Below are 144,179 nucleotides of genomic sequence, written 5' to 3'. Positions count from 1 at the left end.
CACAAAGTTAATACATACTGATGGCGGTATTAGAATTTACATTTTCTATCTTCAAAGTCAGTGTTCTTCCTAATATACTGCCCTGACCCCGGGTAAGAGATTAGGAGTTGAAACGTTTTAGCTGGCAGGGGATGGATTCTCTCTCTCTTCCTCTCTCTCTCTCTTTCTATCTCTCTCACACACATGTACACACACACACACACACACACACACACACATACATACACACCCTCTCCCCCACCTCCCACAGGCATGTAAACCAGGAGAAAGAAAAATAAAGCAAAAAGGAGATTAGTGAACTACCCACATTCGTGTCTCTTTCATTTCCACACCACAGATACCGAGAGGCTCAGAATCTCATTTGAAGGAAAGAGCAAGGGACTGAGAATCAGAATCTCGGTTCATGGATGGCTGTGACTTTCCTTATCTCTAAATGGGGTAATAACACCAGTCTCACAGAGTATTATGAGGATTAACTGAGGCCTTTTGCAGCAATAGGGCATCCTTACTATAACAAGGGGTCTAGATCTTTTAGAAAGGAATGAATGTGTTGCACTATCTCCTATTGGGAGGAAACACGTCTAATCAAGGCAAATCTGAAAGGCAGCAGATCATGTATGTAGTATGCATGCCAGTATCTGTAGGGGGCATGTATGAATGTATTCCATCATTTGTTCATTCATTCACATCACAAGTATTTACTGAATACCTCCTCCATGCACTGTCATATTCTAGGCTGTGGGGAACATAGAAAAGTCCCCTGTTCTTATAAAACTTACATTCTATATGAGAAGAGATAAATAAAAACAAGTAAAATCCAAAATAAGATAATTTAAGATGTATAAGAACGATGGAAAAAGTAAGCTGGCAATGAAATAAGGAGGTCGGAGGTACTAAGAGGATGGAAAAGAGAGTGGTCAGAGCAGGCCTTTCTGAGGAAGTATCATTTGAACTGAGAACTGAAGAATATAAAGGAGAGCTGTGCCATGGTGTAAGGGAAAAACATTCCAGGCAGAGAAAACAGAAGTGCAAAAGCCATTGACCTCTCCAGTTCAGTCCCTTGTCCCTGGTGTAGCCTGTGTCTTACCTCCGGCTCTTCTGAGGTACACAGCTCTGATCACCTAGTCTAGAATCCTAGAACTTGCTTTCTTGCCCATGTGTTGCATCTTGGGTACCAGAACACTACCAACCACTTACATCAATGTTCTTATTTGGGTTCTGTCCTATTCTTTCCATATTCAAAACTAAAGACTCTTTGTTTGAACTTCATTCCCATTTTTCTAGCTAGACAATAATCCTACAGATTCTTAGGAATGTACATTTTTTATATTTTCTTGGGCATGGTATCTGAAAATTTACATAGTAAGTAAATTTTCACATCTACTTGTGGTATCTTTTGAAGGCTGGAGTACAGATATACAAGGCTGGATAGAAAAAAGTCTTTAATGTTGGGGTAATTTATTTGATCCTAAGGGTCTTGGGGGTCCTGGGGTTCCATAAGAGCGTCTGATAGTGCCTTGCTAATTGTAAAAACTTCTGATTTCTACTCTAAATTGTCAAAGTCAGAATTTCCTGGAGGGGCATCTATTCTGAAAAGCTTTGTTTCAATGGCAGTCTTGTCGATAGTCAGCTGTTTATTGATGATGTGCTGCAGGGGTGGTCCGAGAGCCAGTTCTCATAAATATTCCTCAATATCTTGAGTGAAGGCAAAGCAAATTAACTTCCTGTGTTAGCAGAAGATTCTAAATGTGATGTGGAGAATGGCATCAGAGAACCAAATTGCACTTCAAATAACCATGAGAGGTTTATTCGATAGTGAAAATGAATGATCCAAAATTTATTCTCTCATGTCCCCTAAGAGTATCCAATAGAAGTAACAGTGGACCAAAAAAAAAAAAAAAAAAAAATGTCTGGAACTTGTTAAAAATGGGAAAAAGAGATAATGCAAAGGTTGACCTTTCACCTACCTGCTTCCATTCTCCCTCCTTGACCCAAAATGACAGATTAGCCTCCCCCTGGAAACCTGATATCAAGTGAATGGAAGCACGGCACAGTGTATCTCTCACTTATTTTTTTTCTGAGGAAGATTCGCCCTGAGCTAACATCTGTTGCCAATTTTCCTCTTTTTTTTGCTTGAGGAAGATTAGCCCTGAGCTAACATCCATGCCAATCTTCTATCGTGTATGTGGGTCACTGCCACAGCATGGCTGACAAGCAGTGTAGGTCCGCAACCAGGATCCGAACCTGTGAACCTGGGCCACCAAAGTGGAGCACATGGAACTTAACCACTACGCCACGGGGCCGGCCCCTATCTCTCACTTTTGATAGATTTGGAGGCCAGAATAGAGAGTAAGAAGATACCAGCAAGAAGGTAAGAGCAATACAACAGGGCTTCATGGGAGAGTGTTTGCAGTCTGGGAAAAATTGCCACATTTTAAAGATGCATCTGTATAAATAAGACCTTCAAAGGAGCTACTACAGATTTTAGGGGGTTAGGGGTTGGTAGGAGCATCAGTGGATTTCAGGCATCTGTGGTTGTCATGAAACACAGCTGAAAGTGAAGCTCAATTTCCCCACATGTGTAAGTCCTCATAATCATGTTTGCATTTCATTTCTTTAAAATAAAATTCTCTTTGCTCTAATGGTCTCATTGCATACATTCCTTTCACTGTAAGCTCCTCACTGTCATATTAGAAGGACGAGCCATATAGATAATTAGGAAATAAATATCTATATTATTCCCTCCTCTCTTGAGGATAGACCATGGGGAATTAAAAAGACATAAAGATGAAATAAATAAATAAATAAAGATGAAATCAATATTTATCTAGGCTAGCTAACAGTACATGTTATTTATTTTTATTTTGAAGTTGTTGGTGAGGTAGCTCTGTTTCCACATTCAGTCATCATTCATTCATTCATTCATTAACAGTTGTTAAACACATAATATTGTTTAATGTGCTGAACATTGTGCTAAATCCTGGAGATTTATCAGTGAGCAAGATAAACACTTTCGTCTTGGAGATTATAACTGACTGAGGGAGACAGAAAATTAAACAGGCATTGCAAACAGGATAATAAATGTTATGATAGAGAAGTATGTTTTTCTCTAATCAGGGTCAGAGGTGGAGTCAAGAAGGGGCCCCGGAAGAACGCAGTCCAACTTGAGCCTTAAAGGATGAGAAGAAGTGAAGAGGAGAAAAGGAAGGGATGTAAGAACATGGAGTGATTTCAGTAAGTGGAAGGTGGTGTATGTGTGTGCATGTGTGTGCGTGTGCGAATGTTTATATATACTGCTGCATCTATTTCTGGGACTTCAAAAGCAACAATTGTCAAGAATCTTAGATTCAGCAAGGGCAACTCTGCTCATAAAAAATAGTGTATGTACTTTGTTTTGTTGTTCTGATAATTGTCCTCTGGACAATGGCTTTTTTTAAACTTTGACTCACAGTAAGAAATACATTTACTTCATGAGTAAGTACACATATATATGAAATAAAGCTTTCATAAAACAATACATACCTCATTGAAGTGTAAGGCATTCATACTTTCTAATCTTTTTCTTTTCTCATTGTGATAAAAAATACATAACATAAAATTTACCATTTTAACCTTTTTTAAATGTACAGTTCAGTAATACTACATATGTTCACATTGTTGTGCAACCACTATTCCCCTCTAGAACTTTTTTCATCTTTCCAAACTGAAACTTTGTACCCATTACACAATGACTGCCCATTTCCCCAACCCCTAGACTCTGGCAACCGCCATTCTACTTTCTGGCTCTATGAATTTGGCTACTCTAGTACCTCATATAAGTGGAATCTACAATATTTGCCCTTTTGTGACTGACTTATTTCATGTAGCATAATATTTTCAAGGTTCATCCATGTTGTAGCTTGTGTGAGAATTTTCTTCCTTTCTAAGTTTTTCTTCAATTTTAAAAGTTAGCGTTTTAAATGCTTTACATATACAAACCCATTTAAACCTAACAGCAACTCTGTATTTTTTCTATTCTATTCTAAAAATGCTAGTTTACAGCTAATGATGTTTTCTTGTCCCACTCATGGGCCAAAATTCAGTTTCCTGATCAACGGCATGTCCTGAGATTAAGTCTGAGTTAAAGTAAATGCATAACATAGACTTAGGGAGAACATCGGATGAAAAAAATAAAGATATGTAAAAAAGGACCAGTTGAAATGTGTTCATATTGTGTGCACACTATCAGCTAAGAGGTCCATGTTCTGCATTGCTCAGGATCCAAAATGATGGTGACACTATGAAGTCTAAGAACCAAGGAGAGACCCTGAACCATGATCCATGAGGGACCACTGGAAAAAGCAAGAATGCTTAGCCCAGCAAATATGATAACTTTTTGAGTATTAAGGGCTCTTATAATCACAACTGTTCTAATTCCTATTATCACATCATATAGTAATAACAATAGCCCATACTTAAGAGACAATATGTGTTAGGCGCTCTTCTTAGAGCTTGTGGCAGAGACATTACTATATACCCAGCAATGCCCCTTTTCTTCTTCCTGAAAAACCACTAGCTTTCATTTTCCAAGCCTTTTATGTCCAGATGTGGCACATGAGTAGTTCTAGCCAATGAGATGTGAGAGAGAAAGATGGGTGACAGCTCTAGACAATGGTGGCTAAGAGCCCATGTGCATTTTCCACTCTTTTGCTTGGCCATTATCTCTGGACCAAATGCAGAGAATCCAGTGGAAGAATCTGAGGTCCTAGTGGATGATGACACTCCTAGATAGAAGGAGCCTGGAGGTAGGTAACATTCTTTTCCTTATAGCTATTATATAGATGAAAAAAATGAGACCAGAAAGTTTAAGTAACTTGCCCAAGGTCACACGGTTGCTAAGTGTTGAGGCCAAATCCTGATTCCAGAGTCTGTACTCTTTAACCCTGAACTCTACCCCTTGGCTCTGAGCAGCATTTAACTCATTTAATTTTCACAGCGATTCCATGAGGTGTTATCTCCATTATAAAGGTGAAGAAATCGAATTTGAGGAACGATAAATGATTACTAAATTCCAGAATTAGCATTTGAGCCCTAGTTTGTAAGACTCTGGAGCTCTTTTTAATATGACATATTTTTTACAACTTGGCATACAATGAAGATGAAGGATTTATGCAGTTCTGGAGAGCAGAGGAAGCCACAGAAGTGGAAGCTACAGGTAAGTCAATTTTGGTTTAATGATGGAAGATTTTTCTGACAATTTGATCTATCCAAAAATGGCATGAGGCTGCCTCCTGAGGCAGTGATTCCCCATCACAGAATTGCAACACAGCTAGATGAGTCTATAAGACAGATGTTTTAAAGACAATTACTGCGTGTGCTGTATGTTTTACTTGGTGATCTCTAAAATGCCTTCAAATTCTAAAATTCTATAATAAACCCTTTTAGAAGATCAGAACTTGAGATGCTAGTGTGACAAAGACTCTACTGCAGAGCCATATGGGAAGTGACAATCTGTGGAACCCAAATGTGGCAGGTTAGAGGGAGTTAATGATTAACGGTCCATAAACTCCATTATCTACTTGATATTGTTAGAATTAGGTGCCAGTCCCAGGTGGAGGCTTGATGGCTGCTGTTAGACCTCTGTTCTAATTAGCAGACATAAGAATTTGGTTGTGAACCTGAGATGTTGCTGAAGGCAAGGGAAACAACCTCAAAGAGAAGTGACAGAAGAAGAACAGATGTAAATGTTTTATGGCCTTTTAGGCCATTTCCTTGCCCCTGCCTCCGTCTGGAGACTTGAAGTCCTGAGACACGTCCACTCTGCTTCAAGGAGGCTGCCTGACCCTGCCTGGCTGCTTCATCATTTAATGTATTCATTATGTCTGAGGTCGGCTTTAATTTTTCAGGTCCTCATCTTGCTGCCTGGGGATAAGTGCATAAAAAGCCTATCATCAAAACATCATGCCCTCAACTCCACAGGTCTTTTGGTATCCTCTTCAGGATTTCAAAAACATGCACAAAATGCAAGTCACAGTTTACATCCAATGTGGGATAATTTTTTTATCTGCTTTATAGTATGTGCCAAATTTGATTCCTGTGACAATTCATATTGTACAAAGTGAAAGGAAGCTTTCAGCCTGTTCTTTTTTTCTTCCTTCCATATGGCTGATTGATTCATCTCATACTACAAACTCTTTTTCTTACTAAAATGTGATCTCTGGTGCTTTAAATGAATATATCATTGCTTAAATGGTGCAGCATGGCAGAGCGTTTCCATTTCAAAGCACAAGCTACGGAGTTGGAGAGAACTGGGATTGAAATACAGCCTTGACTGCTTATTAGCTATGAAACACTGAGCAAGCCACTTAACTTCTCTGGGCCTCCATTCCCTTCACTGCAAAATTGGGATGAATCTGAAGCTGCAAATTCCTTCCCTTATCTAAGCGTCTTCATAACTCTTGATTATTTTATCATTTGTTCATTTGGCGACCATTATTTATTGCCCTACGTCTGAGTGCCAGGCACAGTACTAGGCACCAGGGAGACAGCAGTGAATAAGACAGCATGATCTTTGACGTCATGGAGTTTAGGGTATGCTAGAAAATATAAGTTAAATAACCAATTACTCAGTTAATTGCTTAATTACAATTGTAAATAGTGCCATGAAAGAGAAGAATGGCGGCTTAAAAGAGTGATCAATAGTGCACGTAGGGGAGGAAAAATTCTCCTCTACCTACTGTGAGTCTCTGGCTGGGCCTAAGAATTAAACTGACATAAAACAGATTAACAAGAGGAAAGTATACAAATTTTATTACCTTTTTATATGTACATGGGAGACTTCACAGGAGAATGAAGAACCACAGAAGTGACCAGAGCAAAAAACTTTTATACCTTTTAGATAAAGAAACAGTAAATTTGTGAAGAATTGACACAAAATGAAGGAGTTTTGGCTAGGGGTAGGAAATGGTGAAGATGTAACTAGGAAGACAAGAGTGAGCTTACAAGGTTTGTTTGTATGGATTTCCCAGCACCAAGTTCCCGTGATAAGAATGTCTTCCTTCCTGCTAGGACAGGGAAGGGACCTTTTACATGGGAGTTTTATCTCCTGCTTTTAGGAAGAAAAAGGAGGGTCAGAGTGTCCTTCATGCACCTGCTGTTTCTTCAGTGTTTTTGATTCAAATAATCAATATGCCAAAGTGGCATATTTTGGGGTGACATATTCTGGTTTCCCTCAGGAACATGACCTACTCTGGGGATTGGAGAAGGCTGATCTGAGAAAATGACACTTAGGCTAACTTAGTTCATTCATTCATTCATTCATTCACGTATTTATTATTTATTCAACAAGTATTTACTGAACACTGATTGTATCCCAGGCACTATTATAGGTTTTGGGGATATATTGGAGAAAAAAATGATAGACAAAATGCTCTCAAAGAGCTTAAAATCTAATGATGTTTTTTTCCAACTTCATTCTCAGCACAAAATATGCTATTGGAGACTGAGGAGAATTTGTTATAAGACAATAAAATGGAGAAGGCACTTTGAGGTGAAAGTACTGGCATTTATTTTATGGAAGAAAAGAAGAACAGGAAAGAAATTTAAAGTAAGTTAGGGTAAAGCCTTGGCTGAGAGGAATGTGGAGAAGGAAAATTTATGTATAAAACCTGGTAATTTGTCTGGGGAACTTAGTTTGATGCCAGAATGAGTTCTGATGAGAATATTACTGAGAGCCGTTACTCAGCTCTCTGATTTGGTTGGGTGCTTATTCCTTCTAGAATAAATGATGACATTGTTCACTAGCTTGCGGACTCAATGACAAAGCACAGCAAACTACATAATCTGTGAATTTTGCTGTCAAATTCAAATAACACTCTGATACCTGTTTCAAAAATCAGGAGGATTTTTCCTAATTATGGGCATTCTATTTCTTCTTAAGGTTGGGGAAAATTCATGCTGTAGTTTGTTGGTTGTACTTTGCTAACATGTAAATATGACTATGGAATCCGTATTTAAAGATGCAGTAATCATCAACCTGCCTTTATCAACAAGATTGTTGGTTTTGATTCTAAATATCTCTCAAGTACCCACTCTTGTCTCCATCATCACCTTTTCTAAGTCACAATCAACTCTAGCTTGGAATAATTACAATAGCTTCCCAACTGGTCTACATTCCATTCATCTTGACACTCCTTCCAACCCATTCACACTGCAGCCAGAATGACCTTTTCAAAAATGCAAACCTGATCAGGCCACTTTCTGCTTATTATCTTCATGATTATGACAAAATTTCTCTATGGCTTTGACTGGTCTGACTCCTATCTATCTCTTTAGCTTCACCGTGAATGAGATCCTCCCTGGCTTTTGGTACTTTAAAAACAATAAATTCATTTCTGGCTTCCTCCCACTATAAGCGTTTGCACATGCTTATTTCCTCTTTCTAGAAAAAGTGGGAGCACATGCGTGAGCTGTCATTTCAAACCCTTGTCCTTGTGAGGCACATCTGCCTGGTAAAACACCAACCCTAGATCAATCTGTTTTCTTGGTGCCTACACCAGGATCTCCAAGTACTACAAGAAACATCACAGAGTGACTTAGAGTAGTTCCCAGCACTATGAAGGACCCTAAAATCAATTTTCCATGAGAAAGATTTCAAACCTTCATGATTATTTTCAAGCTGCCTTCCCATCACCCTGCCATTAACTCACAATCTCTATTCTTACCCTACCAAGAAAACACAAGTTACTAGTATGAAGTTTTCAACTTTCTCTATCAACTTCCTGCCTCACTGGCACTTCCACAGACCGATTTCCCCAATTTCCTTCACTTCTTCCCTCCTATGACTTGTCTGAGGATAAACTTGCCACTTATTTTACATCATTCTCCTCTCATCTCCTCAGGGACATGACTTTACTTGTTAGAGTATTTTCTTTATCATCCTCCTTTATTTTTTTTATTTTTTGTGAGGAGATCAGCCCTGTGCTAACATCTGCCAATCCTCCTCTTTTTTTGCTGAGGAAGACTGGCCCTGGGCTAACATCCATTCCCATCTTCCTCCGCTTTACATAGGACGCCGCCACAGCATCGCTTGACAACCAGTGTCAGCGCGTGCCCGGGATCTGAACCAGGGGACCCCGGGCTACCTCAGCGGAGCACATGCACTTAACCGCTTGCGCCACCGGGCCGGCCCCAACCTCCTTTATCTTTCTGCAGCATTTGTCGCTTTCCATTTCTTCCTCTATTCTTGAAAACCTCTTCTTTCCTATTCTCTCTTATATTTGCTCTCCTGGTTCTCCTCTTATCTGTCTAGCTGCTTTTGTGTCTTCTCTCTCTCTAATCCTCTGAATATGTATAATCCCTCAGAACATACATGTCAGATGACTTTATTTCCTTCTATGCAGTTTCTCCCTTAGCAATTTCATCACCTTATCTACTCAAAACTGTTTTTGTGACAATCTTATGAAAATTATAGTGCATATTTTTAAAAAAATAGTCTTTTCTTGTTAAAGGGTAAATTTACCCATAATGTAGTATAGCTGATTTATTTTATTATGCTTAAAAACAAAACATCTGCCATTGTTTTAAGGAAGCCATCGAAATAACATGAATGTGAGGTCATTGAGCATGTAGCTTCTGATCCACAGTGGGAGAGAATGACTACAGTCAGTCCACTATCCTTTGCAACCAGACATACTGATGTGTTAAAATTTGACAATGAGTATTAATTCCTTTATATTTAAGTCCAAGAGCTCTATTACTATTGCTTTGTGTGTGGTGTCTTTTTCCACATGTTCCCTGGCATCTTGTATGACTGAATGAGTGAGAAGTGAGGAAACATGAAGGTAGACTTCGACGCTGACTATACATTACCTACAAATTTCTCACTATTTAGAAGAAATTTAGTTATTTTTATTTTCTCCTCTCTTACCTAATTCTCCTTATTCACTAACTGACTCTTCAACAAATCTTTATTTATTGCCACTTAAGATATAGTGGTGAATAAGAACAGTCCCCATTCAAGTAGTTTTCTACTTAAATGGAGGGACAGTAACTTGAATTTTCTTGGGCATTTCCCTTTTTTAGACACAGATTGGATCACTTTAATATTTATAATACAAACTTTGATAGGACTACCCATAATATACAAAGGATACCCAGCAACTTGAGAATCTCCCTCAGGATATTGGGGGTTCTCAGGGAGTGTTTCTCATGTGTTCAGGAATTAACTTCTCAGCACAGGCTTTATCTCATGCACAGGCTCCTTCTCACTGATATTCTCTGCTAGATAAGCTACTCGAAAGAGGCTCTTCTTACTAGAAGAATGTAGAAGTCCACACCAAGATTTAAGTTCCAATGTTCTCAAAGCTAAGATACCAAAATGATTTTAAACTCACTTCAGTCTCCCTGTGCAGGATCCGTACTCTATTCTATGAAAATATATCTTAAGTTTCTTATATAAATAGCCCTCTACCCTCTGCCTGTAGGATCTCCTCTGCACAGGCAGTTGGGTGGAGGGAAAGACACCATGCTGTCTGTGACTGCTAATTTTATGTGTCAACATGGCTAGTCTGTGGTGCCCAGCTGTTAGGTCAAATGTTAGTCTGGATGAAGGTATCTTTTAGTTGTGATCATTTAAATCAGTAGACTTCGAGTAAAGCACATTCCCCTCCATAATTGGGAGGGCCTCCAGTCAGTTGGAGGCCTGAAGAGAACAGACTGAAGTCCCCAGAAGAGGAAGGAGTTCTGCCTCCAGACTGCCTTTGACTCAAGACTGCAACATAGACTCGTGCCGGAATTTCCAGCCTGCCTGCCCTGCAGATTTCAGACTTGCCAGCCCCGCCCCGCAACCACATGGACTAATTCCTTAAAATAAATCTCAAATCTCTGTATCTCTCTGTCTCTCTGCATCCTATTGGTTCTGAAGAACTCTCACTAATACACTGTCCTTTCCATCTGTTGGCCCACTCCCAGGAACAATAAAATCTCTTCCTTCCTGCTTACTTCGAAATCCAAAATCTTCATGTAAATAGATTTCTATGTAATTGTCACACAGATTGCCAAATGTGATAGGCTGAATGATAGCCTCCCAAAGATGTCCAAGCCCTAATTGTCAACACTTGTGAATATGTTACTTTATATGGCAAAAGGGACTTTGCAGATGTGATTATGATTCTTGAGATGGGGAGATCATCCTGGAATATTTGGGTGGATACAATGTAAACACAGCATCCTTATAAGAGGAAGGTAGGAGGATCAAACTCCTGGTCATGAGGTGGGAAGCCTCTAGAAGTTGGAAGAGACAAGGAATGTATTCTTTTCTAAAGCCTCCAGGGAAACCAGCCCTATTAAAACCTTGATGTTAGCCCTATAAGAATCACTTCATACTTCTGATCTCCAGAATTCTAAGAGAATAAAGTTCTGTCATTTCAAGCCACTAAGTTTGTAGTAATTTGTTGCAGTAAGAACAAGAAAAAAGAATACACCAAACATTTCTGAAGTTCAGCCCTGAATGTATCCTGTGCTCAAACTGAAATTCCTTCTATAAAAAAATGAGCAATTAAAATACTGTTGTCCTTCAGTATCCATGGGGGATTGGTTCCAGGACCCCCAGCCAATACCAAAATCCAAGAATGCTCAATTCTTTTATAAGAAATGGCATAGTATTTGCATATAACCTATGCACATCCTCCCATATACTTTAAATCACCTCTAGATTACTTATAATACCTAATACAATGTAAATACTATGTAAACAGCTGTTATACTGTATTGTTTAAGGAATAATGACAGGGAAAAAATCTGTACATGTTCAGTACAGACGCAACTATCATAGGCCTTTTGATCTGAGGTTGGTTGAATCAGAGAATGCGGAACCCACAGATATGGAGGGCCAACTGTGTGGTGTGATAGACTTCTGCTTCTAGCCAACTGGTACTAGACTTACCTTCTTGCCGTAAATAACTGAATAAATGGACCAAATACATTAAACAACTCTTTTCAGGCATTGGACAGTTGGTATCTCAGCAATGTGATCCCTCAGAGAAGGGAAATAAATGAGATGAGGTCTACATTTGTCCCAGTTTTCTTCTTGTAGGCACTTTCTGAACAATGGTAGAGGGAGTAAAATCCAAGTAAAGTACACTGGTCTCTCTGAGTTGAGAAGACTGAGATCAGAATTTGAGGAGGCTAAAGCGGCTGAAATCTGGAATCCACATAGAAAGAGTCCTAGAAATATGTGTAGAGATTTATTTGAGTTTTTAGCTAAATACTAAGCTGCACATGTATAGGATTAAAGTCTGTGAGGTAGAACAAAGAAAAACTACCACTGAGTTATAAACTGAGCAATTTCCAGAGCTCGCAATTCACTGGAGACATTTGAGTCCCAATCAGGCAAAGTGGAGAGATGTCATTGAACACACAGAATTCTTAGTAGAGATCACAGAATGGTAGTAAGGCTAAAGTAGCCCCAGAGAAAAATCTACTTTAGTCTTATTGTAACAAAGCTTATAAATAGGTCTCTAAAGAATTGAGCCAATCCACAAGTTACTTGACTGCTTGATAGAACAAAATCTAACATTCTTTATAGAAAAACATTTAAACAACCAATAAGGTAAGTTTCACATTGAATTCATAATTCAATTAAAAACCATGAAAGGAAAATGTAGCTGGAAAATGTGACCCATTACAAAGAGAAAAACTAGTTAATAGAAACAGATCCAGAAATGACAGAGATGATAGGATTATCAACAATTTTAAAATAGTGATTATAAATGTACTACAGGATTTAAATAAAAACACAAATACAATGAAATTACAAATGGAAAATATTTAAAAAAGAACTAAATGGTCATTTTAGAGTTGAAAATGCAATGTATGCAAGGAAAATTTTAATGGGCAGTGTTAATAGGTTGGAAACTGGGGAAGCATAGTTCAATGATCTTGAAGATATATTAATAGAAACTAATCAAACTAAAATGCACAGAGAAAAATGCTGAAAAGGAAATGAAAGATTTTAGTGATTGGTGAGACAATACCAAATAGTCTGATATCATGAAGCAAAAACTGACAAAACTGAAAGAGATATAGACAAATCAATATAGTTGTTAATTTCCACAATCCTCTCTCAGTAACTGATAGAACAAATACACATATCAATAGGTATTGACCAATTGACCTAATAGGTCAAAGCACCCATAAGTCAAGTAGAAATTACATGAGGATTTAGAAGATATTTTTAGCTGGATAACAATGAAAACACAACATATCAAAATTTGGGTGATGCAGCTAAAGCATTATATGGGGGAAATTGATAGCTTTAAATTCTTATTTTAGAAAAGAAGAAATTGTGTTTAAAATAAATTATCTAAGCTTCTTTCTTAAATGCTACAGAAAGAAAAACAAATTAAACCCAAAGTAGAAGATAATAATAAAAGTAATATAAATAAATAAATAAAAATAAGTAGAAACTAATAATAAGTAAGTGAGAGGTAATAATGAGAACAGAAAACAATGAAAGAAAAAAATGGAAATGCAATAGAGAACATTAGTGAAATCAAAGCTTTTTCTCTGGCAATATCAATAAAATTAAAAATATTCAAGCTAGATTGAACAGGGAAAAAGAAAATGACACAAATTACCTGCATCAATAATGAAAAGGGGTTATCTCTATAGATTCTACTGACAGAAGGATAATGAAGGAATATTATGATATAATATGAATAATATGTCAATAAATTTGGTGCTTTAGATATAATAGATAAATTCCTTGAAAGGCACATATTACAAAAATTGACCCAAGAAGAAATAAAATTTGAATATCCATATGTCTAAGAAAAAAGTTGAACTTATAATTAAGAACTTCTCACAAGGAAAAATCTAGTTCAGGATAACTTCACTTGTGAATTCTAGACCAACCTTTAAGAAAGAAATATCCATCATTCACAAATGCAAAATACAGAAAGAAGGAATACTTCTAAACTTGTTTTATGGTGTTAACATTACAAAATGAATCACAGAATATAAAATTACAGGTGAATACTCTTTGTGAATATAAACTCCAAAATCCTTTACAAAACATTAGAAAAATCAAGTCCAGCAGTATATAATAAGTATACCTCATGACCACATGAAATTTATGTTTGGAGTACAAAGTTGGTTTATAATTTGAAAATCAATCAATGTACTTTTCCATATTAGTAAAATAAAGGAGAAAAACTATATGATAATCTCAACAGGTGCAGAAAAAGAACTTAACAAAACAATACCAAATCATGATAAACACTCTCAAGATACTAGGAATGGGCGAGAACTTGCTCAAACTGAAAAAGAGCATCTACAAAAAGTTTCACGTAACATCATATTTGACGGCTCTAAGTTTGAGAAAAAGATAAACATCTTCACTCTCAACATTTCTCTTCAGTATTTTACTGGAGGTCCCAGTCAGTGTAATAGGGAAGCAAAAGAAATAAAAGGCGTATAAACTGGAAAGGAAGAGGTAAATGTGTCTTTATTTGGAGAGGACATAATTGTGCATGTAGAAGATCCTATGAATCTATAGAAAAGCTACTCTAACTAAAAATGAATTTAGCAAGATCACAAGATACAAAATCAATATAGAAAAATCAATTGTATTTCTTTATAGTGGTAATGAATAATTTAAAAATGAAATTAAAAAGTGCTATGTCAATGTGTCAATGTCAAATTGACATCAAAAACATGTAATATTTAGGAATGAATTTAATTAAATATGTATAAGAACTGTACACTTAAAATGACATAAAATTGCTGAGAGAAATGAAGTATCTAAATAAATGGAGAGATATACTATGTTCGTGCAACATAGTATGGATGGCTCTTAATGTAAATTATACTTCAATAAATTTGATTTAAAAATAAAAATATGCATATAGTGTGATAAATATTCTACTAAGGGTAAGGACTCTTAATCCAATTTTGTGTGGATGGAGGGTTTTCCGGAAATCCTCCCCATATTTGACAGCTGTAGAAAAGTAGATTTAGATAGACAAAGAGGGAAGGGTGTTTCTGATAGACTATCATGAACCTGGCAAGTTTAAAATCAGCAAATGTTTCAAAAGACTTGGGGTACCAAATGTGAGGTCTGGCTACTGAAAGATGGGACTAGAAAAGATCAGATCGTGAAAGGCTCTTAGCATGACCTTGAGAATGAGTGTTTCTTTAAATTTTGTACCCTACATGCCTCTCTGGGCTCACCTTTGTCCTGGCCATGCTATGGAGTTTGGGATTTTCCTTAAGAATCCTTCATTTTTTCAGTGTGTACAGATAGATTAGAAAGTAAATACTCTATCCTGGAGGCAGAGAGACAGATCTGGATGGCTTCCCACTTGAATCTTCCAAGGTACTCCTAGGTTAGGTGGTAGTGTGCTTGCGAGGAGAAATAGAGAAATTATAAATTTAGAAGGTCTAGAAGATGTCAAGCAAAGTACCGAGGACCAGTTACCAATCCCAGGGGAGGATTCTAACTTCATGGAGGATAGTAAAGGTCATCACTCTGCCAACCACCATAAACAGAAGTCCAAACACTTCTGCTCATTGCATCTTGGTATGGGAGTCACCAAGGAAAACACATCGCAGTCAATCACTGGATGGCACAACACTTTACTTACACAGAGAAGAGACAGAGCAAAATCAGCTTCAATAGTGGGCGTCTAGCCCCCATGGCAAGTGAATTTCTCGGAGGGTAATTGCCTACATGCACCCCTCTTCTGTCGCCGTGGAAGGAACCCTGTCCCCTCTCCACGGACTACAGATATAGCAGTGGGATTGGCTAGGTGCCATATGACACACATAATTTAATCCAAACAAAAGAGCACTTATTAAGCATTAAACAGGGAAAGATATTCTCGTATAAGATGATAAGCCTGGGCTAGGCTGCATGATTTATCTCTTGGTAAGAAGTGCTCCAGGCCCAAGGCCCATTCTTATGCAGCTGAATTGCAGTCAAAAGACTGCATGTATGAGACCATGTATGAGACCGCCTTTCCCAACAGATGGAAAGTAGCCTCAAAGCTTTTTTGAAGGCAATAGAAGCTGTTTGGCTTCTGTTTGGAGTGTGCTTTTGACTCTGAAGTGCTAAGAGGGATGGACCGGGATGGACCAGGATGGAGCCCAAGTGAGAGGAAGCTAGATGCTGACTACTGGCTGTTTAGTACTTATTCCCACTTATAGACGTAATCACATCTGGGTTTTCGTCTGTATTAATTCACTTAGATCCCAGCATAGGAAGAATGACAGAAGCCCTCTTATGGAATTGTGTCCCAGAATTTAGCTTTAGTGGATGAAGTACAGCCATTCTGGGAAAAAGGAATTTTGAAGATAATCTTCTCATTAAGCATAGGTTTTCATGCTTCTTTTTATACATAATGTTCCCAGCATCTTTAATTATTTCTCATCACGTTGATCATTATTCAATTACCGTGGTTTGCCAATGCTCTTCTTAAAATTGCTGTGCCTTTGTTAGTTAACTAAATTGTGTCTGGTTCTCAGGGAAATACCATATCACTGATGTGTAGTGTCTTGTGTAAAGCAGAGTAGGACAAGTTCTACTCTTGATCTGGACCTGCTGTCATCCCATAACCTTGCATTAGTTTATTTTTTTCCTACTATTCAAAACAAACTGTATTTCACATACCAACTCTGTGGAATGAAATAGACTTGAGAGAAGAGAAATATGGACTGTTACCATCTAAAACGGAAACTTAGAAGACTCAATTAAATGACCAAATTTTAAAATACCTTTAGCAGTACATACACTTTTCCAAAGTATGTTACAAACAAACCTACTTGAATGAAAAATTCTAAAAATATATTTGATTTTTCATATTTAGTGACCTAGTTAAGTAAAAGCAAACTGAAGCCAAAACAGCTTTTTACCACCATGTGAGACAACATAGAAATATAAGTATATATTGTGCTATTAAACACCATTGCAGGGTTATCACTCAGCTGGAAACAAATTGAATATTACTTTCTTATGCTTTTTTTGTTGTTGTTAAAAAAATATGAGCCTGTCCTTTTGATGCAGATTAAGAACATTTCTTAGGTTAGGAAGGTTGGCACTTTGACTTATTTCTTCTACTGAATTTCAGTAGTATGTAAAAGTTATGTTTCTAACTCAAAGATACATTTGCTTTTTTTCTAGAAAATAACTTAGTAACAAAAGGAAAGTTCTTAAGCTGGGAATAATGCCCCTGAAATTAGTGTGTTCTTTTACTCCAGTCTAAAAATGTGAGACATCCATTCACGACAAGCAATGATGAGTAAACCCACTGTAGACCATTTGCTATCCTGTGTTATTTTACTTCTGTCCAGCAACAATCTTCACATGTGAATCTCCTTTGAAGGATATATCCATCAATGCAATAAGGTTTTGAATAAAGCCCTATTATCAGGGACCATGGATTCTAAAGACAGTCTGCCCTGAGAGAGAACTCACCAAAGGCCAGAAAATGAGGTCAACCACACACCGGAGTCAGACAGTGTAATGGTCAGTAAGCACCTAAAGAATAAAAGATATTTCACTGGACTTGGTCAAGATGAAATTTACCCTCAACTTCAACTAGAAGTCAGAGGCTATGTACCTCCAATAGCCCAGGAGGAGGCAGATTAATCAGTCTCTAGCTAGGCATTGAGGTAGCTTGCTATCTTTTTAGGAAAAAAATCTGCTTCATTGCCGTGCAGATTCGAGAAATAGTTTAAAATATTAATCCCTAATGCATCAAAAAGCATTAAAAGATTTGTTCTGGTAGACCTGGATGACAGTCTGCAACTCCAAGTGACTGAGAGCTAAGTGATACAAAGGACATGCATGAACCAATTCAACGGGCAGACCCATCAAGGGCTTTGGGGTTTTCTTAAAGCGACATCTTGAGTATACTCTGTGGTGATGGCAGTGATGGTGAAGAAATTCTTGAAGGCATCATCCCAAATTCCCAGCATTTCCCAACACTTTATGACTCAAAAGCACACAAATACTGCCAGGCTATTGGTCATTTCTGTCCCTGCTCTCTCATCATAATGCCAGAACACTTGCCCAGTCTGGAGACTAATCAGACATAAAGGTCTTACAGGATGCCCTATTTATGACAGTAAATTCACTTTGAGAATGAGCGAAGACATTGAGGCCACAGACATTGAGGGTTGGCAGGGAGTAGGGGGTGGGGTTGGATGATGCAGCAGATCACACCTGATTTCCTCAATATGTTTAGACTAGAGCTAGGTCCTCCTTGGTGAGCTCCATGGAGCCATTGCTTTGGACTTGGATGGCTATGTCCGATCTCTTAGCTTCCACTGAGCTGGGCATAGGAATTCTGGGCTTCTCCTGCTTCCACTCTTCTGCCAATTTCTGCCGCACATCCTTAGCATCATCTTTCATCTGCTGAACAGTTTCCAGGAGATTTTCCTTCATAGTAAGTTTTCTTCCCAGGAAGCTATTTCTTTTTTTTTTTCTTAAACTTTTGTTTTTTTTTAATTTATTTATTTTGTTTTTTTCCCCCAAAGCCCCAGTAGATAGTTGTATGTCATAGCTGCACATCCTTCTAGTTGCTGTATGTGGGATGCGGCCTCAGCATGGCCAGAGAAGTGGTCTGTTGGTGTGCAGCCGGGATCCGAAGCCTGGCCGCCAGCAGCGGAGCGTGCGCACTTAACCGCTAAGCCAAGGGGCCGGCCCCAGGAAGTTATTTTTTTTAATGGTTTAATTCAAGTGCAGCTCAACTTCTTCCAGAGATTTGACAGAGGCTCATTTTACTTGTTCCATCTCATCATTTGCTTGTCCAGCTCTCTACCATGTTTCCGTAATTAATCTTTAATTCTTTTAGTCTTCACACGGCCATTCTCTAACGCTGAGAACCCTTGGAAGATTTCAGAGTGTTACTTTTCAGAGAGATTCTAACTCCATCAGGAGGCAGTTATTTTCTAACCAGAGAGTTCTTGTTCCTATTTTTAATTTGTTGTAACTGTATCTCCCTCTCATTTTTCACTTCCTTCTGGGATTTTTTTGCAGTTCCTCTGTATATTCTTTAACCTTTATTTCTATATCATAGCTAGATCTTTTCAATAGCAAGTCTGTTCCTCCATAGAGCTAAAAATGTTCTTTCCCTGTTAAAATGGGGGAAGATCTTTATGTTTCTTGGAGCCTGATGTGAAGCTACTGAAGGTGAGGGTGGCGTGGAACCTGAGGAACCACCACAGTCCTGAATTAACTTCCTAACAGGCCATTTCACATTAACTTATTTTGAGCTGGTTTTGAACTGAAATTCATGGGAGTTTTCTTTGTGAATTGCAGTTTAGTCAATTTTCTTTTGACCTATACTTAGGTACTTTATTAAAAAGTCTGAATAGAAGATTTGAAAATGTCATTTACTAGATTTTAGCTTGATTTTAGTGATAATTTGGATTATTGATTTTGTAACTCATGCATGAACTGACCGTTTCGCTAGCTTTATATCATTCACAGATTTGATGAGCTTCACTTGTGTATTCTTTTAAGAAATGTTTATTGTGTGCCATCCATGTACTAAATATATTATGTCAAACACAGCATAGAGACCCATTAGGATAAAATTCTTCTTTCTGAGTTGGTCACAGGTTGGTGGAAAAAACAGGTAAGTAACCAAATAATTACAATGCAGCGTAACATGATTTATAATGATGATGCAATTTTGCATCGTTTTAGAACTGCCCAAATTAGGGATGACTTCTTTCTCTGGAAAAGATCTCATTCTGATTCTTCATAAAAACAAAACCAAAAACTGGAAGTTTTAGGACACTAAAAGAAAGAAGCCAAATAAAAGGTTAATGTACTGTACACTCACTCTCTATCTAAGACAATGTTAAGCAACTTCAGATATCACCCATTGATTTTCAGCACCCTGCCAGAGGGGCGATTTTCTTTATGTGTCTGAGCAGTTCCAGATTCTTCATTAGCAGAGTTCACTTGGAGGTAGAGAGGTGATACAGAGGTGTTTGTTCACAACGTCAGCCAAGCTCTGTGTGCATGACTGGATGACTTCTGGATAGGCACAAAGATGTTCTGATTTTATCTCTTCTGGGACGTAAGTAATAGACCATAATCATGACTCATCACATTTTCATAACAGAATCTGAGTGAACTTTAACCAGGAGTTCTTTCTCTGTTTATTAAATAGCAAACAAGGAGCACTTTCTGAACAAAGGGAGTTTTTCTCAGAATTTTGCAAATATTATCTGCAATATGTGTAATTTATTTTGTGCACATACACAGGTTGGTGTATCTTTCTTAAGAATAGTATATAACAGTCACACTTTATTAAATTCATTTTTTTTTTGTAAAAGAGAAAAGTATCATTAATTGCATGGTAAGTGATAAAGTGTTCTCAGATCCTTCAAAGGGTGTTTTACAAAGGTTTTCCTAGATTAGTTATTTAAAATCCTATAGAAGTGCAGAGTTCTCAATTTTAAAAAAGAATGAATTGATCAGACCCGTAAAGAAAAAAAAATGTGACATAATATCAGAAAATGTGTTTTGGTTTGACATAATTCATAAACCAGAGTAGACAATACTTATGGAATTATGAATCTTTGATTTGAATTAATTTTCTAGGTTGGATACTTACAATAGAGCAGTGACGCTCAATGTCTTTAGTCTGAGGGACTATTTTCTGTTTTCTCTTGTGTTTTTTGTTTTTCATAAGTTGCAATAATGCAGGTTTGGAAAATCCAAGCGTGACAGTAGAATTGATAGGATAATTTTCAGTCTATTTCAAAATCTGTGTTTGAAGGATCACATTTTCAAAATAATTGAATTTTTTTCAAGATACAAATAGTGACTCCTCAATTGAGTGTTTCCTTTCTATCAAACCTCTTTTTTTTCCAGTTCCTGTTGGTTAAGCTCCAGTTCAATTTTTTTTTTTTTTTTTTTGCCAAGGAAGATTCACTCTGAGCTAACAACCGTGGCAGTCTTCCTCTGTTTTTTAGTATGTGGGTCGCCAAAACAGTATGGCCACTAACGGAGCAGTGTAGATCTGCACCAGGGAACAGAACCCCAGGCCACCAAAGTGGAGCATGCCAAACTTAACCACTGGCCACTGGGGCTGACCTTCCAGTTCAATTTTTAACCTTCCATTATCATCCCATCCATATAATATCTCCTTTATGCAAACTCATAAACACATTTTTTTCAATACCATTAATACATATGGCATTATATAATGTATATTATATAATACACTGTTTTTATATACTATGCTATATATGCCATTTGTTCTTTTGACTTTTGTTTGTGTTTGGTTACTCTGCTGCTTACTTAATTAAGTGAAGAAATATTTGAGTGTCTATAATGTACCTAGCATGATTCTAAGCTGTGGGAGCACAGCAATGAACAAAACAGATATGTAGACTGTGCATTCTAAAGGGATAAACAGAAAATAAAGATGAGTAAAATAGAAAGTGATACTTGAGAAAAAGAAAAAAAAATACTAAGAAGAGGAATAGGAAGGGATGAGTTAGGGGTTAGTGATTTTAGATAGAGTGATCAAAAAGGACCTTATCAAGTTGAGTAAAGAAATGACGAGGGTGAGGGAGAGAGCCAAGTGGACATCTGGAGGAAGAACATTCTGAGTTAATGGGAGTAACATGTGCAAAGGCCCGAGTTAAGACTGCTCTTGGTGTGTTTGAGAAGCAACAGCGTGGTCAATATGGCTAGAAGTAAAAGGGAGAGAGAATGGGAGACCTGATTCTGTATGGATTTGGAAGTTCTCAAAGGATTTTGGCTTCTACTCTGACAAAGATGGAAAGACACTGGGGGTTTTAGGATTGACAGATTGGACTTGTATTTTAATATGATTCAGTGTCCATCTTCTTGAGAATAGAATGTATGGGTCAAGAGTGGAAGCAGGGAAAAAAATCAGAAAATTGTTCTAATCATCCCAATGGTGAGAAGGGGAGAAGTGGTCTGATTCTAGAACGTAGAGCTCTACATTAGCTCACTAGTACTTTCCCTGCCCTAGTCCTTTAACATCAGATTCTGGAACCAGGATCCTTGGTTCCTTTTAGTGGAGAAAGATATTTAGAAACCAAGATCTGAACACTATGCTCATTGATACTGGGCCATTTCAAGGGACAGAAAATAGATAATTATTACTTTTTTAAATTTCATGCATTCCTACTGAGATTTCTTTCCCCCCCCCCCCCCAAAGCCACAGTAGCTAGTTGTATGTCATAGTTGCATATCCTTCTAGTTGCGGTATGTGGGACGTGGCCTCAGCATGGCTGGAGAAGCGGTGCGTCGGTGCGCGCCCGGGATCCGAACCAGGGCCGCCAGCAGCGGAGGCGCGCACTTAACCACTAAGCCACGGGGCCGGCCCCGCTACTGAGATTTCTAATTCCCATTCCAACCAGAAAGTTCTTTCTTACCTTCGCACTTTCCCAATTTATATTTTCCTTTTCCCACAGTGAGAGTTTGGATCCAAAGAATATCAATATATTCACTTACTGGCTCAATTTCACAATATACACAAAATAGTTTGAGAATTTCTATGCTTTTATCACTTTAAAGACAAATCTACTAAAGTAAGTTGACGATTTCTCTGCAGTTTTCCTTGTCTTTAGACTGAAAGTGCATACTCAAAGTACTGTTCACAAACGTCATTTGAGTTATTTTCTGTTTTCCTGTTGTGGCTATATAATCCATTTGTTATGCTGTTTAATTTATTTGTTTCTATTTGTATTCAATTTTAGTTTGTTCCACTTAACTTTGATTTAATTTTATTATTTTTTTAAATATATAAAGTATTAAATTGTTTCCAAAGTCAACTACACAAAGAGCTATTCTCGGAGAGGTGCTGCTTCCTACCATCTGATTCCCATCTACCAATTGGCCAATTACATAAGTGTTATCATCCCTGTATTTTTTTTTCAAAAATAAACAATAACACATATATGTCTCCTTCTACGTTTTCCTAAGAGACAGTAAATTATACTTATACCTTTGTACACTGCTTTTTTACTTAACAATATATCCTGGAAATGATTCCGTATTCATTCATAGAGATCTTCCCCTTTTCTTTATAGAGCTGTGAGTACTCCACTGGGTGTATGAGCTGTAGTTCACTAAATTAATTTCTGGGTATAGGCATTTAGGTTGTTTCCAATACTTTGCAATAACAAAAAATGCTGTGATAAAAAACCTTGTGCATACATATTTCCTTATTTTTGGAGATATATTTTCAGAGTAAATTCCCAGAAGTAGGATTGCTGGGTCAAAGGGTAAATGCAAATGTAGTTTTGTTAAATATTGCCAAAATAGCCTCCAGAGGAGTTGTACTATTTTGCATTTCCACAAGCAACGTATGAGAGTGCCTGTTTTCCCTCAGCCATTCCCCTTACCCCAACAGAGAGCATGTTGTCAAATTTTAAAGCTTTGTAAACTTGACAGTATCTCAGCGTAGTATTTATTTGCATTTTGATTATTATGAGAAGACAACTAAATTTTTGACCTGAGCAATTAGAAGAATGGAAATTTCCATTAACTGCACCATGGAATATTGTTTAAAAAAAAAAGGCAAGTTTTGTAGTCACTATCAGAGTCTCAATTTGGGGCACATTCATTTTAAGTCACCTATTGGACATCTAAGTGAATTTGTTAAGTAGATAGTTGATAGTTAAGTCTAGAGTTTAGAGGATTGTCTTGGCTAGAGATATCATTTTATGATATTATAAATATATGATATTCACTTGTGTGAGACTTGACTTGATGAGATCACCAAAAGAATGCATTATTTAGAAAAGAAGAGGTCGAAAACTTAGCCTATGGGCTCTCTAACATTGACAAGTTGAGGAAAGGAGGAAGAACTAGATAAGGAGACTGGGAAGGAATGCATAGAGAGGCAGAGGACAAACAGGGAAATCTGATGTTCTGGAAGCCACATGGAGAAAATGTTTTAAGGCAGAGAGACAAATTTTGCAAACAGATTAAATTATTCTAGAACTGACCACGGAATTTAGCAACATGGAGGTCTTTAGTGACCTTGATATAGCAATTTTTGTGGGTATTGGGGTGAAAGCCTGATTGAATTGGGATCAAGAGAAAATAGGCAGAAAAGAAAAACTGTACTGGAGACCAGTTATATAGACTACTCTTTCAAAATTTTTTACTGTAGGGGGAAGCAGAGAAATGGGCAGCAAATGAAGAATCTCAAGAATAGACACTGTATCTTAATACTTTTTTGTACCTTCACAGCACTTATTACTGTGCACATTTTCATAATAAAAGCATAAACTCTGAGTTGATAATGTTTTCCAGTATAGGCATTGTCTATGTCTTCCCTTCCCTCTTATGTCTTCCCAGGTAGAGTAAACTGAAAGGATATTTTTTCAGACAAAAGTCCTTTATTCTTAATATTGAGAAACATGCAAACACAAGTAATTCTGATTACAGAATGAAACTTGAATATGTTGCCTACTCACAAGGTTGACCTGAATTCCTCATTACTGAATTGATCTTCCAAACCAGGACATCATTTGTTGTCAACTGTAGCCTCAACAGAATATGTATTTTTTTTTTAACTTACTCAGTGAAATGCTTTATAACTTTTAGAAAAGCAGGGCATCATACTTGAGACAAACTCTGAACATAGGGGTGGGACATTCAACTTCCTTGAATAAAATATAGACAGACTTACTGTTGACACATTCTCTCAACCAAATTACTAACCTATCTCGTCTTTGATTCATTTACACATTCCCATTATCAGACTTATTTGAAATGTTGATGTAAAATGCTCTCCCAAATAGAAATGCCTTTTATTTGTCCATTCACATTTTCATTTTGAACACAGCATTGTTTTATGCAATTGCTGTAAATTACCATAATCCCCAAAAGATTCTCATCCACAGTGAGTGTTGGTCTTTCGGGGATCTCACCAAAGGCACACAGGGCGATGGGAATGATCTGGTACCATATTTTTGCAAAGACCATCAAATCTCTCTAAATAAGACATCTTTACTAATAAATGCCTTTCAGCTGAGGTGTCAATGTACTTTACCAAGTAAACGGAGAAGGACAAGTAATTTAAATTTTAGTGGAATCATATCTCAAACAACTAAGCAAAGAGAATGCTCAAAAGTGAGAAAACTTTTTAATTAGAAAGCATTGCATTGTGTTAATTTATTAATTTTGCAAATTTAAGAAATTTTATTATGCAATTTCTCTTTTGAAAATAAGTATGTCATCCATTTACTTTTATTTTATTAATTATTAGTGGAGATGAAATCTTTGATACATGTGGCTATATTGAGTCTGTTTAATAAATGTAGAGTTTTCTACGTCTCTATCTAAAATTCAAATATCCAGGATAGAATCAGTAGTAGAGTTAAAACATCACCCGTCTACTTTGGTAAGTATTCATTTTTTCGTTTATTTATTCAACAAACTATTAGCAAACCTTGCACAGGAAAAGCACTAAAAATTTAAAACAAGCCAGTAATTATTAAATGCTTACTCTGTGCAAAGTACTTTGCTAAGTGCTTTTTATTCCTATATATTCTTTATTTAACTCTCACAACAACCCTATGATGTAGGTGCTGGCATGATTTCTCTTGTAAAGTTGTGAAAACTGAGATTCATAAAGGTTAAGAAACTTGTTCAAGGTTAACCAGATCCTGTGCATCAGAACTGAAACTTGAACTCAGATCTCTGACTCCACAGCCCATGTTCTCAACCATGGATTCTGGAGAGAGAGGTAAATTGGATTCTTGCTTTTGAGACAATTGTAGTTCAGAGAGTTATGAGAGTCATAGTGGCAGATTGGTGTACCCACATATGGTCAGGAATTCTCTGTTGGTGAAGGAAAGAGGAAGAAGGATCATCTTTCTTCGTGAGCTGATTCACAGAGATTAGTTTCTGTCTGAATACTCTTTTTACGGAATGAAGACTGTGTGACAGGCGCTTGCTGGGCACCAGAGAAATGGTGGTAAGTAAGCTGCCTGTAAGGAGCTTAAGTCAAGTGTCTTATCATATCTGTGAGCATTTGGACATTATTGGGGCTCATTTTGAGGTCTAGATGGCCTCTGGGGATTCCCTGTTTGGCCTCCTCCAACCTGTAGTATTTGGTTTACTACATTTCACCCAGATGGCCTTAGCTTTCCCCTCAGCTTGACTAAATTTTAGCCAAATTTCTTCCTGACTATAGACCCCTGGCCTCCCTTTTCTTAGAGTACTTACTTTAGAAAACTTGCAATTGGAAACTTTTTCTCTGCGTCTTTGAGATGTAAATTTTATACAATCCAGGAATGTCTTTCTCAAGGACCTAGGAGCCATAGCTTTGAAATGTAATTATCAAGAAGATAGGGCCCTTCACTCCCAATCTCTGTGGGATGTTAGGAGCCTAACTTTGATAAGCACCAACTAGCAAACAGGTGGTCTAATCATCTTGACCAACCTCCTCCTAAAGTTCTCCAGTACATATTAGCTCACTCCAGTGCTTAAAAATCCTCCTGCCTTTTGTTTCAGCAGAGTTGAGCTCAATCTCTCTCCTCTATCGTGATAGTCTTGAATAAAGTCTTCTTTGCCTGTTTAACCTATCTGGTGTGACTTTTCTTTGACATATGTGCTATGAGTTTGGTGGAACCAGGAAAACCAGGATATAACAGCAGTGTTGAAGACTCTCAGGAAAGAAAGAGTTCCTGTCATGTGTGTGACTTGAGCAAGAGCCAAAGAATCCTGTACAAATCCCTTCTAGTAAAATGAATTTCTATTCCTAAAATAATTTTATTTGAAACCCTAGAATGCTAGAGCTGAAATGGATTCTTGATATCAGTAAGTCCAGTCTCTGGTTTACTGGTGAGGAAACAGATCACCTGCCCAAATTTACCCAAATAGTCAGATTTATATCGTAAAGCATGGTCTTTTGACACCCATTTCAGCCCACTTGGGCAGACCTATATTTTATATCTGCTGCAGTTGCGTTGGAGAATCTTCAGACTACTATTTACAAAAGAACGTTTTCCCTACAGGAGATATTATCACTACTCTGATAAAGAGTTTGATAACTATTGGGGGGAACAATATAAGCTGTCATAATCTGTTTTTTGTACCAATAAAAATATTTGAGCTAATGTCTTGGATTTAATATGAAATACTATATTATATACAGTCTCATTATTTGAATTAAGACCTACCAGTCAATGCCCTATATGATTTTAATTTTAAAACATCCAATTTTGCTTCAAGCTGTTAGGAAAATTAAAATGCATTATTTTTAATGTTTACAGTATTTTCAACTAGTTTGTTGTCATGAGATGAATATTGCAATCTATCAGTTTTTTATTCATGATGCTATTTAAATAAATATCAGGTTTTTGTACGTACTGTTCAATTTCTTATTATCATGCAACAAAGCCTTTCCAAATTGCCTGAGGTTAGTGCCTTTGTTAGAACCCAGGAGATTGGAAAACATAGCTAGAGTCATTAGAAAGTTAACTGACCTATATTTGAAAAAAATTATATAATTAAAAAAAACTAACATCAAGGTCACATCACTAGATTTAATCATTATCAGATTTGAATCACTACAGATTAGAGCTCATAATGTTTAATTCATAGCAATATAATGTATCTCTGTGTGGTCTTCTGCATTTAGCAGCTGGCTCAAAAAATTTGGCTTGAGAAACGTCCTGGGTCAAAGAGAATGTTTGGAGTTGCCTGGGTTTAAAGGCAGTTTAAAAAGAGCACAAATGAAATCCATAAATTATCTCTTGTTTTCAGTGTAAAAAAGGGTCAAAAATGGAATCGCCATACCATAAAGTTAAGCATAATGTGCGCTGTTCCTGAGTTGAAAGGTTTATGGCTCATCTAAAAGTGCCTATTGGTGATGGCTAGAGCTTAGTGGGAAGGACGTTTTGATTATCAGTTTCAAAGTGTCAGTTCATCTATCTAATGTTGTAAACGGAGAGAAATGCCATGCAGCAGCTGTTCTATGTGCGTAACAAATGGTTAAGTACTTATTTGATCACTTGCTCTAATAAGTCTTTGCATTTGGAAATACAAAAAGATCAGAACATTTATTTGTTAAGGAGTTGAAGCACATGGTAATTGAGCAGTCACATTTAACCTCCTTTCATTTGAGTGAGAGCTCTTCCTCATGCTGCCAGCAACACTCAAGTCCTTCCCCTATGTTTCTGTTGGATCATCTCTGTAGCCTGATGCAAGTTCACGATTCCTTGTTGGCAATTCAGAAATCTAAAAGTTTAATCATTTGTTGTATGTTTTTGGAAAGCCTCTTTGGTGGCAAACCCTGATTTCAGCCGATGTAAGACAATTTATTTACCTTTATTTATCACATTTTAGTGTGAATATTAATTTGTTTAACTGTGGAAATACTACTGTGTTTTATTAAGGGGATCTTCTCTAGAACCATATGTAGGTGTTACAATATGCTACAGTATCTTCTTAAAATCTGAAAATTTCTGAATTCTAAAACTCCACTGGTCCCAGAATTTTCCTTTAGGGAATTACAAACTTCTGTCACTTATTATATATGGCATACTGCAACAGCTATGGCTAATGTTTGTGCCCTCTCTTCTATAGTGTGGAGTTATGGCTGGGATGGTCACCCATCCAGGCATTACATTTTCCAGCCTGTCTTGCATCAGATGCAATCACATGACTAGTTAGCACCAACAGAATATAAGCATAAGTGAGAAGCGTCACTTCTCGGCCAAGACTTTCTTAAGAAGTGGGTGGGGCTTCTTTCTCTTTCCCTTTCTGCTGGTTGAAAGCAGAGGACTCCAAGGCCCGACAGGAAGGCAGAACCACAAGACAGAAGGAGCCTGGGTCCACAAATCACCATAGAGAGGAAAGCTGCTTACTGCCCAGAAACATCCACATTGTGTTGATAAATGAGTGAGAAATAAATTTCTTCAGTGTAAAACCCTGAATTTTCTTTTTTCTGAGGAAGAGTCACCCTGAGCTAACATCTGTTGCCAAGCCTCCTCTTTTTTGCTGAGGAAGATTTGCCTTGAGCTAACGTCTGCTGCCAATCTTCCTTTATTTTTGATGTGAGCCCCCGCCACAGCATGGCCACTGACAAGTGGTGTAGGTCCATGCCCAGGAACCAAACCTGGGCCACCCAAGTGGAGCGTGCCAAACCTAACCACTAGGCCACTGGGGCTGGGCCTAAAACCCTGAATTTTTAGGGTTTATTTGTTAATGGCAGCTCAAGTTATTCTCATTGATAAATATATATTCTGTCATGTGATTGTGTGTTGTTTTCCAATTACTAAAATATATATAATTACTATCTCTGAGTAGATTATACATTCTCTGAGGAAAGTTATTATGTTTTTTGCCTATAGATAGTCAATTGTACCAGTGAAAAGGTATATTCAAGAAACTGCTTTTATATATTTGAAAGAATTATCTGGACTTTAGAAATGGAAAAACTGTGTTAAAATTTCAGTGTCATTTAATAGTCATGTAACTTTGAGCATTCCACAATCTTTCTGAGCCATAGTTTACCCACCTGTGAAACAGAGATAATGGTATTTATGTGGAGGGCTGTTACGAGAATCATAGGGTATGGGCTAGAAACATCTAGCATTTATCAGTTGCTTGGCACAAAGTAGTGCTCAACAAGTGTAATGCTTTACATGGATGCTCTAAAATGCTTTTTGAAAAACAAAATAGTAACCACTGGAAGTATATAGTGATTTACAATTTGTAACATGTTTTCGTTATTTTATCTTGCTTTATTGACATGACAACTTTGGGATGTTGCAATGGTTAGCAGTAGTATTTTTGCAATTAAAAACAAAGAGGCTCAGAAGTTCCTGAAACTCATAAATGAGAATAGCAGAGTTGGAAGCAAATTCTTCTTACATCGAATCTCATGCTCCTCCTACCACAACAAACTCTTAAGATAGATAGTTTCTCTTTTTTTCTCTTTTATTCTTGGACAAGTATTTGCAGAAAGTACGTCAGTGTTGTTGCTTTGTTTGTATAAGGCCACGGATACCGCGGAGACTGAGAATAAATCTTAAGAACGTACTTATTTATGCATCTAGGCATAAGTTTGCTTTGTCAGCCTAAGAAAATCTATCAATCACTTCTCTGGTTTATTAGAGCAGACATTGCTTCTATCGACGCTGTGAAGACATTATAATAATTACAACATGTTTGAGTGCTTACCATATACCAGCTATTCTCGTAAATGTTTTTCACACATTAATTCATTTTATACCCACGACAACCCTGTGAATTAGTTAATATAATTATTCTCATTTTACATATGAGAAAACTGAGGCACAGTGCAATGAAGTAACTTTCTGGAGGTCACATGGCTATAAGCAGTAGACTCAGCATTCAAACTTAGTCTACCTCCAGAGCATCCACTCTTCAACACCGTGATATCATGCCTCGCAATATGCGTCACTATATATCTAACTGATAATAATTTTTTGTTCTACTGAATAAATGAAATTTATGACTCAATACCATAATTGAGTATCTAGCGTGGAATTGTTAAAGTGTTGGATATTATTTCACTTTTGATCTAGAAAATTGCAATTTAACTTTATGTTTATATATATTTTGTAAAACAGTTCCCTGTCTCAATGACCTTTGGAGACTCACATTCAATAGCAAGTACTAACAGGAGGAGGGGTATTTAAACGGGGAGTGGAAGAGGAATGCAAGGGAGAAGAGGCCCATATGCAGAGGTAAAGAGCTACAGAGGTAAGAGATACAAAGGAAAAGGAATAGAGTGGAGAAGTATTGAGACATTTCAGATGCCAGAAGAGTCAGCAGAAGGAATGGATGACATATGGTGCTAACAAGACTGGAGGGAGAGGGTTCCTGCATCCTGAAGGTTAGGGATGAAATCTACAAGGGAGACACTAAGTATCTGAGCAAGCAGAGATAGGGGAAAGTATTGATACGTTAAGTATCCTGCAGAAGAGCTGTTACTTCATAACTACCTTGAGTGTTAGTTACTTCCATTGAGTTCTGATGGCTTTGACTATTATCCTATCCCATATTCCCATGAAGACATCTCTGCAGTGCGATCCTTAAGAAAAACTCACAAAATTACTAATACTATAATACTAATATGTTTCTGCTGTTGAGGTTTTCAGAGTTCTTTTAAACATTCAATCACCATATAATTTTAGCAAGTGCCTTTCTCATGTTTTTAAAATCAACTATCATGTATTTAGTGCTTTGTCTCTTTTCATGCATTAATATGTGAGGCTGAGGCGTTGTAGTATATCAATCAAAGGGCAAACTCTGGGAGCCATACAGATATGGATAATAATCTTTGCTCATCCACTTCCTAGCTTTGTGACCTTGAGCGTGTTATATAACCTCTCTAAATCTTAGTTACATCATTTGTAAGCTGGGGAATAAGAAAAGTACCTACTTCATAAAACTGTAGTGATAGTTTAATGAAATAATGTTTGTAAATCACTCAGTTCAGTGCCTGGCCCATAATTAGTGCCCAATAAATTAGACTCTTATTAAACTGATGGTACATTTAGTGAAGTTGATTTACCTTTCTGAAGTGAGCAATGTCACTCTCTTCTTGCTGGCAGGAGTAAGTTCACCAATATATTCTAACAGTGCCACTGTTGCCTTGGCCTGAGTGCAGCAACCAGAATGGGGATGAGGGGAAGTTGACTTAATTGGCCAAGAGTCCAATATTAGATACTGCGTGGGTGGGATCTGAGAAGCATCCCCTGGTTGACACTGAGGAAATACCCTCCTTACTGAAACATGTCCCCCAAAAGGAAAAAAACAAAATGGGTTGAACCAAGAGCAATTAAGCACAGTGACAGATGTGAGCCTGAGGTTGCAAGCCAATTTGCTAAAGAGACTCACTCCAGGGAGGGAAGACCACATGCATAGGGTCAAATTTAAACACAGAGAACTATTTTCCAGAAACAACCCAAAGCCTGTGGTGTATAGAAAAAGCAGAGTGAGTGAGACTCTTTCTACTCCAAGCCTTGAATAAACTGAGTGTAGTTTCAAAGAGAAATAATGTGAAGGGAAAATATTTGTAGGTTTTCTTTTTTCTTTCCTTTAAATGTTAAATAACCGTGTCCTCAAAGAGAGAATAATATCCCCACTTTTACTTCACGGCCCCGTGGTGGATATGAGACCAAGAAGTGATTGTTTGTTAAATATTTACGTCTCTGGGCTTCATGTGAGCTATTACAATCACTTCAAGCCCACAGGCCTCCATCAATTTTATGAATGTCATTACTCTTGTCACTTAACCATCTTGGCCTTCGCTTTTTGCTCTCCTCCACCTAGCTTGTCCTTGATGGTAAAGAGCAAGGCATATTCATTCTCAGAAAGAGAGATGAATCTCTTCCCTCCTCATGATCAACACAACCCAGCTGTGTATATACTTTGTGGGTCAGTTTTCCTGTGAATTCTCCTCACTACATTTACTAAAGCATTTGGAACGAAGGCATTTTCCCTTCTTTTCATACAAATATTTTCTCTTTTACAAATTTTGAAGTGATATCTCAGGATTTCCTTAGGCACCAATGGATCGCAAAGCTCAAAGAAAAGGTTTGGCTGAGGATTAGGATAAAAAGCTATAAGTTTGAAGAGTGAAGGTTAGGGATGAGATCTATAAGGGAGACATTAAGTAATTGTCACTGAGTTTATAGCCTTTAAATCTGAATGGTGAAGAGCACAAATTCAGGGAGTCGCATTACTGGTCAATCTAGAAGCTTTGATTCAGTCATTCTTTCATTTACTATTCGTTTGTTTATTCAGTAAACATTTATTGAGCTCCTACTATATGCAGAGTCCTAAGGATGAAACAGTGAATAATGAGGTAGATGCTGTACCTTACATCAGTTTTCATTCTGGCTGGGAAGGCAGACTTGCAAATTACTGCTATAAAGCAAATATATATATATATATATATATTTGCAGTATACATATATAATATATAATATTTTATATAAATAATAGATATAAACAAATTCCTGAAGAAGCCTAGAAAAAAGAGCAATTAATTCTCATGAGAAGCTCTGATAGCTTTACATCAAGAGAATAGGAAAGGGAGAAGAACATTGAAATGATGACGTATGCTGGTGTCCAACACTCCCTGCAGCCGCCAGTGGGCTAGTGGTGGCCTCAGAGTCAGCACTGCAGCAATAAGAAGCTCCCCCTATAGGGTGACCACACATGCCATTTTGCCTGGGGCTGACTCTGGTTTAAACCTTTCGTACTGGGGTAATTGCTAATCCAGCCTCCTTCTATTGTCCAGTTTGAACGGCTGGGTGCCTGCAGCTCCTTTGCCCCTTAGTACTAAATCGTCCTCTTCTCTTGCTCTCTGGCTCTAACTTTTTCCCTATCCTACAAAGAGGAAAGGAGTTCAGGGCATGACCCTCAACCCTGAACCCTGAACCCCCATGGTGAGAATTGCTAGAGGACTGAAGAGGAACTGTTGGAAAGTGTAGGTCTGGGGCTGGGGACATGGCCTTGAGCTGCGAAAAGGGCTGAGGGAATGGGCAAGGTGGAGTCTTCTTGAACTAGGCTTTTGCCTAGTTTTCCAATATGTCTTGTGTGAAATATTTATATAACATTTTAATAGATAGTTCATGAATAAAAAGAGTTTTCTGGTCATTTATGCTTAGTAAATGCTGTAACAAGCAAGGATAAACAGGTTTCTTTACTCAGGATTTCTTGTGACGTTTAAGGTGCTCAACTACCATGTAATCTGTACAAAGTGCTATAGATGATACACTGTGTCCTCAGACTTAGATATCTCATTGTGGAGCCCTCTTTTCACAGAACGTCTCGCAGGGTAGGCACTATTTCAGGAAACTCAGCTTTAGGCTCTGAACCCCATATGTTGTTGCCTCTAGAGAAGATGGAGCATTCTTTAATAATCCACTGGCTGTCCTTTAGTTATGTTATTGGACTTGCCAACTGGACTTTCCACTTAGCTGCCACATGTCTTTGGTTGTTGTTGCTTTGTTTACTTTTCCGAATGGTCGGTGGGTCTGAAAAATATTTGTATAAGGAAGTTACAGCATCATTGTCACTTTCTAGACCCCTCATTTTCTACTTAAGGAACTGGAAGCACAGAAATATGAAGTAAATATCTCCATTAAAAAAACAAACTAGAATCATTATTTGTCATCATGAATTTTCCACGGGCTCTTGGCCCATGGTCAATATAGGGTAGCAGAAAACTCCTCAGGATCCTTGTACTCCACCACTCATTAATTAGTCTTGTGACTGAAAAAGCCCAAGGTATCCAGTTTTTTATCTATGTAACAAAAGCATTGTGGGATTAACTGTGTATGTTTCAGTTCTAAAATTTCATATTTCAATATTGCAAGTTTTATTTTGTTTCCAGTATATAGAAGATTCTGGAACAAGGATTAAGCAATTTGACTTGGAGTAAATGATGTATCAAGAGTGGAAATGGAATCCTGGATATCGTATTTGCGCTCAGCTTCTTAACCCACTAACCCCTTTTGATAGTTCTCTGCCTTCATTTTTACATTTTCTGAAGTTTTCAAAGATACAAAATAGCTTATGAAAAATTAAGCCTAATGCCCCATGCCAGTGTTTTTCTCATACATGAGTCTCAAATTTCACTGGGTATTGTAGACTAACATTTCACAACATCTCTGTGACCCTCAGATCTGAGAAATTCGTGTCAGAATATAATGAAAGTAGATGTGATGCTCTTGGGATGGTGGAGAGGAAAGACTGAATATATTAACAAATAGTCCTCTCTACTCCAGAGCCCTCTCCCTCTAAAGATCAAGTCCCAGCCTTTCTCCAATATTAATGAATTACTTTCAAAACTTATACGAATAAATAAATCACTCAGAGAATCACAAAACACTGAAAACAGAAAAGTGGCAGCCTGACAAACCCAAGCCTTGCAACTGCTTTGATTTATTTTGTCTCTGCACCTGAGGGACAAAATAGGTAATTTTCCTGTGTGAGGGTAATTATCCCAGCCTGGCCATCTTAGGAAAGGACCCCCTGGAGCTTTTGGTTGACCTTGGCACTTTTATCTTTTATTTCCTGCCAGCATACTGCTGGAGAGTAATCCTATACCGCAAAGAACTATTCTCTCATTCCCCCACACTTGCTTCGGGTTGCTTGATTTGTTCCATTCTCCGTAGTTTTCTCCTAATAGAAGAATTAAAAGCAGGTAGTAAGGAGTAAAGAACCTAAAAAATAGTGCACTCAGTTAAGTTAAACTTCAAATTCTCACACTGTATTATGGTCATAGCCAAGATCTAAGTGACGGCAGCTTTCAAACCCTAATATTGTCATGTGTCTGGTGCTTGAGGTCTAAGTGGCTAATGTGGGGGATCAGAATTGGCCCCCCCAAAATGTGTCTCTTTGCCTTGATTATTTTTAAGAATAAAAGACTCTGAAAGAAACTTTGACCTTCCCCCTAACTGCCTAGAAGAATTTAAGATGGAAGGCTTGTTCCAGGAAGGAGCTAATACCATAAGATAACATTGTCTGTAGATGGTCCAGCAAACACTTTAACAAACATTTGCCTTTCCATCTCCATGTAAATTGCCTTCCTCTTCTTTGAAGTCCCAAACCACTACCCCCAACATCCTCCTTTGCCTGTAGCTGAAGAGGGTATTTAAGGTGGCGTGGTTTTGGCTATTCTGACGAGTTACTCCGCTTCCCTGTGTTTCTCCCATGTATACATGTTATAAAGCTTTGTTTGATTTTTTCCTGTTATTCTGCCTCATGTCAATCTAATTCTCAGACCAGCCAGAAGGACCTAGAGGGTAGAATAATTGTCTTCCTCCCCACACTAATAAAAAGTGAACTTGGATTAGTGAGAAGCAACTTTCTAATAGAGCTGACACGCAAGCAAGCAGATCAGTAAACAGGATACGAAATGATCTTCTTTTACAGCTGAAGGGGCGTTTCAGAGAGAGCCGTAGCTTTAGAGGAATTCAGGAAAGTTGCACCTCCTAAACTCAATTCAACGCTTTTTGTAATTAGTTGGGGATATGCCCGAGAGTTTTAGTTTGCCTCATTTTCTTCCTTAACTTTAGATTTTGTCCTACTCACTCTTTCTTTGTGTCTCTATATTACATGTACACAAATGGGACCATTAGCATGCATACTCTTCAGCTACCTGTTCACTTCATTTCATGGTGAGTTTCGGCCATCTCACTCCAAGGATAGCTCAGGGTTTAAGCACAAAACTGCCTGGGTTTGAATCCTAGTACTTCCACTTATGAGCCATATGACTTTGAATAAGTTACTTTACACATCTGTGCCTTAGTTTCATCATCTACAAAATAGGGCTAATGATAGTATCTTACCTGTAAGATGGCTTTGAGAGTCAAATGATGAAGAATTTGACATAACTGATGCACATGTATGTATGTTTATATATATCTATTATTTTTTTCTAGTAACTGAGTAGGTTTTCATTTTACGGATATATCCTAATGTATTCAATCATTCTGTAGCTCATGGTCATTTGAGTTATTTCTTAATATTTTTTTCTTTTTTTTTTTTTTTTTTGTGAGGAGATCAACCCTGTGCTAACATCTGCCAATCCTCCTCTTTTTTTGCTGAGGAAGACTGGCCCTGGGCTAACATCTGTGCCCATCTTCCTCCACTTTATATGGGACGCCGCCACAGCATGGCTTGCCAAGCAGCGTGTCGGTGCTCGCCCGTGATCCGAACTAGCAAACCCCAGGCCGCCACAGTGGAGCACCCGCACTTAACCGCTTGTACCACCGGGCTGGCCCCTTAATATTTTTTTCTTTGTGGGGAATATCTTTTTACACAAAATTCTGTGCACATTGGGGCTCCTAACTGCTAAGATTCTTCTCATCTAAGATTTACTCATCATCTTCTCCCATAATTATTAAACTACATTCTTTCCTTTTTCATCTCCCCCACCCCGTGATACTTTCTAACTCTAATTAAAATAGGGAGTGATTTTCTATCTGACTGTAGAGACAGAGCTCAGTTCACATATTTGCACTTTTGAACGACCCAGTGTCTAGAGGCTTTCTTTTTGGTGTTGCCATACATGCGTTTAACTATTGCCCAGTGACCTCACTACAGTCTTTTATTCTGGGCTGTATTACATAGGTCATACAGAGAGCAGAAGTGGACATCTTCTTAGCAGCTTATTTTTACCACAAATAATCTCATTCCTCATCTATCACATTTCCAGCTGACATTTTCGGTTAAGGGTCATTTTGCCTCTGACTTCTATAACTTTGCTCCTACAATTCTTTCATGACTACTTCTCTCTCCCATGTGTGCTGGGAATAGGGTTAAAGGAGATAAACGAGACACAATCCTTGTCCTCAAAGGAGCTAATGTAGGAGGAAAGACAGCCAGTATGGCCTGACACATCATAAGACCGACACAAGTACTATTTGAAAATGAAAAACAGAAGTAAGCCTGTGATTGCAACCTAGGGTGAAGATCTCTATGAGAAAAGAATTATAGAAAGAGAAGCAGGAGTACAGAACAGGCACTTAATTGCTCGTTGCCTCTGGGTCTACAAGGCAAAGGACCTGAGGCTGGGAGGTACATGTTGGAGATACTACCTTCTATTGAAGAGGAAATTTGAGCTTGACATTCTTTTAGAAGAAATAAATAGGAAAAAATAAGGATAGTAAAAAATCAATACACTGAAAACCATTTAAAATTCAAACATGCTAAATAGTTACTATTTATAAAAAAAAAGGAAATCTTTACCCAAATGTCCATGTGCTTTAAAAAAAAGTCACAGTCATGTTTAAAATAAAAGTCTATTTAAAAGTCAACTCTGTCTTGAATTATTTTTCAAATAAAAATGTTACCACACATAATTGGGGTTCTCTTGCCCAACGTGCATTAAAAAGCCCAATTATTATGACATCAACTTTTGAAAAAAGAAAACAGCTTTATTGTTAGATTGATCTGCAAGGAGACAAGGGCATATGCTCTTGGATCTGCCTCTACTATCCAGGGCCTGGGGCACAATTTATGAGATGAAGGGCAGGGTGGTCTGAAGTGTGGAGATAGATGATTGGAGGTAAGGAGAAGTGAGGAAATTGACGATCTGCGCAAGTGTAGTCAAGCTTCCCGGCTCTTCGTAGGACACGTGTTCACAAAGTGGTGGTGCTAGTATGATCTGAGGGTGGAGTTTTTAGTTCAAAAGATCGCTTATCGAGAACTCGTGCAGGCCCAATTGATGCACTGGTGGTCTCAACCAGTCTGAGCTGGACAAGAGGGGACTCTCAGTTCCTGAAAGACAACTCTTAATTACTCCGTTGATAAGATGGGGTCAGTTGAGCTAGTCCTGGAGAGCCTGCGGTTACAAAACAACTTCAATGATTTGATCAGTAATAATTGCTTTTAAGTATTTTTCCCCAAGAGATATCAAAATGTTACCTCTGGAAAGAATTACTGAGTTAAAACATAGATGGAAAGTAGAAAAAACAGAAACTCTAAATAAAGTCATGCAACCATTGGTTTGAATTTCTGACTCTTAAACTATGCGTCTTTAGGCAAATTATTAGACCTCTGTGAACCTCTGATTCTTCATTAGCACATGGAGGTTGTGAAGATTAAACATACATAATATAAAATAACTCATCATAATGGCTGGTACTTGATAATGTTGATTTTTACTTCAAAACAATTCATTGAAATGCTCGAGTTTTCCACAATCTTATGAACCAAGTGAATAGTAAATTCTCAATCATTTTGAACTTTTCCAAAAGAAAAATTAAAATTTATTACCAATAAATGCGCAATTTCCTGTTAATTTCTTGCTCCTTCCTTCTACCGCTCAAGGAACAAAAGAGAATTCCATTTCATATTATTAAAATAATAATCACTCTGGAAAAAGCCTTAATGAATGTTTCTGTGGGTTTTGGAAACTCTACCAACCCAAGATAAAAGACCACCAGAGACATATGTCAATCTTTATTGCAATCTGCACCAAACTCCAAGATTTAAAATCCAATAACTATAAATGCACCTATAAACCAAAATTATGTATGTTTTTGTAGTAGAAATTATCAGTTGCTCCTTCTTATGTAACAAGATCCTGGCTTTCTACCCAGACCCCTCCTGGGGAAGGGGGTCATGATTAACCTAAGAAAATCATGACAATTTTGTTTTCCACTTTGCAGCCTGCCTTGCCCCTGGGATTATCTGGTAAGTCAGTTCTGACCTATGATACTTAAAGAGAAATCTATTTTGGGGGGAGAGGGGACTATCAGGAATGTAAGTGAAAATGCATAAAATGTACCCCTTTTCCACCTTGAATACAGCAATCTTGTGACCATGAAGCAACGATCAGGCCTATGGAATTCCAGGGCCATGGGCCTTGACGTGTTGAGCCACTGAACCAACATCAGCAGCCACTTGCCTCCAGACTTATTTTACCCAAGAAAAATTAATTCCTATTAATTTAGGCCTCTGAAAAATTGAGTTTTCTGTAACTTGTCCTGAAATCATTCCTATTAGACATAGTTAAAAAGTTTGGTCTTGATTTAATTTATATGTTAGAAATAATCGTTATTAGTAATTTATTCATTCAATAAGCACTGATTCAACACTATCTATCATTTGTCTGTCTATCCACTCATCCATCTATCACCTATTTCAGAAACTGAGAAATTTCTATTGACCTAACTTGCTATGTTTATGGACTACAACTGTACTCCTGCCTACACTGTTCTTCAGACCTCAGCTCAATATTTTTTTCAGAGGAATGTCAGCTGATACCTTGAAAACAATAAGACTCTCTTTGGCATTTGTGACGTTTGCTTTTTTACTTGGATTAATATGGTTTTTTACACTAAAATTTAAGCTGTAGGAAAGCAGAGAACATATCTGTTTTTGCTCACAGTTGCATAAGAATTCTAACTCAGGGCCTAAGTAAACAACTATCAGACATGTAACACATATTTACTGAATCCCTAATGTAAGCCTAGCATCTGCACATCAGAGAAAAATCAGATTTTCACCTTAGTGCCCTTTCCCTCACTTTTTTCATGCATTCTCTTCCTGCTTTGTGATGATCCATCATAATATATTAAAGGCTCACATGCTGTTCCAGAATCTTCCTCTCTAAGTTACTCTGAGGGGTTGGTTTATCAACATTCTTTTTCTCCTAGCCTCTGGTGCTCAGCCAACTGTTTCAGAGAAAGACATCTTGTTCTTTTATTAATGTTAATTCATTTATGATTACCCTGGATGACCTGTGTTTGTAAATAGTAACAGTAATAATAGTCAACACTTACTACTTACCAGGTGCCAGACATCATTGTAAGCATTTTAAATGTATAACTCATTTAATCACCAAAATAACTCCAAGAAATAAGTTGGTATAATTATCCTCAGGTTACAGATAAGAAAACTGTGGCTAGAGGTTAAATATTTTCTCCTAGGTCACACAGCTAGTTGTCCTGGAGCTGGGTTTAAACCCATGAAGCTACACTCTTAACTATTACACAAGTGATTCTCAAAGTGAGGTCCCCGGACTAGCAACATCAGCATCATCTGAGAACTTGCTAATAATGCAAATTATTGGACCTCATGTAGACCTGCTGGATCAGAAACTCTGGAAGTGGGAGCCCAGCAATCTGTGTTTTAACAAGCCCCCCGAATTATTTTGCACACTAAAGTTTGAGAACCACAGCATTACACTATGCTGTATTACAAAGGGTGATCAAAACTAGCAGTATTTTATGAAAGTTATCTTTAAAAACTAATTAACTCCCCAAACTCCAAGGAAGTGAAAGTTGGAATTACTCTTAGGTAGGGGCTGCCTGTCTTCCAGCCTCTTTAAATCACAGAGGATGAATGAATGAATCTTTATTTTTATACTTGTGAAGATAATCTTTCCACATGTGTGTTGGATGTTGTGGAGCATTAAAGCAACAGAATGGAGGATGTCCAGATAGGTAAAGAAGATGTATTTGAAGATAAAGAAGAAAAGAAGACTATGACTAAATCCTTAAACTGTAGGCTGGCTTTTCCCAGTGCCTGTTGTAAGTCTGGGCTTGCTTCCCCTTCATTACCTGGGTGGAATAAGGAAATGTAAGGTAATTGCATTATTAAATTAAGAAAAGCATAATAAGGTAACTGAGCTGTGCCAAAAATGTATAATGTACTCATTAGTTCAATGTACATGGGATTTGAAATTTTTGCTCATTTGTATTACTTGTGCCGTGCCTAACCATTTCTTTTAGCTCAGATAATCAAGTCTTGGATATATGTCTATGTGCAGTTGGGACTAATTGGTGTAATTAATGTATGCATAATTGCTTTAACTGGCTAATTTCTGAAGAGAGCAGAAAAATATGCAAATTCAGGAAGTAGGGTTTAGATTAGCATCTATACCCAAGATAATTTTTTTCAGCAAGAATTTCAGCCTTCATTATGGCCTTTAGTTAATAAAGACGTGGTTGGATTTCACAAGTGAACTTGTTTCACCCTAAGGAGTCCAGTTTAGCAAAAATATTTTACATAAACTATTAGCTGCCCTAAGCAGAAGTTTTTGGTTACATAATACTCTGAAAATATAAGGTAAACTAGAAATATGATTACAAAAGTGAATTTACCAATTCACTTTTTCCTTCTCTGTGAAAATGTTGAATTAACTTACTTTCTTCATTTCTTCCTGTTTTTGTGTTCTCCCTGATTCCACAAAGGATTTGAGGCTATTTATAGACATAATTAATAATGATAATGAAATACTGATAAAGAAATTAAGGAGAAAGGGAAATGAGGGTTGGTTAAAAAATAATACCTTTACACCTGTACTAAGTAAACTTAAATATATTACTGTGGAATTCAATAAACACATATGGAGCCTCTGGGCACTGCAAGATACAGCCCCAAGCCTGTCCTGACACAGTGCAATATGGGGGTCAGAGGGTAGTGGGAACACGTACTTTAAAATCTGAATTTTCTCCTCAATTCTTTTAGCATTGCTGTGAATATGATCAAGACATTATCTTTCCAACTGTGTTAACTGGTAAATCAAAGGACACATCTGTTTGTATGTCACAAAAATTAGGTATTAGAAACTATATCTAAGAAACCATTTTTTTCTGGTTATCAGCTTTGAATTTTATTTACCAGACTGTTCCTTTTTAAATCTACAAAAGCATGGGTTAATATTGTGTTAATATTTAGGCTAATGTAAGATCTTGTAACCTGGTGTTCTTACTAGCACATGTTAATCTTTCCTTCTCTATATGAAACCATCACATTTATCTCCACATCAATCACTCTCAATAGGATCCTGGGAAAACAATCACAGAGCAGAGGATACAAGAACAACAATTAATATGAAGTATTAAATCTATCAGAAGGGGATGGAAAAGAACACTCAGTCATTCCACTGGATTTAATTTGCTGAGAGAAACAGGCTTCACACCTGAGTCACAGTCACAGCTTGGTTTTCTCTCAATTAAACCCATGCTTGTCTGAAGCAGTGAGAGCTTGGAGGACAAGAGCAGGGCATGTGCTAATGAAATTCTCTGCAGAACAAGGGCATGAAGCAGAAAGTGTTGCAAGGAGGAATCACATAACCTGTATTTAAAATTCCTTAATAAGAAAGCATTTAAGACCTGATTGTACATCAGATATGCCACAGAGAAGCAGCCATAAAAATCAGAGACTATTATAGTTGCAATCTGAGAGCAAGCCATAGTAAGATTATTGTGAAATACATATTTTTTAATTAAAATGCAAAAATTCTATAAGCTTTTAGATTTGCTGTAAATGTAGCTTGATCTATAAATTCTCACCTTAGTGTTTTGCACGCTTATGTTTATAAATGTCGTTATTTAAAGGACCATCCAAATGTTAGTCTGTGGTATTAGGTACAGCCCCATAAGGCCAGAGCATTTAAGACCAATTTATCTTTATAGCCATTAAGAAAAAAAAAAGGTACCTGCTACTTACTGATGCTTTATAATACTCCCCCAGAACCAGGATTGCACCTGCTGGGCCCCAGATCAACTTCTGATACATGACAGCTTTTATAGAAATAGAATTCTAGTCCCTGCCAAATTAGTTTAAAATAATGTCCTTTTATTACTTGCTCTTTTATTTGAGCATCATTGCTTTGTGTGAGATATATATTACTGTTAATGGCACAAATTTCTCGTGGATAAATGCATTATTCAGTAAATGTGTATTGAGTGTGTACTATATGCCAGGTGTTGGTTTATGCACTGGGGATACAAAAATACTGTAATAAACAGTCTCTGATTTTAAGGCTTTTGTAGTCCAGCAGAAGAGATACATGAATAAACCCACTGTGGCAAATGCTGAGACAGAAGCCTATGGAGGATGCCACAGGAGCACAAAGAGCATTCAGAGGGAGAAGGAACTCTTTCAACACTTCCTGGGGGAGCGTGGAAGGACATAGGGGCTATATTACAAAGGAGGAAGAAGGAGAGTGCAGCAAGGAAGGGAGAGAGCAGAAGTGATCAGAAGAAGCTTTCAGGCGATGGGAATAGTTTCTGCCAGGCAGACTTTGTAAGCCATCATAGTACGTTACGAGAACTCTTGGTTTTACATTATGAATCATGAAATGTTCGTGTATGTGTGGTGTATGCATCAAGGTGGTGGGATATTTAGTAGAAATAGGGCTGAAAAGCCACAGTTAGTGGTTGAATGATAAAAACACAAGCAAACCCATAGGCTATGTAAAAGAACTGCGCCTGTTCCGTGGGCAACAGGAAAACCCACTGAAAATGTATAAGCAGGGGAATAATGTGATCATATCAGCATTTTAGAAACCTGAGGGTGAATGGATAGAAGGGACAGGTGAATTTGAGGATCTTTTTGACATGGCTCTTGCTATAATGAGAGCATTGCTTTCCAATGGAAAGAAAATCTGTGAATAAGAATTTTAAAATCCTCACACTTTACTGAGGTTTTTAGAGTTAGTGGAGTCTGTAAGGAAATTTAAAACTCTGATTTTTTTTAAAAGGCACAATATTCAGCCATTAAATTAACAAGTTGGAAATTTTTTGTTCTTTATGCTGTCATTTATTTACTTATTTATTTGTTTATTTTATGATTAAACCTTCATCTGATTTCCCTACTAGACTGTAAGGAACATGAAGGAAGGTCCACATCTGTCTTAGTCTCAGTCTCATCCTCAGAGGTCAGCATAGCATCTAACATTTACAGAAGTACAACAAATACTTCTTCAGATAATTGGAACTGACTTGAAGTTTTGGTCCCTAAATTTTCACTGAAACATATTGTTAGGTCACCTTCAAGGAAAACAGAACTAAACCACATCTATTGTTTCCGCTATATGGTTATCATACAACTCATGCTGAGAATGGTTGGGTATCTTTAAAAGAAGAATAAAATAAGGATGGTTGGGTATCTAAAAATAAAGATAGCCAGATACCTGGCTATCTTTAAAAAAAATCCAGAAACACACTAGTATAGGTAAAAGATCTTTCGCTTCCTTGGAAGTGAAGCTCATTGATCTCTTCAGTTCACTTTGAGGTTCTTTAAAGAGTAAACTATTCACAGTCCTCATGCTGGAAGAGAAAAGTGTCACTGGTTTGTGGGCTAAGCAGTGTTCCATCAGGCAGTGGGATATTTTAGGGCAGCAAGCCACGTGGGAGAGAGCCAAGGAAAACTTGGAAACACAAATTAGGGGCAGAGAAGAAATACGCTGATTATGGGAAATTCCCAGGAGCTGGTGGTCAAACAACCAGGGAACATTGCTTTAGAAGTGAAAATTAAGCAATTAGTCATTTTTTTCTCTCTCTGCCTGCAAGCCCACTCTCGCTACGCGCGCTTGACTGATAAGCCATAATTTTTCCTAATTATGTTTGCTTAAGTCCTCCTTCACCTCCAGTTAGTACCATCAAAACTGTTTGAGATGAGTTTCCTCCAGCCAAATTCTCTCATTTCTGATTAAGAGGCTGTGAAGTATAATCTACAAGCATTTACAGTGTGACAAGTGTTGCCCCATCTCTGCCCACAGAGATGTAACATCTTTACTTCCAAGCGCTCATGGACAAGGGTATCAGCTATACAGGGTATTAAATGGAGTGTATGATGGAGGCTGGTGCATGTTTTTATTAGGGGACAGTGGAAGGGCAAAACCTATACTTGAGGTAGGGTTAGTGTGTAGGCAAGATTGAGTATGAGCAGGAGTTAGCCAGGGAGAAGATGGAATGGGAGGGCCTCCAGCCAGAGCATTGAGTGGGTTTGAAACATAAAGAGAAAGAGAAAGTACAACAGCTCATAGAACCACAAGTTGAAAAATCAGATACAACAGGTATTAAGTTCTTATCCTATTCCTTCTCTTCTTAGAATTTCACCAAGCTTTATTTCTCCTTTTCAGGGTTAATGATTTTTAATCAATTTGTTTCTGACCATTTTTTTTTTTGCTAAGGAAGATTCACCCTGAGCTAACATCTGTGCCAATCTTCCTCTATTTCGTATGTGGGTCGCTGCCACATCATGACTGCTGACGAGTGGTGTATATCTGCCTGGGAACTGAACCCGGGAACTGAACCTGGGCTGCCAAAGCGGAGTGTGCCGAACTTAACTACTAGGCCGCGGGGCCAGCCCCCTGACCATTTTATTTTTGACATTGTCATCTGCATCTGAGGTTCCCCAGCCTCTCTGTTCTCTGGCTGCTCCTGATTTACCCTGGCATCCCCTTACATGTAGAATTCACCTGAGGACTCTGCCTTTGGTCTTCTTGTGTTCTTGCTCTTGTTCTTGTTCTTGCCATGCCTCTGCGGGTTATCCTATCTACTTCTAGGACTCCAGATAGCATAGAGTGTTGATTCCCAAATCTATATCACTAGATCAGAGCATTTCCAAGCTCGGTATATCAGCTGCCTCCTGGATATATCCAACAAGGTGTTCTACATGCACTTCAACTCTAACAGAAATTTATCTTAACCCCCTCTGTCCAAAATAAAATCTACTCTGCTTCCTGCAATCTTAGTTTGCATTGACAACATCATTATTTAAATAGCCTTTAATCTAGAAGCCTCTGTACCATTCTCATATCCTCTCTGTCTCACTTCTACCATGTCACTCAGTAAAATCTTTTTCAGATGATTTGCCCAGTTTTGCAATCACCAATAACTTAAGTTAGACTTTTATCTCCTTCCTGCTTGCATTTCTATAAAAGCTTTCTAAAATGAACTCCCTGACACCAGGAATTGTTCTTACTGCTTCTGGAATTATCCTCTACCTCTACCTCAAAACTGTAACACCGAGATCAACAATAGCAGCAAACTTGATCTTGTTCCTCCTGCAGCATTGGGTAGAACTGTCTCACTGAGTATTCCTTTACAATTTCCTTTCAGACCCTTGATTACAGCAAACAGAACCAGCATATTTGATGTTGTATGAATTTATGCTTGTGCAACACTTGATAATCACTCTTTTTTTAGAGACAGGGTGAACAGATCTCAGGGACATAAGCTTCACAGGTAAAAAATATCTAGCCAGAATTAAGAAAGATTATTTTGTTTTCGTAATTAAGTCTCTCTAAAACCAGACTTGTCATCCCTCTCTGAGCTAAGCTCTCCTTTTATTCTTTCAGTTTCAATGAGGTGGACATAGAGAAGAGACACACACCAAAGATTTTTGTTTGTATATATCCTCTCTCACTTTTTTTCCCTCTGTTCAAGACAATGCTGAACAACACAGCTACACTACTTGCAATGCTTTAGTTCTCTGTCAAAGGTAGGATAGAAACTAGAACTAGAGAAGGATGGATACTCAATATACAGCCCTGCTAACTGGGGGGATCAGACAATCACTGCAAAGGAGCCTTTAATTAACCCCCTGGAGGCACAATCCACGTGCCTGGGTCACATCTCGTTGCATCCTTCCGGTAACATTTTAGCAGGGTCATGGTGTCACCCCGTGTTTTCACTGGGAGCAAGTTACTCTCTGTTCACTAATGTAAATAGTAAAACACAAGAAAGTGTAATTTCTGAAGAAGAGCTTCTTATAGGATTTTTCCCCAAATACTGCATATTTTCTTTCCTTGCTGTGACGTATATATAATTTGTCTTTTGGGAAAGGAGGCATAAATCTTGGTGTAACTTGCTTAGTAGTCAGTTTGTTAATTCCATTTTTTCCCCTCTTAAGAAAGAACAGTTTCTATTTGCATAGAGTCTCAGGAATCTTCAGGCCACTAGATTCAGGATTTACACTTATACCTTCTATTTTATTGAGTGATACACACCTTCCATTTTTGACCAGGATGTAAATATTTCTTGTAACATACAATTATTAATTTAAGATAATGAACATGTTTAAAGAAAAACATTAAGTAAGTAATACTATGGGTGGTACATGGATTTAATAAAAATCTTCAAGATGGTGGATGAAAAATTTAAAGTTTAGAAACCACTGACTTAGAGGGGAAAGTATGGCTCTTGTAGACTAACATCCTTGGCTTTGAATCTCAATTCCAGCCCCAACATGAACAATCACGAAATCTTATTTATTAGTTATCATTCCGCAGTTTCTCGCCCTGCTATTCTTTCCTCTGCTGTTTGTTTTCCTCCTTCTAGTTCCCACAGAAAAGAAGTAAACACCTGGCTCCAACTTATTTTTCAATTCTTATCTTCCACCAAAGAATCCAGTTAAGGCACAGGTTTGTTATTTTTGAGTATGCTGTGTGTCTCTCCACATTGATACTTTACTTACCAGCACTTGTCTGGAGTGCTGATTACCCATTGTCAGCTCAGCATGACTAACATCACCTCTTCTGTAATGCAGAGGTGAAGCCAGGAAATACTTTTCCCAGAATTCCTTTTCCGGAATAAATCCAGGATAGACTTTGCCAAGGAAAAGTACCAATACAAGAGTGGGAAGGCTTAAGAGAAGACGAAGTCTTTATTCCCCAAGCTCAGTTGCAACCAGACGTGAGTAGATGTAAGATTGAGTGGCTTCGCTGCAGGCTTGTGAGAACTCTCCTGCCCCATCTAATGCTGGGCTTTCTAGATCTTTGACCCCAGGTTTTCCATTGGCTGTGTAAGCCTTTAATTCCTGTATGAAATGTTTCATATCTGATATACATCAAGTGGCTTCTGTTTTTCGACTGACACCTAGCTGACCCACTTGGTATGCCTTTTCTCCTGCAAGGCTGTCTCTCTAAGTCTTACCCATTGTTCAGGTCCTAGCTTAAATTCTACCTTTCAGAAAACCTTTCTTTCACTTCTGTCTGAATTAGAGATTTCATTTCCTCCTCCTCACTTCCTGCTTCTCTGACTTCCTTTCCTCTCTTTCTTTCTTCATTCCTTCTTTTCTTTCTTCTTTCCGTATCTCTCTCTCTTTCTGTCTTTGTGTCTCTTGTCTCTCTATCCTCTCTGTCTCTGTATTTCTGTCTCTGTCTTCTCTTTCTTGCTTTCTTGTTCTCTTCCCTTCTCTTCTCTCCCTTCCTTCTTTCCTTCCATTGTTCTTTCCAGCTTCCTTCTTCAAATACGTTTTGAGCAGCTACCTTCATTCCTGTTATCTATTTCTGCATAACAAACCAGCTCAAAGTCAGCACTATAAGACAATGGGTATTTTGTTATGTGTATGGAAATTTGTTATGAGTTAGGAATTTGGACAGATCACAGAAGGGATTATTTGTTTCTTACCACAGTGATTAGAGCCTCATATAGGAAGATTCAGATGTCTGAACAATCTGGAAACTTTCTTACTCAAATGTCTGGTCTCAGCTGGGACACTCTCCATGTGTCTTAAATTTTCTTAGAGCATGGCAGTTGGGTTCTGAGAGAGAACATCCCAAGAATTAGAGTCAAGAGGCTGAGTATTGCAAGAGAACTAGTAGAAAGGTCATGGCCTTTCATGGCTTAGCTTCAGAAATCACACAGTATCATTTTTGCTGTGCTCTATTGGTTAAGCAAACACAAGTGTGTCTAGATCCAAGATGTGAGGACAACGACCTCGTTTCTCAATGAGGAAGGATCAAAGATTTGTGGGGCCGTATTTTAAAACTGTCACACATATATACCAAGTCTCAGTGGGATGCTATGATTTTTTTAAAAAAAACGGATAATAGATTGTCTATTTCCCCAAGGTGCTTTTTTTGTTTGTAACCGTGCAACAAAACATTTATTAACTTTTTGAACAGGTTCAGCTATTGCTGAAACTGGTAATTTCTAAACTTCAGTTGGGTGAATGGCAATAGTGCAGAGTAATGCCATCATTGGACACTGTGAATGCAAAGTTGTAGAATTAACAGCCACCCCTTCAGATGCAGGACCAGGTGCAGGGCTGACTCTGGATGTTGTAGTCAGAAAGAACACGGCCGTCTTCCCATTGGAGATGAACATGGAGACACGAGCCTCTGCTAGTCAGGGGGACATCTTCCTTATGCTGGATCTTGTCCTTTATCTTCTTGATGGTGATACTGGGCTCCACCTCCATGGTGATGGTCTTCACAGTCTGGACTATTGAGTGGCTAAGAGCAGTAACACATTACAATAATCTTTTCCCTTTTCTGTAGTTCTGCATCCTTGTGGACTTATTTTATAGCATGTCTCATTGTGTATTGCATTGTTATTTTTACATCTAGCGTATCTTTCTTGTTAGCACTTTCAGAGAATTTAAGGGAATTTTGTTAAGTTTGATACTGGCTTATGCAGTGTCATTTGCCTACTCTGATTTTCACAGACATTAATTGAATTGGATTTTCTCTGTGTATAATAAGAATTTAAAATTTTCAATATTTCATGGAAATGGGTCCACACCAAATGGTTTACAGAATGTTGATCAGTGTTATTAAGTTTCTCAGTCATAGTTAGTGAGTCTCATAAAAATTGTACAGTTTACTGCAAATCCATGTCTTAACAAAACGTATAGAACCCTTGTATGACACTAGCCACAGGTATAAACTACAACCTTGGCAGACGTGGATCCTGCCCTCCTAGAGCATATGATGTGGAGGGAGGTACAGATAAGGAACCTGCTTTTACCTTATAATGCTAAATTGGTAAAGTTCAGGCTGCAGTGGGAACAAAGGCAAGGTGGTAGCAAGCCTGGACACAGAAGAGAGAAAGGCTTCCGGGGTAAATGACGTTAAAGCTGAGGCATGTAGGATAGGTAGGAATCATTGATGTGAAGTAGAGATTCAGATAGGACAATATGTACCAGACAGCAAGAGCAACTTTTATCATGAGTGTCATCGAACTGGGAGAGCTCATGAAACTATTGAGTTCAGTAGGAAGTGGGAAATGGGGAGGTGACAGCAAGAGATAAAGTTTAGGAGCGAAACGGTAAGCTTATAATATAAGTTAATAAGTTTGATTTCTATTTTGAGGAAAATGGAGAATCATTGATGGATTTTAAACAGTGAACTGTCACAATTAGAATTATGTTTAGGAACGTAGAAGAGACGATGAGAGGCAACTTGTAGGCAAATCTGTTAGAAAGCCAAGAGGTAATGGTGGCTTGATTTTTATAAGAGGATATGAGTACCACAGTATTTATTGTTTAGCTCCCGCTGAAACCATGATTGACTATGCAACAACATCCTCACCGCATCCTTATCCTGGTAATGCAAATTTTAAGAGCTGGTTTAAATGATAGAATGTTTTATTTATCGAGCCATAAACCAAAAGAAATTATGCTACAAGAATAGAAAGACACACACACACACTAGCTTAGATTAACTTAAAGATAGTCAGGTAAACAAATGGTTGCAATATAGGCAATTTTATTTATGTGCAGCAAGCTAAGAGAGCATGTATCTAGCTAGCTAGCTATATACAGACATAGAAATGAAAGAGTGTGCATGGCTTATACAGTATAAATTGGTATAATCAAAGTATCTCTTATAAGACTAACCTTTTCTAAATATTTTATTTAATCAGTCCACATATATAAGTATATTATATAAAAGAGAGACCAACCTGTGAAATATACGGTCCATCATCAGAAATTAAATTGGTTTGTTCTATAATTCTAGTAGAGTGTGCACAGGAGAAATAATATGGAAGTATTTAGGGAAGTGAATGATAATGGGATGGTCTTGGCAGTTTGCTCTGGAAAACAGTGAAGCAAAGCTAAGGAAAGACTCAGGTGTTCTCTAGCATAAAAAAATAAAATAATAAAAAGTTGGATTTTTTTCCCCTGCCAAAGCAGGCAGTTTCACCTAATCCTCCCTAAAATAATTCTAAATTATGAATAGATGAATTTGAATCATGATAATCAGTTGAAGAGAATTAAAAACATCATCTTGATGATCAACAAAGATGGGAAGATACAATGCATGAATTTAGCTAGTTTTAGAAACTGGGTCGAAGCTCATGATCTGAATGAAAAAATAACAACAAAAATGAATCACCTTAAAATGAGAACTTGATATATGTATTGGTATAAATATGCATTCTATATGTATACAAACATTTCTATAAAAGTTGATAATGTCTTTTAGTTCTTAGGTGATATTGTAAATAAGATAGAGCTCTTATGGTTAATATTATATAATCAGAACACTTAGAATTTTGTCCTTGATTTACAAATTCTCCCCACAAGAAGCATTCAAGTAAATCTAATATTGCAGGCAATCTTGGGATTTTATTTAGCAAATGACACCAATCAGAAATTTATTTTGTCAATTTTTTATGGAGTAAGTTTCCTGACAATTTCTCCCAGACTTGAAAATTCTCAAAGACAAAAGTTCTCTTCAGCATTAGCCTGACTGTCCTACCAATGGCCTTTTGCACAGGAAGAGGAAATGAGTAAGAGGAAGATTGTTAGGAGTGCTATCCTTATAATCAAATGTGGCTTTGAAAACATGACTCAAAAAGTCACTTTGGAAATAATGACCACTTTACCTGAGTGCATTAGTGCCTGGAACTAAACCTTCGGATAATGAGCTCTACCCGAGGAGTATCTGCTCAGGAGGTAGGTGATGGGATAGAGAGCTTTAGCCTAGTTGAATGTAAGTTCTGTACTTTAGGTCAGATACACTGTTTCAATTTGAAATAAGGAGGAGCACTCAAGAACCAGAAATTTCCTGGGAGAATGCTTAGAAATGTACAGCAAGTAGACACATTCTAGACGAATTTTGCAGTACATTTGGAGGTGGCCTTCCTTGACCTCCATTAGCAAGAGCCACACAATGATACACAGACAGATGTTTTGGAATTCATTCTTTTGTACCAATCCTAATGTTGCTTATTGTTTTGAGACTATAATAATTGTTATGATCTGGGAGACATAAGGACTGTTATACATACACTTGCTCTATTTTAGCAAATGTTAAACAATGAATAATAGAATGGGAGATATATATTTAAGAATGTGGCATGCCCTTATCTCATCTTTCCACTTTACAGTGTGTAATGGTTTATTCTTAATTATTTGAATGCAAGCCTTGGTTCATCAGAATTCTTTCTTCTAAGTTTTTCTCGCACTAAATTTAGCACATACTTTCCATTTAAATCATTTTTCATCTATCTGGACCTAAAAAATATGAATCTTTTTCTTATGTGTGAAAGTTATTACCATGTAGACTAATTAGAATGGCCATCCTTAGCTTTCCTAAACGAGTTTAGGAAAAAAGAGGACCCATACTGACAAATACAAATTTGGAGATAGTTCAACTTAAAGTGAAAGGTCTTATGGAAATCATGTCATTAAAAGAAAACATTGCTTAGAAATAGACCCTCATAGAAGTCTGTCTTTGCGGTGATGGTACTTATATGCTTTCTATAATGGCATCTCTTTTTCTTTTCCTATAATGTTCATTAAGATTTGTTTAAATAAATTCTTCCCTATTCTCTAAACTCATTTGTTAAGAATAACACATTCATTAGCTGGTGCTGGAGTTAACTCTTAATGAATCCATTGCTCAATGGGAGAAAGTCTAACAGGGTTTGACAAGTTTTAGGCATTTGTGATTCTTTCTCAATGTTTTTATGGCAATAGATGTAGCATTCTATGTAACATGAATGTACTGAAGATTGTGAATTTATTTAAAAAATTGGAGTGGAGGTAAAAAATTGAAAGGACTGGTAGAAGTATTATTTTTAATTAAAAATGTGAGCTACTATGAGATCAATGTGATTGTGAAATAGTAATAATAATAATATTTTCTTTGAACATTTATGTCAACAGAATTAGTTAAGCATTTTTAAAAGAAATATATGGGCATGCAAGTCAGGATAGTGTTTTTGATCTGAAATTGAGCAAAGGTTTCTACATCTTGCCTCAGTGTTGAAAACAGCAGGGCTAACTACATGCTGGATAACAATATTTCACTATGTTCCCACAGACAGCCTTCAGCAGGGCACCATCAAAGCCAAACTCAACACTGTGTGGTCAAGCTTTGTCAAACATGACAAAAATTCTTTCGTAAATGACAAATGTATCATGGTTTAACCACTTACCAAGTGGCGTTCTATAGTATAATGCAACGTTAATCATATCAAACAGAGAAAAGAATTCATAGCTAGACCTATCCTTTTATTTGTCAATTGAAATACTTGCCTTGATTTAATTAGTCTCAGTTGCTTTTGACGGAAGGCTAGGGAGATCTAGAGGAAGGTGCCTGGTGCATTATTAATTCTCTATATCTTTATTGTAGTGCCAACACTATTTATCCCATTTTGAATTCTCCATGTCCTTTTCTCTGGCAGTGACAGCTGTTATGGCTTCTGTGGCCAGTTTTTTTTCTTTCCTTGCTGAAAGGGCAGGCAGCAGCTGCTGTTCTTTCCAAGGCTGAGTAAAGGATCAGTTTGAGGAGGCACTCTAATGGCTGAGAAAGCGTCCCTCTCTCCTTCGCCATCAAGTGTCTTTCCTTCAAGAAGTGATCAAGTTCAGCTTGCTCAAGAAGCTGGGAATTTGAGAATGTTCTTTAACTTGACAAGCTAAATTCTTTCCTGCCTTCCTGGATTAGCCAGTAATGACCTATTTCTAAGTCAAAACATCAACTACTATTTAACTCATTCAATCACGGGTTGTCACATTTGGGCAACAGGGTTTTCCTCCCAGAATTCTGGGGAAGCCAATGCCTATTTAGGCTCTGCTCTACTGCATTCCTGCATTTATTCATGGTGTGTGTGTCTATATAAATTTAAAGAGTACAAAAGATCACTTTCAGGTAACCATGATGGATCAAGATACTGCATGCTACTTTCACACCTAGAATAATAATTTTTCTTCCAATTCCAATAAAAATCAGTGATTTTTTTATACAAATGAAGTTTTCATGCTTCTCATATTTTTATTCTATTGACTTCCAGCTCCAGATTTCTCTTTTATTGAGGCACTCTCCCCATCAATTGTAAACTGTCAGCCAAGTTTACAAAATATCCCATCCCTTCCATCACTGAGTTCCATTCAATTAAATACATCATACAGAAACCTGAGAACTGGGAAGAATAACCGTGGAAAAATTATATAGAAGCAGGGATTTTTTTTGCCTGCCCTGATGGTTAATCCAAACGAGCTAGATTAAAATGACTGCTACTGAGACATGTCTTTTCAAGAATAATCTCTGCAACTGGATAAATACAATTCACACTTTTGGTGGAGTTGCACTTAAATATTTATTTTGTCAAAATGTAAGATCAAAAGTTTGATAGTGCTTTCTTGAAATATATTTTATCATTATTTCCAAATATTTTGAAGGAGCCACTCATTGAGTTTCTTAACGTAATTGCTTACACTGTAAATTATCATGGAGGTAAGTCTTTTGAATTCTCATATGAAAGTTGAGTGAACAAGCCTCATAAGGGTCAAATAACTTGCTCATGGAACATACAACCTCTGAGGGGCAGAGGTGGCATTATCTTCCAGACTTTTGACTAAGAATAATATTTTTTTTCCCATCGTGTTCCAGCTGCTTTGTTCTGATTTTAGGACCATATTTCTTGTGATGCTTCTTAAAATGATTAAGAAGGAAAATGAGTACCAAGAGTGGGTTTTGTTGTGGTCCCGGGATTATAATTGTTTGACATGTTTTTCCCAACAATGTAAAGTTTTATTCCTCAGCTTTAAGATTTCCACACTAAACATTTTGGAGAAATAGATAGGTAAGCATGATAGCGGGGACTTTGACATCTATGCCACATGAGGAAAAATTATGAGGTTAGGGATGTTTAATTGGTAGAATGGAAGACAAAGAAGATATGTGACATTTTAAAATATTCAAAGAGCTGTAATGTGTAAGACAGAGCTGTATTTTCTGTTTTCATTGAAGGGTAAAACAGGATTATAGTGTAGAAGCCACAGGAAAGGGACCCGAGTTCAAATATCTATACAGATATAAATGATAGATAGATAGATGATAGATATTATAGGAAGTATTCAAGCAGGAGATTCATAGGGGATTTTATTGCTCATATATGTACATATATATATGTTTTTTGGCAAAAGCAAGTCACCTAGCCACATCTGAGTTCAATAGAGTGAAGAATTAAAATACTTCTTCAGGCAAGGGGAGTAAATGTTGGTGAAAAATCATATGTCTATGAGAGATTCTAAGCATATTCATTGTAGAATCTTCTTTTTTTTTTTGGTGAGGAAGATCCACTCTGAGCTAACATCTGATGCCATTCTTCCTCTTTTTTTGCTTGAGGAAGACTAGTCCTGAGCTAACATCTGTTTCGATCTTCCTCTATTTTGCATGTGGGTTGTCACCACAGCATGGCTTGATAAGTGGTGTAGGTCCGTGCCCATGATCCGAACCCTTGAACTTGAGCCACCGAAGCAGAGCACCCCAGACTCAACTGCTATGCCATGGGGCCTGCCCAGAATCTTCTTTTTTAATTTTATTCATTTTATTTGATTACTAATGCTATTGTCTTTTTAATATTAATTTTCTTCTTATGTTTTGAAATTTTAGTCTTTTTTTTTTCTGTTTGTGACGAAGATCGGCCCTGAGCTAACATCTGCCAATCCTCCTCTTTTTTTGCTGAGGAAGACTGGCCCTGGGCCAACATCCATGCCCATCTTCCTCCACTTTATATGGGACGTCTGCCACAGCGTGGCCTGACAAGTGGTGCGTCGGTGCGTGTCCGTGTCGGTGCGGATCCGAACTGGCGAACCCCGGGCTGCCGCAGTGCAGCGCATGCACTTAACCCCTTGCACCACCGGGCCAGCCCCTGAAATTTTAGTTTTCATACTCATCTTAAGTTTTTGGTTTGTTTTTTCTCTCTCTCTCTAGGCTCATCACAGTGTATAATCTGTGCAGGAGTCTTCAGTTGCTTGCACCTAGACACCTGGGGGCTCCAGGTCAAAACTGGCTCATTTTGCTGCTGCCTCACAGTGATACTGGGGATAGCACAGATTCCACTGCTGAGCCAAGATCCAGCTTGGCTTAAGTCTTGGTTAGGTGGATGAGGCTGATTTTTGCCACACCTCAAGTATCAGAAAGTATTTGGTAATGGATATTTTTCACCAAAAATACTCCTACTTTTCCCTTCACCAGCAATGTATGACAATATGTGACACAAACTCTATAAAGTCAATTTTTTCCTGGTTTTTTCTTGCTAAAAGATTAAAAAACATGTACAGAGAATCAAATAAATCCTTCTCTTCAATTTGTAGCCTGCCAACTTCATTAGTCCATGCAAGGACTCTCTTGTTTTATTTTCTCCCCACTAACCAATCCCATTCCCTTTCTTGTCTCTTCCCATAGGCACCATTTCCAATGGATTTGAAATATATTCTTTTGAGATCTGGGATATGTACTTATCCGTTACAGTGTTGTTTTTGTATGTACACATTTTCAAGTAACATATATGGTATTTTGTTATAGAAATAATCTTCTTATTTTATTAAAAAATCCAATGTTATATTTTTTAAATGCTGAAGTTATTGTGGAAACTTCTACTTCATTACTGCCTCAGGGTATTCCAGAGTATGCAGCCACTACCAACAAAACAATGCAGTGACTATGTATATATACATATATGTGCTGCATAACAATACTTTGGTCAACAATGGACTGCATATACGACGGTGGTCCCATAAGATTAGTACCATGTAGCCTAGGTGTTTAGTAGGCTATACCACCTAGGTTTGTGTAAGTGCACTGTATGATGTTCACACAAAGATGAGATCACCTAACTATGCATTTCTCAGAACGTATCCCTGTTGTTAAGCAACGCGTGACTGTATATTCTATTATCTGGAGTATATTCCTGGGAGTGGGATAAGTGAGTTATAGTATACACTATATTTAACTTAGTTTTCATTAGATCTTATCAGATTTATTTCCAGAAATGGCTAGGCCAGAATATTTCCACCAGCAATGTGTGAAGCTTTCTACATGCCCTTCTTCTACCACTTGGAATTATCTTTTTATCTTTTTTGTCAAGTTTAGTGGATGCAAACTTGTATCTCACGTGTAGTTTAACTTGTCTTTCTCTGATAAGCATTGAAATTAGCCTATTCCTATTCTTTGCCTATGTTTACATTAGATTTTGATATATCTCTTACTGTCATTCTGGAGTTCCCCTTATATTCCAGATACTAATGTTTTTAGTTTTAGATTTAACAGTTATCTTCTGCTAGTATATCACTCATTTGTTTACATTATCTATATTGTCTTTCATTAAACACAAAGTTTTACTTGAGGTAGTCAAATACATCTTTGTTATTGTTGCATATATTTTGAAGGGATTTTTTTGGATTTAATTAAAAAAGTCCTTTTCCATCAGAAGGTCACAGAAATATTCTGAAATTTCTTCTATCACCCTTATATATTTTTCTGCTTTTAAATCTTTAATCCACCTGTACTTTATTTCTGTAAAGATGCACTTTGATTTTTTTCTCCGTAAAAATAAAATGAAACAAAACAATATGAACAAAGCAACTCTCAATTTCCAGTTTCTCATTATAGTTGTCCTTTTTTTTTAATATCTTTTGAGGCTATGTTGTTGGGTTCACACGTATGTGAGTCTTATATTGTTTTGATCTATTTTTCATTTACCATTACTTTACATTCTTTATCATGTGTGTGCAAGCCTGTGTGTGTACACATGTGCATGTGTACATATATATATACATTCCATTTATTTTCTGATATCAAAATTGATACCTAATCTTTGTTTTGGTTCGTAACTGTGTGGTATGTTTTTTCTTTTCCTTTTAATTTCAACTTTCTATACTATTTTAGTTTTAATCCCTCACTTATAAACAGTTTATAGTAGGATACTAGTATTATTATTCACTATGATAATTTGCTGCTTTAATTGGTGAATTTAAAACGTATTTTAATAATTGTTATATTCAGATCTTTTGCCATATACCATTTTCTTCTCTTTTTCTCCTTTCCTACATATTTTCTATTGATTTTTCTGCTGCTATGGAAGTTACACATTCCAATTGTATTCTTACATAGAATAAATCCTGCATATATGTTATTATTTTTCATTCTCAATTTCCTAATTTAACAATGATTATATCTTTGTCCTAAAAAAGACTTTTCCATGCCCTCACTTCCTTCTCATTTTCCCCAGGCTACCCACCTTCCACTACTCCCCTGATGTTGCTATCCTGTATAATTATAGCCATAGATTGTTTGGATTTATTTCACTGGTGTTGTTTTGACTGATTTATAAAGTAATGGTAAATGACACCAAATTATCACACACCATTAGCAAATCTTGAATTTGTTTATATTTTTCCAAGAATGTTTTCAAAGATGGTCTGTGTGTACAAAACCTTCTTAAGTTTTGTATTAGGTCTATTTATAGACTGATCTATTTAAATGAGAATTTAGCTAGATATAATTCTCAAAGTTTCTTTCATCTAAATATTTTAAAATATCACTCCATTGTCTTTTTTGCACCTAGTCTTATGTTTGTGGTGTTTGTTGCCAATCTAATTTGTCTTTCTTTTTGGCAATCTACTCTTTCTGAAAAATTTTAAAATTTCCTCTTTGTCTTTAGTGTTCTTACTTTTTTTTACTACAGTATGTCTAGGCTCCATCTAGATTGTTGAATTATCTCTGTATTAGTTTTTGTCTTTCTCAATTATCTAGTTATTTCTGGTCCTACAGGAATATTAGCTTCATTGGCTGGTAATGTGCACTCAGATTGAAAGCCAAAACTCAAGTCCTAGCTGACACACCTCCTGGTGGATTTAGAATGTGGGGGTCAGAAGTGGATGCAACATAAGGTAGAGGGCTCTTGTTTGACCACTTTATATTTTCCACTTGTCTACCCCCAGGAATAATATTTTCCAACAATTTTCTCTTAAGGGTATAATTACTTAGCCTCATTTGTGGAGGGGGTGGAGGAAAGCAGAGAGAATGCTCATGGACTTGCTAATTTGCTTTGATTAGTTATAAGTTGCTCTCCAATCCAGCTGTGCTTGTTAAGCCATATCTGTGGTGGTACTTGGCTAGTGTCATAATTTTTTGATTCCTACTAGTCATGGGAGTGAGGGAAGAGAAAACAATGATCTACCCAGGACAGAATGCAGTGGGGCAAAATAGGATAACCAAAATGCTGTCCTACAATCCATTCTTCTTGTGAAGTATCAAGCCTTCTGTTCCAGGAGACTTCAGCACAACTCCATCTAACACACACACACACACACACACATTTTCTCTCTTAATATTTCTCATGGTTTTAAGTTTTGTTTGATCAATTTAATCCATTTCTATCAATCTCTTCTGTAGCATTGTCAAAGTTGGGCCAGGGTGGGAGTGAGGGATCACAGGAGTTTATCATCTTGCCAGGGAGTAAAACTGTGCCACCTCAATCTGGCACATTTTTATATATTGAGGAAGTCCTCTAGAGCCAAGTAGGTATTATAGGGTTCATAATGATGATTGTTTTGTGAATTTCATATTTTTCAATAGAGGTCCAAATTGCTTAAGCAAACCAAATGTATAAAAATTGTGATTTATGCACCAGTTAAATTAGTGAGTGATTATTTGTCTTGCAAAGCAATTTTCCACAAAATTCCTCTAAATAGCAAACTTTCTTAGTGCATTTAAATGTGATATGACTCATAAATTTCAGCTTACATCTAGTTTTTGGGAATACAGGTATTAGAAGGCACCATAGGGAGCTTAGATCCTTGCCCAGTCAGCCACTGACTAAATGAATGACTCATTCCTTCATTCCTTTTTCTCTTTGTTTCTTTATTCTTCCATTCAGTCTACCATTTGTATATTTGAGCCAGGTGTGAAGCTATTGTGTCAGCTCCAAACCCATCTTTCTATACTCTGCTTTGTGATGCTGGTGCTGGGACTCTGCTCACCACATTTCTACTCTGCCAGCTCATAGCTGGCTCTATGTTAGGCTGAACTAATACGGGATTTGAGAGGGAGACTGGAGAGCTAGAGGAAGAGATTTCTTCCACCTCCTCAGAGGTCTGGTCACCACAGCTCTCCATCCCCTTCACTAAGCTTGGAGATGCATCAACCAAGCATCTCTTCATCCTCAGAGATCTGAGTGTCAGCTGTCTGAGCTCTTCTCTGGACACTAAGTTTAAATCACTCCAATCTCTTCTCTTTGGAAGATGTTAACTACTTTGGCAGTTGCTACCTCCCTAATACCGTAATGTTTGTTTTCTACACTTTCAATTCTTCAGTACAGTATGGTCAAAATAACTGATGTGTCTGATATCTCCTGATTGGAGCTGGACAAATACAATATCTAACATATTTTCCTTTTCTTTTTTTAATATTTGCTATGTGTCAGACATTGTGCTGGTCACTTTTAATGATGCTTCTTCATGCTCTTTGCATTAAGGTTTTTAGGAAATATTAATTACACATTCACAAACTATCTGATAGTTTGCTATTTTTATGCATGTGGGGGAAGTTATATGAGGCAATGAACGTGATCATATAACGGAAATAGGATCACTTGACATGCAGACAGTGATCTACAGATTTAAAAGTACCTGCAGGTATATTACATCATGCGAAGGTTCACGGCAACTATTATCCACATTTTACAGATGAGAAAACTTGAGATTCAGAGAAGTTTTCTCCAGACTTTCTCTTTTGAACCTCAAGTCCTTGTTCATTGTAAAAAAAAAAATTTAAAAATCATTAAACTTTTAAATCACAAAAGCAACGGAGACTAAAATCACATACATTGTCAAACTCCAAAATTTTTGATTCTTCTACAGTATGGGAAGATGGAAGTCAAATATTTTAGAAAAAATATATATGAACACATTTGTCACAGGAGAATGAGATAATTTTGGTGAGCTAATGATTTGTGTATGTGTGTGTAGAATGAAAAAGGAGACTCGGGAAAAAATGGCAAATTGCAGCTCTGAAAAAACACCAGTCTTGAAGACTAGGACAAGATCATAATTTGTTCTGTCTTCCATTGAGGACTCATCCTCTTTAATTCAACTGCAGTGCTAATATCTTGGGCTTCCTCATAACACAAAAGTATAAAATTTGACAGTCACTCACTGCCCATAAAAACTTCTACTTTCTAGGCTCACACCCAAAAATTAATTTTGGTTGTAGGTGGATGTGACAAAACCTCTTAAGTAGAAAAAAAAAAAAAAAAAAACCCAAAACTTTTCCCCAAAATTATTTGGTGAAATTGATTCTCTAGGGTGATGCAACAGATTTATATCTCTGGCTATCATTTTCCCCTGATATATTGCTGCACACCTCTTGATGGGGCCTCAGATTAAAAATGACGGCCTTAAAACATTTTAAAAACATTTTTTAAAATCAGGGCTCAGAAACATTGCAATAAGCCACATTGTTCATTTATTTTCAAAATTTTATTTTAAAGAGATACTTGATAGTTTTAGTAGGGATAAATGGAGTAGGAGTAAGGCTTCAGCCTGCTCCTAGCACTAGCTTTCCTTTACAAGCCATTTTTTGATTGTGGAGGTTCTTCCTGTAAGAACTCTCTCTAAACATGCTGAAGTATTTTCTCTGGGCTTCTCTAGCGAGTGACTCAGAGTGTCAGGGCCAGATAGAGCATCAGAGAGTTCTCCGAGGACATTTGAAACACTTCACCTCATTTGCTCTTATGAAGGTAGCTTTTGAAATGACATTGACTAAATCTGGAGGATTAAGAGAGAAAGAGAGAACAAGCCACCATCAATCTTCCTTCGTCCCAGATTATATCCCTCAAGTGATCTCATTTTTAAATTCTTCAAAAGATTTTCAATATTTTATGTGAAGCTAGATTTTTACTTTCCCACCTGCCTTTGCTGTTTTGAATATTTGTCCTAATTCATTGTTTAAGACAGAATCTGATTTCAAAGTAGGACATTACTTTGACATAAATTACAGCATGCTGGAGTGCTTAATCTTCTCGGTCTGACTTTATTGCTGTCCTGTATAAATAACACACAATAATTCTCTTTTATTAATATAGTGATCCATCTTTATTGCCCTGTGCTAGTTAATGAAGATTGAAAATGAAGGTTCCTAACTATAAATAAGAAGTGTTTAAACAACTGACAAAAAGTATTCAAGTTTTCAAGTATTAGATTAAGCTTGCTTTCACTGGATATATTTACACATAGAGTTCTGAATCCTCATTGATGTGTTTGTTGTCTGAAGAAGATTATGTTCAGTCAAAGTATTTATTTATCAGGCTAATTAATCAATCAGCACATATTAATTTCAGGGAAAAGATCTAAGGTGAGCTCTGCTGAGCCACTTGGATTTGATTAATCCTATTTCACGAGTCAAGAAAACTTCAAACTAAACCGTTGATCATGGATAATAATTAAGAGTTTGAGCAGATCTCTTAAGGTCTCCAGTTGAAATAGAGAAATCAAGGAAAAATTTGTGAAAGCTTTCCTCCTTCATTCATCTGTTACCATTTACCTTCTTTTACTCTACTTCACAGTGACAGTGAACTACTTAAAGTTCTGGAATGTTCCAAGTTTTCTTTTATCTCATGTTTTTTGCACATGCCCTACCTTCGACTGTAATACTCTCTAATGACCAACATCTTCAAAACACCACCAGAGCCATGAGCCCATCACCTTAATTTGCTTACAGGAGCTCTTTCAGCTCTCTGCTTAGATGACATTTTCTCTGGGAAGTCTTTCCAGCTCCCAAGACTAAGATTGGTTCCCTTCCTATGAGTTCCTATAATATCCTGTTCTTGCCCCTATTGTAGTGCTTATCAATATATTTGGTTATATGTTATTTTACTTGCCTGGATTCTCTATTATAGTGTTCTTCGAGGCAGGGATGGATGGAGTCTTATTCTAGGTTGTATTCCTAGTACCTATCATGGTATCTCACACATAACAGATATTGAGTACTTATTCTTTGATTTTATTGACATTAGCAGCTGGGAAAAGCATGCAGGAGATCCAAAATGCAGAGTTCATGAGGCAGGACACTATGGTGTTTTGTAGTGGTTAAGAGTATAGACTCTGGAACCAGATTGCCTGGGTTTGATTTTTCAGCTCTGCTACATACCTGGTTTATGGACTTGGGCAAGTTACTTAACCTCTGTGCCTTAGTTTCTTCACTTGTAATATAGGGAAAGTAAAGAGACTCTAGCTCATAAATTTTTATTAGATTTAAAAGAGTTAGTATGTATATGGAAGACTTACTAGAACATAGTATGTTCAAGGTAGGCTTGTCAAGTGAAGAATTGGAGACATTATAGTTAGAAAGAGCTAGAGAGTCTGAGAGTTCAAAGTTTCAGACCACAGCTTACAGGTAATGGGAAATTGTCTCCAGGCCTGGGTATAGCTTGTGTTTTTCTTCTTCTTTCAATCTTGCATGCCAGGACATCTAGTTTCATTACTAATCCTAGAGAAATATTTCTCACAAGATTGTCTTTCAACTTTCAGAATCAGAAACACCTGATTCACTTGGTAAAAATATAGATGCCAAGGCCTCACTACAGAATCCTTGCAGGACAGCCCCTGGGGAGCTGTATTTAAACACCATCCTAGATGATCATGGTGCCTGAAGTCTGAGAACCATACTTTGAGGTTCACTTCTCTGGATGTATTTCCAGAAACAGAGACGGGCAAGTGAGGTTTGAAAATGACTCCCTGCTGATTCAGAAATGCTTTTCATTGCCCTACTGCTCTCAGTCATATTTATAGCTTTTATAACATTGCTTGCTTTATTCCCTTGTGTTTTGATGTTTGCAAAAATATAAGATACTGTCAATGTCCTCAAGTGGCTTATGGTGTGGTTAGTTAAGAGATGAGTGTGAAACACATTAAACAATTACATAAAAATTACAAACCAAAGTTTGTAAAAAGCTACAAACCAAAAACTACAAAATAAAGTTTTGGTAATGACTTTAAGTACAGTGTAAAAGAAAAGGGCTAGGTAGGCTCGAGCAGTCTGGAAGGATTTTGGAAAGTGAGTTGACCATGAAACATGAGTAAGAATTAGGGAGGCAGGGAGGGGTAGGGGGAATGTACAGAGAGCATTGAGGAAGGGGTAAGAATGGACTGTGAGTAAACGAACAGAGATGAGCTTGAGAATGGAACATTTAGGGAAGTTTAAAGAGCCAGGACTCAGATCTTTCATGTTAAGCAATAGCATGTAGTGGGAGTCAAGACACACAGCTTTATCTCCAGTGGTTCTCCATAATATTAAAAAACAGAAAGGGAAGTCAGAATTTGGTTGACTAAATTATAATCATTGGAAGGTCTTTCTTTAGGAACTGAAAAAGTAAAAACTGAAGTCTACTCAGATTATGTCAGTTTAATAAACCCCCACTACCTCTGATATAAATGTAGTGTGCTTCTCTGGAGTATGTAAAAACAAGTTGGAACAAGAGGCATTAGTAATTTTATAAAAATAAATAACCTAAATCAGTGCAAATTACAGGAAGAGACAGTTGCTAGTAGATTATGGCTATGGTGATCCCTGATGAAAGGATTGTGAGCTGGTGTTTTTGAGAGATATGTGTGTTTTTTTCATGCACTCTCAGTGGGGGCACCCTCACCCTCTGTGCCCTCACTGGTAGCTCCGTCACCTTTGTCATTCTTTTCTTCAAAAAAAACAGATGTTTTCAGTTGGATAACTCTATCAATCTGTTTCTTGCCTATAGAATTTTGGGAGTCCAACAACCTTCTTTCATTTTGTCCTGTTTCTATCCCTTTCTGTCCAAGATGGCAATGTTTCTGCTGATATAACAGTCTCAAAAACCTTGTGGGCCTCCCCTGCATGTCAAGGTGATCCATGCAGTCGACAAGATGATACTCCACAAATTCTTCCTGAGTAACCTCATCACCATACCTGGGTTCTGCAGAGATGGTTGATTGAATCCATGAATCACACACCTAATCTCTTTAACAAAAGCTTACTCAGCCACACCCTTAGCCTTCTGTCCAGAGTGTGCTTTCTCAAAATGATTTTCTTAATTTTAGCAGTATTTGCAATCTAGCAAGGATAAACCTGGCCATACCTTCCACACTTTACTTGGAAATATGCTCAGCTAAATGCCCCAATTTATCACTTAAAAGTTCTGCTTTCAGCACAACAGTAGAATACAATTCAGTCAACTTTTCTGCCACTTTATAATAAGTATCTCCTTTCTTACAGTGTTCAAGAACATATTCCTCAATTCCTTTTGAGAGCTCACCTTTAGCATCCATACTTTCACTAACAATCTCATCAAGACAATCTAGGCTTTTTTTATCATGTGTCTTAAAATTCTTTCAATATCTACGCATTTCCCAATTCCAAAGCCACTTTCATATTTTTAAGGTATTTGTTACAACAGCACCCCACTTCCTGGTCTAACATGTAAATTAGTCAGGATTCTACTGTACATACATATGCATATACATATATATACTTGTGAGGAAAAAGAATTATACTGTGTGTGTATATGCGTGCGTGTGTGTGAATGTATATGAGATCTATTACAAAGAGCTGACTTACACAATTGTGGGGCTAACAAGTCTGAAACTTGTGGATTCAAGCAGGCTGGAAACTCTCAGGCAGAAGCTGAAGCTTTAGCCCACAAATGAAATTTCTTCTTCCTCAGAGAAACCTCAGTTTTGCTCTTAAGGCCTTTCACCTGATTGTCTGAGGCTTGCTCAGATTATGAAGGAAAATCTCCTTTACTTAAAGTTAACTGATAGCACATGTTAACCACGTCTATAAAATACCTTCACAGCAACACCTAGATTAGTATTTAATTGAATAACTGAGAACTATAGTCTAGCCCAAGTTGACATGTAAACCTAACCATCACAGCCATTGAATTTGTCTAGCTGCCTGAATCTGCTCTCCATCAGCTAACTCATAGTCACACTTCAGGTTGCAGAATAAGTATCATGTCACTTTTGGTGAATAGCTTTCTCTGGGCCCCAGACCAAGTTCACTCCCTGTCAAATGTCCCTGATAGCACCCTGCACTTCTGCACATCACACTCCTATTACTGAGTCAATATCCGCGCCATCTGCTGGATTGCAAGTTCCATGAGACTATCTTGTTCCCTGCATAGTTGGCACTCAATAAAGTCTGTTGAGTGAGAGAATGAATAGATCACAGGTTAGGATGATGCAGATGGCAGGTCTCTTCATCCACAACTCAAGGATTCAGGGCCAGCTCTTGCTATTTTAAGGGGAGCCAAAAGAATAAAGAAAATCATTTTCTTGCTCAATAATACTTGGCTTTTAAAAACATTGTGTCTAGGGACTAAATAAAATGAACAAAATAAAATAAATACAAGATCAAATTTAACAGTTAAAGCTGAGCGACAGTGTCCTTTTCTACTTGGTGTCTGCCCTTCCCTGGGGGTATAAAAAACCACTGGCACAGTGGATGGGAAGCTCCAGGATAACCAGAGTTTTAGGATTTGACATAAAATCTGAAAATATATTTTAAGAAGTGCTTGAAAGAATAGGCTTTGGAGTGATATAGACAAGGATTCATGTCCTGATTAGAACGCTTACCATCAAGCAATCTTGACCAGATTACTTTCTTAAGCCTCAGTATCTTTGCAATGTTAGTTAAGACATGTCAGTAGAATCAGTCTATTGGAACTGAATTAGGAGTTCATATATGTGAGGGGATAACTATTTTATCTTGAAGTAAAGGAGGAAAACCTGGGTACCAAAGGGAAAACAACTCTGCTTTTCCGGCATCTGAGCTATTCAAGACAACGAGAGTGCTCAACATATGCCTGTAGATGGAAGGGGAATAATCTAGCAGGAAAGTGGAGACTCTACTGTTGGTGATGGTAAATAAGAGACTCTAATTGCATACTATTTACTGAAAATTTTATTTGGGCCAGGCAAATTATACACACTACTATTTGGTGTACAATACATTGTAGTTTTTTCAGTTCCACTTAGAGGAAATAGAATATTAATTGGCATAGTTATGCCTATGCTATGTAAATCCCACTTAGAGTAATCTTTGTAAAACAAATATAATAATACTTGCTCTACTGATAGTCCAGAGGTTGTTGGGAAAATCAGAATAAAAATGAGATAATATATTTGAAACTGGTTTGTACACTGTGAAGAAAATAGAAGGCACGATTAGGCTTGTATCTACATGCTCCAACAGCTGAATAAATTTGTACTTGAAAAAACAAATCAATCAAACTCGTTGTTATTTGGCATCACGTAGACGAAACAATTGTTAATTTGACAATCTTTTACATTTCGACTCGTTATCATGACATCATGTTGACTGACAAAGAAAAGTGATTCTCTTTCTTCTACAGTTTCCAGATTCCATGAAGCATTAAATAAAGAGATCTGAAAATAGAGAATAGTTTTAAAGTCTCTACTCAGGACTTAGTCAGAGGATAAATTTTAGATCATGCCTTTGATGTGTCCTGAATGAGCTGATATTGAATATGCCCCATGCTGCTTGTCTTTGGGAGATGCCCTAATTTAGACTCGGCTTTTGACCTTCTGGACAGATGTAGAATAGAAATAGCCACGGGACTGGCCAAAAGATGAACAATGGTGGTTTCTTTTAGTTATTGAGAATATAAACCAAGAATGATACAATGTTATAATTTAGAATGCCTTTAAAACATTTATAGCAGTTTTTCCCAAAATCACATTTCAATTTATTGGAAGAGTTAGAACTATAATCCAGGTTTCCTGAGGCCAAGTTAAATATTCCCCATCCCCACTCTTCGCCCTTAACTGTGCTGCACTGTAAAATAAATGGAAATTATGTTGGCTTTAATTTACCTTCCCTCTGATCTGAATCTTATATGACAACAGCATGTAAGGTCTCCATAATTCTCAATAACCTCAATGCACTTAGTCTAGATAAACTTGCCTGAAGGTGGCACATACCTCCCCACTTCTCAGCATATTGGACGACTCATGGCTTCTGTCTACTTACCTTGATATGGTTGGAGTTGTGCTTCATCCACCATTATGTCCCCTGATGAGTTCTTAAGAAGACTCTTTATTACATTAAACAAGGAAACTGAAGGTAAGGTCTCCTGTAGGCCTATCTCACGATGGGAAGGCTGATGACTCCCCATTTCAAAGCCCATTTATCTGGGGCAGTTATTATGAACGGATGGATCACATCCCTGCCAAAAATGCTTATTTTCTTTTTACCCAGCATTTCCCAAGCCAACTGGGACATGAGTCACTCTTTATCTTTGTTAGCTGAGGGAAGCATGAGCCTAATTTAAACATTGCAGGAGTGGCCAGTAGACCTTCGTAGCTATACAAAACAAAAGGAGACAAAACAAATGAAACGACATAGTCTATGACAACAGCCAGTAGCTCTCTGAATGCTTTTATGTGGAGAAGACTGAAAAAACATTTAAATTATAGAAGTTTCAACTAAGGCCAGAGATATAATTTTAGTTATTGGCCATATCATGAGAGTGAGGAAATGATCATTCACTGAAGGTCAAACTTGAAATTGAAAAATGGCTACCATGTTATCCACTATATAGACAATTGGGCATTTCTTCTCTATCACCACAGATTGAAAGTCCACTTAAAATCACCAATGTAGTAAAGTCGGTTTTCATTAAATTATATTTCCAGAACATTTTACAGCATATCCCCCTCCACTTCTCACATGTTTGTGTTTTAAAGGGGCTTGTGCATGTTATCTCAAAAGTCTTTTTATAACAATACTGGAGAAAGTCTCAGAAATTCAAATGAATTGTCTCAAGCTACATAGCTAGTATATAAGGAACCAGATCTTGTGGCTCAAGAGTTCTTTCCAACAGGCTACATTGCTTCTGGCAGAGCTCCTCCTAGACAATTCATGTTGTTGTTTTTTTCTCTTTCACCAGACACTGCCTTGCTCCTTCCATCTAACTTGGCATAACTCCTGACTTCATTTCCTTTTCGTGTCCTATCCACCAAGTATTCTTTTATGATGCCATGTGTCTACACAGCCTACCATTTCATATCGATTAAACTGTTTGCCACTTTTTAAAGGATTATTTTCAAAGTGCTCATTAAAAAAGTAATAAGTGTATGTTGGATACTCCATGCCTGGGTTTAAAAACACTTTTCAGAGAATCCATGTTCAAAACATAAGCCTGTTTTTCAATATTGTGCATAGGATGAAATATGCACAGTCTTGGGCAACCTAGAAACTCTAGAGCTGACAGCTGCCAGAATCCAGAATACAAAGAATTACCTTATTTTCCCTCTTGGTGTGTATGCTTAGGAGAATTGATGTTGTTTCCCTTTGTGGAGATTACGGTCTTGCGGGGAAGACAAAAGTTGAATATGTGATTATCGTGTGAGTTTCACAAAAGGGCAACTGTAGGGAACATTATACATTGTGTTTGGTTCACATATCCTAAAAGGGTTCATATTTCCTCTTTCAAAGTGCAACGATATACATATTTCATGCAGATATTCACTGCCTGTTCTACTATGCTGGAAACGCTCCATAGAACACAGCTGCTGTGTGTACTGCCTGTACTCATTGATGTTAATCTATATCTTATTGTTTTAAACCACAGTCTCTCTAACTTTCACTGGAGAGCAAGATGGTTTTGGGAAATGATATGGATTAACTAGACCTGGTTAAATTCCCAACTTCGACATTTACTAGCTGTGTGACCTTGGACAAGTTACTTAACTTGTCAAAGTCTCAGTTTCTTTGTACATAAATTTAGGTGGAAACTGATAATCAGTTCACTTCATTTTGCTATGAGGATTATGTGAAATACTGTACTTGGAAATGTTTTTATGCACAAACTACAAATATTAATTGCTTTATAGCCAGTTTCAGAATGTTTCAAAGGTGGTGACAGAGCTTGTGTAGAGTTCTCCATGTTTTTTTCTCCTCTCTTCTTGTTCTTTGCCCACAATAAACTTATATGCCATGCTTGCCATAGCAGAAAGAATTCAGGAAGCATATTTAAACTACAATCTTAGGCAGAGACTACATAGCAAATAGAACGGCATCAGAGGAAGTGAGTTACACACTCTGAAAACTCTGATGTTTAGCATTAAACAGAATATGGAAAATTCACACTACCTATAGACTCGTCAGTGAGAAAAAAGAGCAAGAATAATCCAAACTATCATTTTGAAGTCCTGGATGGATCAGAGGGAAAGACAACTACAGAGGCAGGATTCTGAGAAATTGGAAGGAGAAAGACATTTGGCGCAACTTCTGCAATGGGCTGCAGATCGTGAGCTAGACTCTTTTATGTAAGCACTTCCTGACTTGAGTGGTATTTGACCAAATGAACCGACAAATCGAATGTTTGGTGTGATGTGGCTGTGATGGAGACAAATGTCCTTTGAAACACTTGGGATCTAAAATGAAAGTAAGGGGCTATAGAATTAATCCAGTATATCACCCCTCTCTCATATGTCAGCTTTAAAGATTTGGTCTTCTAGAAACTTAAAGAAGTGAGAGGCTAGTGAATTAATCCAGTGCAGACACCACAGGGTCTCTTGGTGTCTATCTGTAAGTTCTGGCCACTAAAGGTCAGGGGACAGTTTTAGTCATGTTAGAGTATTTATAAATTGCACAAGTTTCTCTTCAGCTCATTCATTGGAAGTTTTCCGTAAAAAAGATAAGGGCAGAGGCTAAATCAACAGCAGCGTTACACCGGAATCGTGTTTTTTCTTACACTAATAATAGAAAATCTCCATTCCCATATTATAAAAATAAATTTTAACCCAATTATTTTCTCCTATTCAATTCAGTTACCATATCCATATTGTGTTCTTGGGCTGATAATGAGAGTTTTACCTTTTTTTTTTTTTTGTGGCTCTGCTTGTCAAAGGAGATCCCCATGGGAGAAGAAAGTATGTCTTATGTTTGTATCTACACACTTCTACTTACTTCTGATGAAGTTGCTCTGTGTGGATTTGCTCTCCATTTTGAACATAGTTTCTCATTTAATAGTTTGTGTTTTTAATCAGCTAGCCAGCAGGCCATAATAGCTAATATTGGTAAAGAGTTAAGTCTTCTTTTATGCACATTTATTTGAATTTCACAATTCAAATAAGAGAGAAAAACACATCCAACTTTTCTCAGGCTGGAGACAGTAACAGGATATGAGATCTTACATAGTCATGAGACGGTTGGTCTGAATAATAAGTGAAAACCATAAAGCCTACAACATTTTGGCTTGAATAATAGATCATTAGGCACTTATAAAAGAGAGGATTTTGGTGATGGAGTTGGGCAGGACTCCTAAAAATATGTTCATGATACATAATTCCCCTGAAAATGAGAAACCAAAGCTTCCTTTCTTCATCCATGTAATCTTAAGAACAATAGTTAGCTTTAATTTAGACCTAAAATTACAAAACTCGGCCACACCTGACGTTGGAAAAGGCAACTATTTCTGCTAATGCAGAAAAACCACCTTGGCTTGACAGTTTTGCAAATGTACATTTGGAAGCAGAGGTACCAAGCTTTTGCTTTTGGTGCTAGAATGACAGCATAAATCCTCAGACCAATGTACACTGCAGTACACTCTTATATGTATATGCCGGAACTTCTGAGTTGCCAGGTAATTGGGTGACAATGCTATGCTTTTCAGTGTCAAAGGGCAGTGGTGCCTGTTACCAAGAACAGCAGGTGGCCGGTGCAGTTGCTGTATCTCCACTTTAACTTTTCACAACCATTTGAGTTAGCAATTGAACTGCAACATAAAAGGAACACCCAGCTTACTCTCATTTATTTAACAGAGTTGAAGGGTATGTTGAGGTGAATTACTATCCTTTGTCAAAATGGCCTAATGGCTTCTGGAGTTACCTTTCAAAGGGCAGGAGTTCAGTGGCCTGAGGAATTGAATGGAAACCACATTGGTTTTAGTGGTAAGCAATATTTGCCAAGAAAGAAAGGAGAGTACAGAAGGATTCATGTTGATCTCTCATCTAGGCATTAAAGAGTCATAATCGTCCTTATCACTCAGCTGGCAATCGCAGGGAGAGGGAACAGAACTATTTGATTTTCCTTGGGGCAACTTAAGGCAAATGGTATTTCAACAAGGGCCATTTGGGATTGGATGAGATTATATAAACCCGTGAGATTTTTGTTTTACTTTGCTTTTGGACAACTGTCCAATTCCTGCTTTAAATACCTAATAACTTTGTTCTATGCCTCAAAATATCATGGTTTTAATTAATAGCTCAGAACACATTAGAAGTGAGGACAATTTTCCTTGTCTGTAAATTAATGACTTTTTATTGAGAAATAGGGATTCTGTATTGTCTTTAATACATATTTAGGTTGGCTAGAATATAGCAGGCAATAAATTAATATCTCAGCCCTGATTCCCTGTGGAACAATGTTACACAGGCTCAATACAGGCACTCCATAAATAAGGAGTTTTGTTAATTTCGCTTTTTATTTGATGAAAATACCAATATATGTTCCTTAATTTTCAGCCTGTTTCAAACTTTCTTGAATTTGTGTATGTGTGTGTGTTTTTTTAGAGTAACGGGCCATTGGTTTCCTAATTCAGAAGCAGATAATTTTTTCAATGTGGTCTTGAATTCTGTGTCCCCTCCTTCAATTTCTCTTGAGATTGGAAAACGCTTTTTCCTCTCTTGCAAAATATTTAGAGGCCTGAACATATCTCTGAATCTTGCATCAAAATGTATGGTGTCTCATAGGTAGCAGAAAGGAAATTATTTTAGGATTTGGGAGTTTGTTTCTTTCTTCTGCCAAGAACCTACTGTCCTTTGAAAATTGCTTGATTGTCATCTGTAAAGTGGGCTAAAGTCCCTTGCTGCTGTAATATTCTAACCATTTGAATAGTAAGTGTAACAGGTCAGGAACTAAGAGAACGAACAAATCCTAGGGTTTTCATCAAAAACCTATTATGTGCCAGTAGTTTGTAGGTTAATGAGTATTACAACAGAAATAGAAGATTCTGTTTTATCCCCAAGAACACAATTAAAGGCTTACATTTAATTAAGCACTGGGTTGGGTGATTCAGACTGTAGACACTACAGGAACTCAGAGAATGGAATGACTGAAAATATCCAAGACTAGAATCATTTCCTTGAAATTAGTAACCGTAGTGCTTATTTACAACTTTTCGAAAGTCCAAATAATGTAGTCAAATTTGTGACATGATGAAAAAGCTGACACAAGTACTCAGTGTTCACATGGAAATAGTAGACTAAATAGTAGGTTGCTCTGATCCGGCTGTGATATTGAAAATGTTATTTTTACTTGTTATGTATTATCGCCTCTGAATTCTTTTATATGTAAAACCTAAAGGTCACCTGACACACCATCGGGCAATTACTACTACTTTCAGAGTGCAAGTCAATGGCTGATAAAGTACACATCATTACAGTTCAGGAATGCTTTATTCTTTTCTTCTTACACTCAGGCACCTCCTGGCAAAATGCATGGTTTGGCAGAGGGTAGAGAAGTTCGTAGGTTAGTAGGAGTAATCACACGGTTGCCTGCTGGGAAGAAGAGGGAGCTTTATTCACAGCACAGCACTCTGATTTGGCTTTAAGAGAATTACATCAACTAAAAATTATACATAATAGACTTGGCAGAAACGTAAGCTGGTGATCAGGCCTGATAATATCAAAGACAAACACTTGGAAAGTAATGTTGCCAAGATATTGCTTACTCAGATTTGTAACAGGTGTCCACAGGACAGTAATCCTCACTGATCCTCAACTGCCTCTTAAGTGCTAAGATTTTGAGCTAGAGATATCCTGTGGCTCTGTGACAAAAAGTGTTATGCTAATTAAGATCTATCTAAGTCTTCTGATCTAAGATAAGCCAGAGCCTAAAAGGAAATCACATAGTGAATTGATTTTCTCATTGTAATATCATCAGTCACAATAAATTTTGGAGGAATGTTTGGGCTGTAGATATAGCTATAGACTGCGCTAGAAAAAGATTGAAAAATAATACCTTCAGCCAGAAAAACACATTTAAAAAAAAACTCATCGATAACAAATAATTAGTATATAACATAATTAGTGTTATTTGGGTTAAATTTGCCATTTTTTCCCAAAATAATATGTTTAAGGCCTAATATAATTGCTTTTAAAGGACTGTTTTGTTTGTGTGGATATAGTATATGAGCCTTAGCTCTAGCAGATAAATTCTAAATAAAAAATCACTTGTTTGCTTGTCTGTTTTTCTTTTTAGATTGCAATTTTTACAAGACAAAGAATGTCCCTTATTCCTATCTATATTACCAGTACCTAGCACAATTCCTGACCCATAGTATATACTCAGGAAATGTTGGATGATGATGCTGAACAAAAATATTTTCAATTATGGGTTTTCTCAACATCAGAGAGAACATGAAGAAAAACCAAAAAACTGGTGGAGACTAGAAGTTTTTAAGGCATTTAGTTGTCTGAGCAAAACAAGGCTTGATAGTTCCTGTTGGCACAGCCCCAGTTTTAATTAAATTAAAAATTAATTTTTTTTTAATTGAATTAAAGTAGAGATGTAAAATAAAGTAGCATTGTTATAGAGGTAATGCAGTATTTCTTTTGTTTTCTTTACATAGCAGTAACAGGTTTTTGAGACCCATTAAGGTATGATCTAGGCTTCCCTTTGGATTAATCGTTTGAGCTACTGCTGCCACTTTTACGTATTTATTTAGACTTAGGAAATCATGTTGCCATGTGATCAGAACTTTCTGTACTTGAGAGGTCAATAATAATGAAAATAAATTTGCAACTATTGAGGAGAACTCTTTCATAAGAAAAAATGTAGCCAAGAATAAGAAGTTGATATTACCATATAAGAAGGAGTGTTCAATGTAGTTACTCAAATAGATAAAGAGTTTATTAAATTTTTGGTGAATTTTCCATTTGAATATCTCAGTGAAATTTTAGAATTGTCTGAAAGATATTCTAACCTATTAGGACATAATTCAATTCAGTGTACAAAGTACATATGTGCCTCTAAATTGGTACAGTTAATTTTCATTTTCAGATCCCAATCTACAGTATATATAAACTTCCCAGATGTAATATGGAACATCTAAAAGGTAAAATATATGTTTTTATGAGTGGGGATGTATCTTTTCTACTTAAAGATTCTACCATTTACCACAAGTATTGAATTTTTAAAAAACTATTTGTAGACCCATGAGGCCAGCCTTACCTATTTGGTAGGTGTATTATAAATATTTTATAGATGAGAAACAGAGGTGGAGAGACTTTATTGCTCAAGTTCACACAAGTAGTAAAAGGCAGAGACAAGATTTGAACTCTGGCATCTGGCTCAGAGCCAGAGTACATTTTTCTTATTAAAAAAGAAATTAAAACATTGTTTAACTTTAAAAAAGCCCTCTAAAGTTCAATTCAGTGACCAGTATCCTATCCCCAGCCTACCTCTCCTTGATTCTTCTCAACGGTAACAGCTTCTCAGTTTGGTACATACTCTTCCAGACGTTTTGCTGTGCATTTGCATACATACATATGCACTCCTAGAGAATATATAGTACCGTCTATTTTATAGTTTTAATATGTAAGTGATGTAATGCTGTTTTGTCATTTTGAAACAATTTTTAACTCAACCATATGTCTTAGAGACACTTCCATGGGAACATATTTAGCTCTACCTCTTCCTTTTAAAACGCTGCGTGGTGTCCTGCAGTATGACCATATCTTCCTTTATTTTAACCAGTTCTTTCTTAATAAGCAATAGGTTTATTTCCATTTGCGGGAGGAAGGATGCATATGTAGGGCAATGGATTGATTTCTATTGTACATTATCTCTATAGTATTAGAATATCACCACAAAAATTTGAATCACAGCTATATTTGAATCTAGAAGGCTGGTCTTGTGGATTGTGGGAAAACTCTGGACAAGCAGTGGAAATTAGGTTTCTTGTTTTGAAGTAATGTATTTATGACTGTCTGAGTCTCTATGTTCTTCTGGAATTGGGCGTTGATATTATTACCTGCTCTGCCATATGTCTATATCTGTAGTTTTGTTTTCAAACTTGTAAAGTATTCTATAAATATTAGGTGATATTCTTATTACATCAATTGAACTCGTCATGCATTTGTTGAATATTTGCCATGAGAGATATTCTGATGCAGGTATCATGGAAAGTAAAATAAATATTTTATTTAAGAGCATGTGATATAGTAAAAGTGAAAGGCACAAATACAAAAAATTCTGAAAAAAGAGTATGTGATCTGAGTTGTAGGAAACATGCAAAGCTCAACTGGATTATAGGGGAGGAACAGAGGACTCCAACTAAAGGAGCTGTGAAATACTTCTTGAGAGAGATGAAATATATAGTACAAATTTGAAAGACGCATTAGTTAGAGTATCGGAGGAAGAGAAGAACAGACTGTTACGAATTCCCTCTTATATAAATTGGGCTCGGACGCTTTGTTCAGGCTGGCGTTCTAGAGCTAGTGAGTCTTTCTGGCATGAGGCTTTTTCAAGAACATTATCAGGAATTTAAAAGCCCTTGTTTAGTGTGACAATTTTATTGGAAAATCAAACATGCAGTCATAATAAAGTGTCGATCTAAGGAATTGTCAGATAAACAAAAGCCAGCTCTGATGCAGTGCTCCAGCAAATGTGAGGCATGCCAAAAGGCACAATAGAGGAGTTCTGGAAGACGGATGTGAGTCAGTGCCTGTGGAGATCTCATAAAGCAACAGAATTCAGAATCAGATGTCTCTTTGTAGGGTGTTTCGAGCTTTACCATAGATGGACGGATTTTAAGAGCAATGAAAACAGTTCAAGACAAGGTCGTGAATTGGGTAAATTAGAGCTTGTCACCAGGCAGGTAGTACGATTTAGGATGTGTTTTGGGTGATGAAGGAGAAAGACAAGCGGTACAGAGGGTGAAGACACTGGAAATGTAGATTACAGCACATTGTGACTTTGAATGCCTAGGTGAGGCTCTGATTTTAATGATATATGGTGAAGTATTAAAGCTTTTCTTCCACGGAGTGACACATGTGCAACTCTATCCTTAAAAGATACCTCTTGCAGGACTGTGGGTAGATTAAAGGAGAAAGACTGGAGAGAGTAAGAACAGTTATGAGACTATTGCAATAGACCAGGAAGTAGTCCTGGTATGGTCCTAGGTAAAAATAGTGGAAGGGAAAAGAGGACTGGACACATTTGAGAGATACAGAAATTGACTTCTTGAGATGATTTTTCAGCTGATTTGATATGGACATGAGGAAAAGAAAGGAGTCAAAGATTGTAATAACAATCACAGTGCAACTACTCTTTAGTTAGCTATGCACAAGGCACCGAGCTAATATGTATGTATATATATATATATATATATATATGCACACACATATACATACATACTTATATATATTTGTAATCTAATCCTCACAAATACCCATTATTATATCCATTTTACCCAGAAGGAAACTGAGGCTCAAAGAAGTCAAATAACTTGCTGAAGGTCATAATCAAAATCCTTGGCCATATTCTTAACCATGGTGATTCAATTTAGACCTTTTGATGACATGAGATAATGTTGAACCTCCATTCAGGAAGACAGTAAACTTTTGTGGAATGTTTTCATATTTAATTATTTAAGTTTAGAAATTTCTTTCAAAACTTAGGCGTTACAGCTTATTCATGTATGTGCATGTAATATACACAAATGAAACTTATTTATCTATTTATATTTTTGCATCTCAAAATGTTTTCCAAGTATCATAGCCATTAAGTTTCAGGAATATGATAGAATATCAGTCCTATTATCAATAAAGTACTAAAAAGAGGCTAATTGACAATATTTCTGGTTTATTATTTTCTTGATGCATGAAACACTTTGTGTCAGCTTTTACAAAGAAGGGAAAAAATAACAATAATGTAATTTCCTAAATTCCCTTCAGTCTTTGAAAATGAATGCCCAGTTCCAGATAATGAAGTTGAGCGTGGTGAGATTTAAATTCTATCCAAACAAGTTACATTAACTCACAGTTATTTATTCTAATAAAGGAGAGGGATCCCTAGATAGTTGAAAGCCATAGATAATTGAAAAACTGCATTTAGCAATATTTCTCAACCTCAACCCATACCAAATTTTTTATTGGCTTTACAATCAAGTAACAAAAACTTATTTAAATTTCACTTCCTTTCTCTTTTCTTCTCACTTAAATGGGAAGGGAAATGCCTACATTAATAAAGAGCAGAAGGCAAAACGTACCTGGCTCCTATCTAGAGGCAGCTCAGAACCTGGATGGCTGAAATATTTATAGTATGTAAAACAATGATTAAACCAAAAGCTTTTAAATATAGTTATTGAGGTAATTTTGAATACTTTACGAATAAGAGAAATGGACTTTTAGCTGGTTTTATATTATCATTAGAGGCTGAGCTTTATAATACTTTGAATTGGAAAAAATAGCTTTCATACTGGCCTTATTATTGCTTTTTTTATCAGGCAAAATGGTGCTGTGAACAGGGTAGCAGGTGTATAACCTGTCACTGATTATTCAGTAAGTTTCTTAGCATATCAACATCTCAATGTGGGCATAAGAGGGTTATGAAACCTACAGCAAATTGGCAAATGGATATTATACTTTGTTCAGCTAATTAAGAGTTGCAAGGTATGTTACAACACGGAGTTTGTTTGGCATTGTGTTTTAGTAACTTCAAGATTTCATTAAATCATACAACAAATATTTATTTAAGAACCTACTATGTTTTCAGTAGAATGATGAATGAGGAAGTCCTTGGCCAACCCTTCCCAATCTGATATGTGGTTGATGCTGTGGTATGGGTAAGCAAATGGTGCTAAGCCTTGAGGTCAATGAAGGCTTCCTGAGGAGATGATCTATATAGTCAATTAGGAAATAATTTGTTTAAAATCAGTTGGCATTGAGATCAATGTGATTAATCAAAATTGCTTTCATATTTTTTGCTTATTTGTTTGTTTGCCATGGAGAATTTCTTTAAACAAAAAGTTAGATATCTTAGTACAAAATCAGACTAGTGATCTCCTTTGATTGAAACATGGTGGGTAGAGAGGGGGTCCTGGATCCTTTTCTTTTCAGCTTTTCATTCTTTTTTCCCTACATTTCTCCTTAGATAGAGGTGTGGGTTGGCGGTGGAACGGTGCTAAAGCAACTGCCTACTTGATCATCAGAGCTAGGCCCAGATAAGATTTGCCTTTAATTTCCTATTATTTGCATTTTGTGTGTTTTGTCACTCATTCCCCTCTCCTAGTGCATGGTGAGCTTATATAGATCCATGGATGCTTGGTGCTCTCCACTCTGTTGACAGTACCATACCATCTGGGCATAGTTGATCTCTGTGTTCAGTGGGATTTTATGTTAATCAATTGATTGATTCACTCATCTAATCAGCATTATTGAACAGGCTATGTTCAAGGCATTGTGAAAATATAGGGATTATAGAGACAAATAAGACAATCATTTTAACAATTCAATTAAGGTATAATTTTAATACCATATATTAATTCATTTTAAGAGTAGAATTCAATGATTTTTAGTAAATTTACAGAGTTCTGCAACCATCTCTAAAATTCAATTTTAGAACATTTTCATCACCCGATAAGATTTCTTGTGCCTATTTGCAATCAATCTCCATTCCCTCCTCCAACCCCAGGTAACCATTAGTCTTCTTTTTGTCTCTGTAAATTTGCCTTCTCTGGATATTTCATATAAATAGAATCATATAATATATAGTATTTTGCATTTGGCTCCTTTCACTTAGCATAACATTTTTGAGATTCACTGATGTTGAGTCCTGATCAATAGTTTGTTCCTTTCTATTGCCGAACAATATTTTATCATATGGATATGACACATTTTTTTAATTCATCAAGACAATCATATTTTGTAATACAAAATAAGCTAAAGTTTTTATTGTGTTGTCTACAGCAAGAATTTATTGCATATTTTCACATGTTTAAGAGATTAGAAAGTTACTAAAAGACTTATTTGCTGTTTAAGTCAGGCTTTGGGGAAGTTGAGACTCTTGTTCTCCTGGGAAAGGTTTGAGGGAAAAGAAAGAGCTCTGAAGCTACAGACTCCAGCATTGAACTATCACAAGACCCTACGGTTGACTTTGTTAAAAGAAAGTATAAGATTATTTGCTCCTGTTACTACTGATGATAGCTTAGGAAGACTGGCTCAAAAAGTAATGCTGTTAACAGAGCTTCCACATTAGGAATGGCAACATGAGGAGCTTCATGGACCTGCTCCTCAGTAAAGAAGCATAGATAGACAGATGATATAGATAGATAGATGATAGATAAGATAGAAAGAATTATATATCTATATTTGTACACACACACATACACGCACACAACACAACACAACACAACTAAAGTCTCTGGAAGTTGTCCTAAGGGCATATAGCAAATAAATGAAGAAATATTTATTGAAAAAAATCTACTAAAACTTGGTAAGTACACTGAGAGTCTGTGGAAGTTGAGCCATATCTCACTTACTTCCTTTGTCTTCCCTCAGTACCTGCGCCCCCAGCTCAGCTTGACAGAAGCTGCACTCCGGTGGATGTGACCAAGAAGACAGCGCTCCCTCTCTGCTCAGCTCCCAATCAAGGGGCACTGTATCTCTTGGGAAGAGTAGGCCATCAGCATTTCTAACACCCTCCAAACTCTGAGTTGCAGAGGCTAAATTGTTGGTGAATGCAATTGAGAAGTCAGAGGCTTCCTTCCTCCAGCCAGCCTCCACTCATAGGGTGAATGCTCTACCCGGGCATGGCAAGCCAAGAATATTAGGTCCCTGATCACCTTCACCCTAGCTCACTTGTAGGGCACATTTTTAATGCCAAGGAAAGCAAGCTGAGAAAAACAGAGGCTACTGCCTCCACCTGGTGTCCAGTGCAGTTGCTCAGGAGAAGAGCAAGTCCATAAAAAACAGAGAACTCCAAAGCTTTCATCAAAGAAATTAATCCCATTTAAAACAGAGTGTGAGTAGTTTGAATACCAAGGGAAAAAATATAATGGGGATTTAAGTTATAAACAATTAAGAGAAAGCTGTTAGCTCTATGAGATCACCAAGCTAAACCACAGGCCAGCTGGTTTACCAGAGACAAACAGGGAAATAGCTAAGAAAAGCCCTCCTAGAGTCAGAACAAACCTCCAAGACTTGCCTTAAAAATGATCCCTGTCTAAATTTAATTGGACCAGACTGTGGAGTAATTCATGCCCACAGATATTGTCAAAAACAATAGAGCAATCAGTCAATAATTAGTAGAGTCTAAGAGCTGGGTGTGATACCAATAGAGGCAGACATCTTAATTGAGAAATCAAGTGAAGAGACAAAGAGAGCTCTTTTAAAACAACTGCCATCTCATGGTGATTGTTCACAGACCAAAGGTGAAATCTTAGGAGGAGCAAAATCAGAGGTTTCACACAGTGGCCATAATAGACTTCACCAAAATATTCTAGCTAAGTCAGTAAACAAATAAACAAGCAACGAACAGTAAAAACAAGCCCTGGAGAGGGGGATGGAAATCAATAGCCAGAATTGCTACAATATATTACCTAAAATGTCCAGTTTTCAACAAAAAATTGTGACACATGCAAAGAACAGACAAATATGACCCATACATAAGAAAAGAAAGCAGACAATAGAAATTGCTTGTCAGATGTCAGCTTTTATATGAACAGTAATCTTTCTAGAATCAACTTCCATCTGGCTGGAATGCAAAGGTTTGCCAGCAGTTCAGGGCTTCAGGTTCCTGTCCAAAGGCTCCTGGAAAAGGACTAGAGTGACAGTAATGGAAAGACCTGTGACTGTGGGTAGTAAGCAACTACAATATGTTGTGTAGACAGTCTTTTATTTATTTATTTTTTGTGAGGAAGATTAGCCCTGAGCTAATAACTGTTGCCAATCCTCCTCTTTTTGCTGAGGAAAATTGGCCCTGGGCTAACATCCGTGCCCATCTTCCTCTACTTTATATGGGATGCCAACACAGCATGGCTTGATGAGCAATGTGGCGGTCAGCGCCTGGGATCCGAACCTGCAAACCCCGGGCTGCCAGAAGCGGAGTGCATGAACTTAACAGCTACGCAACTGGGCTGACTCCCAGTTAGTCTTTTAAAAGACAATTTTTTAATACTTTATCTTTCAGATGTGTTGACATGAATATTTTTATAATGTAAAAGTCTAAAGATAATAAAAAAATAAAGTATATTTATGTATGGAAAGTTCATTTAATTCTAAACCTCAAAAAGAGTCCACTTTTTTTCTAAATGGTAAGTGAAATACCAAATAGAAACATTATGGGTTGCATTAAATTTAATGATTCAAGAAAATATATTACTTTAAATTCTTATCTTTTATTATTATATGCTGAAGTCGAGATCTTCTCCGCTGATATCAAGAATATAGAACACATATTATAAGGTAATTTCCCACTTAAAACTGATTTTTCTTCCTTCCTACCAAGAGATTGTTTTAATCAATTTTTCTCAGACCACTACCTTAGATATTTAGAGATGCCTCAATCATCTTTCATATTTGATAGATTTGCTGTGATATGTTTATGATGGAAAGAGATTGTATTTAATAAAAGAAATGATCTGATGCAATATATAGTGTCCATTGCTTCACAAAACCTCTAGTACATGGGCTGCCTCTATGTTTGACAGTTCATGATGGGAATACCAGACGTCAACTAACAAATTGATACAAAAGTTCCAACAACACAAATTAAAAGATAATTCTTAATTTTTCCACAAGTGACAAAATTAAAAATTAAATAGAACTATGAAGGCTATTCATTTAGGAATGGAAACAGTGAATTCTAAGGTGAGTCCATGTGTTACTGCAGAAGAAAGACATATAAGAGACTTGTAATGCTGCTTGCACATGTGTAAAACTTCCTGCTCTATGCACCCAGGTTTGATAAAACAGAATCATAGGAAATCTGATAAACAGATCTGGAAATTCTTCCATAGCGGAATTATAACATTATTAGAAAATAGTGTGTATTAATTCAAACAATCATGTAGATTACCTCTGAATTTAAAAATGAAAAATTTCAGGCAAGATAACTGTGCTTTTAGTACCCACCATTTTTTTAAATCATAGAGATCTATACTACAAAGGTTAAAAATTTTAAATATTTAGCAAAATGTACCTTTTAACCTTCTCTCTCTCAGAAGGCAATCCAAACTCTATTCAATTCCTTAAATTAATCCTTGGTGACCACAGAAGAAAAAAATTTCATTTCTTTAGCATGCAAATGATGCTATTGATGTATGGAAATAAACAGCAAAAAAGTCATTTACTTGTCTAAGTGAATTTTATTTTGAAACCTGCAATGGATTTCGTATACAAGCAATGAAGATTAAAAGCAATGTGAAATTTAATCTGAAAGAAAATACAAAACGTTAGTTTTGTCTTTATCGATAAAAATTTGTTTTATAAATTATTTTGGGAAGGTTGTAGGGCTTGTCTTTTGGCATAAAATTGACTTAGACCATGTACTTGAAGCATCTTGCAGTTAATAGACTTGAAACGTTGAGGATAAGACCTTTCAATGATCTTTGGGTTGTGATATTGTTACCTATCCATAGATATTTCAAATCATAAACACATATTTAGCTCTGGAGAGTGTGTGGTTTTTAAAAATAAACTTGTTTTAGAACAGTTTTAGATTTATAGAACTATTGCAAAAAGACTGAAGATGGTTCTTGTATACCCCATATCCAATTCCCCTATTACTAACAGTTAGGATTGGTGGGTACATTTGTCACAATTAATGAACCGATATTGATACATCATCATCCTCCTCCTCATCATCATTAACTCAAGTCCATACTTTATAAATTTTTTTTGCTCAAATTGTTCCAGTTTTGACCATTGGGAGCTCTTTTAGTTGGTTCTTAGCCCTCTTTTATATAACCCCATCATTTTTTTCCCTTTTGAGCACTTCTTATTTTCTGGCACTGCAACATGCTTTAGGCTCATCTTGTATTTCCTGACCGTTCCTAGAATCAACCCTTCCTCAAGGAGCTCTGTTCTTTTTAGTGGAGAATGGTGTAAGAAACCAAGATCTGTGCACTGAGTGTGCTCATTCCTCCTGGGTTCTTATTGCTTCTAGGCCTGCTAAGCTGACAGACTAAGTAGATGTATGTATGTACGTATACTAACCCATTTATACACACACATCTACAAATATTTCTATCCACCTGTATCTATATTAAACTAAACATGAGTTCATTAGAGTCTCTAACTCTAATCTTTTATCACATGGATCATTCTAACCTCCTCCCCTGGCTTATACTCCGACGCCGACAGTGAGAAACCTGATTCCCACCACCTGCAGTCCATTTACCTTAACAGTTCAATTCCAGTATCCATGGCTTTCAGAATTGCTAACCCATATGCCAATGGGAAATAACTTTACCAAATAGAGAATAATGCTATGGACTAGTTCCTAGTTCCTAGTTACTTTTGCTTTTAGTGTTATAGATTTCATTCATTTCCGAAGTTATTAGGTTAGCGTTTTTGTCCGCAACCCCTTCAATGAGGTTGTTTCATACAGTTATAATACATTCAGGTTCTTCTATCACTGTCTACATTCCATCCTAGGATCCCTTAACTTTCTAAATATATATTTTTAATTTGCATCCCATAATGTTTACTCATTGTGCTGTAAAATTATAGGAATTTTAACAAATGCAAAATGTCATGTATTTACCCTTACAATATCATACCAAATACTTTCACTGCCTGAAAAAGTCCTGTGCTACACCTATTCAACTCTTTCCCATCCCCGACTCCTGGGAACCATGCATCTTTTTCCTTTCTTTCTTTGTTTTTTCCTTTTTATCCCGCCTAATGTCATATAACTGGAATCATATAGGATGTAACTTTTTCAGACTAGCTTCTTTCACTTAGCAATATGTATTTCAGATTCATCCATGTGTTTTTGTGGCTTGATAGCTCATTTCCTTTTATCATGGAATAATATTCCATGGTATGGATTTATCACAGTTTGTTTATCCATTCACCTATTGAAGGACATCTTGTTTTGTTCTAATTTTTGGCAATTGTGGATAAAGTTGCTATAAACTTTTGCGTGCAGATTTTGTGTGAATATCATTTTCAAAGCAGTTGGATAAATAACTAGGAGCACAATTGTGGGACTGTATGCTAAGACTAGGTTTAGCTTGATTAGCAACTTCCAAACTGTCTTTCAAAGTGGCTGTGCCATTTTACGTTCTCACCAGCAATGAACAAGAGATTTTGTTGCTCCGTATTTTTGACAGCAACTGGTATTGTAAAATCTTTGAATTCTAGCCATTATAATAGGTGTATAATGTATCTTATTGTGGCTTAATTTCCATTTCTCTAGTGACAAATGATATTGAACATCTTTTCATGTTATTGTCGTCTATATATGTTCTTTAGTGAGGTACTGAGATTTTTTTTGCCCATATTTTTCATTGAGTGTTTTGTGTTTTATTGCTAAGTTTTAAAAGATCTTTGTATATTCTGGATGTGGTCCTTGACCATATATGCGATTTACAAATATTTTCCCCATTTGTCTCTCACAGAGCAATTGTTTTTAACAAAACCCAACTTCTCTGTTTTTTCTTTTATGGATCATGTTTTCAGTGTTGTATCCAAAAACTCACCACCAAACCCAAGGTAACCCAAATTTCCCCCTATGCTTTCTTCTAGAATCTTTTTAGATCGATGATCCATTTTCAGTCAATTTTTATATAAGTGGTAAGGTTGTGTCTAGGTTCATTTTTTTTTTTGCATGTGGATATCCAACAGTTCCAGCCCCATTTGTTGAAAAGATTCTCCTTTCTTCTGTGAATTGCCTTTGCACCTTTGTCAAAATCAGTTGATTATACTTGTATGGGTCTATTTCTGGGCTCTCTATTCTGTTCTTTTGATCTCTGTGTCTTTTTTCACCAATACCATGGCTTCTTGACTACTATGGCCTTATATGGTGAAATCTTAAAACTGAATAAATTGAGTCCTCCAATTCTGTTCTTCTTTTTCAGTGTTGTCTTGGCTATTCTATGCCTTTTGCCTTTCCATGCACACATAAAATCACTATAATCTTCCAATTGAATCTCAATCTTTTGGTGGGCTCATATTCTGGCTGTGATGTTCACACATGTTTCTTCTTAAATAATTTCCTTCTCTCACTCTCGCAGTTGAGACAGGAATGCCAGACGTGGTTAGAGTGAGAGGAATGACTTTGCCCCCACGGTTCTGAGACACGGTCTGGTAAAGTCTTTCCTCCTGGAAAGTAGGGAGATTTTACAATAATTACTCTCATCCTCTTCCTGCTGGAACCAGAGGGGATCATTCTCGGATTTTTGCTGTGAGAATCTGGTGGGATTCCAGGCAGAAAGTCCCGTGAGAGTACAAGGTCCCCTTAAGCCTGCAGCTCCCAAGACTTTCTCACACTCACACTAGCTCACATTCAGTCTCTAGCAATTCATCAAAATTAGTTTAAGTGTTCCTACCATTTATGGCTCCAGTGGCTTCTGCTCCAGGTAAGCAGATCTCACCTGTGACCCTATGGATTCTCTTTTCTCTCCAGATTTTGTGATGACTCTTTGCCCTACAAAATATTTTTTGATGAATCCAAGAAAAATTGATTTTTCAGTGTGTCAAGCTTTTTCTTTTTTCTTCCAAGCTTTTTACATGTTGGAGCTGAAACCTGAAGTCTCTGGTATGTTTTTAAAGCAGTTTAATTTTACAAAGCTGTTCATTTTTACCCTTTAGTGCCTATATAGTAAAATCTATCATCTAGTAAAGGCCTCTGGTTTCAAATTTGTGATAAATTCTCACTTGGACTAGGGTGGGGCGGAATTGTTAACTTCTTCAGGATGAAGAGAGAAACTTGAAGTTCAGTGGTTACCTTCAACCTCTGAGATGTTACCACCAACAGTTCTGAGTTCCAGTTTTGAGTTCTGAGTTAGATAAATGTTAAATAATTACTGAACACATTTGAATTCACTTTAGCTAATGCAATCTTTTTCCAATAAGATTAGATTTGTGGGATGCAATTAACCACAGAGGCAGTATTTATGAGGAATTGCTAATTGGAGCAACATACAAGGAATTCTTTAAATTAGAAACATATTCAAGGAATGTAATTTTTACCTGAAAGATAGTAGGTATTTAATAAAGATATGGTTTAAAAAATATATTCCAATTTCCTCAATCCCTTGTTTCTAGAAATGGTTTATCTAAATTAGGAGCAAAACTAGTCCATTTCTTTGGTTCCCTTTGGCTCGCTTATCTTCTCTTCCAAGACTGAGTTTAAAAGGTTAATCATGGGAATCCAGATGAAATAAAGGATGTGATTTAAGTAAGCAAATAGCCTGATGAATTCTCAGATTATGTTATTATGAAGACAATTCTCAATGCTTTACCTACAAAAGGAGTAAATATCAAATTCTGGTGTAAGGCATTCAAGGCATTCTACAATATGCTATCAACCTATTACTTCTGAAACATTTGCCTTACATTCCTCAGGGTGAACATTAAACGTACACCAGTTAACTTGTGTGGACAAGCTAACACCTCCCTCTCTTCTTGGAAAACTCTCTGCGGAACTGGTACTCATCATTCAAGGGGTAGATAATTTACATGTTTAAGTCACCTAAAAGCTCATCTGTTAGCTCAGAGCTCTGTGATAGGCACAGGAAATAATGAGATGAACTTTCAATTCCACTCATAAATTCACAGCTTAGTGAGAGAGACAGAGAAGGAAAGAGTACTCTGAGATAAATGTTATGATAGACGTTAATATAAAGTCTTCCCTCATCCCTATGATTGGAATAATTTGACCATTTCTCTTTGCTTATACTAACTTTATTTTGCTTATTTTATTTTGTATTATGATATATTATTTTCATAATCTCTTAATTCAATATGTTATAACATTCATGAAGACAAATAAAAGATCTTATTCATTGCTTTATTTTCACAGCATCTAGCACAATGCTTTGACCAGATAACAGCTGTTCAAAAAGGTTTGCAGAGCAAACCTTTAATATTTTACTAGTCTATAAATGACACTTCTAATCAAAATAATCTTTCTATTAGAAAGGATGTGAAATTGTTTTGGAAGTCTTTACTTAGGACTATTTGATATAGCTTGTAGGTAGGTAGGTATTTTATGTTTAGAGTTACATAGCTCCTTTTAATTAAATACTATGATTTATTACAGTAGCATCATTAAACTTTCTGAAAATAAAAAAGTATAAAATGATTTATGTATATTTTTACATTATTTATAATTATTTATATATTAAAATTGTGTAATTATATAAAGATATATAAAATCATATTATATTTTATATAACGTAAAATGCTCCTAAAGACAATTAAAAAATCTAAACTTACTTGAAGGTTTATCATGCTTTAAAGTTTTAATATACCTGAAAACAGAAAAAAAAGTCTAATCTGAAATGAATATTAAGAAAATTAAGAAAAAATATAAAGTCTTTTTGGCTAGAAGTGTGCAGTAAATATTATTAATATAATCATGGTAATAGGTTGAATATTTAAAAAGTTATTTTGATGGGGCCGGTCCGGTGGTGTAGTGGTTAAGTTTGCGCACTCCACTTCAGCGACCTGGGTCACGGGTTCGGATCCTGGGCATGGACCTACACACTGCTCATCAAGCCATGCTGTGGTGGTGTCACATACACAAAAAATAGAGGAAGATTGGCACAGATGTTAGCTCAGGGACAATCTTCCTCAAGCAAAAAGAGGAAGATTGGCAACAGATGTTAGCTCAGGTCCAATCTTCCTCACCAAAAAAAAAAACCCAAATAAATAAAAAGTTATTTCAAAGCACATATTTAATTATTTAATTACTGATTTTAAGGCACCTTTAACATTACTAGGTATAGACTAATGAAAGCTACAAAATAATAAGTTTACTAAATATATTTCATACACCTCACTTTTCATTTCAAAAGAAGTAAAGCCCAATTGTCTGCATTGTGTTGGTTAAAGAGAGCAAATTTCCTGCCAAATATGAAATATACCAACACAAATTAGCTGTTGCTGTGAGATGATTTTCAGGAAAGTTTACAGGGAACCAATCAGAGCTTCTATCTTCATGAATGATGGTAAGTATGAGTGAGGCAGAGTTTCTTGAAGGTGTTTATAGTCTAAACAATATACGCACGTGCTATTTTTATAGAGTGGAAAGGGTAGCCTCGTTTTTCATTCATTTGTTCCTCAGCATATATACTATGTGTAAGGCTTGATGCCTTGTGAGAATAGGTATATAAAGATGTACCCCATCCCTCCCTTTCTCTTTCCTTTACTCTTTTCTGTGATTCAGAAATTGTTCAATGTAATATTTATTCTATAATTTTATCTGAATATTTGCTTTGTCTTTCCATTTTATTTTGATAGTTGAAAGAACTTTGTGTAACAAGCACTACAGAGTTATCATCTAGAATGCTCCCTGCGGGGCGGGGGCACTCAAAGCTGGTGCTGCCAGGCAGCTCATGGTTGCCTTCCTTCAACTGCCCTCAGCTAATGGTGTACTCCTTCCTTTGAAGCAGCCTGCATCCACAGTCTGGTTGATGTAGGAGGAACGAAGCCTGGGAAACTCTGAAGTACCATCTCAGCTCCTGAACTCTCTGTAGAATTATCTGAGGCCCGAGGACTCTGTTGCAACTACAGTGAACTTCAACTTATCCCTCTGCCAGTGCTGCTTCCTTCCCTTCCTTCCAGGTGTTGTTCCCAAGTGTACTCACCTATAATCTCTTGCACACACATCTTATCAGCTTCTATATACAGGAAACTTAACCTGAAAGAGTTAATACTGGAAGTAACCTAAAAAGCAGACTCTAGAATGGGATTTGGGAACTGCATCATCTGTTGGTCAACTGACAGCGAGTATAGCTCCTGTCATGTTGTGGTGGTGTAATTGTTAAGAATTTAATGGTGGTGAATGGGGTAGAGAGGAATTCATCAATGATTGTAATGTCAAGTGTTTGAGAGGTACAAGGAAATTAATAATTATAAAGACTATCAAATCAAATGGCTGTTTCTAGGTAACAATGATGTATTGGAGAAAACCAAGCTGAGATCGATTAATAGTTAATTGAATGTAAAGTGTGAATGTTAGCTGCTTTCCTTGGCAGCATATATAGAGACTCTCATCTCCTGCAGCCAGAAGGTAGACAAAGCTGAGGATGAAACCAAGGCTTAATCACAAGGGTAGTGGAACTCTAGAGAAGGTTGAATTCTCAATCACAGAAGTTTCCTGTAGCAAAGTGAGGACTCCGATTGAGGATTGGGACCTTGAAACTGGGATGGAGATATCTGATGTTATGCACTTAAGACCATGGAACCTAGAACACTTCTCTGGGCTTGCAGAAACAGAAAACTCCTCCCTAGTAAAGTCAAGCAAACCCCCTTGCTGGAGGATGATGCAGAGAGTTCTGTCTCACAAGAACGTAAGGGTTGTTCTGAGCCCACTAATAGAGGAAAGAGACTATCTGCTGATGGAGCTCCAGGATCTAGCCAATACTTAACTGGCGGGAGTTGTGAAAGTACATATGGAACTGGATCTTGAAGTTGCTAAATCAAGGGAGTTGGAATATAAAGTTTAATAAGGGAAAGTTTATTGATATGGCAATGCTCTCCCAAAATAAGAATTTAAAGCCCAACACAAGACATTTAGTGCTACCATGCTGTATGGAGGGCTCTTGGAAGCTGGGAAAAGTGATGGCCTATACTATATTAAGTAGAAATGCTCTTGCCAGATAGTGGAGGAAGGGATCAAAATGCTGAGAGAAGTGGGAATTCTAGATAAATTATATAAGGTAGGAAAACACATCAGCTGACCATGATCCATGGGGAGCCTGAAGGGCATGCTATTTACCGACATGATAAAAAATATGCTGGTTAGAATGGTCCTAGCATCATTGAGAAGCTCAGTGGTAGGTCTTTTCTGTAGGCCAGGGCTAAGATTAAGAGATACTATTTCAGAGCCAGGTTCCCTAGTAGCATTGAGTATGATGGGATCCCAAAAGAGAAGGCAGCATCAAATACCAGAAGCAATGTGGGTACAACTATTGTAATAAATGACAAGATTGGAGCGTCAGCCAGGGGACCTGGCTGGTCCACACAGTGCTAGGAAGATGGTTAGTAGTTTCCATAGGAGCCAGATATATGCGCAGTCAATAAGGGTGTCACTTAATTTATGCAATCAAAATGAATTGGAATGTATAACCTGCAGACAGAAGACAATCATCCTAATAAAGGTTTACATTCTTTGCTTAGTTCTCTTACTTGGAACCCATAGACTGGAGAACAAAGAGACCTCATGGGGAAAGACCCTGAAATACCATAGCAAGTATGTATGGTAATGATTCCCCCAGTCCTTCCCCAAAAGGAATTATGGCTACTTGCTCAGGTAAACATATCCTGGAGAAAGGGGAATGCCCAGACATTTAAAGAACTATTGGGCATAACATTTTATTCGACAGCGATAACTGGATCCAAAGTGCCATCATGCCTCCCCTGCTAGAAAGAGGATAGGTATTGGTTGTGGTTGCCAAGAGAGAAACTGTAGTTCATTCGACTAACTTTCTTCTAAGTTTCCTTAAGAAACAACACAAACCAGTGATTGAGCCAATCTTTCCGTTAGAAGGGAGTGAGCAGTGTAAGAGTGTAAGAGGTGGATTATAGTGGATGTTGTGATGTTTTGCTCAGATCTCCTCTTCAGTACAGACGCATTCACTCACCCAGCTTCCAGGAGCACTGGTCACTGACAGCTCACATCTGCATCCCTCACTAGGATTTGCCATTGGCTTAAAGGCATTGTTCTCCTCATGGTCTACTTGCTCTTATTTCATTCCTAAAGCCAGCTTGTAGATGTGTCAATTTAGAGCTTGAGGAATCCGCAATTGCAACAAGATGCTGGCTGCTCCAAAACACGCTGCGACACTGCTGCTGCTGCGAAATAAGCCAGAGGCCCTGATGAAGCCAGTGAAAATCAGACAATCCAAAGAAATGCTTTTGTTTAATTCTGCAGCTGCTCCCATTGATGCTAAACGGTGTGGCTGACTTGTACGGTCTTTCCTGCCACTAGAGCTGTAACCCAGACATAATCCCTCGAGGAAGACCACCAAATCACTACCAGATGATGGTTGCTCCAGGGCCTTTCTGGCTTATTTCATGACACAGTTGTTTCAGTTTACACACACACACATGTGCACGCATGTGCACATACACACCACTCGGCACAACCATTGTCCGCTTATAGAGCTCCATGCTGGGTTTGGAACTGGGCCAGATCATCTGTCCAGGATCCTCTCTCTAAAAAGGAAGAGGTTGAAACAAAACACAGTAATACCATGGAGACCTTTTTCTCTATGTTACATCTAGAAGGTCTGGTAGCTTTAAATGCCAGGTTTTTGCTAATAACACTAGCAAAATATTTAATGTTCCACCTTATAAGACATTCTTTAACATACACATTAACCTCATTGGTGAGGAAAGACAAAGATATAAATATTTGAAAGTAGGTTAATCATTATTGGATAGACAAACAAGATATAAAATATTTGAAAGTAGGTTAATCATTATTACGTTATACTGTCAAATTAATTATTCAAAAAGATAGTCCAGTTTAATAACTTGTTTCATTTAACTATTTCATTATTTAACACATTTTCAATTTAATTTTCACCTAATGTTTGCTATAAACTTGATATATATATATGTGTGTATATACATAAATATACACATTTTTGAGCAGAATATAGTAGAGACAAAGTAAATGGTTGTGAGTCTGCAGTAAAAATGAAACGTTAGAACTTTGGCTGTAATGATGAATAAGAAGTGAAGTCAAAGTTTAAATAAAGTATTTTCCCTTGAAGTACACAGATTGGTTGTCTGCCTTTGATAAATATATTTTTATAATTGCTGAAATTATATGTCAAACTGCCTCTATGAATATGTCCTCCCTGGAATATTTTAAATCTTTCAATGCATTTATTAGGTGCATATATTATAAAGTGCGAAAGGATTATTTAATGAAATTTCTCTTCTGCTTCAGCTCCTGCTATGATGCACCCACCCACAAAACTGCGTTGAGTGAAAGCAATGTGTCATAAATAGAACATTCCTAAAGACTATGATACAGTATCATTTAAAAACTTTAAACTGCTGGCAGGTGATGAATGAGGTTCTAGATCTAAAAAAAAGACTTCAACTGCTGTTTTAGTGGATGTCACTGTGTAGCCTACCTGATATGGGAAGGCAGTCTTTCAAAAATAAAATCCAGGTCTGCGGCACACAGCAGTGTATGTGAGACTGGAAGTGTTAGGAGGCTCATGACTTCTGCATGGATGGAGGGGATTTTTTTGTTCACATACCAAATGAAAGTTCTTGATAAAAGGATAGGGACTATAAAATCTTCCGATCACTTCAGGGAAGCAGATATAGCTGTTTGAGGCATGTGAAAAACAAAGACTCAGTAAAGAAAGGCAGAAAAGTATAGGACAAGGCAAAGAGAGAGATGCCATTTACTGGTAGTGACTAGTGGTCTGCGTTTTGCGGAGTGTATTGGAAGAAGAAAAATCTCCTCAACAATGCAGGCAGAGGCTGTTGATTATTGCCTTTACCTCCACCTTGTAATTTTTCTCAGGGGAGGGGATTTCAAGAAACAAAAAGAATATATAGAAGTAACTCTGAAGGTAGCCATTGATGTGTGCCTGACTGCCATACTGGGGTGTTTTAATGGACCTCCCCATGGAGGTGACAGAAGACACATATTCTCTGCAATGCTCTGCAAGACATATTGCAAATAGAAGCGCTGATAATTTGCTTTAAGTACTCCTCTCTCTGGTTTTTGTTGCTTTCATAGGAGGATTAATCATCATCATAGAACTGAGGGTGAGTTTAGCGGTGGAAAGGGCACATAGAATGGATAATTCACTTAATCCTGTTAAATCTCTAGAACTCTCCTTCACATTTTTTTTCCCCAAGCAAAACAAAACCAAAAACTTCAGGTTTACGTAATAGTGTAAAAACCAAACAATGAACAAACCCCTCGGAATTATTAATGATCTTTCATTGTAACTGCTTTTGGCTTCATCTTTAAAAAAACAAATTTTTAAACATTAAGGATATGAAACTGAAAATATAAATTTAGACCAGAATGATACTCATTCATAAAAAAAAACAAATTTCTGCAATTATAGTGCATCCTTGCTGACCTTCTGCCTGGCCTGTCAGAGAATCAGAAATAGAGTCGAAAGAAAATTGCTATTGGAATAAAATTGCACATTTATTTTATTACAATGTGAAGTATCAAGTTACTATGAGTCAGAATTATCTTTTAATTTCAACAAACAAATATTAGACACTTATTATCTGCCAAGCACTGTGCTAGTTGCTCAGGATAAAAATGTAAATATGACACTATTTCCTGCCCTCAACTTGCTTATAGCGCAGCTATGAAGTCAGAGACTTATACAGTAGTTCAATAAACAGTGTCCCTCTTGTACTGGTAAAGTTGTGAACTAACCCGACCAAAGAAAGCTATAATCTTTTTTAAGCCCTTGCTCTTGAAAATCATGAATATATAGTCTAGGAAGGAATGCTGTCAATCACTGGCTTGAAGATCAGGCAGAAATAGACAAGAGGAATAAGAAAAGGACTGCCCCCCTGCATCAGGTTTTTACAATGTGTCAAATGAAACATTTTACAATGTTTCATTATTTGAATGGGAGTACATTCTAAGATTATTGGAAATAGTTATGTAGTAAAGCTATATTCACCCCCAACAAAACCATAAACATTTTTTGAATTATCTGATACTTTGTACTACGCACGCTTCAGCTCCTCTCCGTTAAAACAAAGACTGCATGTTGAATACTGGAGGACTTGCTTTCCATTTCCCTTCTGTCAGTGTGATTAAAAGGTGAACACATATTATGTAGCCCCAGGCAACATCTTGCACAGGATCTCTGGCATTCAGGAGGGAATTATTTTGCAGTTAATGAACTACTGAAAACATTTCTAGCCACTCAAAATATTTTATCAAATTCATTTCCTACTTTTAAAATATATGCTCATTATTTTTGGCACATGAGGGAAATGCCAATTTAAAAAAAGTTATTTAAAGTTAAAAATGGTTTCTAATCAAACATGGTTGGAGGGTGGAGGAAAGGGGAAGAGCGAAGTTTTAAAACAGCATTATCCTGGGGCCAGCTCGTGGCTGGGTGATTCAAGTTCCCCAAGCTCTGCTTCGGCAGCCCGGGTTTGCAGGCCGGATCCTGGGTGCGGATCTACTCTCCTCATCAGCTGTGCTGTGGAAGCATCCCACATACAAAATAGAGGAAGATGGGCAACGGATGTTAGCTCAGGGCGAATCCTCCTCAGCAAAAAACAAAGCAAAACAGCACTGTCCCAAAGAAAATCGTGAGCACACCCTCTTCACTGCTAAACCCTCTCATGAAAGCCTGAAGAAGCAGAGGGCTTGGGATTTTGCTTAGAATGAGTGTGTATTTTTAAGAAACTGAGCACTAATAAAACTCCTTGGAGAGAGTAATCAAAAAGAGAGTCATTTGTTATTTTCTTTTTTCCAAATGTAAATATTTTTGCTATTTTCCATTGTAAAAGTACTTCTTGCTAATTGTAAAAATCCAAACAATAGAACTGTTTCAAGTATGAAGAGAAAACTAGCTCCTATGAATTCCACTCCCAAGAGTTACATGCAATTCACGCTGCTATGGCCACTCTGGCCTCTTGCTTCTCCTGGAACACTCCAAGCGCTCCCCAACCTCAGGCTTTTGCACTCGCAGTTTCCTTTGCTTGGAATTCTAGTCGCTGGATATTTGGGGTGTTTACTATCTACTCCTTCATCTCTTACACTTTTCTTCTTAAGACCTTAGCATAGCCTCCCATAAACACTACAACAGAAATACCAGTCCCCACCCCATCACTCCCTGTTCTTCTTACCCCGTTGCATTTTTCTTCGTAGCTCTCTTTACCACCAAGAGAGCATATGTAGTTTTGCCCAAGTCCACACAGCTGGGAAGTGGCAGACGCAGGATTCCCTCAACCTATGTGGCTGCAGAGTGGGTGCTTGTAACCACTATACAATGCTGCCCTTCTGTAATAGATACTTAATAAATATTTCTGGAGTGAACTTAATGTATTTCCAGGCACATTTCTATGTACATACTTTCTTTCTTTCATAAATGGAAGCATACGAAATATACTGTAGTCTAACTCCTTAAAAATGTAAAAAAATAACAAATTTCTATGCCTATATGTGGATATCTACATATCTAAATTTTTATCTACCTATACATAGTAATTATTTTAATCCATTATTGTTAGATACTTAAGTGGTATTCACAGTTTCACAATTGTAGTCACTGATAACAGTGTTTTGAATACTTATCGATTATTTTCTTAGAGTCAAATTTATCAAACATCATGACTTCTGCCTAAATATGAATATTATAACTCATAAGGGCATAAGCTCTTTATTATTATATTTTTCCCATCATTTTTGGACTATTTTTATGCTTGGAAATCTAGCTTTTATTCATGAATATACTTTAGTATAACTTTTAAAAAATTATAAGAGAAGAGCTTGCTCCTTGTGATAAAATCAAATATTAAACAAATGTATAAAATAAAAAGTGGAAGTTCTCATCTCCTTTTACCAATTCTAAGATTAATTACCATTAACAATTTCTTCTGTGTCCTCCGCACTTCCTGTGTACAAATTCTATCCATTGTTCTGCAGCTTGCTCCTCACTTAACAACATATAGTAGAATCCATCCATAGCAGTACATTCAGATATAACTATTCCTTTGATTGCCTACATAGATTTTTATAATATGAAAATATTAAAATTTACTAGAGTTATTCTTAAGTGATAAACCTCTAGGCTGAGTCTAGTTTTTGCTGCTGTACATGGTACAGCAATCTTTTTACGTATCTCCTTGTATATTTGTGCCAATATTTGTGGATGATAGATACTAGGATAATCAATTGACCCCTTAAAGGATATGTACATTTAACAGTTTAAATTGCCCCCAATTTACACTTCCATCCATAGTTAAAAGTGTGTCCATTTCCCACTCTTTAGCAAGTCTCGGGTATTTCTAGTCTGATTCTCAATCTAATGTAAGTAATTTATGTTTCTTATCCTGAATATGATATGAATTTCTCTTTATTCTTTGATTTTCCGGATTTCACAAAGATCTGTCCTAGATATGTGTCTCTAAGGGAACATTTTCTGTATTAAGTATTTCTGCATTAAGTATTTGATCTGTTCTCTTCTTCCATTATTTCTATTCTCTGTTTGTAGAGCACTTACACTGCTTGTGCAATTTCTATTTGATAGATATTGGATCTTTCTGATCAACCTTCCTTGTCTTGTAAATTTTCTTTATAGTTTTACATTATTTTTCATTTTGCACTACACTGTGGAAAAAATACGTATGTCTTTATAGATTACTACTTCTGTTTTAAGTATTATTTGTTCTTCAACTCATTCTTTGTGTAGAGATTTGAAACTATTTTAGAAATCAGGTTTTTCATTTCTGAAAACTAAAGTCAAATCTATCCTCACATTAGTTACTGTGAGTTTTCTACCATTTCCTCCTCCACCTTTTTTGCCAAGAGAATATGGGATGGTAAGGTGCTCAGCTAAAAAGAAGAAAAAGAATACCCTTTATTTTCTAGCCTCCCTTGCAGCTGTATGTGGTGTTCTGGCACATGTTTAACAACCAGCCTTCTGGAAGTGAACAAAGCTAGTTTTGCAGCTTTTGCTGATTCTCTGGTACAAATACTACCAGCTGAAGTTACCTAAGGAACTCCCTTAATTCTTTCTCTGGCTGCAAAGTCTATTCTTGAACTCTATCAAGGAACATATTCTACACTTTTTCAAGAGTTAGTTGCACGGTGTTCACTGAGAACAAACATCACAGACAGGCACATGGAATACTGGATTTGTCTTGAGTGAATAACCTTGTTGACTACTTCTTGGCTTAGTCTCTCTCCATCCTGTAGTGATGAATCTAGACCTTGGTCCAGGTTCCCTAGAGGCAATTCTATTTTATTCTGAAGTTATCCTATTTTGCTGATGGGGTTGCATGTTTTCTGGTGCTCTAAGGTTCTGTCCTTAATCTAGTGCAATCACCTTTATATTTTCAGATTATTTATCAGTGTTGATCAATGGATAGCCTCTTCTTGGTTTTCCATCAAAACTATGGATTATTTTTATATTTACATTTCTTCTGTTATTGAAATCATCTTTTAGGGGGAAAGAGGGACATATTTTGCTACATTGATCTGGAACCATGTGAAATTTAGAATCATACAGGAATATTTTTAAAAATTCAGAAGTTGAAGAGAATTTCATGAATGTAGTGCATAAGGAAAAAGAGATTAAAGTTCTAAGTTTACTGTGGTGCTACTTTGTGAACTTCTTAGTACATATAAACACTTAAGATTATATGCTTGGTGAACACTTTCCCTGTCACTAATATTTGAGACTATGCTTGTATTTCATAATTTTTAACTACTTGCCTATTTTAGAATTGTAGGTTGCTTATTTTTCTCTTGGCTATCATTATTTTACTTTTTAAGCAATATCATGATGAATATCATTTTACCTAAATCTTTGTTTACATTTATAACTAACTTTTAGTATAATTTTGTAGAAATGAAATCAGATCAAGAAATTCTATTTATCAAATAAATATAGGACTAAATCACTGAATTGATTGGATAGTAGTATTTCAGATAGAGATGCTAAATGAAAAGAGAATTGGGCTTAGGAGTTAAACAGATGTTGGTTTTAATTTCAGCCCCACTGTTTGCCAGCTGTAGGATCTTGGGGATACCATCTAATCTCTGTATGCCTCAATTTCCCCATATGTTAAATGGAGATTGTAATGTCATGCTAGTGGGATTGTTGCAAACACTAAATAAAATGTTGTATGCAAATTACTCTCTGCTTGGTAAATAGTGATTTATCAGTCATGTTCAAATATACGGGTTGTACCCTGCAGTTGTACACTGCACACCCGTATGGTCATATGTGTAAATTCTGGCCAAAAAGTAATGCTTGCTCTTTTTATTTATATGTTATCATTATAGATACCAAAGGTTTTAAATTCTTTTTTCATTAGTGTTCTCAACTAAAACACCTAGTCAATTATCGCAGTTTTCTTCAAGCTGCAGTTTCTTGGGTCTAATATATAATTCGATTGAATTTCATCTTTTATTTTTCTCAGAGTAAGCTCTGCTTTTTGGTAACTGGCTTCATGCATATTTGCTCAGCCTTTTTTTTTTTTTTTTTTAATGGAGCCTTTATGTCTTCAGAAAAATCATTGTAACTGTTTCCTCCACCCCTCCAGTTTTTTCTCCAGATTGTTTGAAAGGGCTGGCTTGACTTTATGGATAATTATGCAAGAAAACTTTTTGCGTTCTGGGACTATTTATTTTTTTTTGGAAAAAAATTTAACATGGTAACACTTGAGACAAGACCATTTATACCAACAAGAATACATACTGCCACAATTAGAGAATAGAAAAAGTAAGTAGGCTACCACCCAGTTCTGAAGCAAATATTGAATACCTACCATGTAGCAGGCTTTCTTCTAGTGGGTGGTAAACAAGGCACATATGGTTCCTAATCCCCTGGATCTTACATTCTAAGAAAAGAGATAACAAGAGTGACTCAAAAAACCTTCCAGAGCCAAATGGCTCTATTTCTCATTGAAGTCATACATGAAAATCAAATTTTTCTATTAGGAATCATCAATGAAAACACATCCAAATTAACGGGATATTTAAACACACTTACACAAAGGGGAACATGATAGTAAATAGTTCTTCTTCTTCTTGTCTATTATTTACATACATATGAAAAATAAATCGTGATCTTCCCCTTCAACTTTATATGTACAGTCCTGCCTTTAAAGGAGTAGGCTTGGCAGAACAGAACGATAATTGCTTTCCACTGTAGTCTTTAGCATTTCCCAACCTGCAAAATGACATGAACTAGAATTCTTACTTCTCTCTGAAGATTAGCCACTACTCCAGGAAAGAATCTGGATATGTTTTGGCAATGGGGTAGAGTATTTGAAATGTTTTATATATATACTAGATAAAATATATATTATATTATTGTAACATATGTAAGTGTAATAAATATATGTTAATATATAAAATACATTTACATATTTTTAGGTTCTCTGTGTGTGTGCATGCTACATGTTCCATTAAATTCTCTTTACCCATCTTACATTTTAGGTTTTAATTCCCTATTAAAATTTTTATTGTATCATTTAAACATTAAAGATCAATATCACTGACAGAGAAACTGTATGTCAAAGAATTTAAGTCTGGTATGATTTTGCCATAAAGGTACATGGGAATGTCCCTTGAATGCACATGGTAGTTTTTGAACACAGCCTAATATTGAAGTGACCTTTCAAGCAAATTAATTTCACCGCTGGCACATATTGAACTTGTGGTAAGCTAAAGCTTTTCAGAGTTTCTTCACATGCATTGCTGTCAAATCAGGTCTCTGTAATGATCTGCTTGGCTCCTGTCCCCATCACATGCCAATCATGAGGGAATTTAGACCCCATAGTAAACTTTAAAAATCCTATATTTGAGGCTTGGCAATTTAACATTTGTTAACTCATAATTTTGTCACCTGATTTGCTAAATAGGTTTTGTTTTTTTTGCTTTGCTCTTTGAATTGAAGTTCTTCCTGGAGAGATTGGTATTAACAACTGGCACCATCTTTTGTCTCTCCAAGTCCTGAGACGGCTATCTTCATTGCTTGTCTCAAGTCTTGCATTTAAACTCCCATTTGTGTCTAATCAACAAAGCCCTGTCCCTTCCCATTCTCCCCACTGCCTTTTCAGCTATTTGATCTTCCTGATAGAGATATTGCTCTTGACGTGTAAGCACGCAACTCAGGCTTACCTTGTTGACACATTCTGTTCTACATTAATTTCCTTGCCTTAGCTGCCCTTAACTAGTACTTTTACTTTAGTCCTATCTCTAATCCTTTTTTTTTTAAAGTCAAGCTTATTGGGGTATAATTTGTGTAGTGAGCAGGCTGTAGAATGGCCCCCAGTGATCTACCCCCTGGTATTCATCATGTCTTTGTGTAATCTCCTCCCCTCATGTGAAGGTTGGATGTAGTGACTTGTTTCTAATTAGTAGAATAAGGCAAAAGTGATGGGATGCCATTTCCAAGGTTAGGCTAAATAACACCTTGGCTTCTATCTCAGGCTGCCCTTTCTCCATCTCTTGTTTGTTCATTTTATGGAAAGCCAGGTATCGTGCTGTGAGCTACCCTATGCAGAGATCCACCTGGAACGCCCTGGTCAACAGAATTCAGTTGTGACAACAGCCACCTGAGTGGACCTGGAAGTGGATTCTACCTCCGTTGAATCTTGGGGTGACTGTAGCCCCAGCCCACGACTTGACTGCAGCCTTGTGAGACACTCTGAGCCAGAGGCACCCAGCCAAACCGAGCCTGGATTTCTGACCCCCCAAAATTGTGAGATAATAAGTGTTTGTTGTTCTAAGCCAACTTAAGTTTTGGGATACTTTGCTAGGCAGCAATAGATAACTAGTAAAATTTTCATACTGTGTAATTCACCTTTTTATGTGTATAGTTCCTTGAGTTTTATTGCTGAGCAGTATTCCATTTTATGTATATAGCAGAGTTGTCCATTTCCAGATGGTAAGCATTTGGAATATTTCCAGTTTGGGATGATTATAATAAAGCCACCATAAATGGTTGTGAACTTTTTTTTGTATGGACATATATTTTTTCCCTCTTGATTAAATACCAGAGGGTGGAGATTATATGATTTCATGGTAAATATAGATTTAACTTTGTAAGAAACTACTAAACTGTTTTGAAAAGTACTGCACTTTGCATTCCCACAGTTGATGTGAGAGTTCCAGCTGCTCTGTATTCTCACCAGGCCTTGGTATTATCAGATTTATTTTTTATTTTAGCCATTTTAATATATGTGCAGTGGTATTTCATTGTGCGTTTAGTTGCATTCTCCTAATGACTGATGATGTTGAGCATCTTTTCATGTGCATATTTTTCATCCATATAACCTCTTTGTTGAAGTGTTTGTGCATATCTTTTGCACAGTTTTTAAATGGTGAATAGGAGGGATGAGAGAAGAAATCCTTGACTTGTTCCTGGTCTTAGGGAGAAATGCTCTTTATTTCGCTATTAAATATGATGTTAGCTATAGATTTTTTTTTGTAAATTCCATTAATCAGGTTAAGGAAGTTTCCTTTTAAGTCTTAGATTGCTGAGACCTATTCCATGTCATTAACGAATGCCGCATTTCATTAAGTGTTTTTTCTGCATTTGTTGAAATGATCATATGATTTTTACTCATTAGTCTGTTAATATGGTGAATTAAATTGATTTTCAAATGCTAAACCAAACTTACATCCCTGGGATAAACCCCACTTGGTCATGGTGGCTGCAATTTGCTAATAATTTGTTGAGTATATTTGAATCTATGTTTATGAAGGATAGTAGTTTCCTTTTCCTGTAATATCTTTTTTCAGGTTTCAAAGTAGCGGAAGCTGACAAGTTGAGAATTCACAAAAAGAGTTCGGAAATGTTCCTTCCTCTTCTATTTGCTGGAAGACTTTGTGTAGAGTGGGTATTACTTGTTCTTATGAGTGTAGATATTATCAGAGATACATCAAAACTTTTCCTAATATTCTGCTTTTAGTCAAATGAATCTTCTAGAAGTAGTCTTTCACAAACACTCAATTCCTTCCTCTTTGCTCCTTTTGTAGTATAGATTAGGAAAGTGTCGTTTCTCTCTTGCTTCTCTTTAAGGAATCATCAGCAAACCATCCTAGCACTCTCCTACAACCACTAGGTTTTTATCCTTAGATTTGTGATATGTACACACATACACTTCTTGTTAAGTATTGCCATTTCCCTTTCTATAAGAGGTATTTACTTGAGATATCTCCTTCTGTTGACATGTTAGTAGTCAGCTCCATAGCACCAAACTATGCTATTATGTATAAAACTATATTTGCCTGCTTGTGTTAAAATGTCAAGCCCCCAATTTTTCACCCATTGTTTGTACAATGGCATAAACACAGTTCAGGCCATACCCAAAGTTAATTTTATTGATTCAGATTGTATTCTTACTGTGTACCAGCCGTTGTGCTAGGCAATGGGGATAGGACAATAAATACAGACTTGTTTTCTACTCTTACGGAACTACAGGCAAGTGGGTAAAACAGCATTTTTACTAAGTCAAGTAATTTCAGTTTTGCTTCAGATCATCCCTGTATTTTTTTTATCTTAAGAATACTGGAAAACTTCTTTATTGTGATTTTCTGTCTCATCAATTTTCTTTTTTAGAGGAAACTCTTCCTTCAGAGGTATGCTTACAGAAATTAAGAAAGTTTAAGAAAAAAGAAAGAAGACTATATGTATATATAATTGTATATAAACATTAGTCTATATATTATATATTATATTATACATATTATAATTATTATTTATATATAATTATATGTATTATATATATATAATTGTTTTTAAAAAATTTTTTGGGGGAAGTATAGAATTCCATGTTGATAGTTTTGTTTTTTGTTGTTTATAAACATATTGCTCCATTATTTCTTGGCTTGCAGTTCTTCTTAGGAGAAATATACTGTTATTTTTATTTTTATTCCCTTTTGTGGTATGTGTCTAGCTGATTTTAACATATTTTTCTTTGTCACTGGTTTTAAGCAATTTGATTGTGATGAGCATATGTGCAGTTTTCTCATAATTTGGGTTCATTGAGCTTCTTGAATATGTGTTTATAGTTTTCATCAAGTTTGGAAAAATTTTGGCCAATATGCCTTCAAATATTCTTTTTCCTATTCTCCACTCCCCATTTTGGGATTCCAGTTACACATATCTTAGACTCATTAAAGTTGTCCCACATCTCACTGATGTTTTGTTCATTTTCTTAGGATTTTTTTCTCTCAATGTTTCCTTTCCAATAGTTTCTAATGTTGTATTTTTGTGTTCTCCATTGTTTTCTTCTACAGTGTTTAATCTATTGTTAGTCACTTCCAGTATATATATATGTGTATATACATATAGGTGAGGAATATTAGCCTTGAGCTAAAATCTGTGCCCATCTTCGTCCATTTTGTATGTGGAATGCTGCCACAGCATGGCTTGTTGAGTGGTGTGTAGGTCTGTGCCCAGGATCTGAGCCTGTGAACCCTGGGCAGCTGAAGCAGAGTGTGCGAACTTAATCACTATGCCACTGGGCTGGCCCCACATCCAGTATATTTTTAATCTTAGATATTGTTTATATCATCTCTTGAAGTTCAATTTTTTACAAACTATCTTTCATGACTCTACTTAACACGCTCATTTGTGCTTCCTCAACTTTCTTGCATGCTTCTTTTACTTTCTTGAACACCTCAAATATAGTTCAATTTATCCTTAAATATCCTTGTCTTTTTTTTCCCCTCTCTTTTTTTTCTCCCCAATGCCCCAGTGCATGGTTGTATATTCTAGTTCTAAGTCCTTTTAGTTCTTCTATGTGAGCCACCACCACAGCATGGCAAGTGACAGATGGGTAGTTTGGTTCCATGAAGGGGAAAGGAACTCGGTCTGCTGAAGAGGGGCGAGTGCCGAACTTTAACCACTAGGCCATCAGGGTGGCTCTCCTTGTCTTTTAAATCCATTATTTTTGTCACTTCAGTTGCATTTCTATTGATTAATTTATCTCATCATTATGCATCATGTTTCCCTGCTTATTTGCGTGCCTGATAATTTTTGATTGCATGCCACATATTTTGAATTCTATCTTTTTGGGTGCTGGATATTTTGTATTTTTTTATATATACTTGAGTTTTTTTCTGAGTTATAGTCAAGTTTCCTTTGAAACAGGTTGATCCTTTCAAGGCTTGTTTTTAAGCTTTGTTGGGTTAGATTAGAGCGGTCTTTAGTTTTGATCCATTAACGAAGGAATACCCTCCTGAGTACATTTCAAGTCTATGTATTATGAGGTTTGCTATTGTCTGTTGGGACATGTGCAATATCTAGTCTTGTGTTAACCCCAGGAATTCTTTCTATAGCTCGTTTCCTGTGACTTGTTTGTCACTCTTGCACTAATTAGTACTCAGATGAATACTCATGGGGAATATGCTCAAGTTTTCCCAAATTCTCTCTGTGCAGCTCTATCTTCTCTACTGCTCTTCCCTGTATACTTTAGCTGCCTTTCCCATCCTGAATTCTCACCAATGTCTGTTCAGTTCAGGGAGACCACCAGGCTGTGTTTATGGTCCCCTTCCCTGGGCTGTGGCCTGGACATGTTCTAGCTAGTCTGTTAAGACAACCGTCTAACCTCATTTGCTTCCTTTCTTTCAGTGTCTTTCGTCTTTCATCACTGTCTTGTGACATCTATTATTGGAAGTCTAAAAACCATTGATTCACGTATTTTGTCTGGTGTTTTGGTTGTTTAAAGCGGCAGTTAAATCTGGCCCTTTTTACTTCATCATAACAGATAGCCAAAGTCCCCCCAAATAGAACATTTTTTGTTCTAATATGCCACTATGTTCTTTTTCTATAATTTCCATGTCTCTACTGAGATTCTTTATTTCTTCACCCATTCTGTCCATCTTTTGCTATAAATCCTTTAACATATTTATTATAGTTTCTTTAAAGTTATTTTCTGCTAATTTCTACATATGCGATATCTGCTGGTAAGCTTTTGTTGAATGATTTTTTTTCATGATAATCATAAAGCCTTTGGTAATTATATGCATTGCAAGTATCTCTTCCACTCTGTGACTTACCTTTACATTCTCCTAATAATATCTTGTGACTAAAGAAGTTCATAATTTTAACATAATGCAATTTTAAATGTGTTTCTCTGTTACCTTCTATACATATTGTTCTAATTTGTACTACTACCAAAAGTGTACACTTCCTATTTCCTTATACACTTGCTAATACTAGATATTGAAATTTTTATTTATGTTCATCTCTTAGACAAGAAATTGTGTCTTATTGTTTTAATATATTTTAATTCAATAAATATTAATTCAGGACCTATTATATAGCTGATTTTTAATCTATGTTTTCTGGATAGACTGTAAACAATACCAACAAAGTTACTACTCGCAAGGATTTGCATTCCAGTTCTAGGATGGGCTTGGGTTGGAGTGAGAGAACTAGAAATAAATCAACTAACAAAAATATCATAAAGTGGTAAAATTATGCAAGACATTAAAATAGGGTTATGTGATAATCATTGATTAGTTGGTGATTTTACTTTGGCTAGACTGGAAATCCTTATACGAGAAAGTGTTTTTTAAACTCAAATTTAAAAGACAGGAAGGAGCCAGTCACATGAAGAAAGAGGGAAGAGCTACCAGGAAGAGGGAACAGCTAGTACAAAATGTCCTATTCAGGAATGAATTTTATTTAAGAAACATGACAGAAAACGCTAGTTACGTCAAACAAATATGTGAGAAGAGATCGAAGTAATCAAGATCCCAATTTTATAACTGACATATTAAAGTCCAAGTAAGGATTAAAAGATAAGATAGGAAAGGTTCCCAGGACCAAGGGATGAGTTGTAACTGGTCTAAACAAGTCAGAGAAACTCAATTCTCAAGTTCCCAGTCTTCCTTGCATCTAGAGTTGGCAATGTAAACTAGTTTAGCCAATAATACATAAGGAGATGTGAGCCACAGAGAGGCAATTTAGTAAATGTTTTTGCTCCCTTACAAAAGGCAAGATTTGGACAAGTTTTTTCACCATCGTTTTCTGGCTTTGAATATTCTGGTAATGTCTGACACTATGGTAGCTATCTTGAAGCCATGAGCTGACAAAGAAGCCTCCCAAATTTTTTAAATTAATTTTTATGCAATACGTATTTGGCCTATGGAAATGGGAAGAATGGAGTTACCACTCATTGTGGTGAGAATTCTGCAGCTGAACAGATTTTCAATAATAGATGCAGTGTTTAGTTTTAGATATTTTAAAATTGTGATACCTATTGGACAGTCAACCAGAGATGTCTAGTAAAGCAGTTGAGAATATTAGATTTGAGTTTAGGAGAGAAGGGGATGCTGAGAGACGTTCATTTGAGAAAAGTGTGAAAAGTGTGAAATAGTTATCTAGGAATATGGAAAACTGAATAGACCAGGGAAATGTAGGCTTACTCGAAAACAATAAGGGTCATTTGATGTTGGGGATCATGATTTTATACGAGTGTGATTATAATGAATATAACCGTGGAATTTAAGTTTGATGAAGATGGAAGTCAGGAACTGAGAAGAATTGAGGGCCAGCGAAAAAGTACACTTAATGGATTAAAGTCCCATGGAAATGAGACACTAAGATGGAATAATAGAAGACTATCTTTAGTGAGCAGATGCCTGAAATTGAGTTTATGAATAGGATGTAATTATTAATAATGTTGATGTCTAAGGAATAAACCATGATATCAGGTGGCTAAAGCAGAGTAGAAGATGAACTTGGAGGAGGAGAGGTTAAGGAATCAAGAGGCGAGGAGACCGGAAGGATCATATGAATGGATAATTAAATTACCAAGAATTATGACAGAAATGACATCAGAGAAGGTGACCATAATTCAGGAGCTAAAATCTTTAAAGAATTATAGTGAGGGCCTGTGGATGACTGCAGCATGGAGGAGTAGCTAGTGGGATAGTTTCAAAATTCACAATTCAAAATTCAAAGCTGGGCGTTTTTTTTTTTTTTAGAAGTTATATATATATATACAATTTTTTATAATTTTATTTATTTATTTTTTCCCCCAAAACCCCAGTAGATAGTTGTATGTCATAGCTGCACATCCTTCTAGTTGCTGTACATGGGACGCGGCCTCAGCATGGCCGGAGAAGCGGTGCGTCAGTGCGCACCCAGGATCCGAACCCAGGCCGCCAGCAGCGGAGCGCGTGCACTTAACTGATAAGCCACGGGGCCGGCCCCAAAGCTGGGCATTTTAAGGGAGAAGGGAGGGAAATGGTCATGAAGCACTAATGTGCATCAAGGAGGACATCTGATACTCTCCAGGCTCAGAGCATGAGGAGCATGAAGGAAACACAGTCATTACTTAAGAGTGACTGCAAAGGAAGCAGAGACTTCCAAGGAGAGCAGGTAACCATTCAAACAATGAAGGGAAGGAAACATTTTGAGAAGAGTTTGGGTAATTAGGGGATTTTGGTGGTTATGGTTTGACGACCTTGAGTTGCAGAAAATAGAGTAGTGGGACAAGTAAAGAAGGGGTAGGAAATAGTGTCATATTAATCTGAGAATGGAGGAGTAGATTCATGGCTTTATAGCAGCTGAGTCCTTCCTGACACTGTTGAGTCCCTGACCTGCGTACCTCTAGTCCCCTGTTAAGTGATGTTATTTGTTTAAGCCTCTGATGTTTGGGTTTGTCGTTACTTGTAACCAAACGGATCCTAACATAGCAGACATTGTTTGTTTTTTCACAGGAGTCTGATTTAATCTAAGGTACTTTTTAAATAGAACATTCTGGCTGCTCTGTGGAGAATGGGATATATGGCAGCAAAGATAGAGGCAAAATTACAAATGGCCAATAATTCATAAAAGGATGCTCAAATTGAATTTTAATATTTTATTGATCATTTGTGTTTGTTTTTATATCATTTGCTTGGTGTACTGCTGTAACAAATTACCAAAACTGGGCACCTTAAAACAACAGAAATTTATTTTCTCACAGTTGTGGAGGTCAGAAGTCTGAAATCAAGTCTGAAATCAAGGGTTGGCTAAGCCACGCTCCCTCTGAAGGCTCTGGGGTAGGATCCTTTCTTGTCTCTTCCAGCTTCTGGTATCTCCAGGCATTTCTTGGTTTGTGGCAGCATTAACTTCAATCTGGGCCTCCTTCTTTAATGTCATCTAATCTGTGTGTCTGTGAACCCAAGTTTTCCTGGTCTTATAAGGACACTAGATATTGGATTAGGGCCCAGTTCAACCCATAATACTTGGTCATATCCTTTGTTTATTATTTTTACTGGACAGTCTGTCTCTTTCTCACTATTGTTTTGTAAATTCTTTTAAAATTTACATGTGTTGCAAATATTTTTTTAAGTTAGTCTTTATACTTTAAGAAAAAATAGCCATTGGAAACCTTTAATTTTTAAAAATAGTAGTCTTTTTTGTATTTTGTAGTATTGTGTTGCTTATGAAAATATCATTCCAAGATTATCTGTCAATATACCCATTTTAATCAAATATCTTTTTTAATATTTAAAGAATTGAGTTTTTGACTTTTTTGGAATTTATTTTGATGGGGATCTTAATAATGTTGTCTTTCTTCATACCTTTTTTTTTTTTTTTTTGTGAGGAAGATCAGCCCTGAGCTAACATCCATGCCAATCCTCCTCTTTTTGCTGAGGAAGACCGGCTCTGAGCTAACATCTATTGCCAATCCTCCTCCTTTTTTTTTCCCCCAAAGCCACAGTAGATAGTTGTATGTCACAGTTGCACCTCCTTCTAGTTGCTGTATGTGGGATGCAGCCTCAGCATGGCCGGAGAAGCAGTGCGTCGGTGCGAGCCCGGGATCCGAACCAGGGCCGCCAGTAGCGGAGCGCACACACTTAACCCCCAAGCTACGGGGCCAGCCTTTTCTTCATGCCTTTTAACTTCTTACATTAGCAATGAGATCAACTTGTGTTTATTGCCAACGTAATCAATGCCTGCTTCAAGCCAGAAGGATGCGTAATATAGGCCCTTCCATCACCTTGACTGGTCCCCTAATGTTCTTTCTTCCTGGTTATCAGAATGAAATAAGTTATTTATGATATATCCCCAAGAGCTTCTTGATAAGCAGACTTGGAAATTTCCAGGCCTATTCCTTCTGGTCTGAAGTAGAGTTTCCTCCTGGGAAATTCTGCTCTTGCAAATTTAACTTTTCCAAGTGTGTATGTAGACAATCACTAAATGAGTGTACTCTTGAGGGATTTAGGGGAGGAAATAGCCTTGAGTGGAGGGGCAGAGCATGGAGTATAGAGTGGAAGAAACTCAAGTCTCAATGCTCAGGAGAAAAGCGCTAGTGAATAGAGAGCTCTTGAACCAATGTGAATCACAAGTTGTTACTGTTTGCACATAGATTTTTTTTAAGGAAATAAGGACTTTCAGTCTTATGGTTGGCAGTCAGGCTTCCTTTAGTGGCCATAAGTCTCTCCCAATGCTAAGAACCTGCTCAAATTTGGCAAGCCAGCTGAGTAAAAAGGTCATCTTCTTGCCTAACGGCAGATTCTGTAGTTTTTACCACACAATTCCCTTTATGGTCATAATTGTCCCTTGCAAAAATATAGTGTTACAGCAGAGCTCATAAAACTGCTGCCTCTGGAATAAACAGGAAAGGGCACATTCTCATTTCAAAACAACTTATGCACCAATAGATTTAGCTTCTATTTAAAATGAGAAGCAGTAATTTCACTAACTGCAGTAGCATTGATAAACTGCCCACATGACCTTTTAGTGCATAGAAGAATCTGTTTGTACTTATTTGGGTAGATATTTCCTTCCGATTGTAGATATAGATACGACTCTTACATATATTTACAGTTTCTATAGGGCGGTAATGCTGTCTCTTTGGTCAGTCTAGGGCTCGGCATAGTTTTAAGTGCAAGGAAGAGCTTAATAATATATGTGTTTGCAGCATTTTCAGTCCTGAAAAGAAACAAAAAGAAAAAGAAACAGTACATGGTGAAGAATGGGTGCAGCCTCAAACTGAAAGAGAATTTAAATTGACCTCCACACTTTGAAGTTAGCAAGAACATGATGTGTGTGTGGAAAAAGAAAAGAGGAACAGTAAAACTCCACATCCGCAAAACCATGTCTAAAGCAGGCGGGGTTATTTCATAGAAACAATGGCCAAAGCCTTCTTTTTTGATGGAGGGAATGGTAACTTTTACAATCTGGGCTTGCAAAAGGGAAGAAAAAATTTGAGGTGCAGGTTAACTGGGCAAATAGCCTTCCTTCCCACGGAACCTGATCTGTCAGGAGAAGAATATCCCAGAAATATGTGGCTACAGGGAGGAGAGGCATTAGATCTCATGGAAAATGAAAGACACTGTCTAGCTTTTGAGTTTTAAACACTGTGGTCCAGTTGTATTTTGTTTTTGATAGCCTGTGGCGTTGAGAGGTCTAGAGATGGATAGCCTGGATCCAAACCTATATCCTCAAATCTTTATGTGAGCAAGTTGCTTATTTGTTCTTTAGTTTGCTCTGTCTGTAAAGTGGGGTTAATGATAGTGCTTCCCTTATGGGTTTTGTGTTGAAATTAAATGGAAATTAATGAAATTAATGAAATACATTAAATAATATATGTAATACCTTTATCAGTGCCTGGTACTGTATAAGAACAAAAATGTCAGTTATTGTAAGTAGTTATGGAAACAGTAACAGGAATTGTATTAGTTTACTTGGGCTGCCATGACAATATACCACAGACTATGTGGCTTAAACAACAGAAATTTATTTTCTTACAATTCTGGAAGCCAGAAATCCAAATCAAGGTGCCGGCTGGGCTATGCTCCTTCCTTTGCCTCTACCAGCTTCTAGTGGTTCTTGGTGTTCCTTGGCTTGTGGCAGCAGAACTTCATTCTCTGCCTTTGTCTTTACCTGGCCTTCTTCTCTGTGTCTCTGTGCCTCAAATCGTCCTCTCCTTTCTCCTATAAGGACAACAGTCATTGGATTTAAGATCCACCCTAAATTCCGGGTAATCTCTTCTTGGGATCTTTAACATTATCCCTGCAAAGACCCTATTTCCAAATAACATCACACTCACAGGTACCAGAATTAGGACTTGGACATATCTTTTAGGAAGACGCAATTAAAGCCACTGCATACCCCATGCCCAGTGATTCAGGTGTGGCTCATCCTGTTCATTATGGCCTACTGTGGATAGGTATTCTTACACCCAGATTGTTTAAAGTATTCCATCTTTTCTGTTACAGCGATAGGTGTAGAATGGGTCAGTAATTCTAATTTGGCCAATCAAGTCTTTCCTTTAGAGATAATTGAGCCGTGACTCAGAAAGTTTATGTAGATTTTTAAATGCCATATAGTTTTAAGTGGTGGAATTGGGATTTGGACCCAAGGCTACCTAGTTTCAAAACTTGACCTTCAAGTCTATCTGGTCCCAAAACCTGATGTTCTAATAGAATTCATAAAAGGAGAAACATTTGGGTCAGTATTTATATAGGAACGGCCTAATGATAGTGGTGGAATGCTTGAATTGAGTTTTGAGGAATGGATATAATTTCTATATCTAGAAAAGTATTGGGAAAATGCTTAGAAAATATAAAAGAGCTCATGTAAATTCCCAGTTCAAAACTCTCCAATGGTACCTCCTTATGCTTGGGATAAAATCCAAACTTCTGTTTTAATAAGCCCTTAATGACCTGTCATTTGCCTTCTAATCTAGCCTTTTCTCGTACCTCATCTTCAGCAGTTCTAGAGCCTCTTTTCTGTTCCCTAAACACATTCAACTCACTCCTGTCTACTCACACTAGCCTTTTCTTCCTCTGATGCACTTTCCTCATGTTCTCATGACTGGTTCCTTTCTGTCATTCAGATCTGAGAGAGGCCACACACCAAAAGCAGCTTCCTATTCACTTCCATAACATAAGCCTATTTTAATTTTAAATTTCAACTCTTTGCACTATTTGACGTTTTCTTGTTAGTTTGTTTTCTTGAGTGTGTTTGTCTTCTATTTTCCCACTCCACTTCAATGAAATGTAAAGTATGCTAAAAGCTAGACTAATGCTTGTCTTGTTTGCGTCTCCCCTCCCCAGATCTCTGGCAATCACATGCCCTAAGTAAATATCTTTTGAATGAAAGTATAGTAGCTTGCAGTGGCAGTGGATTGGCAGGGCCCACAATAATTGAACTGAAGCACGTATGTAACAGAATAAATATTTGAAAGTAGTTGGCTAGAGTACAAAGTGCATTAAGGATAACAGGATGTAAAGCAGGACATTTCGATACGGCCATTTTGATGCTGCAGTTTTTTTGATGCAGCTGCATCAAAATGGTTCTGGCAAAATAGATAGGACAGTGGCAAAAATATCACATGGCAAATATTCAGAGGCTTTTCTTCTCTTATGCCTGCAAAGGAAGAGCCTATGTTTTCTCTACTCACCTTCTGGATCTTGTTGTGCTGATCAGATAATGGGACTTATCTCCCATTAGAGAGAGATCTCCAATGTCTCTCTCTACAATAGAGAAGAATTGGAGGAAAGGAAAGGTGTGATTGATTTACATAAGAAAGGTGTTGTAGTAAGTCATGGACAAAAAGAACTTCTCAGGAAGGCAAGGTGTCAGGGAAAGGGGGCTGATGTTCAGAGAAAGAAAAGAGATTTAGAGAGTAGCAGCTGTCTTGCAAAGAGGATTTTTGAGGAGTTAAATGGGTAAATAGGACTGATTAGAACATTTGGAGTGTTTTGTGTGATGTGCTTCTCCTACTCCGCCACCTCTTCAAGGTACTCCAGTAGTGAATTGCATGAGTTTTTTCAAGGCTACTGGAGTTGGATTTGTGTTTCTTATCAATGTGACAAGGCTAAGATGAACCTCTAAGGTAGGAGTTTTAAAACACAGACTCATTTGAACTACATATGTATGTTTATTTTTATTAGTAAGTCATGCTGCAACACACACACACATCCTGACTTCTTTGTTAACCATCATTTCCTGTTATTCAGTAAGCGTTACTTTCTTACAACAAGAAAATGACCGATACTAGGTTAGCAATTTACGAGTTTAACACTTGATGATTTTTCATCACTATAAAAACATTTAACAAATACAATATATGTATGCCATTGATTATTAAAGGAAATAATAGGAATATCATTGAGAATTTTCTGTGTAATTTGATGCTGGGGTAAGTAATCATATTATGACCCAAGTCTTTGCCCTATTTCCCCATAAATCCTCCTTTTTCAAGTAAATATTCTCAATGAAATGGCATTGGCCAAATCAGGAAGCTTACCAAAAACAGTTTCCCATATATATAAGCAGAAAAAGTATCGTTATGAGGCTGACTATCTGGTCTATCTACTTTCATTTCAAAATGATGTTTTTACGTGAGAAATCAAAGACTGAGAGACAGGTCAGACAAAATATACGTTAGCATGGAGAGCATAAGGAAATGCTTATTTTATATTGATTAATGGTTTCCCACGAGAAAAATAAGTCTGGCGACATGAATCTCAATTATATGTGGTTTGTTTGCTAGACGTTTCTCAAACCCTTCCATTCTTCAACCTCTTTCTTGCCTCACACATCCCTGGACTGCATATTATTTCACTCTCTACCTTAGGTTGATCGTAAAGTGGTAGAGTTTACAGATGGAGTGAGGCTGAAGGATGAGGTAAAAATATATGTTTTCCAGAATTGAAATAATTGAAAGTTTGGGGTTTTTTTACTTGTTTACTTCAAAATAACCCACAGCAAAAACACTTAGTTAAAATGGTCTTGTTGGAATGTCTTTGGTATTGATAAACAGCTGTGTCAAAGTAGTCTCTCAAAATGCCATGTCCCAGGGGAAGAGCTGGGTAAGATTCATAAAGGAACAAAATTAGATTTAAAAGGTACATTTGAGTTAGATTCTGGAAGGTTGAGTAAAAAACCTGTGCATTTGGCCTTGATTCTATAAGACATAAAAGAGTAGAAAATTTTCCTTTTAATCCAAGAGTGATAGGAATAAAGTGGCATTTTTACTACTGAATATAGTGAACTGAGGTCCAAAGTTAGTTTCTTGGGCATTAAATATCTTACTTAGAAAAATAAAAAATAAAGCATGTTCGATAGCCAAATAAATTTGGGAAATGCTGAGTTAAATAAAGCTAAGCGTATTTCCAAGCTTCAGGGTATCCAGGCCCTCAGAAACTGCTGATCTTCCATATAAATGTCCCAGAGGGAGACAGGAGACAGTGTTTCCTCAACTTGGGAAACAAGTGGTCTAGAGCACACTGGACTACAAGGAGTCAAATGATTTTGAGGGTAAACAAACTGAAGCAGAGGGAATGGTAAAAGGGTTATCCAAATAACCCAGAGGGGAGATATTACATCCTGCCTTAACAGTGGCGGAATGATAGATCAGGAAAGACGTTCTCAATGCTGTGGTATATAAGAATTGTTCAAAAAAATTTGGTATAAAATAGACATCCTTGAGATTTTTAACTATCCCTTATACAAGTCTGTATGTCTACATTGTTAATTTTTTATTAACCTATATTCTGTCAATTGAACATTTCTATCTTTAATTAAATGTGACGTGCAAAACTCATTATAGCTCACTCTACCTACTCTCTTCCTGTACAATTTATTCATCTAGTGCCTCACTCTCTCAAGCTCTAACACATCGGATGCTTCTTTGGCTGTATCTCACCACCTGAAAACGCACCAAAAACCTGTCACTTTTACCTTCTAATTATTGCTAATCTTTGTCCACGTCTGCATCTCCTCTGACTTCTCTTCAAATTCTATTTGCGAAATTATTTCTTAAAAATAGGCTTAACGTCACCTCCACTCTGTGCTTGAAATACTGTACTTCCTTGTTGCCTACTGGATAGAATCATCCGGCAAAGTGAGGGCTTACATGATCTGGCCCAGATTCCACTCTTACCATGTCTTCCTCACCTGAGCAGAGGCTGTTTCCTGATACAACACGGGCATTAGGTCTCTGCATCCTTGCACACATTGTCTCCTCTATCTGAACTGTCCTTCCCTCTCTTCTCTATTTGCCAAAAGCTCATTCTTTAAAATTGTTTGCCTCCTCTTTGAAATCAGTCATGAAGATATTAAATCTATCTGTCCTGTCACCATTCCTCATAAACTTCAATGTCACCATTTATATAGATAAAGAAAAACAATATAGTCCTACCTTTGTTTCCTCTATTGAAGTCAGTTTTCTTTTTATGAGTAAGCATTTTCTCTAATCTTCTGGTGAATTTCTTGGTCTGGAACCTTCCCAAGACTTTCTAAAAGTTGAGATAAATTATTTCCATTGGTTCCCCTTTGTCCTCTGTTCTTCAAAATATGAATACCACTTAGTTAAATTTAATTCTATTTTTTGGCCCATTTTATCTTTCTAAAAACAATTAAAAACTTCTTATTTCATTACTAATATTTATCACATAATTTCCCAATTTTAAACTCTGTAGAAGCAAACCAAGTCCAAGGTCACTTTCCAAGTCTTTTTTAAAAGTGAGATGGCAATGTGGCAATGGTTTGGTGCAGTGTCTAACTTTAATGAAAGATTAAACATTTCAGCCAGGGATCCAGTGTCCTCTGCCTGCTTTGAAAACATTTGGTTGGATGCCATCTGTTCTTGGTGATTTATTTATGTCTTGTTTGTCAATTTTTTCTATAGTATCCTCTCAACTTATTTATTTATTGATCAATTCCTCTGAACTATGTACTATGAAAGTCAGTAAGAGTGTATTAAACAGCTAACCTGTGCCCAGCATGGTGCTGGGTAATGTGGGAAATACAAAACATTTGAGATAGGCATCTGTCCTCCAGGAGCTTCTCTTCAGTTGGGGTAAAAAGCAAAAAAAAAAAATATGGAGAACATGTAACTCAAATGACCCAGGTGCTATTACCTGCAGGTACAAAGTACATTGAGCTCCAGATTTCAATGTTTCTTTAGCTCCTTCTGGCAGCCCTCTCCACTTCCCTGCCAAGCCTTTCCATTACTCTGTGGAATTTCTAAGAGATTTTTCTCATGTGTTCAAGAAAATCTACTCATATTCTTTTGTGTTAGCATTCTTTTGGGCATTTATTGCCCAAAAATGTTTTGAGAGAGATATTTTACCACGGTCACTGCTAACAGTGGTCTTAAAATTTTCACCTCTCTCCCAGGCATAGCTGATGCTTCTCGTTTGCTGTACACACCGGCTTGATGCAGTCACTTTGTTTGATAGAAAAATGGGAAGAATTTTGCTCTTTCTAACTCTCTGTTCCCTGAGCCTTGAAGTGTGGCTGACTGCACACTTGGTCTCTCACTATCCTTTGTCAAAATGACCCCTCATCTTCTGCCTTGCACTGCTTTTCTAGAGCTTGAGATGGCTGGACAATAGACATCATTTTCTACTTCCTTGACTTCATTTCCTCTGCTTCTGGTCATCATACACCATCCTCTTCCTTCCTCTTGAAGCCAAAAATAAAATTTCTCATTCATATAAACTCATGCAAAGAAATGCTGGAAGGTATCACTGATCCTACAGGTCCAATCTTTATTTGCTACCAAATAAATCCACAATGCATCTCAATTAATCCTCACAACAACCCCACAAGGTGGGCACTACTATTCACATTTTACAGCAGAATGTACTAAAGCTGAGAGAAAACTAGCTCAAGGGTACACAACTAGTAAGATTCCATTACTAGAAAACGTCGGCAGCCCAGTGCATGAGCGGGAAACTGCCATAGTTTGATTGCTTTGATTTGCATTCCTTTTTGTTATATAAAAAAAGTAGTATTTTGATTACAGAGAAACCAATAAAATTAACTTAAATCATGAAAGAACTTAAGTTAAATTTATGGTGGCTGATTGGTCCTTCCCTCAGAATCTTTTCTTTCTTTTTTTTTTTTTTAACTCAATGTAACCCTCTAAGCCAAATTTGAAATCAATAAACAATAAAGCCACTGCTCATATCAGGCATCCCCTGCTTCAGAACTTGTCATGTCTCAGTTTCTGATTGGCAAGTGAATCACAGCCAAGTACTTATTAGACTGCTAGGCTCCCTTCCAGTAGAGTCTTCAATTATCTTTGTTATTGTACAGAAAAGAACATTCGCTTGATGAAGTAGGGCTGATTTGCTTATTGTATGTCTCTGCATTCTCGTTAATCTCTCCAATTCTGCAGTTTGTGTTGGTTTTCTAGTTATTAGTGTGGATTCATGAGAGCATGCTTTATTATTAGTGCTGTCTCCTAGCAGTATCTAACCCTTTAGTATATGCGGAAAACGTGACAAATCTCCCAGCCCTGAAGTCTTTGCAGGCTGAGTATGAATGGCTGTACTACAGGAAACAGACAGGGAAGAGTGCTGATGTCGTAACTGATGGGGCTAAAGAGTGACTAGGAATCTGTTAACATTCTCAGTCATTGAAACAGTCGTCTCTTCCTTCTTCGCATCTCTGGGGCTTAAAAGTAGTTTTAAAAATGTATTTTCATATGTTTTGGTTTGTCACTTTTTCGTTTTAGTCCTTTGGCTTTTTGGTTATATATATATTGCATGATGACGCTAGACCAAGGCTCAATTTTACTGTAGGACTTTAATTGGAGAGCATCTTGAGCCTCCTAACAAAGAGTTCCCTGTGCATGACTCACATGAATTCTCCAGCCATATAATTAAATACTGATTAAGAAATGTTCTGGGGCCAGCCTGGTGGTGTAGCAGTTAAATTCGCGTACTCTGCTTCAAGTGCCCCGAGTTTGCCGGTTTGGATCCTGGGAGCAGACCTACTTACCACTCATCAAGCCATGCTGAGGCGGCGTCTCATATAGAGGAGTTACAACTCTACGACTATGCCACACAACAATGTGCTGGAGCTTTGCGGAGAAAAAGGAAAAAGAAAAGAAAACAAGAAATGTTCTTATTATGTCTCTTCAAAAGATTCCAAATAATCCAAAGGTCATATTCCTGGGCTTGGGGGATAACCTGTCTTTTCCCTTCATTGAACTTCCCTAAGCATCTTCACACAGTACCTGACTGAGGGCAGATCCAGGTAGGGATCTTGACCTCCATTGAATACTACTTCAAAAAAAAGGAAATACTGATTAAGAAATCTCAAAAGTTTTCAAATCAATTACTCTTCTTTTCAGTAGTATACTATTTCCATAGGGCAGTAGAGCACTTGCTTCAAGGCTTGGAAAACATAAATTTGGCCTGGGATATGAGGGTTCACACACAGGATATAATGCTGCAGCATGTGAGCAATATCCAAGTGGCAGAGTACAGGAAATAATTTTTTGGGCAGAATTGAAAGGTTTTGTTAAAAAGCAGATTTTTAGAAAGGGAATAATGGAGAAAATGACATATTCTTCAGAGGAAGATGGTAATGATCAAAATACCTGTGTTTTTACACATGGAATATGCCTTTGTGTTTAATCTCTGAAAATTGTAGGCCCATTCTTTCTGAGTGAACATCCTGAAGGAAGGGAAACGTATACTCTTTAATTTATGTACCTTATGTCTCTTGTACTTTGTTAACTGATCATTTATGATCTTGTGTCTTTCTGGAGTTGTCTATTAGGCCCTTTCAGATGTCAGTGAGAAGTGACCGTTTCTCCATGTCTGATCAAGTCTTATCATATTCAATATTGTGCAAAGATGCCCTGGGAGGTAAAGTGTATGGATAATGATGTTTTATGACTGCAATTATTCCTCAGCTGATTGTTCATTACTCACAGGGTGAACTCTGAGTGAAATTTACATTCTCTTCCTATAGTTAAATGGTAATATCAATTTAATATTATAAATTTCTTCTGGATGTAAAGTAATCATGCCTCATTTCCAATACTGAATTGTCTTTGAGTGAGTGATCATATGTCTTTACCAAGCCTTTTCTACTAATTACTAATATTTTCATTCTTGTATAGTACCATAAATCTTACTCATTAAATGAAAAATTGTGGTTAATTCTGAATCACTAAATGAAAACTAATGACTAAATCTAACTCAAATCATGATAGTATCTTTCTAAATTCCATGTTTTCTCTAGTCTTCATGAAACTAGATGTATTTATATGCTTGTTTCACATTTATATTTTAGCTTTTATCTTAGTTTATTCTTTCCCCAATAATTCTATATTTGTGCTTTGAATACTTCCAAAAGATTTTAAAGCAGCTTTCTACTGGGTTCACTATGGCTTGGACATCTTTCTCAAATTACTTTCAAATCTCTTTTCTTGGGATAATCTCAATAGTTTGATTTTTATTTTCTTTTCAAAACACTTTGAATAGATTGTTCATTTATTTGTTTTCAATACCAAAACTTGTTCACATATTTGGCCAAAAACATTAAAAAGTAATTATATAAGACATTCATTGTAAACACAAGGAATAATTTTAGTTACATATGCCCTTTTCTTCATTGTTCTTTGCTATTATAAGTAAGTAATGCTCTGATAGTATCCTTATACATAATTTTTCATGTATATTTCTGCTTATTTCCTTGAGATAAACATTTAGAAGTTATATTCTAGGAAATTCTTGTTTAGGCTTAACTACTCATGCTCCAACTGGTCCCCGACACAGATCAGAGATGCCTGATCTCTGGAACATTGAATATGTTACATTCATGGCAAAAAGAACTGGAAGATGGAATTAAGGTCACGGTCGTTAAGATAGGGAGACTACCTTGGATTATCTGTGTGGGCCCAATGTAATCACATGGGACCTTAAAAGCAGAAGGGGAGGGCAGAAGAGCTAGTCAGAGAAATATGATGGAAGAATAGGCAGGAGATACTCGAGACATGAGAGAGACTTGACCCTTCATTGCTCGATTTGACAATGAAGAAAGGAAGCCATGAAGCAAAAAATGGTTGTCCTTTAGAAATTGAGAACAGCCCCCAGCTGACAGCCAGCAAGGAAATGGGGACCTCAGTCTGACAACCACAAGGAACTGAATTCTGCCAACAACCTAATGAGCAAGGAAAGTGATTGCCCCCTAAAGCTAGAAAGGAATACAGCCAGACTTTGACTTTAGCCCAGTCAGGACCATGCTAGACCTCTGACTTACAAAACTGTAAAATAATAAATTTGTGTTGCTTCAGCTGCTAAGTTTGTGGTAATTTGTTACAGCAGCAATAGGAAACTAATACAGGAGGCCTCATGGACTTTGGTATTGGGCATATCTGATTCAAATTCTGACTCAGTCCCTTAATAGCTGGGTAACTACAGTCATGCACCTCATAATGACATTCAGGTTAACGACACACCACATATATGACAACTGTGGTCGCATAAAATTAGTACCTTATATCCTAGGTGTATAGTAGGCTATACCATCTAGGTTTGTATAAGCACACTTTATGATGTTTGCACCATGATGAAATAGCCTAAGGATGCATTTCTCAGAAAGTATTAAACTTGTTAAGTGACACATGAGTGTACACAGCTTTACTCAACACCTACCTTATGGGGCTGTTGTGAGCCAGGAAATAGTTACAGTAATGATAGTAATACTACTACTACTACTACTATTTTAACAGTAAAATAATATATTATACATACATGCACATATTTTTAAAATAATGATTGTAGGAAACACTTATTGAATGTTTATTATATGCCAGATAATTTTCTAAGTGCTTAATATTTATTATCTCTTTTAATCCTTATAATAATTCTCTATTAGATGGTGTTATTATAATCCCCTGCACTTTTTTTTCTTACATATGAAGGACAAAGTTATTTAAAAAAAAAAAAGGAGACAGAGGAACAGAGAGAGTAAGTAACTTGCCTAAGCTCCTATAGTCCAGGAGTGTTGGAGCTAGTAAACTACATCTAGAAAGTGTGACCTGGGGTGTGCATGCTTAATCACCTTACTACAGCTGCTCTACCATTGCTGTGGTTATTTTAATATTAACCGTTATGCCACAGCTGCTTAATTATTATTGTTTTTGTCATTACTATTATATTTTTATTATCATCCCAATATCAATAAAAAGTCCACAGATGGTACAAAAGGTAGTAGTGGGAAGATTTATATATGGGGTTTTGACTTTGAACAGATTGCCCTTGAGCCTACTGTATGGTTTGATCAAGGGGCCAGTTCAGAGCCTTTAGACGTGGTCTAGAAGTTGGCAAGTCATCTCGGAGTTAGGTGATCTGCCTTTAAGTACCAGTAATTATCGAATTTCTCTGTGAATTTTGAATAGTTTATTTAACTTCCATGTTCTGGTTGCAAAACTGATCTCCCTAATAAGATACACCTTTTTTTTTTTTTATCATGATTTAAATCAGATCGATGGCTATCATAACTATGAAAATATGAGACAGATCATTCAAATATGGGGCTTTATATCAGCAGAACTTTTTTTTTTTAGAATTTATGTTTTAAAAGGATAGAAAAATGAATTGTTGGATTTTTCACTTATATCCAGAGGGTCTATATGTTTTGTTCACTAGCATGGTTGCTTTTAGAACATGTTTCCTCTGGTTTTTGCAGTGTTTAGCCATGGGACTTGTGGCTGACAGAGCAGAAGTATGTGAGAAGCAAGACAGTGAGAAGCAATGACCAGCTGTTCAATATTATGATACCACTGAAATAAATAAGTCTGTCTTCCAGCGGGAGATGAAAAGTTCCTTGCTCTAAAGCAGCATTGTCTGCAGAGAAGAGATACTCTGAGTGCTATGGTTGTGATGACAAACACAGGGCTGAGTAACAAATGAACCCTCAGTCGGATGAGACCCTTGCCCCCTACTAAGTAAATGCTGTACCTGGTTGGCCTTTAGCATCCCACAGATGGTGTTGCATTTCACTCACTAAAAGCGCACCAATCACACTTTTCCCCCAGTCTGAACAAAAAGGATCAGTGGGGGGAGTGGAGGGGGAATATTCTAGTCAAACTTAGAAGTCCAATAATCCTAGGCCAAAGGAAACAATTTTATTCACCTCTATGCCTCCTCCTCACCATGTTCAGTACTCTGCTGACTTTTTTCAATTAGTGTTTAATTTCTTTGGCCAACTATTTACTCTGCTAATGGTTTATATTTACGGTACTCACTTATTTTCAGTCATGGATCATGGTAACTCGGTAAAATCTCTAAGCTTAGAGATTTCAACATCCTCCTAATCCGCCTCCTGGCTTAACTTTACCAACTCATTGTCCACCCAGAAACCAGTGGGATGTCTCTTAAAAGCAGGTCTGATTGTGACCTTCCTCACCCTCCCCCAAGCCAAAGTTAAACTCAAAATCAAAGCCTCTTCATATCAGTTCCCTTACTATGAAGAGAAATTCCACATTCCTTAATACAACCTCCAAAGTCTTTATGCCCAGTGTCCTTCTCCCTTGTTAACTTCTCCAGTCTCATATTTTGCTGCAAACTACTTCTCCAGTTTACCCTCTGCACATGATACTCCAGCCACCATGGAAGAGGTAGGTTCTAGTCTCCAGTGTTTCCTGCTCCTTCTTGCTTCCATGTGTTTGCATAAAGCCTTCTCTCTGCTTGAAACATTCTTCTACCACCAAGTACTGGCCTTTACCCCTGGTCCTGAGTTTAGGGGTTTCTTAAACACTAGGATGGATTTAAGTGCCTTCAAACTGTGCCTCTGTTGTGCCCTGCATCTCCCTATTTTAACACTTAACAGCAGTGAAGAGCATCTGGTTATTTTCTGTCTCTCCCAGTTGACTACAAGTTCCCTGAGAATATGGCCCATCTCTTGCACACCGTTCCATCTTCATTGCCCATCGCAGGGCCTGACACACTGGACAATGAGCATCTCTGTGTGTTAAGCCCTGCTGTTAACCTGATGCATATTCACCACCCCGGTGTCGGGAAGGCTTTAGGTTGATTAGCTAAATCTTAATCCATGAGGTAGAAAATCTAAAGTTAAGCTTTATGAGGCTGCTCCAGGTTGACTTGAGACTATATATCAAATATCAAATAATTGAAATCATTAATGAATTATTCTTTTCTGTTATTCCTTTTCCAATTTATTATCCATATGTCTACATGAGCAGGAGCCTCAAAACTTTGCAGTCTTGTAGAAACTTGCTGTCATGTCACATAATTGCTTTTTTTATAAACTAAAAATGTATTATCTTTCCTTAGTAAGCAGAATAGTAATCCTTTTATGTATATATGTATATATGCATCTGTCTGTATTTGAATATTCATGGTAATTTCACATGCATTATCTTATTTATTCCTCATAATACCCCCTTGAGATGAATAGTACAGTTTTTATTATCTCCATTTTATAGATGACAGAACTGGGTTAGGTGTGCTTACTATTTAACCTGAGTCACCAGCCAGTGATAGATACATCTGGTTCACTATGTGAAAGTTTAGTTTCTTCTCAATTTGGGGGTATTTTGAGAAGCCTCTGGTTCAAAGCTAAAATAATTCAGACTTTAAGCCCCATAAGAGGAAAGCCCATGTATGTTTCCTTCACCACTGTGTTGCCCATCACTGGGCTTGGCAGAGAGCATGTACTTAATAATTATTTGTTAAATGAATTAATGAATCTATACTAGGAATTCTTTTCAAGCCTTTTATGGCAAATGGCACACAGAAGAGATGTGACCTTCTAAGTACCTAACATGGAAGAGGGATACAGGACATTGAAGTGGGAATAAACAGATTTGGAGATAAATCTTGGCTCTGCAACTTATTAGTTATGTGCTTTTGGACCTTTATTTGAATTCTAAATCTCAATTCTATCATCTGGAAGTTCCATCATCTGGCTGGAATGTAAAGATGATTTTACTTGCTTCGTAGGGTTTTTGTGGGAAGTAAATGAGATAATATACAAAAAGCATGTACCACAGGGTCTGGCTTTTAGTAGATGCTAGATAAATATTACTGGTTTTCTTCCTGCTGTGAGGAAGAAGTGTTAATTAATATCAATTTAGGTCAGCAAGAGATTCAATCATTTTAAATTTTTTTCTAAATAGTCATTACATATTTATAATTCCAGGCTGCTTGATTTATACATGCCCCTGTTAGCTGCTTCTAAGCAGTTTCCAGCTTTTGCATACCCCCAGAGTTTATCTTATTCTGCTATATGTGTTGAAAATAAATTTTGAAAATCATACCAATATAACTCAACAATCTTTTAGGCTGGTGGATTTAGTTGTCAGTTTTAGCTAGAAAAATAACAACCATAGTAAAATATTTTGTAAATCCATACCTGATTGGAGAGAGGATATTAGAAGTTAAGCTGTTGATTTTAATATATCTGGGCATTAAGCTACCTTTTGTATTTCAGTTGGTATGCTAATCCACACAGAAAGCGTCACAGAAATTTTGATTTCATAAAGTCCTCTCAAAATGATTCTTTTAACCATGTGAATGCTAACGTGCAGTATCGCCATCCACTCTAACTACTCAAGGATTCAGAAAACAACATGATTTATGCTTTTAAAGAAAAATTGTTGTATGCATAAGTAATCTTTAGGGGGTTAAGAAAAGATAATGATACCTTTTTTGATTCTTTTATGCTGTCATATTGAGTAAGTTAGTTCAACTTGTTCTTTTCCTTCAAATACTTTTTTGAAAAAAATAAATTGAAAAAATATGTTCTTGGCCATTTCTGCAACTGATTATTGCTGCTTGCTAAGATTTGGTGACTCCTTTCCCTGGCAAAAATAAGTGTGGATTTCTGAAGAAATGTGCAATCTGCATCAACTGTTCTGTAGAGTCTTCACAGTCAGACTGACCTTGGTTTGAATAGTGGCTCTGATTAATTAGCCCAGTTGTTTTAACTGATATGAGTCTCATTTTCCCCACTGGTCAAAAGCAGTGATTAAGAGTCACCTGACCAGTTTCCTGTGTGATGAAATAATATATGTAGATCTCTCTATGTGAAGTGGAGGCTCTGTACACATTCATCCCTTCTCCACTTCTCTCTGTAAGTGCTCTGTAACCATCTGTATGCTGCTGATGGCTTTACTTCTAGTAAGAATACCACTTTGCATTTATGTACCACTTTTCAATTTTGCCAAGCCCTCTCCCATGCTATCTTTGCATCCTCATAACAAACGTGAAAGGTGGGTAGCACGGTGATTATCACTTCTGTTTGGGAGATGAAAACGTTTATTAAATTGTAAACTTCTTAGGTGAAAAAGACTGTCTTTTGCTCTTTTCTTTGTTCTTCAGGCTGAGCTTACCACTGACCTTGGCATACGTTTGGGGCTGTATAAATATTTGTTGCACTGAACTGACTGATGGGAAAAGCAGTAACTTGTCCAAGGTCACACAGAGGGAGGTGATGACAAGACCAGCACAGGCTTCCTCTGACTTTCAGATTTTTCCATTAGACAAGTGGTGAGCAACATTTTAATTTTTTTTCCAAAAGGGTCAATTCAAGGAAAATAAAAATGTTTATAGGCCACAATTTTCCAATTAAAATGAAAATAGCTTTATTGAGTCTCAAGGAAAAATATATTCCTTCTACTTAGATTACTTACTTCTGCAGTAAAAAAATGCCAATGGGAAATATTAGCACTCCTTTTTCACCACTAAAATGTTAATGTCTGGGCATATTTGAGAAGGAGCGACCCAGAGGCAGCTTTCCAATCTTTTATCCCTTATATTTACAGAGCACTTTAGAGTTCACAAAGTGCTTTCGCAGACATTATCTAATTACATTCTTGAAACAATCCCAGGACGAGTATTATTACCAACCACACTTTACGAGGGGTAACTAAAGTTGAGAGAAGGGGGAAGTGATGTACCTAAGGTCACACAGCAAGTGTCTAATGAACAAGGCTAGGTGCCTTGCCTCCTATACCATATATACTGAGCACTTACTCCCTTGGCCTGTTCTAGGTACTGGGGGTAAATATAAGTACATGCCCTTCATCCAAAACAAAAAAAAATCTGAGCATTTTTCTCTCTCACTCTCTGCTCATGTGGCTTTTCTTTTTCAATCCAGCTGAGTACAGGAGCCTAGGAATGAGACAGTTCAAAAAACTACCATATTACCCTAGAGGCTTTCTGCCCTAACATCTCTGCTTCATATGGGCAGGAAGGGTACAGTGAGAATTATCCTGTGAGCTACAAAGTGAAGCTCTATGGTCTTCAAGCTGCTCTGCATAACCTAGTTGGGTGACTCATGCTACCAAGTCAGAGGTTTGCTCTGGTTTATGGAATGCCAGTGATTCCGTACAGTTTTGACTTGAAAATCTAGAAATTAATTTTGTTATGGTATGCAAATATAATAAGACTTGAGAATTTTTTCACTAAATACGCATGTTGTTATCTTTCTTTCCCACATTTATCCATTCTATTTTTTCATATACTCCCCGTTTGATTTTGTTTACTTGCAATTGGAGATTGCAATAAAACAAGTTTATTTAACCAGGTTGCCCACTGTGGGTGAGTGAACAGAGGCTTTTTCTGCCACCATTTCTCTTCAGGGAGTTCTCCAAGCTTCTGTGGAGAGTGGAGGAAATCTGTGGAAATACGCTAGGCAGGTGCATCTTTGCATAAAGTGCCAAAGCTGGGAAGTCTGAGGAGAGGGTGAGAATGGCACATGGGGCATGGCTTTCCGATGATGTAACTGTCTCCCTACATACAGTTTCACCCCACTGTCTCCTTCTTTATCTCCCTTCTATGGTTTCTCATTTGTCACAGCTACAAAATGAGGTAAGAATTAATTTTGAAGTTTTTTTAAAGATATTTTTCTTTTTTTGATTCTACATCTGCTTTCTCCCTCATTCATATTTCACAGTTTATCTGTTGCTGTGACATCATTTTCCAAATCCCTTTCAAGATGACAGAATTGTCCACAATTGTGATACTGATCGTCTCTTTTGTGGGGAGAAAGAACTCTTGAGGAAAGTGATGTTGGCCTCAGACAACTTGCATCTCTTGAAGGAAACCGGAGGTGCTTTGCATTTGATTTTCTGCCTTCTGACCCAATAGGAATAATCATTGACTTGCTTTACACATGGTTGTGTTTGCTAGCTGATTGATGAAGTCCACATTTAGTGGACTTGCTAGGTTTTTGTGTTTGTTCTTTGAATAATGCTGCTAAAAGTGAAATTAGACCTTCTATAGCAAGTGCTGTTTTAGTGGATGACTGGATGGATTTAGTCCATGGTAGGAAGGTCACCTTAGGCTTAAGTATACATAATTTTTTCTTCCTTTCATATTTTCTTACATCTGCCTTTCTAAAATGTTGCTATGCTTCTTTATCAAAAAAATTATAAGTGCAAAGATAAATCAATAAGGAGTTCATTGAATTGGAAATCTTCACAACATGCAATTTGCAAGTATTTTGTCACTTTTGTGATGTTTATCACTTTCCATATTTCCAACATGCTAATGACTAAATAAACAAAATTTTGCCCAATGTATTTTTCTTTTCTCCTTGGTGAGGAAGATTGGCCCTGAGCTAACATCTGTGCCAATCTTCCTCTATTTTGTATGTGGAACGCCACCGCAGCATAGCTTAATGAGAGGTGCATAGGTCCGCACCCAGGATCCGAACCTGCAAACCCTGGGCCGCCAAAGCAGAGCACTGGAACTTAATCACTATGCCACCAGGTCGGCCCCTTACTCAATGTATTTTTATTTAATAAGAATCAAATCTCCAAAAACCTATGCTTATGTCCAGAATTTCCCAAAAAGATAATTAGTACAAATGATGAGAAAAGCCTGTGCTTTCTTTCCCCCTATGTGGTAACTCAGTTTATTGTCAAAGATAACATTCGGTCCAATATTGTTCACATTTAGCAAATATTTATGAATCCCCTAACTGCCCAAGGCACAACGCTCAGCCCTTAAATACTAACATGTGATCCTAGAGTATTGCAATAGTGTCCTAACTGATTTCCTTGTGTTTTGTCTCTCTGTGCAGCCAATCAATCCTCTACACTAATGATTCCTTTATGAAGCCATTTGTGATTTCTCATCAGAATTATTTTGACCTCTCTTCATTTATGGCACAGCGCTTATTCTTGTTTATAGCATATAATGTATGTTATCATCAGATAACATGTTAGTTACAGATGGTACAGATACTTAGTTACAGATGTGTGGCAGAAACAAACACAGAGTGGCTATTCCTGCATCCCACTCATTTTTTATAACACACATACAAAGAGGCACATAAATCACAAATGTATCTCTCAATAAATTTTCACAAACTTATTTATATAACCACTTTCCAAAGCAAGAAATAGAACATTACTAGTTCCCAAGTGGTCCCCCTTGTGCTCCCTCCCAGTCAAAACTCTCCTCACTAAAGGGAACACCACCCTCCTCTCATCACCATAGATGAATTTCAGTTTTGTGTATCTGGATTCTTTTCGATATTATGTATGTGAGTACGTTCATTATTAGTAGTACATTCATTAGTACTACTGTTTAATATCCCATTTTATGGATGGACTACAATTTATTCATTCTACTGTTGCTGAAAATTTGTTTTTGTTTACTAGTTTGGGGCTATTAGAAGGAGTTCTGCTATGTACATTCTAACATATAACTTTCAGTAAGCATTTACATGTACATTTCTGTTATTGATTTATCCTTTTCTTAGGATACAGAACTGCCAACATGAAATCAAGAATTGCATTGTAATTTTTTAAAAATACTGGAATGTGTTCTGCAAATATTTGAGTTTTGAAAGCAAGAAAAGGGAACTTCTTAAGCTAGTCTATCCTTCAATTCTAAACATTGGGCTTTTAAGTCTGTTTCAAATTCTATTCCCCAGAAGTAAGCAAGCCAATTAATAGAGAGTGTTAAAGAAAATCTGTTCTCGGTTTAAAACAAAGAAACAAACAAAATATTCTGAAGCATCAAAGAAAAAGGAGAAATTACAAAAATTTTAAAGGTAATACCTAAAGAGGAACTTTTGCATGAATTCCTAGAAACTTCTATAAAAACAGCTCATACCAGGGGCCAGCCCAGTGGTGCAGTGGTTAAGTGCACGCACTCCACTATGGCGGCCCAGGGTTCTCAGGTTTGGACCCGGGTGCACAGGGAAACACACCGCTTGTCAAGTCATGTTGTGGTGGCGTCCCATATAAAGTAGAGGAGGATGGGCACGGATGTTAGCCCAGGGCTGATTTTCCTCAGCAAAAAAGAGGAGGATTGGCATCAGATGGCAGCTCAGGGCTGATCTTCCTCGCAAAAACATAACTCATATCAATGCTCTGTAAACTGAAATTGGGTCTTAATAATGAGCCCAGAAAATACTAAAATGACTTCTAAGATATAAAAAATAAAATCAGCATTGAAAACATTTAATATAGTGTAATAAAATGTTCCTCGAAGGAAACCAGATAAGTGAAATGGAAGACAGACGTAATTTTAAAAGTGTACATACATAATCGCAACAGAAGATGGAGAATGAGAGAGTGCTATGTAGGTAGTAGGAGTCCCCACGGTAGAACACAGACCAAAGAAGGATGACTAAATAAGCAAGGACATAATAAAAGAAAACATTCTAGAACTAAAGTAAGTAAATAAATTCCCAAGATTAGGAATTGAGAGAAATTCAAAAAAGGCCTAGTATGTTCCAAGTAAAATGTATAAATGTAAAGCACTACTAAAAGATAGTCACAATTTTTAACTTTAATTTTTAATGCCAATATACGATAAAATAACATATTAAATAAATACTGATTAAATAATTTATCCAAATACCTTTCCCTGAATAAAGCATTGGCAGATGTAATCTAGCATCTTAAAACGTGGAATTCCACACTTTGAGCTCAGCAACAATGGCTTTTTTCTTTTTGCATTTCCTAGCATCTAGTTCACTTAGTAAATGTTCCCATTTTATCCAACATGATCATTCTTTAGTCTTGTATAAGTATATTTTGTGCAGGTTATATTTTAACATGTCCAAAAATATTTCAAAAAGACTCATGGGGTCAATGATGAGCACTGAAGAGTTAAATAATACAATCTCAAAGTATAGGTATAATTTTGTACCAATAATGGATTATCCACTAAACGTGGCTGTTGTTTTTGAAAAGAAACAATTAGATTTAATTAAACATCATCATCAAGATCAGGAAAAGACTAACAAAAATAAATTAGAATACAGAACACCAAAATTAAAGGAGAGCTAGTACTGGGAAATCTTAACTGGTATAACTGCTGGAACAGAATAGGATACAAAAGGGAAAAAAAGTGAAAATTAGTGGACTCTACCTTCACGATAAAACAAAGATATATGGGAAGTGTCAGAAGGTAAGAGAGAAGCTATAAAAGTGTCAACTTTTCTTTTTTCAAAAGCAGTATGGAAAAAGACCATTCTAGTATTTCAAAACTTGTGATACATTATAAAATGATTAAATATGCTATTAAGAAGAAAACAGTAAAATAAGAACATAAAACAGGGTTATAAAAGATGACATCTAAATAACAATTAGAATAATAACTTTAAGTGGTTTAAAATCTCTACAAAAAGATGAAAGATCTGAAATTGAATTGATAAAATATATAATATATATTTTAAATAGTAAAAATCTTCATATAAACATCTATGGAGACTGTTCCAGTCTCCAGGTCCTCAGGAGCCACCAGTCCTTCAGTGCTTCTCCCCCTCTTAGTCATGAGTTGGGGGTCCCAAGCACAGGTGTGGGCCAGGCAGGGCTTCATCTACTTCCCCCTGCCCCTTCCTGCCAGCATCAGATTGACTCTCTTCACTGAGGTGCCAGCCTAAGCATGCCTATATTTGGGGACTGCTATTTGTAAGGGACCATTCAAGGAAGCATTTTTATTGGGAGAGGTAAGACAAGATAAAACCTTTAGCATCAGTGCCTTAGAATCAGTAACACAGAATTTCTGCAAGTAATTGAAATCCATCACCATCAGCTTTGCTCAAAACTTTTTAGTTTTTATGACTATGCAAGCTAACAAAGAGAATTTGGGTGAGAGTCTTAAAGATCAGAGAAAGTTATTGGTGATACAGACTCCCGTGAAACACACAGCAGAAACACGAGGAGAGGGGGTTGTCCTTCAGCAACTCACTGGCATCCTCCATGTGCCCAACCTGTCTTCTTTCTCTTCACCTTCGTCTCCACCACCAACAATTCCACTCATGGTTTAGAATACACTCTCTTTAGGAAATCTTTTGCTATTCCCAATCTAGGCAATATTAGTCAGCAAGAGTACAAAAGTGCCTTCAGTGCCAAATACTTCTCAGAGTTATGCCAAAGTTATTAAAGAACATGGTACTGACTTTTTTTGACAAGGATGGGGTAATGAAAGACATCAGGGCAATTTACAGGTTTATAATGCCCTTCACGCAGGCAGTGTGTGCAGATGTAGAAAACAGTGAGCAAGTTGTTGAATCTTGTCAGGCAGAAGTGAACAAATTAAGAAGACACATCAATCAGATGAAAATGAAAAAGAACAAGAAAGAAGATTGCAGCAGGCGATGCTAAGAAGACAGATGCTGTCTCAAAGTTTGGAACCAGTGTTCTGTCTTCGATGCCCTAATTGGGTTTGTAGCTGAAGATAGAAGTACACTGGGAGATGCAGAGCCTTCTGGTCCTCCTCCCTCTTATTCTGATTTTCACTCACACAGTCAAGAACATACTTTGAGCCTTTCTTGCATGGAAAATAGTGTCTTTATGCCTCTACCTCAAGCCATGGGCTCTTCCAATTATGCTTCCACCAGTGCCAGACTGAAGTACCCTGGAAGTGGAGCAGACCTTCTTCCTTCCCAAAGAGTACCTGGAGACAGAGTTGAAGAATCAGACAACAGTGATTATGAAAATTTGACTGACCCTATTTCTAATAGGGAATACTCACATTCAAGGAATTCATGATCCATGATACATCTCCATGGGGGCTCCAAGAACACACAGAACTCCCCAGATTTAACTAAAGAAAAGAAACTCTCCACTTAGCACTGTTTTTCTTAGTTACTTATTGAGAGAATATTTGAGAACTTAATCTGGGGGGAGAACTGCTTTCTCAGACCCCTGGACTCCCAAGAGGAGAGTCTTTGTGCACAGAACTTGCAGGAACCTCATGTCTGAGGATCTTCACATTTAGACACAGTGTGTAGGTTTCAAGACAGAATCATTAAGATAATCAAATTATCGTAATTCTGGTGTGATTTATGGATATACTGTTAAATTTAGACAAAGTAAAATTTCTGTTCTTTAAAATAATTTAGAAATTAGAGACTAAGCACAAGTAGTCTATAAATGTTCTATAATTAGTCTATAAATGAAAAGCTTACCCCTTGCACTAGCATGCTTTGGAATTTACTTTCTCAAAAAGAGGTGAGTTAGGGGCTGGCCCGGTGGCGCAAGCGGTTAAGTGTACGCGCTCTGCTGTGGCAGCCCGGGGTTTGCTGGTTCGGATCCCGGGCGCGCACTGACGCACTGCTTGTCAAGCCATGCTGTGGCGGCGTCCCATATAAAGTGGAGGAAGATGGGCACGGATGTTAGCCCAGGGCCAGTCTTCCTCAGCGAAAAAAGAGGAGGATTGGCAGATGTTAGCACAGGGCTGATCTCCTCACAAAAAAAAAAAAAAAAAAAAAAAAGAGGTGAGTTAGCAGCAGCCTTCAAAGAACCTTCTTTCTATGATGAGCCAAGTTCATCTTTGCCAGAAAATTTTTTTTGATAATTTCAAGAATCCCGATTGAAACATATCAGATATGCCTTCTCTTGTCTTATCGAATGACTTTGTGAGATCCAAAGAGATGGCTTTGTTTCAACTTTTTTCTACTAGCCTAATATGTATTGGCACTTAAAATGACTGCCTTTTAAAAAAATGTAGATATGCTAATTACCAGTAAGTAATCACCCAAATAAGCATGTCATAAAATAAATTTTTTTTTTTTTGAAGGTCTACGGTGACTGCTATGTTGCACTAGCCAATTTACGGTCTCTGTTCCGGAGTCTTAAAGGAAGGACATACGGCAGTGGATAATGGAAAGGAGTTAGGTACCAGAACTGAATTTTATGATGAATAGATTCCAGACACAGTGGATTTAGTTCAGTTTATATGTAAGGGATATAATTCATTTGGATCTTTTGACAAATCCTAGTGTTAATTTTATTTGTGGAGGAAAGATATTTAATAAACTGGGAATCTTGACGAATAAAGATTTATTTTAAATCTAGGAAAACCGAAGCAAAACCTATGAGTCACATGTAAAAAAAATACTCAGGATGTATATTTTATTTCTATAATCTATTTTTTTCGAATATAGGGATTGTATCAACATTTCTCACATTGGAGGGAGATAAAATAACTTTTTTGATCTGGTTGTAGCCCAATTCTAAATTCAGGGAATATTAAACTAAACTCACAAGGTTTATACCTTCAGTTTATAAAATTAAAAGTAAAAGAAATAAGAAATGAAAAAACAAAATATTCCACTTAAAAATCATAGAAAAATAAGTATAAAAATGAAAAGAAGCAAATTTTCAACACATTTTTAGGATAATAGTCAAAGTGGACAAGTGTGCCTATGAATATTGATCAAAGTACCTAGCTAATCGCCTCTACACCACTTTGTAAAGTAGAGATGTGGTAAAATTGGACAATGTTGTTAATTCTTATTTAGATTTCCAGATTGTATATTGAAGTTGTAAATCAGAGGATTTTAGTGACACAGTAGGCTAAATGTATGACATGAGTCGAAGATCCTGATTGTGATATAATGCTTAGTATATTTAAACTTATTGATACAGTAGATAAGGTCATCATAGGTGACTGACAATGTTCCTAGTTGCTATGAATGAAAATTGCCAGCATAAGATTTATACTAACAAGATGCTATACATTTCATACTGTTGTATTTATTTTATAAATTTATTTTGAATATAACAGAGAAATCCGACATGAAAGCTATGTTTTCCTCTGCTTATAGCAGTTGCAGAAATTGTAGGAGTATTCATGAAAATGAGTATAATGATATAGGAAATACAATAGTAAGAAATCCATTTGATGCATCAAATTCTTGAATACTTTTTTGAATGTTCGTCATGCTCAGTTTCATCAACCTCAGTGCATAATTTAAGTGTCGGAAGCAACATTTCATGTCATCATTTGGTTTTAACATCTGCCCTGAGTATTTCCCTGGTAACAAATGTATTTGACACTATCACGGATGAAATTTCTTGTTTGATTACATATTAACCTGCCATTTCCCCAGTGCTTTGTTTTAATATATTGAAATTGGTGGTTTTATATACAATTCATGCCACTCTACCTAAACCATGCTGAACTATAATCCAAAAACATAAGCTACAAAATTTAATAAAATACTCTTCAAGTGATGATATGCTTTTAGTCATCACCTAGGAAGTAAGTTTGACAGGCCATTTGTCATAGAAATTTTGAAACCCCAAATATTGAAATTGTCTTCTCTCTATTTATGTTTTGTTATGTTCTTTACAGTCAGGTTAATCAGTTTTCCCAATGTATTTTCTTATATCTGTCACTTAAATAATATTTTTCACTCTGTCTCCTCTAATACACATATATTTAAGTTCACTGGTAACCCCTTTGAATGTTTAAAGATACAATTTCATTCACTATTTAATCTAGACTAGATTTAACCTTAGTTCCTTTGTTTTCATATTTTCTCATTAAAATAGACCATGATACAGTTGGAGAAGTAAGCCATTTTTTAAGAGGATAAATGTAGTCTATATAAATGTAGTAGGATACAATGAACATATAGATAAAAAGTAGAAAAAATGCTATCTTTTGAAAATTAAACTAGTAAAATACGTATATAAAGAGTGTAATTAGAGGCTCATTGTTGGTATTAAGATAGGGAATACTTGAATATTTGCATAACAAAGGAAATGGTTTGGATATGGGGGTGGGGTGCAGATGTTACCACGAGTAATTGATAGCTAAGACCTCCTGGGAGAGGAGCCAGATATCTGTATTTTTAACAAACTCTCTGTGTAATTCTTTTGTAAACTGTGGAGGTTTGAACAGAATTTCAGTCTGATACTTATATTTTGCTCATTTTTTGGTGACGTTATTTTTCCCGAACTTTTAGAAAGGGTCGTGGTTTAGGTAGCTTGTCTTCACAGAGCTAATTAACTAGCTTCACAGAGCTTTTTCTTCTCTGTGTGTGTTTGTATATTTATTTAGAATTAAAAAAATTATATATAGTAGCTTGCTTTCTAGGATTTCATGGCTCTGCCAGCTTTCCCCACTGGATTCTTTCCTTTCTTTGCTTCTGCTATTCTGTCCTGATCTATTTTGACCCCATAGTTAGTAGTTTCTCGTTAATGTGGATTCTTGTTCTAGAAGGAGCTCTCATGGGTCAATTTGAGGGTTCATAGGGGACAAACTGCTTCAGCACTGCAGACCATCTTGCTGTGCACCCCTGGAATTCACGCACCTGCTATTGTGGGGGGAAACCCCTCAGTTTCAGCTGTTGTTCTCAGATTGGCCGACTGCATGTTCCAGGGAATGTCTGTTGGCTACTTGCAGTTCTGTCGTTTTCAGATCTCTCAGATGTCACATTGCTTCTATCAGACCTCATGTTGGTGGTATGCCGTTCCTGTGGCTGTTGGCAATTTGTCCCCACCTGCGGATATATTGGGGTTTGTGGGGATATCTCGTCACATAGTTTTGTTGTAAATGCTGTGTGGTTTTGCTTTTGCTATCTAGTTACTTTATCCATTTTTATGTGAGAATTCAAGATACAAAACTATGCCATAATATTCTAAATTTATATTTTTAAACAGTTCTACAGGTGATTCTTGTATACTATTGCTCTACATCATAGTATTTCAGCTCTAGTGCCTACCATCAGCTGACTTCAGTCTGTGTTTCTCTTAGTTTCAATATATAAGAGAGAAAACCTGAGTAATTGTTAGCCAGCGAAGGTTTGCTCGTCCTCATGTCTAACCACGGTCTAATCAGCAATGGATAATGACAGGAATTGATATACACTTTTGTTTAAGACTGAATATTGCAGATCAATAGAGGAAAAGGAAATGGCTGCCTAACATTTATTACAACTTTTATTTATAGTTTTCTCTGAAATATTAAACCACGTGACAGAAAATATAATGAAAACTTCTTTCTCGTGCCATTGCCTCTGCCTAAACTCACCTCATGGCCTGATTCCAGCTTTTTCTTCACACCTCAGTCCTGATCCCGCCTAGGAAACATCCTTGACATATCCTTTTCCCTCAATCTGAGTTCAGTGTTTTCTCATTCATCTACCAGATTTCAATTTTTTGTCTTCTTGTCATTCTCCATGTAAGGCACTAAATTCCTTAGGATAGGAGTTGTACTTTTCTCTTTGTATCTCTAGCACTAAATACAATATTTTCCATGTAGAAGGAACTAATAATGATGAATGAATACTTGAATGAATGAAGGAACATAAATCATAAATAATTTTACCACTTAGCTTTTGTCTTTGGTTGTCTATGGTAGGCTAAATAACATCCGCCCAAAGATATCTACATTCTGGTCTCCAGAACCTGTGAATATGTTAACTTATATGGCAAAGTGTCTTTGGAGATATGATTAAGGATCCTGGGATGGGAAGATTATCCTGGATTATCTGAATGGGTCCTAAATATAACCACAATTGTCCTTATAAGAGGGAGAATGTGGGAAGTAAGAGATATGATGATGGAAGAAAGAGGTAATACTAGGGTTGTAAGGGGTCACTGGCCAAGGAATGCAGGCAGACTCTAGAAGTTCGAAAAGGCAAGGAAACAAATTCTCCTCTGAAGCCTCTAGAAAGAAGACAGCCCTGCCAAAACCTTGATGTTAGACTTCTGACCTTTAAAACCATAATAGGATAACTTTGTGTTGTTTTAAGTCACTTAGTTTGTGGTGATTTGTTATAGCAGCCATAGGAAACTAATGCATATTTTGGTACCTGAATGTGGGGTACTGCTGTAATAAATACCTAAAAATGTGGAAGTGGTTTTGAAATTGTATGAGCAGAGGCTGGAAGAAGTCTGAGAAGAATGATAGAAAAAGCCCAGACTGTCTTGAATAGACTATTGGCAGAAATATGAATGTTAAAGGTGCTGCTGGTGAGGGCTCAGAAGGAAGTGAGAAACACAGTAGAGAAAACCTGTATCATCTTAGAGAATACCTAGTCATAAACAGAATGTTTATGGCTGTATAAATGTTAAAAGTACTTCTGCTGAGCGTTCAGAAGGAAATAAGGATCAGTTTATTGGAAACTGGAGAGAAAGATATTCCTGTTATATAGTGGCAGAAAATTTAGTTGAATTATGTTCTACATTATGTTGAAAGCAAAATTTGTAAAAAATGAATTTGGATATTCAGCTGAGATGATTTTCAAGCAAGTGTTGAAGGTGCAGCTGGGTTTCTTCTTGCTGCTTATAGTAAAATGCAAGAGGAAAGAGATAAATTGAGGGACCTCTTAAGCAAAACAAACAAACAAACAAACAAAAAACAGAATTTGATTTGAGAAACTCTCAGCCTATCCAGATTACAAAAGATGCTAAAATTAGGAAATTCACCATCAGGAAAGCTTGCTCTGAAGCTAAAGTAGTCAAGGGTTTGGCTAGATAACCTTTGCCAGTGTTTCCAATGGATCAAAAGGTCAAAATATTCAGTCACACAGAGGGCTGTTTGAAGAGACTGAGCATGTGACTCATGGATCCCCCTCAGCCATGTCAGCAGAAGTAGGGAATGGAGATAAGATTATCCCCAAAAGATCTGTGGAGGAGCCTCTTATCTAATGGAGTGAATTCCAGAGACATACACAGAAGACTTACAGATTTTTGAGAATGTTATACCAGCAGAAGCGCTGTCAGCTTGGACTGAAAAAAAAGAGAAAGGATGAAATGAAAGGAGGCTTTCAAACTTCCAAAATTCTATAGGAAGGAAATAGGCTAATAATATGACTCAGTTGCAAACATGTACTACCCTTCATGAAAAAGGTAGGATGATTCAGAGGGAGTTGCAGGCCCAGAGGGCAGAACTGTGAGCCCAGAAGGTGGAGCTATGAGCCCAAAGGGTGGAGTCTTTAGCCCAGAAGGCAGAGTCCCCAGCAGGAGAAGATCATTCTCAGGCCTTGAAACCCAATGGGTTTACCCAGTTGGATTTTGAAATTGTTTGGGACTGATGACTCCTTTTTTTCCTTTCGTTTTCTCTCTTTTTGAGTGAGAATATCTGTAATGGTTACCCTATGCCTGTCACCATTGTAGCTTGGGAGCAGATAATTTGATTTTTAGTTTCACAGGTCCACAGATGGAGAGAAATTTTGTCCCAGGATGTATTAAACCTAGACTCTCACACAAACCTAATTTAGATGACTTAAATGGTGAGATTTGGGATTTTTGAACTGATAAGACAATGAGATTTTGGACTTGAGTTGATGCTGCAATGATTTGACAGTTTGGGGGACTTTGGGATGGAGTAAATTTACTTTGCACTTGGGATGGATGTGAATATTTGGAGGCCAGAGGGTACACTGTGGTAGGCTAAATATTACTCCTCCCCTCCTCCAGATGACTACATCTTAATCCCTGGAACCTGTGAATATGTTACTTTATACATCAAATGGGACTTTGTAGATGTGATTCAATGGAGGATTTTGAGATGGGGAGATTACCCTCTCTTATCTAGATGGGCCTTAAATATAATCATAATGGTCCTTATGAGAAAGAGACAAGAGGGTGAATGGGGAATAGGAGATGTGATGACAAAAGACAGAAGTTGGAGTGATTCCAGAAGTTGGAGTTATGTGAGGAAGAGGTCACAGGCCAAGAAATGCAGGCAGCATCTAGAAGCTAAAAAAGGCAAGGAAACATATTTCTCTCTAAGGCCTCTAGAAGGAACACAGACCAGATGACACACTGATTTTGAACTTTAGACCTCCAGACTATAATAGAATAAATTTGCATTGTTTCATGCCACTAAGTTTGTGGTAATTTGTTACAAAAGCAATGGGATACCAATACACTATTGTATTTTTCTTGTTGTTTCTGATCAATGACATACTTCTAGGTTATATAAAAATTAACTGACAATTGTTTTGTGTCATGTAGAGAATATATTCTCTGTAAAGATTTGAAGACATTCTTCATTTTAATAACTGCATTTTGTCTATGAGTTTTCACAAGGTACTTAGGGATAGATTCTAGTCCCATAAATATGATAGTCACTTCTAGATGTTTTTTTTTCCTGTGAAATGTTATTGCCACAGGCAAGCTTTTATCTTTTTCCTCTCTGTTACTTTGTATTCTCAATGTCTGACCTTCAGAGACTGATGCATCTTCCAACATACATTAGACCACACAAGGGCACTTAATCATGTAAACAGTGAAATCAGCCTCACTACTAATCTTTTATCTAATGGCAGATTTCTTAGTTGTATGTACTTTGATGGTGATGATGAAAGAAAATACTTTTATTTTATTATGCCACAATGCACATTCCAACTTGAGAATCCCAATGTGCATTGGCCGTAATTATAACAAAAAAAATCTTGTTTCTTTTTTTCTTTCTTGATTGCAGATACATTAGCATTACTTTGGAATACAATGTCACTCCAATTTCACTTTTCTTTTTGGAATGTGTAATGTAGGAAAAAAAAAGATGATTCACCTGGTAATATTTTATCCATGAAAAGGACATTAGTTTTTCCTTTTTGCTTTTGTTATGTTGTGGGCTATGTTGGAGATAATGGATTACAGTGAAGCCATCTTCACTGTGATTCATCAATCTTGGGGGGCAGGGGCAACATCCACTCTGCTCTTAATGATTGTTTTCTAAGTGACATGGCCTTTTGTGCCATGAGAAAAGAAGCTAGTTTCTAAGGCTTGAGAATTACATTTAGCAAGAAGACAGAAAATGCACTTATTGTCAATGAGTAAATTAAGATGACAAAAAGGCTGTGGAATTGTTTAGGTTTCATTTCTTTTTGGAGAAATGAGGAGTAGAATGGTTTCTCACATAGTTACATACACACAGTCTTTTTACCTGTATAATTATTAGACAACAAAAGCAGTTTGTGGTTTGGAAGATTCCACATTTTCAAAAGCAGCCAAACAGAACTGCTTGAGTTAAACCACTAACCTTAGATTCCTGGATCAACTCTGAAAGAAGGGTTTAGTTCTAACTCTGATTTATAAATTATCCAGTTTACATAATTGGATAATTGACAAGGCAATTAAAATAGCTAGATTAGCTCTTATTTTAATATGTTAATCCTCCAAAGTTTAAAATGCTTGGTCATTACACGTGGTAGACTCAGTCACATACTAATGCTATTAATCGCTGTCTTTTAGCAGGCGTTTAAGTTCTTTATATTATTCATTGTTCCATTCCGTTTATAAGTCCTCTTATTAGCTTCATTTTTCTTTTCACTTTTTTCACAAAGTTTAAAAATGTCAGAGGTTATAACCTATAGGCTTAGGATCCCCAAGTGAGTCATTTTGCTTTTAAGCTGTAAAAAAACACCTAAAATATGGATTCTGGAAGATTAAATTTCACTGATCTTCTTCAAGACAACAAATTGATCCTTCCAATAACTACAATCCATCTTGCGATAATTTCTCACTGTCTTCTGCTAGATTACAGACCTGTTGTCAAAGCAATGCTGACAGTCATATGCCTCCTGCTTACTATGTCATAGAAGGGCTAGTAAAGGGAGAAATTAAACAGCTGGGAAGGATTTGCATACAATCACCAAAAGCTACTTACCCACCCACACCTCTTCTGGTATCTGACCTCATTCTTGCAACCCCTTTGGGTTCAACAAAATTTCTTGATTATTAATTGATATACTGAGATGATTATGTTAATTAGTCATTATTTTTAAAGAAAGAAGTTTGTTCCCCTTAGGATTTCTAATTTATTCCTTTGACTAGATAATGTATAATTATGCAGTATTCTCATGAGAGAAATAAACGAGATAGAAACCAGGGCCATCCTGATAAGGCATCCTACAACTCTACCAAGCTGGCCCCTTTATGTGACTTGTTAGTTTTATTGGAGAAAGCACAAGTTCATCTCATTATTTACTCTCTGGAATGTTGTAGTATGCCTGAAAATTGGACCCACCAGTAGTAGGTGAATTTAATAGATTTAACAATTTTCTTTTCAGAGTCAAACCAACCCAAATCCTTTCATGAAAAACTAAAAATAAAGTAAGCATTACTTCCTCCACACTCTCGAAGAAGGGTATTTAAAATTCCTCTTAAGATTATAGAAGAAATAAATAGTTCTTTTTTTCTTAAGCTTATTCATACTGGGCCAATGAAAATGAGAAACTTTGTCTTTGGATATTTAAAGAACAAATTATTTTTTTCATGTATTCAAGTGACTACTCTCGCAGACTCTTTAAAATAGAGAAAGCTGGATGGTAAAGCTGCTAAGGATTTTGGCTTTGGCATCAAACTAACTGTATCTGATCCAGGATCAACCACTTCATTTGGGCAAATTACCTCATCTTTGCTTCTTTTTCTGTAAAATCAAGGTAGTAAAAAGATGCACCTCATTTTGAATTGCTAGGATCAAATGAGACAATCTATATAAAGCACTTGGGAACACTGTCTGACACAAAGCAAGTACTCAATGTGTTAGATATATTTATTATTCGTGATAACACAATTCATGGTCATATACTGGCCTTCCAAATCTGGTGTCAGAATGTACAATATTAAGAACGAATAGCCTAATCAACTAACTCCTGGTTCTGTTCTATGAAATACAAGTTCATAAAATAGAAAAAAGGGAAAAGCCATTGAATTTTTGCATTATAAAAACAGATTGAACTAAGGATTCCTTTGAGTCATTGGTCGTTCCAATGCTTTTAAAACATGACTCAACTTACAAAAATCCAACTTAGAAAAAACTTTTCAGGAATCGAACTATTGTGTGGAAGTGACACACCTCTTTTGAGGACATATTTAGGTTATTTTTTCACTTGTTTTGGTGGTGGTTGTTCTGCTGGGTTGAAGATAAAGCTCCGTGAAGAATTCAGGTGATTTGTTGTCTTATTTCAGGCTCCCATTTTTTCTGTCTTTAAAACACATTTAGGGGTCGGCCCTGTGGCTTAGCGGTTAAGTGCTCACGCTCCGCTGCTGGCGGCCTGGTTCGGATCCCACGCGTGTACCAACGCACTGCTTGTCCGGCCATGCTGAGGCCGTGTCCCACATACAGCAACTAGCAGGATGTGCAACTATGACTTACAACTATCTACTGGGGCTTTGGGGGAAAAAAGGAGGAGGATTGGCAATAAATGTTAGCTCAGGACTGGTCTTCCTCAGCAAAAAGAGGAGGATTGGCATGGATGTTAGCTCAGGGCTGATCTTCCTCACACACACACAAAAAAAGGAAATTGTTTAAAAAAATTGAAAAGAAAAAAAAAAACCTTCCTTATTTTTTTGTTCATTCTCCCTCCAAAATGAGAAGGCTGATGGTTTGGAAGAAAATGAATAGAGCAGGTTTTCTGGATCAAGCAGTGCTGTATTTTCTTCTGTGTGAACACTCACATGAATATAAGTACCCTGCTGGGAAACAGAGTGTTTCTCATTTCTCCTGCATCATTTCTCGTGCCTAGATTGTGTTTTCCATACAATCATTAAAATAAAAAGTTCTCACTGATTAAGCCATGTTTTCCTAAAGGTAATTATTAAATTTTTATGAGTTTTTTCTTTTGAAAAATTTAATAATATCTGGGTAGAATGGTCTGAAAATTATACAATTCCAGGAAATTTATTTTGTGTAGTTTATAAGCTAAAGTAACGACGACAACAACAACAAAAAACATAGAAAATTGTTTTGGAGCCAAATTTTTTAAATAACTTGAATTGCTTTGTGAATTACTACGATGAACATAATTTGATAAAGTAAATGATTTGTATTTTTTCCCTATCTGCATTCAGGAGGACTTGAAACTGTCACATTTTTGACTCAGATTTAAGGATCTTCCCATGGGCTAGTGAAATATATCAAATCACACATAAAACACACATTCTGAGAAATTCTCAGAGCTCATGAGTTTAACCTTGTGTATCTAAATTTCACTTCCCTCCACCATTTGCTATGTTCTTGATATCTTTACTACCATTGCTGTATTATTTATTGAGAGACTATTTTAATCAACGTTTTATATATTTTACCTCATTTACTCCTCGC

General features: G+C 36.8%; 1 pseudogene; it reads left to right on the top strand.

Moving 5' to 3' along the window:
• The first annotated feature begins 51,880 nt into the window (after window positions 1-51,880).
• LOC131401030 (BRISC complex subunit Abraxas 2-like) lies at window positions 51,881-132,877 on the top strand (annotated as a pseudogene).
• Window positions 132,878-144,179: the final 11,302 nt, after the last annotated feature.

This window comes from Diceros bicornis, chromosome 4 (genome assembly GCF_020826845.1).
Source record: "Diceros bicornis minor isolate mBicDic1 chromosome 4, mDicBic1.mat.cur, whole genome shotgun sequence".
NCBI classification, from domain to species: Eukaryota; Metazoa; Chordata; class Mammalia; order Perissodactyla; family Rhinocerotidae; genus Diceros; species Diceros bicornis.
The sequence above is the reverse complement of the archived record's forward strand: the minus strand, read 5'-3'. Positions and strand labels throughout refer to the sequence as shown.